A 134115-nucleotide genomic window follows, 5' to 3' on the forward strand; every position below is an offset into this window, starting at 1 on the left:
CAGTGAAAGATAAAGATGAATCCTCACAAAAAACTTTGCCTTCCCCAGTCGTAATTACCTTTCTCCCAGCAAGCTGGTACTCATTTTACTGACCTCAGAAAGATGGAAGGCTGAGTCGACCTGAACTGGCTACCTGAGAAACCAGCTTCTGCTGGGATTGAACTCGGGTTGTGGGGAGAGTTTTGGTTGCAATTCTGCCGCCAACCCCTCTGCGCCACACGAGGCTCCTTTGCAAAAAATATGCATGTACATTTCACTGAAGATGGATATGGAAAAATCTTCTTCAACAGAATCAGGGTTTGAAATACCAAATCTTTCTTTCCTGCTGACCTTTATATTAACATATGTTATTTCAAAACTTTTAAAGAGTTTATATAACTGATTAAAGGTGGTCTTTTAACTCTTGGATTGTCCTTTTAAAACATGTTGATTGCTGTTATTTATTTATTGGAATGCATGATATACAGGGCAGATGGGTTTAAATTTGACCTGTATCCAATGTGCATGTATTTTCTCATAAGACTTTTCAGCATATGTCTGTCAAAGATCCATGTATTTTAATTTAAAAGCTAAAAACCAGGTTGTTAGAAAGAAAATCCAAAAGTCTCTGACTTAATAAACTGTACAGGGGAATAACCTGGTTCCAAATGAAAAACAGTGCACTTGCTGGAATTCTTGTACTGCGAGCCCATCCTTTTCATCTCAATATTTCTTATGAGAATGTTGCTTGGAACAGAATTACTTTTAGTTTTAGGCAGCTGTCAGAAAGCCTGATAATCTAGAGACTTTACTTTTATTTTCATATGCACAATATATGTGCTTTGTATGATTTTTTATGATAAGGTACATATTTTAAAACAAAGTTTATACAGTTGTATATGTGTATTGTATATATACACACACAGCTGTTATTGTATGCAATTCTTGAGGTGAAAACTGCACTGAAAATTCAGTTTAAGTGTGAAATAAGTGTGTACTTCCTAGCCTGGGAAGTACAATTTAGATGAATTCTTCTGCAATGCAGATCAAACAAAATTTTTTCCACATTCCTATTTCACACCGCCTTTTAAATTAATGTTCATTACAATTATAATTGAACTGACCTAAGTTAATTTTTATTCTGCTATTTTAAGTTGTTTGGATATCATGTTATTTTAAATAACAACAACAACAACTGACCAACCATAATATAAAGTTATCTTTACAGCTCTGAAAAAGGAAATGAAATAAAATGTGGTTGTATATTTGTGGAAATGAAATGCACTTACTTCCTTTGACATGAAATTGGCCAGAATAATAATATAACAATGCAATGCAATACAATGCAATGCAATGCAAAGCAATGCAATGCAATAAAATACCTAATAATAACTAAAGTTGGAATTTATTTTTAAACAAGCTATCACAAGACTCATCTCTTCATATTGCCATCTTAAGTTAAAGTCCAATATTCAGTGAAATAAAATGTAGTTATGTCTGTGTGAGGCTGCACTTGGTCAAGAATTGTGCTTACATTTGAAGGTAATAGCTATCTTGCCAGACACCAAACATGCTAAATGGAAATTTTGGCAACTGTAGTTTAAGGCATATGGATGGCCCCAGGCTGAAGAAGGCTTCCATAAACAACATTATGAAAATAACTTCATGGGTAGGATCCGTCTCATCTATGGATACACAATTATGGATTTCCAGATGTTGCTGACTTACAACATCATTAATATCTATAATGCTTGGGGCTATTGTGAGTTGTAATCCAGCATCTTCCCTGATGGTTTGGTTTTCTGTGGACTGAGACTTCTTTAAAAAACAAATGAGTTCAGCTCAGTGGTAATAGTCTTACTATAATCCATTTTATTCCAGCCATATTCCTCCAAGAAACTCCATTCAACATGTATGATCTCCCCTAGTCCAACAGAGCCTCGCAACGATCCTTAGAGTAGATGTTCTTTTGGTCCAAGGTCAACGTTTGATTGGCACAATTCATAGGCTCTCATTTCAGAGAAAGTGAAGATAAGTTCTTTTTTTGTTCAACTCCTTATCCAATCATCACACACTGAATGTCTTTTCTGATTTTTTCTAAAGCCAGCCGCTGCTTTTTTAAAACTATTGATTATGAAGTACAGTATAATCGTCTAAGATGTCTGATAAAGTGGATGACCTTGGTACAGAGGCGATATGGGCTGTCCGTTTCAGCTAATTTCAAACACTTCCTGAGTTAAGAGCTCCTTGTGCTAATGGCCCATGCAAACATTTCTGTGAACTTTCTCCCTGTGGTTCTTACCTTCTAGTGCTATTGCTCCTAGATCTCTTTACCATGCATCACTCTGTATCCATCCTTTCCCTTCACACTCCCTTATCAGACAGTGGTGTTGCCAGCTGTCTTTTCCTTCTCTTAGGTACGCTACAGAGCAAAGCTGCCACTATCTGGCATAACTGTTTCTTCGGAGATCTTTAGGCCAAAGAAGGAGAAGAGCCATGTAGCCTATGATGGTTAAAAAGCCACAGAAAATGTCTGGTAGCACCTTTTCCAACTAATAAATTTTCATGAGCTGCAGCTCATGATAGCTGATGCCTTTTAATAACATTTGTTAGCTACTAAACTCCTTCTGATGTTTAGGCCAATGAAGAAAGAAATGGAGTCTGCAAGTCTCTCCTAACGTTCTCCCAACTCCAAAGATATATGTTTTGGTGCTAAATTTGGAGGCCCTCCAGGCTGTAAGGAATGGGACTTGTGCACAGTGATCTGACTCCTGTTCTATTATTGTCTGCAGTTTAGGGAATCGGGGAAAGAGACTTTTTGGTTCTGATCAATTCAGACAGAAAGAGCAGTACAATACATCTTTTGATATGCATTTCAAACACCTCAGTAATAAAAGAGAAAAATAGACTTTCACTGAAATGTTAATATTTTGCATTACTCTTTAACATCAGGATTTTTTTTTAAAAAAGCTGAAATGCTGGAAGTGTTATGGCAATGCCATAACCCCAATTAAGCTGAGACGTAAACCATTCCAGTAGAAGAGAATATCTGTAGCTCAGGGTTGAACTGTGGAGTCCTTGGTGCTCCCTGAGCCTGGTTGTTTGCTTGCAGACGTTTCATTACCCGACTAGGTAACATCATCAGTGCTAGTGAGTGTGGGGTTTGCTCCATGTTTATAAACAGTAGCTTGCCTTGCCTGTGTTGGTGGGGGTGTGGTTTTCTCCTTGGTCGTTTTTTGATCAGGGCATTGTCTTCTGCTTGATTGTTTGTCTCCTTGATTGTTTCTCCTCCTTCTCCTTCTCCTTCTCCTTCTCCTTCCCCTTCCCTTTCCCCTTCCCCTTTTCCTTTGCAGGCTTGCATTAAATTGATGTCAAGGAAAAGCACAGAAAAATGCTAATGTACTTCGGTAACCCTGAAATCATATAAGCAAAGATTGGTTTTTCTCTGAGTATAAAATCTGGGCTTTTTGCTTAGTTGCTATAGCAGGTTGCCATAGTAACAGCCATTATTAAAACCCATTAAACTATTTATTAGGAATAGGGCAGAGGTGGTGAAGGTTGGGAAAGAGGTGGAAAGCAGTTCTAAAAAGTAAAGATTATACAATTAAGAATAAAGTAGCAAGGTTTTGAGGACACTATCCCCAATATATCTCAAAGGCCCAAGTTACACATTTCTCAATAATGCCTTTTTTTTTTTCCTTGCCTTGAGGTGGCACTACGCATTTCTGCCCTGCCTGTATGTGTCAGGGACTGTGGTTGGTGACACTGTAGCATTGCCAGAATGAGCAGGATTAATTTTCCGTCTTGGGTGTGTGTATATTTAGCAGTTGGGGGATTTTAAGGGGCAAAATGGATGCCACACGAATGTAGGCAGTGTTTTGGTCCTTAACTCCTTCTCCCACTATGGTAAACAAATGATATTTGGCAAGAAGTCCCGTATTCTTCAAAAGCACATATGCTGATGTAGGTCTTGCTTATTGTCCTATTTAAGTATGAATTAGGCCATCAATTTTATTAGCAAACAGGAACTATGCTGGATATGGATATGGATGTATATATATGATGGTTCTACCTGGAAGAGTATTGTAACCCAGACAATAAGAATTACATATTGTGTCAGCACTTAATCTGGAAGTAAAGAGTTCAAAAGAAAGATGTGCTTTAGACCTCATGCCTTATGACATCACAACTCTGCCATGAAAAAATGCACATATTTGTTCAAACATGATGCCATATATTGGAACATAGCAAATATCAAGTCAGCTCAGTCTGGCTTCCTCAGCCTAGTGCCACCAGGTATGCTGAACTGCAGCATTTGTACTTCCTAAGTCAGCATGTCCATCTTGTCAGGGCAACTGTCTGAAAGACAGTAGTTTGGAAAGTCAGAGTTGGCTCATTGCTGAAACTTCTGAGTACCAGCAGCCTTTGGCGGTTTCAGACAAGAATCCCTCTTGTGCTCTGCCAGATGTTTGGAATGGAAGCTGAACCTTTGTTGCTGAACCTTTATTCCATCCTGATTTATTTATTTTTTTGCACAATACAATTTGTGTTCAGTGGCTGAGTTTGCAAAAAATGATAGACTAAGCTACGACCAAACTGATCAGTTTGAATTTCATCGTGTTGTGGGAAAATAGGTAGTCTTTGCTTAAGGACCATATTTGGGACCGACAACTCCATTGCTAAGTGTCATGGTCACTAAGCAAGACATCACATGACCATGACAGACTTACAAGCTCACTTTTGCCATGGTTGTTAAGCAAATCACCCACAGTCAGTAAGTGAGACATCACGTGACCCCAGCTTGCGATTTACTGCCAGCTTCTCTATTGACTCTGCTTTTCAGAAGCCAGCTGTGAAGTATGCAAATGGCAATCATGTGAATGTGGGATGCTGTGATGGTCATAAACAACTGCTGGCTGTGAACTGCCTGAATCTTGATCATGTGCCCACGGGGACACTGCAATGGTCATAAGTGTGAGGACTGGTCATAAAGTTACTTTTTCAGTGCCATTGTAACTTCAAACAGTTGCTAAGCAGGGCAGTCGTTAAGTGAGGACTACCTGTACAGCTATTGTCATAGCATCTTGTGGGAATGAGACATCATATTAAGCCATAATGTAGTTTATTTGTTTGGCCATATGATGTTATAGCACATAAATCCAGTTGGTTAGAACCCCACAACACACTAGCTAAAGTCTGTAGGAAGGCTCAGCATGGCTCCAGCACACATATCCTTGAAAAAGTATCTTTAAGAGAGTGTTGTTGTTTATTCGTTTAGTCGCTTCCGACTCTTCGTGACTTCATGGACCAGCCCACGCCAGAGCTTCCTGTCGGTCGTCAACATCCCCAGCTCCCCCAGGGACGAGTCCGTCACCTCTAGAATATCATCCATCCATCTTGCCCTTGGTCGGCCCCTCTTCCTTTTGCCTTCCACTCTCCCTAGCATCAGCATCTTCTCCAGGGTGTCCTGTCTTCTCATTATGTGGCCAAAGTATTTCAGTTTTGCCTTTAATATCATTCCCTCCAGTGAGCAGTCTGGCTTTATTTCCTGGAGGATGGACTGGTTGGATCTTCTTGCAGTCCAAGGCACTCTCAGAATTTTCCTCCAACACCACAGTTCAAAAGCATCGATCTTCCTTCGCTCAGCCTTCCTTATGGTCCAGCTCTCGCAGCCATATGTTACTACAGGGAACACCATTGCTTTAACTATGCGGGCCTTTGTTGTCAGTGTGATGTCTCTGCTCTTAACTATTTTATCGAGATTTGTCATTGCTTTTCTTCCAAGTATTAAGCGTCTTCTGATTTCCTGACTGCAGTCAGCATCTGCAGTAATCTTTGCACCTAGGAATACAAAGTCTTTCACTGCTTCTACATTTTCTCCCTCTATTTGCCAGTTATCAATCAAGCTGGTTGCCATAATCTTGGTTTTTTGAGGTTTAGCTGCAAACCAGCTTTTGCACTTTCTTCTTTCACCTTCATCATAAGGCTCCTCAGTTCCTCTTCACTTTCAGCCATCAAAGTGGTATCATCTGCATATCTGAGATTGTTAATGTTTCTTCCAGAGATTTTAACTCCAGCCTTGGATTCCTCAAGCCCAGCTTGTCGCATGATGTGTTCTGCATACAAGTTGAATAGGTAGGGTGAGAGTATACAGCCCTGCCGTACTCCTTTCCCAATCTTAAACCAGTCCGTTGTTCCATGGTCTGTTCTTACTGTTGCTACTTGGTCGTTATACAGATTCTTCAGGAGGCATACAAGATGACTTGGTATCCCCATACCACTAAGAACTTGCCACAATTTGTTATGGTCCACACAGTCAAAGGCTTTAGAATAGTCAATAAAACAGAAATAGATGTTTTTCTGAAACTCCCTGGCTTTTTCCATTATCCAGCGGATATTGGCAATTTGGTCTCTAGTTCCTCTGCCTTTTCTAAACCCAGCTTGTACATCTGGCAATTCTCGCTCCATGAACTGTTGAAGTCTACCTTGCAGGATCTTGAGCATTACCTTACTGGCATGTGAAATGAGTGCCACTGTTCGATAGTTTGAACATTCTTTAGTGTTTCCCTTTTTTGGTATGGGGATATAAGTTGATTTTTTCCAGTCTGATGGCCATTCTTGTGTTTTCCAAATTTGCTGGCATACAGCATGCATTACCTTGACAGCATCATCTTGCAAGATTTTGAACAGTTCAACTGGGATGCCGTCGTCTCCTGTTGCCTTGTTATTAGCAATGCTTCTTAAGGCCCACTCAACCTCACTCTTCAGGATGTCTGGCTCTAGCTCACCGACCACACCGTCAAAGCTATCCCCGATATTGTTATCCTTCCTATACAGGTCTTCTGTATATTCTTGCCACCTTTTCTTGATCTCTTCTTCTTCTGTTAGGTCCTTGCCATCTTTGTTTTTGATCATACCCATTTTTGCCTGGAATTTACCTCCAATGTTTCTAATTTTCTGGAAGAGGTCTCTTGTCCTTCCTATTCTATTGTCTTCTTCCACTTCCGCGCATTGCTTGTTTAAAAATAATTCCTTATCTCTTCTGGCTAACCTCTGGAATTTTGCATTTAATTGGGCATATCTCTCCCTATCACTGTTGCCTTTTGCTTTCCTTCTTTCTTGGGCTACTTCTAGTGTCTCAGCAGACAGCCATTTTGCCTTCTTGGTTTTCTCTTTCTTTGGGATGTATTTTGTTGCCGCCTCCTGAACAATGCTGCCAACTTCTGTCCAGAGTTCTTCCGGGACCCTATCTACTAAGTCCAGTCCCTTAAATCTATTCTTCACCTCCACTGCATACTCCTTAGGAATATTAGTGAGCTCATATCTAGCTGATCTGTGGGTCTTCCCTAATCTCTTGAGTCTGATCCTAAATTGTGCAAGAAGAAGTTCGTGATCTGAACTACAGTCAGCTCCAGGCCTTGTTTTTACCGACTGTACAGATGTCCGCCACCTTTGGCTGCAAAGGATGTAATCAATCTGATTTCGGTGTTGTCCATCTGGTGAAGTCCATGTATAAAGCCGTCTCTTAGGTTGTTGGAAGAGAGTGTTTGTTATGCAGAGTGAATTGTCCTGGCAAAATTCTATCAGCCTGTGTCCTGCTTCGTTTTGTTCTCCCAGGCCATACTTACCTGTAATTCGAGGTGTCATTTGACTGCCCACCTTAGCATTCCAGTCTCCCGTGATGAAAATAACATCTCTTTTAGGCGTGTTGTCCAGTAGGTGCTGCAGATCCTCATAGAACTGCTCTACTTCAGCTTCTTCAGCATTTGTGGTTGGGGCGTATATTTGGATCACTGTGATGTTAGATGGCTTGCCCTGAATTCGAATTGAGATCATTCTGTCGTTTTTTGGGTTGTATCCAAGCACTGCTTTAGCCACTTGACTATTAATTATGAAGGCTACTCCATTTCTTCTGTGGTCCTCTTGTCCACAGTAGTAGATCTGGTGGTCATTTGATGTGAAGTGGCCCATTCCAGTCCATTTCAGTTCACTGACGCCCAGAATGTCTATCTTTAATCTTGACATCTCACCAATAACCACATCCAATTTGCCCTGGCTCATAGATCTTACATTCCAGGTTCCGATGGTGTGTTGATCCTTAGAACATCGGATTCGCCGTTCACCACCAGCACCATCAGCCGCTAGCCGTCCTTTCGGCTTTGAGCTAGCTGCGTCATCACGTCTGGGGCTAGTTGAGCTCATCCTCTGTTCCTCCCCAGTAGCATTTTGACCATCTTCCGACCTGGGGGTCTCATCTTCCGATGGTATACCGACATATCTCTGGTTGTACTGATCCATTTAGTTTTCACGGCAAGAATACTGAGGTGGGTTGCCATTACCTTCCCCAGGGATCGCATTTAGTCTGACCTCTCTGTCATGACCTTCCCGTCTCATTGGCCCTGTCTACACAACATATTAACTGGATTAAAGAAGGTTGCCCTAGACTGAGGCATCTGTGATTGCTGCCAGTGTAAGGAGGTGTTTACATGGGAAAACAGGTGACTGGGCCAGCCTTGTTATCGAACATGGTCATTCCCTTTTAACATATTCACTTAGGAGGATCAGTTGCAGATGAAACAAAGAATTTTCTAAGACTATACTTATGAGAGCTACTAAGGGCTAATACTGAGCCAGGAGGAACAGCTGAAGCTTCCTATGCTCAAGACTTGACATACCTGAAACATTTTTTTAACAGTATTTGTAAGGGAAAAAAGACAAATACGAACATTTTAGTATAATTTCCAAATCATGGGAAGTAATCATTTCAGTCTATTTTACACTGGTCAACCCACCATGGGTGCTATTTCCAGTTCTGGACACAATACTGGCTGTATTCCTACAATATGCTAACTACAGTTTACTGAACTGTGGATTTCAGAATAAATCCAACTGCCTGGATTTGCACAACAACATGCTGAGCCACAAACAAACCAATCTCATATTCATTAATTCATTGAGGGATGGGGAAGCGATAGCACTTTCTAAACACCGGAAAGAATGTAGCAGTCAAGAAGGCCATAACTTCTACTTTATTGTCCCAGAATGTAGGACACAGAATGATAATCATGAGTTACAAAAAGGGAGATTCCAGCTGAACATTAGGAAAACAAGTTCTGTTAGGAAAAAGTTTGACAGAGAAGCCAATTATATAAGCAGGTGATGCTCTCACCTTTACTGGAAGTTTTAAGCAGATGATGGACAACAATTGATTTAGATTCCTGCATTGAGCAGAGGGTTGGACCTGAAAGCATAAATAGTCTGTTCAAACTCCATTATTGTACAATTCTGTGAAACTACCCTTAATCTATAAGAATAATTAATTCAGAATTATTCCCAATCCCTCTTCAATTAGATCCTAAGGGAGGATATTGAGTCCTTAGGAAAGAGCTTTAAAAACTGGGATTTTCTGCATCCTCCTGGGGAATAAAAGAATTGGGAATTCTGATGACCAAAGCTAGCAATTCTGTAAATGTCTGTAACATTTAAAAAATCATTAAAATCCCTCAGTTGCTGTCTGGAATGAATTTGTTCCTACTGTTGAAATGCAATTACAGTCATACTGAGAATAACTGCAGAGCAGTGAATATTTAAATATCAGTAGTAACAAGATTGTTTTTTTCCAACCGAAACTCCAATTTTCTTATTTTTATTAATGCTTTATTGAGAAATTTTCATTTAACAAGTCAATTTATAAGAATAGAATATCTCCTTTAAATCTTTACATAAAAATAATGGAAGTAACGCAGAACTTCCATCCGACTAGCTTTGAATATACTCATGAGTCTAGAAGAATAGCTTTTCAAAGCTGCTCAGAGAGATGGCAAGGTTTTAAGATAATGCAGAAAGCTGCACAAGCTTTTGAAGGGAGACTTGGAATAGAAACCAAGGAAAAGAAGTCCTATAATAAAGAGCCCAGCCATAGAAGCGCTTACATTTTACGTACTGGGAAGGAATAATGAAGAATGATGGAAATATGATTAGGGAGCAGTTAGTGTAAGACCTGGTCACACTCTTCATTACAGAAAACCACCTGGGATGAAGTTGAACTTCTGACTGAGAAAGCCCTTGACAGATTTACCAAGTGTTTGTGAATAGCTGACACCCTCTCATAAATCAGTATATTAAATGAGACTTCACTGTGTGTGAGGGAGAGTGTATATGTGAAAGAGAGAGCGAGATTAACATACTGGCTGGAAATGATGGCAGTTCATAATGCAGGCCCTCTTCCCACAACTTCTTTAACCCAGTTAGCCACTAACCCAGTCACTTAGTGGTTCTGGCAAAACTCAAATGCTCTAACTGGGTTAAAAGTTACCATTTTAGGAATGTGGGGTTCCCCCTGCCCTATTGTTTCCAGGAGTGCATAGAATCATATATGCCAGGAATGTATTGGTAGGTTTTGTGATTACAAGGCCCTTCCCTTTTGGAAAGACAGGCAGTCGGCATGACTAGATATAGGGAGCCATGGAGATGACCTTGGAGAAGCCATTAGAAAAACAGCAGGTGCAGAAGAAACATGCATCATGCCCATGTGGGTGGGAGATCATGAGGAAGATACTCAGACTGACTCCTCTTTGATACTGGAGGGAAAGGGAACGCACAGGCAGACTTGCAAGATTTTGTCCCTAGGTCCTATCTTAAAGGTCTAGTTCTAGTCTTCCTGTGAGTTGATTTTCTGATCTGATATACTCCATGGAGCTGACACTTGACTTCTGCAGCCAGTCAGTGTCTGGCTGGTAGATTTTCTGCTGCCAGAACTCGACTTGACAAAGCCACTTTTTCTCTTTGGCTCCTCTTTTTGAAGGATTAAGCATGAAGTTCACTGGTTTTAGGCGTTCCTGTAACACAACAGAATGAGTGAAATTAGGTTGATCTTCTGCCTGACTGGGTCTGTTTTGACCCACATTTAATCCCCAAGGGCTTATTGACTAGGCAACTGACCCTTTTGACCTTCCTACATGGCACAAATTTCCCATACCCCCATTGACCAAGTTAAGCATGTCAAGGGAGTAGAGTTATCCGGAGGGTACCAGGCAGGAGAAGTTTGGTCTAAATCATGTTTTCATAAATACAGCAGCTTTAAGAATGAAAATATAAGCTCTACACTAAGACTGACATGGTACCAAAGTACAAAGCCTTAACGTAATTTTAAACATTTAGCAAGAGTTTGCTGCATTGCATTAGATATGAAATGGGGAAAGCATGTGGGACTTCCCATATATTTCATCAACTTTCCAAACATACCAAGTGTCTTAAGAATAAAAAGGGGGTTGAAAGGTTTCCAAGACCTGTCATTTCCAGTTTGGGTCTATTGACTGGTTAATTAATAACAAATAACTAGTATGTTATCTAAAGAGGAGAAAAAAGCCTGTCATGTTTGTCCTTTTACTACCTGATTAAAGGCAATTCATTTCCCCCTTTTTGTGAAGCTTCAGTTTCACAAAACAAATTGTAAAGCATGCCTGTGTAAGGACTTACTGTCACTAAAAAAAAAAAATGATTAGCAGCATTTTTTTTTTTTGAAAAACAGAATGAGATAATAATATTACACATTTTGTTAGGCAGTTTTGTTCTTTCTTTTTACTGACATAAAATTCATAGGGCAAGGAGAAAGTTGCCACAATTTTAGCTTCATAAACTCCACTGTTACAATGAAAGGATCCTAACATCATTTTGGGTTAAACCTGAACCGTTCATTTAGATTCCTGCATGCAACTATTGGGAACATAATACGTTTATTAAACAGAATTATGCACATAATTCTACCAGGGTTGTACACAAGCCAGTAGCAGGATTCTGTTAAACCAAAAGAGAAGAAATGTCAACTATACTGAGTGCATAATTTATTGATTGTCTTGAGTACATCATACTTTAGTACTTCAGTGTTTTACATGGAGATGTATTTTAGAAATGTTGACTAAAGGAACATCTTCCATAGGAAGACTGTAAGTGGGAATATGTGCAATTTATCCATAAAATCATTAGTAGTTTGGTTCTGCATATATACTGTGTGTGTGTATATATATGTGTGGATAGATGATAGAGATAGAGATACGATAGATAGATAGATAGATAGATAGATAGATAGATAGATAGATAGATAGATAGATAGATAGATATGACTGCCACTGAGCTATGACATTTTCTCTTTATATATATGAAATAATAAAATATATGTATAAAACCCCAAAATGTCTGAGTGGCTATTCATAAGCAACAGTATACCAAAACAATCAATTAGTCATTGATTGCTATTAGTCAATTAGTCTTCCTTTCATTGTGTTGGAAGTTTTGGCAAATCCAGCATGCCTCATTAACATGTAAATTAAGTTGCCCAAAATGCAACTCTGAGGAAGCTGTTTGTTGCCACTCCCACTTCCTCTTTCTCTCTCTTTCCCCCTTCTCCACCCAGGGAGAGGCAGCATGGATGCTGCTCTCTTCCTCAGGGCCATGTGCTTGGGCCTTGATTCTCCCCCTTTCTTTCACACACCTCTTGGCAGCTGTAGGGCTGAGAGTTTAGGGCAAACTATGTAATTAGAAAGAAAAGAAGAACAAAGGAACTTCATCTTTTCCACCAAGATGGATGTTACAGAACAACAAAGAATAAAGTCAGTAAGCTTCTTTTTACTTCTTAACCTAATGTGTCTAAGCATGTGATTCTTTATGCTTGGGAGGGCTGAATGTGTAACAGCAATAACCTGTGTTTCTCTGGCATGCTCACTGAAGCTATCCAAGATACTTTTCTTTTTCTGTGCCAGCTTCTAAGCTGTGTTATAAGCTCTGCTCCATTTCAGTGGTTCTAGCAGGCCACTGAATTGGCTTCACATTGCACATTTTTCTTCTGAACAATCCATGTCAGGAGCCAGCACAAAGAGTTTGTTTGTTTGTTTGTTTGTTTGTTTGAAAACAAAATTTGCTCTTGCTGCCATAAGCATAGAATCATGGGAGGTCTTCTAGCAGAGCCCCCTGCCCAGGGCAGGAAACCTCAGACTATCCTAGCCAAATGGCTGTCCAAACTTTGCTTGAAAATCTCCAATAATGGAGCACCCATGACTCCAGGAGGCAGGCTGTTCTACTGTTTCACTGCTTGAATCACTGTTATTCAGTTGAAGCAAGAATGATGTCCTATGCATCACGACCTCGTTGAATAAATGAAGTCATGATGCCTGTGACATCACTTGTAATTTATAATCCTCAGCATAAGAATGGTGTACAAATATAAGTGCTTGTGGAAAAGTTGTACAGAGAAACTTATTTCATTGATGGTTACCTATAGTAACAATGAACATTCTAACTAATGGGGCACAGTTGGCATTTTCCTGTTCTAGTGAAGTTATAACATTAAAAATATTTTATACTGAGTGCGCCTATGCTTAAATGGTTAGAGGTTAAATGGTAGGCCACGTGATTCTATGGATCCACTGTAGCAACCATAAGGTACTCTGCAGACACCTATTATTATCACTTTTTTTTTCCAAAAATGGGTGGCCAGAGTGCTTCAGAATGAAGCACTGACCTCCAGCCGCCTGAAGACTGATTTCAGTTGGGCTTATTTCTATTATGGGATTGCATGCTTAGTTACAGTTTAATTGAATGTAAACAAAACCTTTGAGTTGTGCCATCACTTGCTCAGTTGGATTGAGATCAACACTGCTCCTGGCCCGTACTGAGTCTTTTTCATGCAGCTGCCTTGGGGGAATTATTATATTCAGGCTGCGTCCAAATAGAAAAGGTAAGTTTTAATGCATTCATGATCTGTATAGTTATGATGAATGAAAATATCTTTGGTATTTATTATATAAAAGAGCGCCTCGCTTAAATGCCAGGAATGCAGCTTGTAATAGAAATATTACACTTCGGCAGGTGTGGCACACTGATTTCAAAACTGAGAAAGAAACGAGAGAGGTTATAGCTGCCATGTAATTACTACTGTAATGGACGCTAACTCGTTTTCCCTGTGACACAGACACACGTACATGCTTGGAAGTATGGCCACTGGAAATCATTTAGCTGGTCTGATGCTATACATCTGAATTTTCTGTCCACTGAAGGTACTGGAAAACAACACGTAACAATGATGCTTCCTTCTTTTTAATGGAACTGGATGATATTTGAGGAATAATTGTTTCCTAAGAAGGAACGAAGCCTGACTGGTTTTAGGGGATTTTTTTCCTATTGGTATCAAACCAAAAGTATTTATGCAAGCTGTCTAGAAGTCCTGCTCCCTCAGGAGAAGCAATCCATCCATAAAGTGACACAGTCCAGTCTATAATCTGATGAACAGGGAATGAAGCAATAGCCTGAATAGCCTGCTAACAATGGTCTACCAGTCCGTCCTGTTCTTTCGAGTCTTGTGAAATTTTAATCTTGATTCTCAGCCTACTCTTAGACCATGTAAAGTGGGTTATTTGTGTCTGCCACTCATGTAATATCTTGTGTTCAGTAATTATTGGAATAATTTGAAATAAGAAATTAAGCCTTTGCAAAATGTTCATTTTCACCTCTACAGATCTTCCTAGCCCAGACAAGTTTAACTTTCTCCATCTTAGGATATCTGTCATTATATTATTCCAAGTCTGCAAATCATTATTCTTAAATAAATCCTTGTCGTGTTTTGTTAAATAAATTCCCAGATACCTAATCTATGTTTGATGTTCGAGATAAATAAATATAGACTAAGGGGATTTGTCACAAACAACTTTTGAGATATAATCTTTTCAACAAGGAGATTCATATTCCCTAATGTTTTGAGGGGAAAGAATTGAACAATAATAATATATTCTGCAGAAATTGCCCTAAATCTGAAACATTTAAAGAAAATTCACATCCTGGAAAGGCTGTCTTGAAATGTTGAGATGATAGAAACATTTTGCTTTCTCACACTTATTTTCTTTTTGCATTTTGTATGAAAATGGTATAAATTGCAGAAAAATCCCCAGGCAGGAATCCTGTCATACGAATTTATGTCAAGGGAAAAATAGTTTCTGCTTTGTGTTATTTTTGTTGTTATTGTTGTCTTCTCAATTGGTACCAGTCACAAAAAGTGCATTAAAGAGTGGTTGATGATGGAAGTGAAATGCACATTAGCAGAAGCAGATCGCCTTGATCGCTGAGCTTTCTCTGAAGCAACTATCTAGTCCTTCACCTTGTTCTCAGATCCCACAAGCTTCACCAATATTCTTCCTGCTCTTAACAAAGCGAAGGGAAGCTGTAAAATTCCTGCAACACATCACTTCTGCATCACACAGTCAAAAGTTATTTGATTAGTGCATTCCAGTAAAATTAACCAGTGTGATAACAACTGAGAGCTGTCAGCCATGAACCCTCCCTTTTTTTTTTCTTCCTTCCTCCACCCCTTCTGGACCTCTTTGATATAAAGAGTAGAGAGAGGGAGAGGTTTTTGTAGGCATCCTATCTCTCCTGAAATCCAAACTGCTAAAAAGAAAAAAAAAATCAGTAAAGTGTCAGTAGGGAGTCCGTATACTTGCTTCAGAGGACCCTTGCTTTGACTTAAATGTTTCTGGAAACTTTCTGAATCAACCTGGCTCATCCCTAGTAAGCACCCAATTCTTTATATGTGGGTGTTTTCAGTTTCAAAACTGCAACTAAGTTCCAAATGAATTTATTTACATAATATTATGGACGTGGGGAGAAGAATATGTTAAATTATGGAGTTCTTGGTGCTCTCTGAGCTTGGTTGTTTGCTTGCAGACGTTTCGCTGCCCAACTAGGCAACTTCTTCAGTGTGAGAAGGGAGTGGGGTTTGCTCTCTGTTTACACCCCACTCCCTCCTAGGACTGAAGATGTTGCCTAGTCGGGCAACGAAACGTCTGCAAGCAAACCAACTCAGAGAGTACCAAGGACTCCACAGTTCAACCCTGAGCTGTAAACATATATTCTCTTATATTAATATGTTAAATGAAAAAAGCCAGAAACTTTGATTACCGTTTTAAAATGTGGATGGCATTCCTTAGTAATTTGGGGAAGGACAGTGGTGTTCCTTATGCTTTCTTAGCTGAACTTTATCTTTTAAACTTTGGCTCTGCTCCTATAACTTTAAAAATATCCTCATAGTTAAAAACTGCAAAGATGAACCACTTCCTAACATCACCGTCAGCAATGGAAAGGAAGGGTTTACTAGCTTGATTTCTGGTTTCTTTCCTTTTTTGAATTTTATTTAGAAGACTATGAATTAAAACAGTATACTGTAATTAAAAAAATATTTAAAAGGTATAAGAAAACAAAAAATAAGATACAGGTGGTTATCATGATTGAACTTGAACTTGAACGTACTTGGTTAACACAATACAAATCATTAACAGAACTATAAACAGTAAACAACACATTAAATTAATACTGAAAAGTATAGATCAAGTAGAAATATAATTCTGTGGAAAAGAACATCCAAATCTCACTTGTGGCACAAAACTACCTAAAACATTATAACCCAAGAATGGTTTCTAATTAGAATTCAATGCTGTATCAGATTTATTTTTTATATAGGAAATTACTCTTGACATTGTGTTTCTGGTTTCAAGCCAGTAAAGCAATAAGGTTAATAGATAATTTTAGCTAATTCAGAAATACAGATACACACTTTGAAATATACACTGATTAAAAACCCATTAGTTTTTACATTTACTACATTTACATTAGTTTTTACATCAGCTACAGCACTGTGATATAAAAACTAAATATGATGGACAGGGAATAAAAGTGAACAATGAGATAAATAATAACATCATTTGATTAATTACTGAAGTTTTACTTTGTCATTGTTGCTAAGATCTCTCTCTATAGATGGTAAATCCCAGTAAGAAGCATCACAGGGAACATTCTTGAGAAGTCTAGTTATACTGGGGTAAGTAGGCAAGCACATCCCTGACTATTAATCTTAGCTACAAGGACCAGGCTAGCCCCACCGGAAGCAAAGGGAGCAGAAGTTCCACCCCACTATAAAAAGGGAAATGGGAGAAAATTTTGCCCTGCTGGCTGTTGCTCTTGTATGTGCTGTCAGTGCCATGGGGACATGGGTGTGTGTGTGAAGGATAGGGCAGAGGGGAAAATCCAAGGTGTGTCCAGTGACACCATTAGCCTTGAGACAGATGACTTTCTAAGTAGGAGTCAATGTGTGAGGTTCTCCAGAGCTTCTTGGACAACAACAATAATGCCCAAGGGTTGCACGCAAGTTTTGCTTACCAGTGATACAGACAGTGGGGCCAGAAAACAAAGACACAAGATGCTGAGAGCTTATTTCTATGAGGAGACACAAAGCCAAACCAGGGAAAACCCAGTAGCTCTCTTTGAAAGAATTATCTGGGAGTTCCCACCCTGCTATAGCTGGAACTAGAGGCATGTATTAACAAAGTGTTCTAAGTGTGAACTTAAGCCTGGGGCATCTCTGAGGCAACTGTGGGGTAGTGGTCAAAAAATCAAGATGGTGGCCACAACGGCAGCTGCCATCTTGACTTTTTTAATCCCCCTCACCCCCCCCCCCCCCAGATGCTCTTGCTTAAGCTGCTCTGGACCTTTCAATTTTGAAGCAAAACTGGCCCATCCTACTATAAGGAGGTAAATGCTGACTACTCAGCAAATTCATTAGGTATGCAGATGAGTATCAATTTGTTTATATAACAAATTGCTTTAAAACCCCAAAATGAGCTGACTAGACTGTCATGTCCTAGCGGTTACAGATTTTTGATGGTACTTGAGCTTATAAAATGAAAAAGGCCTGTATATCAAAGCTGTGGATCAGAACTATTGGCCTGTCAATCAGTTCTGTCCTGTGGCATGTGACCCATTGTCCCTCCTGCCTCCTGCATTTGCTGTCCCACCTATTCCAGCCCATCAAAGGATTTCCTATGCTCACCCTCTCAATGAGTGGGAAGATGTGGAACAGGAAGAGCCTTGAGCATTTATTGAGCAGCTACTTGCTCAGCGCTTCATATGAGATCTGTGCAAACAGAAACATCATTTTTGAAAAATTGTGCATCTTCAACTGTTGCAATGCCATTCTCCAGTGAAAAGAGAAATGCAAACCTGCACATAGTAATGGAAAATGCACATGCTTGCAAGAAAATGGGTCTATTAGGCAAAAGTACATAAAATATATGGGTATGCCAACTTAAAAAAAAAAAGATCCCAACATTGACATGGCAAAAGGACAAATCAAATTTAAAATGAGAACCTGGAATACTTAAGTCCCCCTCTGATAGTTCCTTTTGAGAAATTAGAGTGCTTTGATAGCTCCTTTGCTGCTAAGGGATAACAAAGACACTTTAATGCACTCTGAGTTTTCCTGATGCTTGTGTTCAATGAGTCAGCAGCCCTACTATGACTCTATTCAACATTTATCACAGCTGGACCCAGCTTTAGATTGCTCCTTGCAATGCATGATGCAGTACATTAGTTCTTCAGCTGCCATGGTATTAAAACAATATCAAACTGTTCTAACTGCATTTTGTTTGTCTGCTCTGTAGGCTTCATTGACTTCAACTGCTTCAGGCTGGTAGTCATGGACAAAACATATAATTGGCTCTTTCTCATCTTGCTGCATGCTGCAATTGAAAATAGCAAGGGGTGCTACTGCGACCATTATCCATGGACTCCCTGGTCTGGCTGTTCAAGGACATGTAATCATGGAACTCAAAATAGGCATAGGTAAGTGGTGAATGCCATGGTGATCTCAGAACTGATAAATTTTTATAATTCAGTCATCTTAAAAGGATATAATGCACCTGCTTGCAAGAAAATGGGTCTATTCGGCCAAAGTGCATATAATACATGGGTATGCCAACTTAAAAAAAAAAAGATCCCAACATTGACTTGGCAAAAGGACAAACTGAATTTAAAATGAGAACCTGGAATACTTAAGTCCCCCTCTGATTGTTCCCCAACTTGAATGTCTTCAAAAGTTGGATTAAAGCTACTGTTATCTCATTTGGGAATGATGGATGTTGTAGTGCAACACATCCAAAGGGTACCAATCGAAGCAAATATTTGTAGCTCAGGGTTGAACTGTGGAGTCCTTGGTGCTCTCTGAGCCTTGTTGTTTTCTTGCAGACATTTCATTGCCAGACTAGGCAACATCTTCAGTGCAAAGAGGGAGCGGGCCTTGCTCTCTGTTTATATACTGTGGTTTGTCCAGCTTGTGTTGGTAGAGGTGTTGTTCTTTCCTTGGGATTTTTTTGATTGGGCTGTTGTTTGCTGCTTGGTTGATTGCCTGAGTTAATAGTTCTTTGATTAGGGTGTATTGTGCTGTTTGATGGTTCATCTGGATGAGCCATCGAACCAGATGAACCATCAAACAGCACAATACACCCTAATCAAGGATCTATTAACTCAGACAATCAACCAAGCAGCAAAGAACAGCCCAGTCAAGGAACTCCCAAGGAGAAAACAACACCTCCACCAACACAAGCTGGACAAACCACAGTATATAAACTGAGAGCAAGGCCCACTCCCTCTTTGCACTGAAGATGTTGCCTAGTCTGGCAATGAAATGTCTGCAAGAAAACAAGGCTCAGAGAGCACCAAGGATTCCACATGCAAAAGGTACCAGGTTGGGGAAGGCTGTATTATTTAAGACTAACATAATGCTCTTACGCAACGGCCACTACTTAATCCTATGATGCAATTATTCCTGCATGAAAGTTGTACAGTACTGACCATTTTTTTCCTTTCTAATCCATTAGGTTCTCTGCCTCACAAGGATTTGAAAGACTGTGCCATTAATGGAAGGGGGCTAAGCTTATCAACCCTTTCCTAATCACTAGTTTTCATTGTTAAAAAAAAAAGCTGTACATGTTCTGTTATAGGCATTTTTGCATAAATTTAATCTGTTTATTGTTTTCTAGACCCTCACTTCATCAGTCTCTGCACAGCATGGAAAATCTCATTTGTTTCAGCAAAAACATTGTTCTCAGCCCACTCTCATGCCAGTCCCTTATATGAAATCACTCTCCTTTATGAATGGCTAGGATTTCCAGAATCCCAGCTCCATTTTGGGAATACTCAAGATTGAATGCCTCCCAGTGCCTTGATGTTCTGGATCATCTAACCACACCCTAAACTGCAGCCATGCTTTGTCCTTTTCAGCAAATTGATTAAATGGAACTTATTTTCCTTGGCTTAACAGATCCTTCTGGTCACAGTAATGTTTTTTGGAATTCTAGGCAAATCAAGATGGATGAGTATTACCAAAAAAACTTTTGTGCACAACTTTGCACCACCCAGGAATCCAGAACCTGTAACCAGCAGATGTGTCCAATCAACTGCCGGCTTGGAGATTTTGGTCCCTGGTCAGAATGTGATCCATGTGTTAAAAAGCAAGTAAGTAAAAATGTAAATTGGGAAGGATATAGGTAGCTGTAGAGAGTAAGGAAGTTGATCTTGAAGGAGATATGCAGGACCCATTACCTCGGCAAAAGGGACTGAAGCATTTTTAAGTCCAGAACAGTGAGATAATTCTTTGAGGGAATTCCTGGAAGCTTGGTATTCAGACAAGGCAGCTATCAATAGGCACATAGAGATAAACAACATTTACAACAATTACACACCATTCAAAAGAGACAATAAAAAAGCTAAAAAGGAAACAGAAAGACCAGAACACCCCCTCGCCAGCAATCAACACCCAGATAAAATGGGATTAACACCAGGATTAACACCAGACAAACAATCAAGCAGTAAACAATACCCTAATCAAGGAACTATCAACTCTTAATTTACAGCCAACAATCTCTTCATCCCATATCCCATCTCTTATCTATAGACCAATCCATAAAGCATTATCTTTTCAATCCTAGTGTCAGCAGAAAGTCCATTAAGGGTTACCAGAAATAGCAACATATCTTATTTTGACCTTGATCAGATAAACCATCTTCATATTCCTGCAGTTACAGAACCCAGATGTGGGCTGTGCACAAGGAACTATTTTATTCTCAACCCCCAAATGTCAACACCACTGGTTGTCCCCATAACCCAGTCCAGCACAGCAACTGGCCTACTTTCCCAATGAAATACTTAGATTTTGCAGATATGTTTGGGGAGGAAGAGGCAAATATACCTTTAGGATGGCTGTCTCTTAAATAGGCAATATCCAATGTCTCTTTGAGAGATAGCCATCTCAGAGGAATATTTGGATATAAATGGGGAAAAGGGGTTTATTCACTTTTCCAAATCTCCATCATCTATACCCACCTTTTTTGACCCCAAGACAGAAGAAGGGGGTTGATTAGGGCACATCATGACTATTAGCTCCTTAACCAGATGAAAGTTAGGGACCACGGCCCTCATGACCTCTTATCCAAATACGAATCAAGTCTGATCCTGCTAAGATTTTTTCTTTCTCTTTCTTTCTTTCTTTCTTTCTTTCTTTCTTTCTTTCTTTCTTTCTTTCTTTCTTTCTTTCTTTCTTTCTTTCTTTCTTTCTTTCTTATCAGCCAAGGTGGGTTAGGTGCTGCAACTGCTTCATTTTCTTCTTTAAAAGTACCTGGAGAAAACCCTGTCTGCCCACTTTTTGCCCTTGAATAGATATCCTTCTGTTTTTCAGTTTCGTACCAGGTCCTTTAACCAACTAGCTCAGTTCAAAGGACAACCATGTGATGAACCCTTGGTGGAGTCCCGACCTTGCTTTCCCATGAAACTCTGCAACATGGAGGAAGTAAACTGTGGCAACAAATTCCAGTGTGAAAATGGTAACTATTGATAGTATCTTCCTTTTTCTTCCATGATTCTGATGCATTGTAAATACAAATAATTGAAGCTTTTAAGAAAATAATGCTCAACAAAATCTTGCAGGTGGAAAAAAACTAGAGAGGGGATGTGAAATTCTTTGATATTTGCATGATCTGCAAGTTGATTTTCACTTCTTTTGTTTCATAGCTATGGCTCAAAAAAGCACTGCGCTTGGCATCTACTCAGGCTAGTGATTCCCGGAGGAACAAGAATATTCACAGGAAATTCAAGTTGCTGCCTAATTGTTGCAGCAGCTCCCAAATTCCTTTTAGGTGCAGCATAGGTGACTTTCAAATCCCCTTTGCAACCCCCACTCTCCTGTAAAAAGGTTCCATTGAAATTAGGTGTAGATCAGGGAAAATTAGATGATGATTATGATGATGATGATTTAATAATTTATTAAGTTAATATGCTGCTCAATTCCCAGCAACTCTAGATTATACAAGCTCAGCAGTAAGCAAAACAAAAAAATGGGGAGGGGGGGTAAATGATAGGATGAATTTAATAATCTAGAAAAGCACCCTCTGTCCTCTCAAATCCTGGAAATACTGGCCCCATCCAGCAAAGGATTGTTACCTTGTCGTGGTGCTGGAGCTTGAGCACCTCAATGATGCCATGAGCTAAACCGTGAAGGGCCACCAAAGACGGGAAGGTCATGACAGAGAGGTCAGACTAAATGCGATCCCTGGGGAAGGTAATGGCAACCCACCCCAGTATTCTTGCCGTGAAAACTAAATGGATCAGTACAACCAGAGATATGTCGGTATACCATCAGAAGATGAGACCCCCAGGTTGGAAGATGGTCAAAATGCTACTGGGGAGGAACAGAGGATGAGTTCAACTAGCCCCAGACGTGATGACGCAGCTAGCTCAAAGCTGAAAGGACGGCTAGCGGCCGACGGTGCTGGCGGTGAACGGTGAAACCGATGTTCTAAGGATCAACACACCATTGGAACCTAGAACGTAAGATCTATGAGCCAGGGCAAATTGGATGTGGTTATTGGTGAGATGTCAAGATTAAAGATAGACATTCTGGGCGTCAGCGAACTGAAATGGACTGGAATGGGCCACTTCACATCAAATGACCACCAGATCTACTGTGGACAAGAGGACCACAGAAGAAATGGAGTAGCCTTCATAATTAATAGTCAAGTGGCTAAAGCAGTGCTTGGATACAATCCAAAAAACGATAGAATGATCTCAATTTGAATTCAGGCCAAGCCATCTAACATCACAGTGATCCAAATATACGCCCCAACCACAGATGCTGAAGAAGCTGAAGTAGAGCAGTTCTATGAGGATCTGCAGCACCTACTGGACAACACGCCTAAAAGAGATGTTATTTTCATCACGGGAGACTGGAATGCTAAGGTGGGCAGTCAAATGACACCTGGAATTACAGGTAAACATAGGCTGATAGAATTTTGCCAAGACAACTCAATGTGTATAACAAACACTCTCTTCCAGCAACCTAAGAGACGGCTTTATACATGGACTTCCCCAGATGGACAACACCGAAACCAGATTGACTACATCCTTTGCAGCCAAAGGTGGCGGACATCTATACAGTCGGTAAAAACAAGACCTGGAGCTGACTGTAGTTCCGATCACGAACTTCTTCTTGCACAATTTAGGATTAGACTAAAGAGATTAGGGAAGACCCACAGATCAGCTAGATATGAGCTCACTAATATTCCTAAGGAATATGCAGTGGAGGTGAAAATCGATTTAAGGGACTGGACTTAGTAGATAGGGTCCCGGAAGAACTCTGGACAGAAGTTGGCAGCATTGTTCAGGAGGCGGCAACAAAATACATCCCAAAGAAAGAGAAAACCAAGAAGGCAAAATGGCTGTCTGCTGAGACACTAGAAGTAGCCCAAGAAAGAAGGAAAGCAAAAGGCAACAGTGTTAGGGGGAGATATGCCCAATTAAATGCAAAATTCCAAAGGTTAGCCAGAAGAGACAAGGAATTATTTTTAAACAAGCAATGCACGGAAGTGGAAGAAGACAATAGAATAGGAAGGACAAGAGACCTCTTCCAGAAAATTAGAAACATCGGAGGTAAATTCCAGGCCAAAATGGGTATGATCAAAAACAAAGATGGCAAGGACCTAACGGAAGAAGAAGAGATCAAGAAAAGGTGGCAAGAATATACGGAAGACCTGTATAGGAAGGATAACAATATCAGGGATAGCTTTGATGGTGTGGTCAGTGAGCTAGAGCCAGACATCCTGAAGAGTGCGGTTGAATGGTCCTTAAGAAGCATTGCTAATAACAAGGCAGCAGGAGACGACGGCATCCCAGCTGAACTGTTCAAAATCTTGCAAGATGATGCTGTCAAGGTAATGCATGCTATATGCCAGCAAATTTGGAAAACACAAGAATGGCCATCAGACTGGAAAAAATCAACTTATATCCCCATACCAAAAAAGGGAAACACTAAAGAATGTTCAAACTATCGAACAGTGGCACTCATTTCACATGCCAGTAAGGTAATGCTCAAGATCCTGCAAGGCAGACTTCAGCAATTCATGGAGCGAGAATTGCCAGATGTACAAGCTGGGTTTAGAAAAGGCAGAGGAACTCGGGACCAAATTGCCAATATCCGATGGATAATGGAAAAAGCCAGGGAGTTTCAGAAAAACATCTATTTCTGTTTTATTGACTATTCTAAAGCCTTTGACTGTGTGGACCATAACAAATTGTGGCAAGTTCTTAGTGGTATGGGGATACCAAGTCATTTTGTCTGCCTCCTGAAGAATCTGTATAACGACCAAGTAGCAACAGTAAGAACAGACCACGGAACAACAGACTGGTTTAAGATTGGGAATGGAGTACGGCAGGGCTGTATACTCTCACCCTACCTATTCAACTTGTATGCAGAACACATCAAATGACATGCTGGGCTTGAGGAATCCAAGGCTGGAGTTAAAATCTCTGGAAGAAACATTAACAATCTCAGATATGCAGATGATACCACTTTGATGGCTGAAAGTGAAGAGGAACTGAGGAGCCTTATGATGAAGGTGAAAGAAGAAACTGCAAAAGCTGGCTTGCAGCTAAACCTCAAAAAAACCAAGGTTATGGCAACCAGCTTGATTGATAACTGGCAAATAGAGGGAAAAAATGTAGAAGCAGTGAAAGGCTTTGTATTTCTAGGTGCGAAGCTTACTGCAGATGCTGACTGCAGTCAGGAAATCAGAAGACGCTTAATCCTTGGGAGAAGAGCAATGACAAATCTCGATCAAATAGTTAAGAGCAGAGACATCACACTGACAACAAAGGTCCGCATAGTTAAAGCAATGGTGTTCCCCGTAGTAACATATGGCTGCGAGAGCTGGACCATAAGGAAGGCTGAGAGAAGGAAGCTCTCATCACAGCTTTTGAACTGTGGTGTTGGAGGAAAATTCTGAGAGTGCCTTGGACTGCCAGAAGATCAAACCAGTCCATCCTCCAGGAAATAAAGCCAGACTGCTCACTTGAGGGAATGATATTCAAGGCAAAACTGAAATACTTTGGCCACATAATGAGAAGACAGGGCAGCCTGGAGAAGATGCTGATGCTGATGCTGATGCTGATGCTGGGGAGAGTGGAGGGCAAAAGGAAGAGGGGCCGACCAAGGGCAAGGTGGATGGATGATATTCTAGAGGTGACGGACTCGTCCCTGGGGGAGCTGGGGGTGTTGACAACCGACAGGAAGCTCTGGCGTGGGCTGGTCCATGAAGTCACGAAGAGTCGGAAGTGACTAAACGAACAACAACAACAACAACAAATTAGTTTCTTACTGTAGAAGAAGCTGTTCCCAGTATTAAGACAGCGGACAATGCTTACTGATCTTCAGAACTGCTGGTCTTGAAATGAACTCCTGTAGAGGGTTGGGCCTGGCTTTGGTCAATGTATTACTTGTGGTATCAATCGCCATCCCCAGCTAGTGGAAAAAGCAGCACTTCCCTCCTCTCACTTCCTTGGGAATAATTCCTTGGACTGTCATGCCAGTAAGGTTGCCCTGTCCTGCCGCTGTAGTGATCCAGGGTTCCAGCTCTGTCTGGATCAGTTGTCCTTAAAGATGTCCTGATGAAATGATCATTCCCTCCAGCAAGGCCATTAACATCTGGGCTATTGTACTTCTTCAGTACTTTGCAGGAATTATAAACTACTAGAAGCTGAGCTAGAAGCACTAGATTGAAAGACTCAGAAAATTAGGACCATCAACTGTGCACTACACCACTTAGTAACGTTGATAGGTTGTATTTGTCCCATAGTGAAGGTGGATGTGGAATGCTGCAAGTGCAGCTGAAGATGAAAAAAGGGCTCTGTCTGAATATGGTAAGGGTACAGTAGCTAAGAAGATAGATTAAATTGCCTAGTAATGGAAAGTGTGTTTAAAAGCTGTGAAATCAAGGATGTATATAAAAATGAGCAGCTGATGATGTGAAAGCAAAACTGGCAAAAAAGCCACTACTGTACATAGCTAGTAATAACATCCAAGGAAAGGTTTATAATGAAAAAAACATGGAAATTGTTTTAAAAAGTGGCAATAGTTTTTTTTTTAAAGGCATATTAAAGAAGAAAATGAAATACATTTTAGCAGCTCAAGAACAGTTGCGATGTACAAATGTAATGAACGCTGAAACTGAGAAAACCCAGCATGGTAGTAAATGCTGGTTATCTCCAGGAGGAGACTGTTCAACACTTGGAATGTGGATGTAAGAAGATTATTCAGAGTATTTGGAAAGATACAATAAAGTGGCCATCTTGATTCACTGGATTGTTAGTAAGAATTATAACTTACAAGCAGCAGTTGCTGGAGATAGAAGGGGCAATGGGAAAGAATGAGAAGAAATAGAGAAATATAAAGATCTTCAAATAGAGCTGGGGCGAATGGTGAAAATGAAAGTCGTTGTGTGCCAGTTGGTACACTTGGGGCCATATCAAAAGATCTGGAAAAGCATTCAAGGCACTATTTATTTATTTATTTATTTATCTATCTATCTATCAATCAAATTTATCACCGCCCATCTCCCAAAAGGGACTCTGGGCGGTTTACAATAAAACATAAATAAAACTATAAAACTATAAAACACTATAATGCATAATACAATCAATATAATAAAAACCACGATGGCTGAAAGTTCTTTATGATTTGCAGGCAGAGCTGGGTCCTGCTAAGAAACTAACCATCCCCAAGAAAGGCTACTCTCCCTCCCTACAATACTGTAGAAATGGATAGACTCTCAACTCATCAATTACAAAAAGTCTCATTATTTGGAATGGTACATACCTTGTGATGATATCTTAAAACTACCACATCAGTTCAGAAGTATCTGAAAGACTATGTGTAAATAGCGGTGATGATGATGATAATGATGCCGCTACTGCTGCCATTGGATGATTGACTGTATCAGAAACCATCTTTGCTACTTAAAAGTTTTGCTTAGTTCATTAACTACATACATTCACTTTGGTGGCATGGAAGACATTGTACACATACCTTACACATGCTGCTAAGCCAAAGTCCTTGGGCACAAGGCCCAGCTTCCTCAGGCTGAGGTGTGGGAGTGGCAGGATCCCCTCCAGTTGTGGAGAAGCTTTCAACAGAGAAGGGATGTCTAATGGCCATGGCTGAGGACAATTGTCTCGTTCTTTGATGCTCCTTTCGAGTTCTTGGCCTCCTCCCTTGAAGTACAATGGGAAATCATGTGTTTCTATGGTTCCTTCCCCCCTCAAGGGAGTATGGAGATTACATCCTGTCTATTTTCAGTACCAGTTGCAGAGCTACCCCAGTATTGCTGGCTCTCAAGCTCTGAACAATAATAACAAAAAGGCTACATATTCGTAATATTTTTTTCCTGCATAATAATGTAACCCTTTGTGAAAGCATACATTCCTTATGGAGTTTGTCTGCTTTTCTTTAAAAAATGTGGCTTCTAACTCTTGTTTTTCTTGTTGGCAACAGGTCGTTGCATTAGCCGGAACCTGAAGTGCAACGGAGAAAATGACTGTGAGGACAATTCAGATGAAAGGAATTGTCCGCGTGTGCGGCCCGTGTGCACTAGAAGTCATGAGAGCATCCCTGGCGTGCACTTAATGGGCCATGGGTAAGCCATGCTTAAGCTGCTCAAGGGAAGCAGAATTCTGCAGAGTGCAAAGAGGAATAAGAAACAGTAATTCAAAGGAATTAAAGGCATAAGATATGAAAAAGAAAAGGAAATGTATCTAAAACTAGTTTATATAAAGACCATTCATTATACTGTTCTGTGCTTTTCTGACCTTGCAAACCATCTTGGCTTCCACCAAATCCATACAGTGCTTCAAACATTGCCATTTGTTCTTTGGTTATTTATTAAGATGCTCAATTTCATTTAGAGCCATTTAGCTGAAAGGGAAAGAAGAGAGAAAGAGAGATTGCAAGCAGACATTTAGAAAAGAACTTGGACAGATGAGAATGGTGGAAAAAACAGAGGATCTAGTTTAGCTGTATCCAACTTGATGCCCCCCCAATATTTCAAACTACAGCTCCCATCAGCCCTGGGCAATAGGACAGGTATGGTTAGGTATGATGGGAGTTGTAATCCAAATATCTGGAGGTCTCCAGGAATCATAAAATTATTCATGATTTTAATGAATAAGCTTTCAGTCTGTTTGCTCTGTTACCACATAAGCATGTGGCTTTATTAATTCTTCAGCAAAACACCAGTTTAAGCAGAAAACCAACACACACACACACACACAATGAATAGCTAAGAAACTGATCCATGGTGCTTTCTGTGACTGGATGCAAAATTCCTGTTGTTTCCCTTAGATATCATATTCTGGCAGGAATGAATCGAGGTGAAGTTCTTCGTAATTCTTTCAACGGAGGCAAGTGCACACTTGTCAAGACCATTGATGCAAGGAAAACATATCGTGTTCCTGCAAACTTAGAGTCTGTTTCCTTTCAGGTAACTGTCAAAAGATATTAAGGGTGTTGGCTGTGGTCACTGTCAGCATGGGCTTTTCTCACCAACAATCAAGATAGAGGTAGAGATAGAGATGATAGAGATGATAGAGATAGATAGATAGATAGATAGATAGATAGATAGATAGATAGATAGATGATAGATTAGATAGAGACAGAGAGAGAGAGAGAGAGAGAGAGAGAGAGATGATATAGCATTATGGAGTATAAATGCTTTACAGTGAGTTCTAGGAGTATCTGCAGGGAATGTCCAACCAGTCAAGGTAGTGGCCATGATGGCACAATAGGATCTCTGCTTTTTTTTTTTTTTTTTTGTGCATGGAGCACATAAATTTAGCAAAGTTAAAGGGCATTTTCAGATAACTTTCAGAATTTCTGATTCAAAGTCTGATTTTTACATGTTCTTGCTCTTGCTGCTCTGTGTATATACTGTATATGCCTTTGTGCATCAGAACAGCTATGGACAACTTGCTGTAGTCCTGGCTCCCCGTCTTATTTTGTGCAGCTCGGCCTAGTTTCAAAAGCTCTTGGTGAGGAACATTCAGCAAGAGAGATCTGCCTTTGCTCTGGCAGCCTGCAGGAAACAGAATGGAAAAATGGGAATGGGTTGTCCCAAAGGAGGGAGAGAAGACAGAACAAGGGAAATGAAGGTCACAATCACACCAGGCTCAGCCTCACCCTGAGCAGTGTGCTGGCAAGCAAGTAATTCCTTTGGAAATCTGAGCTCTAAGAGTGTCAGCTCTTCAAGGTAGGCCAGCTCAAGAAACTGACACTGCAGGGATTCCAGGAATGCTAATTTATTGTTGTAGGGTATCCTAACAGAATCATACAAGTCTGTCCAAAACTGTCACTGCCCTTTTCAAGGACAAGGTCAAGATGGAGCTGTTCTGGGTCTCTTCATGCTTCCTACTTTCCCAGGGCTGAACAACCATTCCATGACTCCCACCTCTTTCTCAAGACCAAAGCTACATTCCTTCACAGAGGATTTTTTTTTTTTTAAGTTGTGGGAATTAGGAATTCCAGCTGTGGGGACCGGCATCAATCAGCTCCTGCTATTGCCCTGTAAGAAGTAATGCCCTGCCCTTTGTAAAACCAGGCTTCTGTAATCATCTCTCTCCGTAGGTAGTGAATGAAGAGGATGAGGTGGCTTCGGAGTTTTACAATGACTTGACCCCACTTGAAACCAGCATTTCTAGAGACAGCTCTTCCTCTAGCTCTGGCAAAAGGCGATCTGGGATCCCACTCCTGTTCTCCAGGAAGACAAAAGTGCAGGTCACATCTTCTTCCTCCTTCAAGGAAGCAATCCAAGCTTCACATAAAAAGGTATTTCTGTTTTCATTCTGGCTTTCAGGCTCCATCTACAGAAGCTGATAAGCGAGAGATCCGGAAAAGCCGCTTGTTTATTAGCCAGCTCACATAGAAAAACATTCCTGTGCAGAAGTGCCGTCTGCATTGTGTGCGAGTGGCAAATGTTATTATGTGCCTGAAATGTCAATGTTGATTATTTTAAACTGCAAGAGGAGGCTGTTCAGTTCACTTAGTGAGGTGGAAAAAAAAAGCCATTATTTTTCCTATCTAGGTTATTCATTTCTGTTTTTAAAATGTAATTAAAATGTTTCAAAATGAGCATTCCTGTTTTCTGGTTGGTGACATTTGGCTTTTCAAATACAGCGAAGTCTTTGGAATTCTAGCCAAATAAGATAGATCTCCTTTTGTTTAGTGCTTACCAAGGCACAGTAGAGACTGTTCATATTACAGTACATACATTTCAGTGGAAAAATACGGCAGTCATAAAATTCAAAGGTGCATACTTTCTGAAAACACCACTGTCCTGAGATCAGGATGTCAGTGGGTAGATCTGTGGCTAGTGGTGACTGCCCCATTTATTCGCTGGAAAAGTTCTGTAAAAAAGATTATCCAGGAAGAACTGCAAGTCAGGGGTAGTGTCTTTGCAAAGCAAGATAGTTTCTGCTTAAACCTCCGGTTAAAACATGGGAGTATAACCAGCATATCTGGAAGCATTATTCCCAAAGTTCCTTGGGTAGTCCTCAGGCCCGTCCTAATTTGCTGCCCATTTCTGGCACGTGAATTAAAATTAAACTCAACGGTTTGAAGATTTTAAAAGTGGGAAAAGTTGGATGGAAGGAAAATTGTGGTTTTTAGTCTGGGTGTGCCTATTCGCTGTTTGGACCACACCCACTTTTCCCCTGACCTCATCCGCATATTACTATAGGCACATTCTGCAAGTCCAACCTATAATCCACAATTGCAGGTGCATTCTAGTGCTAGAGACTTAACCTGGGACCTGCAGTTGTGAATTATTTCAATAGAGGGTATCTATGGAAGGAAGAATTTCAAGGCAGCAAATGCTCTTTAGAAATGGCAATGTGTTGCTCTCTTCTGCTTCAAGACGTGGTCTTTGCTTTCATTGAGAGATTTTTGGTTTACCTCACTTCTCAGCTCCTCAAATTTTCATTGTAGCAGGATGATTAACTAAAGGAGACCTAATGTAGAACTGCTAGCACACCAGCATTAGGAGCTTTATAGGAAGTGAGATTTATTTCTATCATGAGCTATTTAATCCCTTTCATTTTTGAGAAGAGTGGGAAGGCATGTAGGCTTAGATGTGGACCTAAAAGGCAGGATGAGGCATTTGCATTACAGACTAGTTGCCAGCCTTGCGAGATAGTCCAGACAAGAAGCACACCCAGAAGTACTAACTTTATTGTAAGGCTACATTAGCAGAATCTTGCAAGTCTGAAAGTTCATCTCTGCCCCCCTCACTTTTATAGTCCCAGAAACTAGGGAGGGTCCCTTCTGAGAATCTGCCATGCCCATATTCCTTCTGTGGGCTCAGCTGCCTCTTATCTGACCATTGTTTAGTCTGCAGCTCTTCCAAGGTCATTCCCACATATCATTACACTAGCAGTGATTGGCTGACAGTTTTCAGTGCTCAGCTATTGAGCACTGATTGGTTGGTAGTTCACTGTGAGCTCTGTGGACTGGAAAACATATACACCAGCAAGACTCATGGCATCCTGAGGACCAGACAGATGTGAAAATAATCAAAAGCGCCTGACTCGAGTCTTGGATAAATTGGATTCAGAAGAACGGAGAAACTGAGATGCTAGATATCTGAAAGAGCTCATAAACTAGGATATAACTTTATTCATCTCTTTTATGCTATTACAGAAATGGATAGCTCTGGCCTGTGCTATAGACCTGGAAAAGCTAATGATTTATTAGCCAGCTAGTCCAGAATAACACAGCACTTCCAACCACAGGCATCCAGTAGAAGCTGTGCCTGAGAGTAACTTCTCATATTAATAGAAAGACTGGAGTTACCAGATCAGTGAACAGACAGATTCAGGAGAGGGCGATCCAACCCCCTGCATAGAAAGGGTTGGATGAAACAAACAAGGGTTTTGCTGCCTATATATGCAGGTGTCTCATTTGAAAGTCAATACTTGCTGGAATTCTTATAACTTTCACTTTCCTTCTAACAGGGGCTGTTAATCAGAGCTCTTAGCATGGTTCAGCATTTCTGCTTTTGTCTTAATATTTGTATATATGCAAATGCAAAATGAATCCTCAGTAGTTAAAAGTATATGCATATTACATTACAGATTTTCTATTTTTTAAAAAAGGCATGTTTAATGTTCGATAAAAAGTCTGCATTCCTTTTTCCAAGGGAAGCAGATATGAGCATGATTTTTTAGTAGTTTTTAGTTTTAAGAACTGCTTTTATTACTGCAGAGATATACTTTTTCTTAACAACAACAATAGCACTCCATATTTCATCCAGAAGTGTGGCCAAGAATTGCAAATTGAATGTCCATTTGCAAATATTACTTAAAACTTAGGGGCAAAAATATTACAATCTTAATTGTAACACTATATTTAATTTAAATTTAATAATCAATATTAAATGAAACAGAGGTTTTTAAAAGGGGGCAAGTAGTTTTTCTCTAGTCTGGAATGGCATTTTATTTGTTTATTTTATTTGGTACCAAAGGGCTTCAGGTGGTGTGGTGGTGACATCACAGGTGGAGGCACAGCTAAAATGTTCACATATTTTTTTGCTTTCAGGGGAGTTTCAGGTAATTACTTAAAACAGGCCCATGATGCCATCCTGAGGACTTAATTTGTCAAATAAAAGAAAAATATTGTATTCCTCCAAATCCTAATTTTACTTCCGAAATTCAGCAGCACAGATGTAGTGTACGTGCGCCTGTGTGTGCATCTAGGGGCCACAGAAATGGATCCAGGACTACATGCTACCTAGATACCAATCTCTGACTTAAAGTTTCTCATTAACAGGTTCATTTTTTAAGACATAGGTTTAGCTATTTGTTTTGTTGGCTTTAAAAGGTGATAAGATCGATTCTAATTTTGGTCAGATTTAACCATGCTGATTACCAATCACTGCATATCATAGTACTAGGCAACAACATTTTAGTATCAGCTGGAGTCATATCCACGTTTTCTCCTCTTCCTTTTTAGAACTCCAACTTTATTAGGATCCATAAGGTAATAGCGGTATCAAACTTCACAATGAAGGAGTCAGACTTGCAGCTGTCTGGGGTGTTCTTACAGGCACTTAACAGCTTGCCCCTGGAGTACAACTATCCTCTCTACAGCCAGATATTTGAGGACTTTGGGACACATTACTACGCATCTGGGTCACTGGGAGGCATGTATGACCTCCTCTATCAGTACAGTGCTGAAGAGCTGAGAAATTCAGGTATATGGTCCTTAGCAAAGGAAGATGGGGCCCATTACTCTGCCAACAGCTGTATTGGGAAGGAACAATGTGCCTCACCATTTCAATGTGCAATCACTGTCATTCATCTTTTTCTTTCCATGAGTCTTTTTAGTGAGATGATAAAAGAGAAGGGAACCAAGGGAACATTTCCACCAAAGTCTGAAAAAAGAATTGGGCAGTATGGGAGATTCAGAAAAATGGAAAGTGCAAAGGAAGGAATGTCAAATGATAAAATCTGTGTTGCAGGAAGCTTTCCCAGGGAAAAAGACCATTAGGAAAGGCAGATTTACATGACTGCCCTGCAGAGTGATCCTCCTGTGGTAGAGAGATACTCCAATCTTGGAGGGCATGATGATAAACTCAGCTGATGAGTGGAAATAAACAGAGAGAAATGTTTGCATTCCTTGGTTGTTTTATTGTCTTTTACTATATTAAAATAATTGCTGCATCTAGATGAGCAGCAAATGGCAAAAGAAGCTTATTATTAATGTACTACTAAGAATAAAATGATACATCTCACTTTTTCATCATTAAAAATACGCCCCGTGTAAGGATAAAACTCATTAAAATGAACAAACACAGACCATTTGCAGCAGAAAGAACTAATTAAACCCAAAATAATAATTCTATTAAAAGTTGCTTAGAACAGGTTAAAGACTTATATAAGAAATGGAAAACTGGAACAATAATATCCAACCAGACCAGAAAAGGAAAGCAGCCTCAATTTAAAGAAAAGTCTGCATGAACAGATATGATTAAGGAGCGTATGTCCTTCGGATCCACAGCTCTTCCTGTTACAAACTCATTGGCCATTTTTATTTCTCAGCCTCTCTCCCTTATCTGTAAAATCGGTATAATTTAGGTGAAACTATTGTTTCAGAGGAGGGGGGAAAAAAGCACAAATACTCATTTTGTAAATGCTAAAGTATTCTGGAAATAATTTTCATCTTTCTTAAGGTTTAACACAGGAAGAATCAAAAGAGTGCATCCGGACAGAAACAACCAGGCGTGTCTTCTTCAAAAAAAAGAGGAAAGTGGAAACAAGGTGCACCACCAACCGAATGGTTGCTCACCATGAAGGTGACTATCTAGGAAATAAGTCCCGTGCAGCCATTTCACAGTCCCCAATGAATTCCCAATGGCAAATTATAAGAATGTTAATGTCACTAGGATTTACCCAAACACTCATGTGCCTCCTTCAATTTCCTGTCATCTTTCAGGGGGAGATACACTGTATGTAAATAGAGCACAGAGGTCAAAGACTTTATATGGGTTGTGCTTTGAGAAAATCTGCACTAAAGACTACTCCAGATGTTGCTTGACATAAGTTGGATCTATAGATAGTCATGAGGAAGATGCATCTTTTGCATGTAATGCACAGAATATTTTCAAAAGGGCAAATAGCTGGAAGGGGTGTCTGCAGGGTATGGTACAAAAAAGTCGGTGGCAGTCACAATGGTGTGATCAAAGATCTGCCTGTTTTATATGTGCATTGTGTATCTTGACTTTTTTTACCTATATTCAGATACAGTCTGTTTCTGAGATCTCCAGCAGAGGAAGCTCAGAAATAAAAGGCAAGTCCTGTAAAACAAAAAAGCTTTGCTCCATAATCTGCAAACATCAGGTAAATATCACTGAATTCCTATGGAGAGGCTTATGAGTGAAGATTTCCTAAAGACAGAAATCAGTTCCCCAGCTTCTGGTACTCATAATCTGCCTCTGCCTTCAGAAATTCTACCAGATGCTTCCAAAATGACTTTTATAGCTTGAGGGCTAGAAACTTCTTGTGAGAAGGGAAGGGAAGGGAAGGGTGTTTGTTTGTGTGCTACCTGTTAAACTCTGCAAAGGATAGTGTTGAATATAAACAGTCTTGCAGCAAGCCTTATTATTAGTCCTTAATACAGCCAAAGCTATTGTTTTACAGTCTTCGTATGACTGTTGAAGAAGCTTGATACAGCATAATAAACCTTGCCTTTTCTGGTGCACCAGTGCAAACAAATTTAGCAAAAGACTCTGTTAGGCAATTCTTCCTGGTTTCCAGCAGGGTCTTCTACAAAATATTTTCTATTTCAACTTCCAATGGATGCTATGAACCTACCTCCTTATGTTGTTGCCCCAATCACAGGCGCTAAATCTGTCTCCCAGGTTCATTTCTGCAGTCCTCTGAAAAGTCCGTATCATTCACCAAAGGCGGAAGATCTCAGTACGCCGCAGCTCTTGCTTGGGAAAGAAAAGGAGCCTTTCCTGAGCATGCCGTGTTTACCAATTGGCTGGAATCAATGAAGGACAATCCAGCTGTGGTTGACTTTGAGGTAGGAAAGGAGAAATCAAGCCATCTGTCCGGGTGGGCTTTTTCATTTGTTTCTGAACAGAAGCCTTGAATCTTCTAAGTAGACATCATGAAAAATGTTTGCCAGCCACTTGCAAATATCAGGAATGCAAAGTCCAGCTAAAGATTACCAGTCAGAATGCAATAAAAATGTTGCCCAGTAGAGTTTTGCTATTCAAGATCTCCCACTGCATTTCCCCATCCAGCTTTTTTTTTCCTGTCCTACCAGTACAGCCAAGGAGCATTATATCTCCCTTGAGCTTGCTCAGTGTTAAATGGGCTGTTTTTGAAACCTCACAATTTTTTCTCCTACACATTTCTGCATTTCTGGCAGCTGTAGTTTTCCCCACTTTCCTTGACACCACTATCTGAGACCATTGGTGATAGTGGTTTGCTTCTACTTCTGAAAATAAAAAATATAGGAAAATGACTACAGATTTTTAGAAATGCAGTTCCCTGGTCACCGGCCAGCTGTCTAATAGACATTACAGAAAATGGGGGATGGATGGAAAGGAAATAGGAGAATGAGGAATTTCAGGAAATTATTTTCCATAAAGCTTCACAGTACAGAAACAATGAGACATTTAAAGCTTCTAGGGCAGCCTTCCCCATTGCCAATAAATGAAGAATTAAAACTCCCTGAATGCAATGGCTGAAACAAAGAGAAACACAGGGGATGGTGGACAGGAACAAATTTGTTGCATTACAGCCTTTGGTTGCCATGTTTTTTCTGATATGACATGGATCAGCAGCCATGGCATCTGTTGTCCCCCTGCCCATCAAGTTCATTCCCCATTAAATAAAGATACAAATAACATGTTTTAAAAAAATAAGACAACTCTGATCTCATGAGGTTTAATACTCAGCCAATGTTGCAAGTGATTGTAAGGTGGGGAATGCCCAGAACTTAAAAAGGTTGCCAATTTCTGTGATATGATCTCAATGAAATGGAAAGCTGGAGATGCAAATTTATTGATAGACTGATCTCATAATCAGGATTGTGCTATTATGTTAGCATTAGACATTGAACCAGGAAGTTATTTCTGAAAATCTTTTTTAATTTGAATATCTAATAGAGCCACATTGCCTTACAATAAATGCAATATTTGTTTGGAAGTAATGTATCCTGTATATCCTATAAGCCTCATGTGGCGCAGAGTGGTAGGCGGCAGTATTGCAACCGAAACTCTCCCCATGACCCAAGTTCGATCCCAGCGAAAGCTGGATTCTCGGGTAGCCAGCTTAGGTCGACTCAGCCTTCCATCCTTCCAAGGTTGGTAAAATGAGCACCCAGCTTGCTGGGGAAGGTGACGGCTAGGGAAGGCAATGGCAAACCACCCCGCTATCATCTGCCAGAAAATGTTGCGAAAGCGGCATCCCCCCAAAGGGTCAGACATGACTCGGTGCTTGCACAGGGGGCCTTTCACCTTCACCAATGTATCCTGTAACCTATGTGCATGCTGAACATAATACTATTAGAGGTTATGCCAAACACTTCATCTTATGCATTTCTGATTATCTGTAGGATGGGAGAATTTTTTTTCCCATAAAAATGGAATTTGTGGATGAAATGAGTGGTTTAACTCGATTTTTTCTTTAATTTCAAGTCGCGGCAGACCTGTTTTCAGGAGGGCTCTGGCATTCCTATTTCCTACACAAAGGCCAAATAGTGCAAAGCTCATTTGTGGCTTATCCTAGCTGACACCAACCTGACACCTCCTACAGATGTGTTGGACTACAACTTCAGAATTTCCACCCAGCATAGTCAACAGCAGGCACCAGGAAGCATTAAGGAATTATCAGGGGCATGACAAGAACAAATGTGACTCCTTCCATTTGCCAAATGGCCAACAGAATCTTTGGTCATGCCAGTTGGAATGCCAGTTACCTGTCTTCACCATCAAATGAATTATGTTTCAAGGCCCAGGCTAGAAGAAGCTCTACTGATAGTCTAAAGAGTATTGAACTCTGAGATTCATTTTGTTATTAAATGTAGAGGAAGTAAAACAAAAACAATTTCTCATGGCTGGAATGGGGAATCCAGAGTAAGCAAAGAGCATCAACTGTGTGTGATTGATTAAAGTGAAAGGGAAGAAATGCAGAACAAGATGAAAGAACCTCTGAGGTTTGCTAACATAGAGCTTTGTAATAAAGCACATAGAAAATACAGTTTTGTTTTGTTTTATGGTTCCCTGACTAATACTATAAGCAATACTCAGCGGCTGGATGAATGAAACATTCAACCAGTTAAGGCCATAGGGAAGTCTTCTTCCATCTGGTGCTTTCCAAAACTTTTACAGCACAGCTCCTATTATCAATAACTATTTGTCTTGCTATCTGGGATAGAATTGTAGTCTAAAATATCTGAAGGGCACCAGCTTGAGAAATTCTTGGTGAGAAAAGCCAACGTCCTGACAAGGGAATTTAATGTTGTTGGTTTTTCACGAGCTAAGTTCTTGTAAAGATAAGGAAGAGGAGTAGTAACACCTGCAACAAATGGTAATGATGACAAAATGGCACACGGGCGATGATGTCATTGCACAAATGCCTCTTTTAGGTATTTGCATGATGATATCTGACACAAGTATAGGTCACAGAACTGGAGTATGATGTCATCATTCAAGAGTTCCTTCCCTTCCCACAAACCCCCTGGAATTGTTCAGACATTGCCTGTTATCAGATGCTTGCAGAGTAAAATTGTGATAGAGTGGAGTATTCATGGCTCTGTTTATCTCCACCTCTTCTCTTTATTAGCTGACTTCCATTCTGGAGCTGGTAAAGAACTTCCCCTGTGCAGCAACTAAACGTCGTAATCTCAGAAGAGCTCTTGCTGAGTACGCAGCACAGTTTGACCCATGCCAGTGTGCTCCATGCCCCAACAACGGCAAGCCAGTGCTGTCTGGAACCGAATGCTTGTGTGTGTGCCAGGCTGGGACCTATGGCAATAACTGTGAAATACGAGCACCAGATTACCATTCAGGTATGTGAGTTAACAGAATAAGAACGCATGTATTTCACTACATTGAGCCATTCCATTTCATAATCCTCTGGATTCCAGTATAAAAGGTCTCTGAGGTTGGTCCAGGCTGTTTCGACTTTTTGCAAATCTACTCCCTCTCTCCCTTTCCTTACAACTCTTCCTGATCATATATTAGCAAGGATGAAACTGAGCAGAGATAGTTAGGAATAAATAGGCTGGAACAGTTTTCTTTCAAGCAAGCTAAAGAGAACAAGCCCTCCTTTTCTTCAGCAGGGAACGAACCAGTATGCAAAGCATCAAGCTGCTTCGAGGGTGGGATTTTCCTCCTTGCATTAAGTAGTTAAATCCCCCTTCTCTTCAGCAAGAAATGATTTATCATATTTCCTTCCTTCCTTCCTTCCTTCCTTCCTTCCTTCCATCCATCCATCCATCCATCCATCCATCTATTTGGGTGAGGACAACTGTCTTGAAATGGAAGCTCCCCGTCCACAGAAAGAGTGGCAGTGCTTTGCATCTCTCTCAGAGATGTCTTCTGCTACTTGTAGGAGAGATGCTTTGCTTTATTCTTTAGAAGCTGGGAGCCACGTTGCTCTTGAAGCCCCTTCAAAGGGGCACTTGCTTTGCTTGAAACGTCATCACAGTCTTGCTCATTTTGGCCTCTGGCTGTGGCTAACATTGAGACAAGCAGAAATATGGAATTTAACAGACCATAAATAAGAAGACATTCAACATCCTGGGAGATGCAAGGGAAGTTAAGCCAATCTAACTCTGTGTCTGGTATTGTCAGGACCTGCAGAGCAGCAGGTAGAAGTGGGCTATGGGTGAGCGATCTAAGAATGAAGAGTTTGTGGCTTCTGCTTCCATCAGGCCATCCCCAGGAGGGGACTTTGTGTTTGCCTTGGGCCAACAGAGTTTTCAGGCTGGCATGTCTACCCATGGACTAACAAACTCCTTGTTAGCCAAAGGGTAGATTGTACCAATGGAGTTTTCAAGGGGTCTGGTCTACCCACTGGCTAATCCATGTTACCCAGCCCCTAGATAAGGCTGCGAGGATTTTCAGAGGGCCAGGCCCATCTGAAATACAGTTCCATGTTAGCTAGCAAGTATATTGGTCTGACAAGTCATTTTCTAGGGCCAGATTTAAGTATGGGGTGAATGGGGCTGTTCTGTCTCCAGGTCATTTTGTCCGGGCAAAGGGCTACTTCATCTAAAGCACACTGTCTCTTCCTCCTGCTCCTCTATCTCCATCTGCACTGTTAGTCTAGGGCTATGTCTAATGGGAGATCTCCAAACTTAATCTTGCTTTGCCCCCTCCCTTCCCCAAATCGTCCCTAGGTATTGTGAGACTCTTAATCCAGATGTTTTTGGGATCTTTTTCATCTGTTCCAGTTGCAGTGGATGGTTACTGGAATTGCTGGGGTTCATGGAGTCCCTGTGACAGTTCCCATAAGAGGCGGAGGAGCCGCACATGTAACAACCCCTCCCCTCTAAATGGAGGGAAGCCATGTGAAGGCGAACGAGAGCAAGAGGAAGGATGCTACTTCTCCATATTTGTTGACAAGTAAGTATATAATAGTTGGAGTGTTTTAGAAAAAGGCCCTAGCTCAGAAGAACAGCTCTTTCTTTGTGTGTACAACATCTTGGACTCGGTCCCTTGCATCTTCAGATAAATCTGAGAAAAGATCTGCACTCACTCACTGCCAGTCAATCCTTTTTCTTCCCAGTGACAGCAATTAAAGAGAAAAAGAATGGCTATCAAAAGAGATTAGATATTAATTCCCATTCCTCATTAGAAGCTCAAACTAAAAAGCCTTGCAGCACCTCCAGAAGTCTTTCATGAACTTCCAAGCTGGGAATAGTCAACCTGTTACCCTTCATAAACTTTTGATCACACCTCCCAGAATTTTTCATTATGGCCATGCTGGTTAGGATTTATGGGAGACGTAGTTCATATGGAAAGCACACGTTGCTTCCTCCTACTTTGAGCGCTTTTGAGGCAGATACCAAAACTTCTGAATCTTGGTACATATCAAGTGTACGGCGGATTGGGAATTTTGACCCCTCTTTGTTCCTTTTATTGGTTTATTTGTTCTTTCCTTTTCCACCTTCTGAGACAGAACAGCCTGGACAATTATGTAATTATCTGTTCACTGCTAGGTTCACGTGATTTGCAGGATTTCTTGGCAGCCATCTTAGATCCAGAAATGAGATTAACAACATGTCTCCCAGCAGAGTTCATTGTTACTTCGGCTATACTGTCATGCAGTTCAAAATAAAGTTATACTCTTCAGGAGATCCTGTGGCTGATTTTGAAGCACCACACATAAGTACACAAAGTGCTAATTTAAGAACAGTGTTTCACAGGATTATAAAATAGTTGCTCTTTTTTCTGGCCGAGGTGCCACCATCAGTTCTGGGACAAGTATGGGGAGGCTAGATTGTGGAAGCATAAAAGGCTTAGTGGGCTGCTCTATAAGCCTTTTGTCCACTCATTTCTCTAAGTGCAGTGACGGGCACTTGTCAATTAGCACTATGGTTTGCACTGAATCAGCAGTTAATGATGAAGTGATGCTTACGTAGTTGGGCCCAAGTCTTCCCTCCACCCTCTGTTCAGTTTGGCCTTTAATTCCACTTCCCAAAATGTTGTAGTACAAAGATAAACCATATCCTTGGTTTTAATTGCCATAGAACTGCTCGGCCATAGCATTCCAGGCAGAATGAGGGCATTCCTCCTACATGAGAGACAAAGCTGTGCATGCCATACAGACAAGCTGGTGCTCCCTAAACCATTCCACTGCCCTCAGCTGTGGTGCAATACTGTGTCCAACTGCCAGTACTGAAGCAAAACTGGATGTAGAATGGAGGCTGTGGTAAGGCAAGGCCTGGTGTATCTACCTATGCTACTGATCTCAAGAGCTTTCATATCACCAGTTACCCAGTCTCTTTAACCAGAAATCTTGGAATTAAACTTGGGTCTTTGATGCAAACCATGAGCTCTACCTACCACTGAACCATGGTTTCCCCCTCTCTTCCAGAGTCTGAAAAAGATGACTATCTAGTGATTTCCCATTCCTTGATTCTTTTATTTTAGGGGAGCTGTATGTGTAAATGACGATGAAGCATCAAGGGAGGGGGACATTGCAGTTGAAAAGCCTGAATCAGGATGCTTCAAACCAGATCCACCAGAACATGGATTTATCAGGGTAAGTGTTTTAGAACTTCTCACCCAGCAGCATCTGTGGCTGCTAGGTGTGTTAAAATCAGCAAGATGGTGGATTGAGCATTGTGATGCAAAGCCCATCCCTTCTGAGCATGCATGCAATGTCAATACCCCGACAAAAGGGGCAGGTTATGCAACATGATGCTCTGTCCACCATTTTGCTGATTTTTGATCCACCCTTGTAGACCACCTGGAGTTACACTGGCTAGACAGGAGACCATACATATTTGATGAATGAATGAATGAATGAATGAATGAATGAATGAATGAATGAACGAATGTTTCCTGACTACAGCATAAAGATTAAGCATATGCTCCCTAAATAGAACTACCATTGTTTCAAGCCAGTATACCTTTTAGTGCCAGGCATTTGGAATAAAATGGCCTTGCTGGGGCCTCTGGCAATTATAACACTCTAATTGTGTTGAGTTCACAGCCATTTTTGCTGTCTTAAGGAAAAATGCAAGATAATATTGAGAATCACTGTAAGTTAATAATTGGAGTAATGCCCTAAGATCAGGGAGACAGAGTTTCAAAACCAAATTCAGCCATGAAGCTCAGTGGGCTAGCCTTAGTCCAGCCATTCTTTCTTACAGCCTAACTGAATCTGAGAGTTGTTGTATAAATAAAACAATGCAAGAAAATCTATGGATTTTTATAATTCTGAGAGCACTTCTGCTGAAAAATAGAATAGAATAAAAATAGAATAAAAATTTGCTTAAATAGCTTTACAGGGCTGAACTCCTCAAGCAAACTTGCATGCAAAGCTTGGATGTTGCTACCTGAATCTAAGGTGTTGTTTTCATTCCATAACACATATTTTTGGTCAGCAGATGAAGTGTTTCCTCTGGTTAATTTCAGAATGAGAAGAACCACTATAACTTTGGGGAAAATGCTGAAGTTGTGTGCTTCAGTGGATACACTATTACAGGATATCCATTCTTTCGCTGCCAGCCGGATCAGACTTGGTCACAACATCCTGTTGAATGCCAGTGTAAGAACCACTGAGAGACTTAAGCTACTAACCTGAGAAAAGTAAATAAGAAGAGGATATATCAGCCCTATCCCACTGATGTGCATTTATCTATTGTGAGTGCAGGTCACAGGTCATAGCAGCTAACCCCAAGGAGCTTGGCCATAGTGACAGTGGATCCTACTGTATGGGTACAGAAGCATGTACATAGAGGTTCTCTGTGTATGGACAGTCTTGCTTAGTCCAAGATCCCTTTCCTGTGAAGGAATTCTGCATGTGAATATGGGCATGTATATAGAGCATTTGCATCATGGCTAAGTTTGCAACCAGTGTAAGTTAGTCAAGATGCCCACTTTATGTGTTACATCAATGGGTGAGGAGAGGCTGGTGTATATCCCGCATAATGCAATGTGCAAATTGAAAAAGGCTGAAGCTCAGCTGCATGCATAAAGTCCAGATTCTGGAGATCCTGGGCACTCGCTAGGTAGAACAAGGGGGTGGGGTGGGCAGATTGTCTTGAAATCTTGTCATGTCATTGGTACTCATTTTCAACAGTATTGAAGTAGAGGGACCAGTAATTTGACTCAGTGTGTCCCTTGGAAGAGGCTACAGCTCAGAGATCTGCTTTGTATGAAGGAAGTTCCAAGTTCAATCCCAGCATCTCCAGGTAGAGCTGAGAAGGATTGTAGTTTTATTTCATGAGAGCTGTCACCAGTCAACAATAAGAGCTAGGTAGACTAACACATTGACTTCAGCATACAGCTTATGTTCCTAATGATATGAATAGAACATCTATTCCTAAGAGGGCCAAATATTCAAATGAGCATTACGTAAAATGTGTTGTTGCAAACAACACACCCCTCCTTGAAATGTTTAAGACTTGTTGCATTTGCTTCAGTGGCCTTCCTTGGTCATCTCTGCATAGACCACTTTGCTTCCCCAGGAGTCCTAGCAGAAATGTTATCTCTATATGCACATGGATGTGCTGATGAGCTGGGAGCTGCACTGAGCAGCTGCATTGAGCCTTTGAGAGAACATGGCTGCCTCCACACTTCTGCTTTAAGTTAAGGCCCAGCTGCCTTCTTGCATTATCCTAATTCCTGACAGGGAAGGCAAGTGTATGCTCTTTCAACAGCTTAGTCCAAAGCTTAGTCCAATTCATAGCCCAGTCCTTGTGGTTAGTTCATGGTTCACTGCAAACCCAGAAAATTGGATTAATTGAGTAACCTGGGTTAAACTAACTATGAGTAAATATACTGTGCAAACATAACCAGTGAATTAGCTTTTCAGTTTTCAAACTGGATTTTTAAATTGTTAATCATTTACGCTTTTGGTATAAAGCCATTACAAAGTATCTGAATTCTGTATTTAACTTGCAACTCTTCTGTCATGTTAATCTCTCCTTCCTTCCTTCCTTCCTTCCTTCCTTCCATCCATCCATCCATCCATCCTCAGTATCTGCATGTCGCAGACCAGCAGCCTCAGATGTTGTCTCCATTTTTCCCTTTAAAAGTGAATATAAAATTGGGGAAACAATTCGTGTAAGTTGTGCACCAACCTTTAGGTTGACTGGCCATGCAGAGTACACTTGTGGAAGTGGCCCATCCTGGCGTCCTGCTGTAGTGAGACTGCTTACCTGTGAGAAAGGTAAGGGAATGGTCCATGTGGCCTAGAGAGTCACCTGCTCAATTTGGGGTTTGGAACGATAGGTTCAGATCCTCACTCAGGCATGCCCACTCAGCCTGATCTTCCTTTCGGGACTGTTGAATGAGCATAGCATGGAAGGGGGTGATGCCACATATGAGTGCCTTGAAGGATGAATGGGATTAAAATACAATAAATGAAGAAAAATGAAGAAACCAGATGCTATCAAATGAAACAAGATGAAGAAGCACCAAGACCTTGGGGGTGGGGGCTTTACTGTTAATAGCTATACAGCAGGTCCCCAGTTTAAGAACATCCTGGTTTGTAGACAACTCCTAGTTAAGAATGGACTGCCATAAAGACTATTATATTAAAAATTCAAGTTAAGTACAATGTTTCAGGTTAAATACACAATACTACTTTGTGTATTATGTTTAAGATGTTTTAGTATATCTGGAAGTGTTTCTTAAGTGTTTTATACGCATAGAAAGGTAAAATATACTACATACTAAGACAAACATTTGACTAATAATGCTAAACAACTGTTCCAACTTACATACAAATTCAACTTAAGGCAGACTTAGGAACAGAACTCATTCTTAAACTGTGGACCTGCTGAGAGATTTGAGTGACTTCATGGACATATCCATGTTGTTTTCTTGGCAACAATACAAAACATTGTCTTCTTCTAATCTTTTTTAAATTTCCAAATCTAGCCTATATCCCTGGGATGTTTGGATGGTCTTCCACAGAAATATGAATCAGGTCCAACCTTGGTTTTCAAGATAGCAAAAGTCAGCTCAGTGATGCCACCTGCTGTGACTCATTTTTACTGTTACATTAGATCAGTGTTTCTCAACCTTAGCAACTTTAAGATATCTGAACTTCAACTCCCAGAATTCCCCAGTCAGCATGCTGGCTGGGGAATACTGGGAGTTGAAGTCCAGACCTTTTAAAGTTGCTAAGATTGAGAAACATTGCATTAGATACATACATGCATGCACAGTCAGGGAAGTATCAAATCTGAATCCTCAGAGCTCCATGCAGAATCCCTTATCTCCAAAAACGATAGCTGTGCCCCTCAGAACATCTCCAAAAGTTGCTAACAGTTTGTAATAGCTTACATGACAAGAGGAGACAATGATCAAATATATAGGAGGTATCCAGAGTAATTGAAATGAAATGAAAAACTTTATTGTGGTCATCAACCAGCACAAGGAGATTGATATGCAAATATCCAAAACTGAATTGACAATATCAGGCTACTTAGGAGAAATACAGACAAAGAATGTGGGCTAAAAAAAATATTAGAAACAGAGAATGCTAGGATGCTTGCTCAGGCTATGCATGTGCAACAAAAGAGGGAAGAGATTAAATTAGCAATCCGGGTAGTATAAACTTTACAATAGTAGCATAAAATACAAAGAAATATTGATAAATAAAGCATTAAATTAGTGAAAGGGATTTGATGGGTTTAAACTTCTCTTACAGAGCCCTTTCAAACCTGAAAAGATATAGTATAATAGCTGATATAGGATGTACACAGCAAAACATAAATACCTTCAAAAAGTCAAAAACTAACCAGCACTTAATGCTGAGCTTGAGACTTTTCTGGCTATCCATACTCAGGCTGATTCAGATGCTCTTAATTATCCTTTGCCTGATTTTACATGCCGCCGCACAAAACCTGGCTACTTTGTGTGTTATTTCAGAGTTGATATTGGACAGTAGAAATTGCCTATACCAGTGTTTCTCAACCTTGGCAACTTTCAGATGTGCGGACTTCAACTCCCAGAATTCCCCAGCCAGCATGGGGAATTCTGGGAGTTGAAGTCCGCACATCTGAAAGTTGCCAAGGTTGAGAAACACTGACCTATACTGTTGATTGGTGAATCCTGTTTTGCTAGGCAGAAGTGGGGTAATTAGAGCATTTTGGGGTTCTGTATAAAAATGGCAATACCAAAGAACATGTTCAGTTCCAGAGTAATTGCACTTAGCAAATTTAATGTGAATTCAGCTGCCAGTTATTTTAAATCATGCTTCATTTTTGCTCTGGCCCCACCCGCTTTGGGGAATGTGGCCCATGAATGCCACTTAATGGCTAAATATGAGCTTTGGCTCCGAGCAGTTGTACATTGTAGTTTAATACCAATCCTGCACATATCTATACCTTCTACAGTACATCTAATAGCATTCCTATATATTTATGCCTCATTTTTTGGCATTCCTTATCCTCTTGCAGAAGATCACCTTTATTCTCAAAGCAACTGCAAACCAGGACAGAAGCAAGTGGCCTCCCAATGTGTGTGTATGAACTCCAGAGAGGACTGCAGGTAAACTATACAGAGAAAAGGGTTCCCCCATAACCTATGTTGACATTTGTATTACTCTTAAGGAAAATGAAGTGCCTATTCCAGCCTGTACCCAATTCCAAGATACTTCCCTCAAGTCTTTCTTCTTCCTGGATCTTAGTTAAGAGCAGGGCCGCAACTGGGGGGGGCGGGGAGTGGGGCATGTGCCTGGGGTGCCGTGCTGGGGGAGCGCCAAAATGGGCACAGAATCCGTTTGCCCCGCATGACACAGACCCTAGTTGCAGGCCTGGCTAAGAGGCAGCTCTTTCTCAACAGAGAATCTTAAAACTGTGTAAAGTTATCCACTTATATACTGGTGTAAGCTTTCACGGCTGGCATCTGTTGGGCAGTGTTGGGCTTCAGGCTTCAGTGACCGTGGTCTAGAGAACAGATTTCCTGATGTTTCACCTGCAACTGTGGCTGGCATCTTCAGAGGCAGACCCCAGGCAACTGAGCAGGGGCTGACTGGGCCCCTGTCTTTATGGCTGAAGCCATTAGTGGACAGCTAGGACCACTGAATGGAGCAGTGCTTAATACAGCAAAAAAGCGTGCACAGAGAAGAATATTGTCTAAACTAGCATTAATAAGCACATTAGAGAAATATACAGTAGGTTATTGATCTTACATACTTAGCCCACCCAAGCATACAGAATTACACACTTAGACAAAGTAAGTTCAAAAGTAAGCAAAAAAAAAAAAGTCTTACTCATTTATTTGGTCCAGTTACATCCATTCAGGAAAAATGATTCTTGTTCTTCTTTCTTTCCCTAAACTGAATTAACCCTTAGCCCTCATTGCTGCTAAAGGCTGCATGCTAAAGGCTGCATGCCGAAAGGGGGAATCTCCTGACTCTAGGCCCATGCCCGGCACCCAGATGGAAGGAGCGGCAAGACCCCAGTTGGCAGGGTCCAGGAAGCAGGCCTTCTTTGCAGTGGCACCTGCCCTCTGGAACATCCCACCACCAGAGAGGCTAGCCCATGCCTCCTGACCTTCCGGAAGTCCCTGAAGACCTGGCTCTGCTGCCATGCCTGGGGTGGGGAGGGGCGTAGTCATTCTTGGGGATGGCTGGCACCTTAGATTGCTCCCCTTATATTTACAAACTTTTGTAGCCATCTGGTTTTTTATCTTCTATTTTTATTTTTATATTGTATTGTATTCTATTTTATGTTCTATTATGATTACTGTTTTTAATTTTTAATTAACTGACTTATTGTAAACCGCTCAGAGTCCCTCTCTGGGGGGAGATGGGCGGTAGTATAAATTGGAGAAATAAATAAATAAATAAAATGCTTCCTTCTCAGATGGCAGAAGAGGGTAGACTGAGGAATGTGGGAGGGACAACAAACAGCCTCCTCCAGAAGCACATAGTCCTATGAACTCATCCACATGCTAATGAGGCATGCTGATTTGCTGGGACCTTCAACAATAGCCTGGTGTCCTGACTTCTGATTGGCCAATAATATATTGGCCAATATAAAGATAGGAGACCAGTCAGTCCCTTGCTCAGGATCAGACTGCTTTGCCTCTGAAGATGCCAGCCATAGTTGCCAGTGAAATGTCAGGAAACTTGTTCTCTAGACTACAGTCACTAAATAGACAACACTGCCCATTATCCAACTATCCATACTGGATTCACATGGGCAGGCTCAGAGGTTTTGTGTATTCTCTTTGATGGAAGTTCATAAATTTTTCCCATATTGTATGTTCTTAGGCTTTCTCTGTCTCCTCCAAGCTCTCTCATCTCATGAGAATGCCATAATCTCACCCCGCTGAGAACTTGCATATCCTTGTGCAGCATCTTGCAAAATGTTAACATGCCCTGATATTTGGTGATACGGCTAGGATCAGAATGTGTGTGTGTGTGTGTGTGTGTGTGTGTGTGTATGAGTGAGTGAGTGAGTGAGTGAAATAGAGAGAGACTGTAGTTCACTTGTGAATACCTTGTTGCTAACCTATTTTATAGCCTTTGTTGCTAACTACCTTTTTGAAATTTCTTTTCTAAACAGAATTTGGGAAATCCTGCCAATGTCCATCTGATAATGATAATGATAATCACTCCAGATTTTTTTTTAAAAAAATAATAACTTGGCTTACTAGCTTCAACTAACTTCCCAAACAGATGTTCTGAATGTTATAAACAAAAATGAAAAATACTTCCTTACTAATTGTTTGCTTCATCCCTCTCTTAACCAGTAAGCATGAGGTTGTTTTTGTTTTGTTTTGTTTTGTTTCTTGGTCATTTGGCAGACACTACTCTGAAGATGTCTGCGTACTGGATGCCACTTCTGAACAAGCACTTACAAAGCCCAGCTGCCCATATTTGGCTGAAAAATGCCTGGATCAGCATTCATTCCATTTCCTGCATTCTGGCCCCTGCTCAAGTAGGACCGATGTGAGTTGGGCTAAAGAAAGGCTCAGAATTGCTACAAACAGCATAAAGAGAGAACCCTGTGGCTATGACACATGTTATGACTGGGAGCAGTGTTCAGGTATGTGTGGTTGCAGTAACTTGCTATTGTTCCTGGGCAAAGTTTATGCTTAAGTCAGACTCGTGGCAATTGATATGGTTAGGCACCAGTTCAGGCCTTAAAATAATTTCAGGAAATAGCCTGATTTGACCTGGCATGATCTGGAGACTGCCAAATTCAATCTGGGGTCAAATCCTGATGGAAACCCAAAGCTTTGTCCTCCCATTGAAATCAAAATATCCCTTCTCCTTCTCTTCTAGTGCATACCAGTTAGAAACAAGGTTACAGCCACATTCTAACAAAATAGATCAGTGTTTCTCAACCTTGGCAACTTTAAGATGTGTGGACTTCAACTCCCAGAATTCCCCAGCCAGCATGCTCCAATTCTGGAGTTGAAGTCCACACATCTTAAAGTTGTTAAGGCTGAGAAACACTGAGATAGATGAACAAACAGCAATAAACACAATGCTATTTCATACCAGGATACTGAACAAAGGGCTCACAATTTAGAAGAAAAGGCAGGATTTTACCAAAAGGGGTGACAAGTTAGAGCAAAGGCTGGTTTGAAAGGGTAAGAGAGCTGGAAGGGATCCAAAGGACAAATGATTTCCCCTCTTTCATTCTGTTTTCATTCTGTCATGATATTTTCTCACTCCCAATATGTTCTGGATAAAGGGCACCTCCAATGCACTGTTGCTCCTGGATCAGTATTGGTTCCTCACACCATTGTTTGGATTTGGCAGCTGAGCCAACTGATTTCTGCCATAGCCACAAAGTAGGGCAAACTGGAAATATCCCAGTTTACCTTTTGAGACCCAAGTGCTTGGAGGCAAGTGGTTTTCCCATTGGCAGGAACGTTCTGCCTGGCCTCCCTCCTTGTCTCTCCCTCATCCCACCACACTGGGCAAGGATTAAGGGTGGGAAACTGATTGGAACAATGTGTTTTGTGGTCTGATCTTGGTCAGCTGGGAGTGTTCTCAGCACTGCAGTTTTGGAGATGGTGAAAATGCTGGTAGAAGATCTTCTCTATTCAGGTTCTCAGGATCTGGAAGGCAAAAATGGCTTTGGTGTGGAAGTGCCCAAAGAAACTTTGCTGAGCTCCCAGTCATGAGCTTCTATTTAAGACAACCATATATGTGCTGCAGAAATCCAGGCAACACTAAATGGAAGCAAGGAGAAACAGAATACTCTCTTTCCTGGCATCTAGTGGTTATTCAGATTTTTGCAGCCCCGGTATCAATCTGATTTCTCCACCAGCACTTACATAGGAGTGAGTGTCTCATGTGGCCATATATGGCTCTCAGGAATCTATTTTGCAATCTCCAGAGCATTATGACAACCATCCATGGCTACTTTGGAGAAGACTAGTATTGGGGCAACGGGGAGGAATAAACAAAATTGGTACCTTAAACATTGCTGAGCCTTCAGATAGCTATCTTCCCCCTTAAAATTCCCCAAATCCCCAAAATTCAGGCTCATCCCCCCCTTGGGCTTTAAGGGGAAATTGATGTTATATATCAGGGTTTAAGGAACCACACCTTAAACTTCAAAACACAAAAGGGCAATATGACATCATCAGTCATGCACTTGGAGGCCAAATTAGAGGTGCAGCCCAGTCACAAGAAAATTGCCCTACTTATGGTTTCCTACAAGGTAAATTACATGTTTCTTTAGGTATCAGCTCGCCATGAACTCTCTTACTCAATAGTACATTCTGATGGGATTCGCTTCTGAGAAAATGCACATAGAACTGCAAACATATTTCTAATAAGGCATGGATAGGATTGTATAACTTATTCTCCTCCCCCATGACATAGACATGACTTCTTTTTCTCTTTTCTTTGCAAGGCATCCTTATAAAAAGAAAGAAGTACAAACTTTAATCTTAGCAATTTGAATGTAATAATAGGCTTATAAGAAATGACGCACTATCATTTTATATTTTTATTAGGCCTAGTTCAATTACTGTCTTTTGAACCCCCCACCTCTAGAATAACACAAAACTTTAGGAAGAGGAATATAACCTCTATAAAAGTAGGACTATCACATATGGGTTGCAAAAATCTGAATGATCTCTAGGTAGCAACAAAAATTTAGAGTTTTCTTATCTCTTTGTTGCCATCCTGTGGTTGTGCACATTTTTGCAGTGCAGCTTTGATAGCTCCAAGAACAGTGTGTGTGATTCTGTAGATACACAATAGTTGCTCACCATAATGGAGGCCACAAGTGAGTAGCCAAGAAAGAAGCATTTTCTAAAATGGTGGCAGCCATTCTGAATCTACCAAACGTCTCAGAACGGGGCTGTCTGTGAAAAACAATATGTCAAACACTCCAGATTCCTTCCTTCCAAAAGAGCTTTGCCTCTCTCCTAAAATGGAAATGGAATGAAGCTGCCAATTGAGATGGAAAAAAAATTGAAACATGATCTCATCCATTCAGAACAAAGTTAATAAGAATTTGTGCAAGAAACCTGAATTGGTGCCTTTGGATATGTTGAAAAGTACACAGTCCATTCAGGGAAGGAGAAAGGCCAAAGACCCCAGACAGGGTTATGGCCTATGAACAATTTTCAGTTCTAACATTCCCAGGCACCAGACACAATGTTCTGCAGATCAGGCCATAAGGTTTTCCGGTTGGTCTACAGCCCTGCTGATTTGAGAAAGCGATCATGTTTTGATTCTCCCAGGCATCCTTGGAAATCACAGCCTCCCCCTTCTCTCAAGGCATATGCACAAAACATTCATCTGGTACAAACTGCTGCAACTGAAGTAATTAATGGGATTGGGGGTGGGGGGCGGTGTTAGGCTTTGTTTAAAAAAGAGGTTATAGTTCTTATCTGTGTACACGCTAAAAAGCAAAGTCCCTGTGGGATTATTTGGATGAATGTTATTGCGCAACAGTGAAAAATGACTGTGTCTTTTCAAGTACGGTTATGAAATGTTTGTTGGCCAGCATGTTATATAGAAATCTCCTGCCAGAAAAAGGGAGAGGTGATGGCTCTGTGTCAACAGAGGCCTGGAGTGGACTTTATTGGTAAGAGAACTGCCTCCCTTACAGACCACTATTCTGCAGGGGAGCAGAGCAAATGCTGCTTGGTAGCTCTAATGCAGCAGTGGGCATTTTCTTCTCTGCCTGCTTGGTTAATCAGGGGGCCTCCCTCATAGTGCACCCCCTGAAAAGGCAGTCAACTGCCCTCCCCGCAGTTAGCAAAAGGCAAGCATCACCACAGCAAAGGCACAATTGTTAGCAAAAGGAGATTGGCCACGGGAGAATTTTTACAACTGTCTACCACTAAGCATCCACTGCCTGGCTGTTTCCCATTATTGAGTGGGTCTACCTTGTCAAATCTAGAGAAGAGGAAAATTTTCCTTGTTTTCTACAACCCCATGATTGCCAGTCAAAGGCAGAAATCTAGGATGAAATGATTAAATCAAGCCTAAAACTTTCAATATGATCCCCAGCAGCAAGCTGTGCATAACACACTTTCTCCCAGTCTCAAGGTTTTGCTCTTCCAAAGTAACTCACTATCTGTCTTGAGTAACATGTGAGAATTGCTTGAAATGGATGCACCACAAATCTCACACACGGAGGAACTTCCCTTAATAAAACAGGTTCATTTGCATCCTACAATCATCCAATGTTGTCTTTTCACATATTCTGGAAGCCCAGTTGTGCTGCGATCCAGGCTGAAGGGGGGAAACCTTTTTATGGAGATTTCCTTTCCAGAGAACCCCACGTGAGTCATACACACTGGTGGTATTAGTACCATGAAGACTTTGGGAGGACCAGAGGTGTGGCCTTGCAGTTTGGTCACGTGATATATCCCTGGAGGAGCTTACAGCCCAGCTTCCTTTATTATTTTTACAACGTGTTGATAGTTTGGTACATCTCTGAATACCAGTTGGCTAGAACTAAAAGCCATTTTTCTCTTTTAGAGCTGCACGCTACATGTGTCTGCTTGCTGCCTAACCAGTGCTCGCGGGGCGGGGAGCCCATTTCCTGCGTCCAGATTAGGACAAGAAAGATAACAGCAAACCTCTGTATGCTGGGGGCGTTGAAGTGCTCCAATACGAACATTGTAATTTTACATGAAGGGAGCTGTTCAAACTAAAAGATGACATGGAGCATCCACAGCATGAATGGCTGGTTTTTGCTCTGGGCCTTCCCAAATTGCTTTAATTCCAGAATCTGAGCATCTCACTCCAGCCTTTCTCATTCCTGTAATCAACACATACCTGACGTTCATGCCAATTCCCTTTTCTTCCACTGAATACCTTTGAGCATGGATCAAATACATTGCACATAAAAAGTGGGCGGAGCTTCAATTGCACTGTGGCAGTCGCCTTCTTGACTTTTTTGACTTTACCCTGCGGATGCCCCGATCCCATGCCTTCCATTTGATGGAATTCAGTATTTGATTGCAAATGTCCGGAGTAAGTGTCCATTGGACAGTCCCATTCCAATAGTATTTGCTGTCTAAGCTGGACCCCAAATAGCAGCTGTCCCTTTGACATGGCTGCAGTTTCTCCTCCCCATTCTGAGAAGTCAGATGCATTTTTGTACTGCTTTATGGTGCTCTTTAAAACTCCTGCTTACCTCTTCAGCCAGCCAGCAATTCCAAAGCACTAAAATGGAGCACTAGACAATTCTCTGCTTCCTTCCTGGTTTTGCCAGGAAGCCAGAGAGGACAAAAACAAACAGCCCACTTAGACCAGCCAGAATGCCATAGTAGCATCAGGTCACCTTTATCTTGGGGGGGAGTTACATCCAGGGCTGCAACTAGGGTCTGTGTCACCTGGGGCAAGCATGGATTCCATGCCCATTTTGGTGCCCCTCCAGTGCAGCACCCAGGGCACATGTCCCGCTTCCCCCCCCCCCCCCAGTTGCAGCCCTGGTTACATCTCAAGAACCAGGAAGTAGAATGATGTAGGAGTTTCTGCCAAGGGGGACCCACTCCCACCCACATCAGCTACAGAAGAAGCACAGAAAATCTGCCTTCCTTAGGGATGCTGCAGAGCCAGTTAATTGACTCTGAATGCAAAGAATGCAGAAGTACAGCAGGGTCCTGCAGACATCAAAGAATCTGAAATTGGTTTAGCAATTCCCTGTGGAGGGGCCTTCACACACCAGTTCTTCCTTCCTCTATTTTCACCCCGCCTCCCTGCTCCTGCCACAGTGCCACTGCAGCAGCCTGGTTCAGCCTGGTCCATAGCACATCTCGGCTTGTCACGGGACAGCTGTAGTGCCCTGCTAATCAAAGTATAGGCTGGCATGATGCTTTTCACCTGGCTGGCATCATATCTTTGGCAGGGGTCAGTGACAGAGGATGTCATCTGCATTCCAAAAGATCACTAGTTTCAATCTGCCATTTACAATTTTTAAAAAAATCTGAAAACAGAGGTGGAAAGACCTTGGCAAGCCATCAACCACTTACATAAAATAGATTTTCCCCAACCATTTGCCCTCCAGAAGTATAGGAACTGCAACTCCAGGAATTCCTTGCCTGCTCCCGACATCAGTACAGTACCAGGTCAGATAATATTAGGGTAGGTGGTCCAATGCTGTGGCTGCTAATTCCACTTCCTTAGCAAGATACTTCTCAATTGAATATTACTAATTTATTTGCTATCTAGAATTATTGGTAGTGGTACTACTGGTATACCTGCAAACTGCACACTTGCTCTAGCTTGAATTGTCATAATGCCTAATTTGAGGGACAGTCTTTCAAGTTCATGTAAAGGTAAAGGTAAAGGTTTCCCTTGACATAAAGTCCAGTCGAGTCCGACTCTAGGGGGCGGTGCTCATCTCCGTTTCTAAGCCTTGGAGCCGGTGTTGTCATAGACACTTCCGGGTCATGTGGCCAGCATGACGACTCGGAACGCCGTTACCTTCCCGCCGAAGCGGTACCTATTGATCTACTCACATTTGCATGTTTTCGAACTGCTAGGTGAGCAGGAGCTGGGATTAACAACGGGAGCTCACCCCGCCGCGCGGTTTCGAACCGCCGACCTTCCGATCGGCAGCTCAGCGGTTTAACCCGCAGCGCCACCATGTCCAAATATTCCTGTAGGGAAACAATATTTTAATAAGACGCATATCTACTCTGAAGTCACTGAGCTCAGTGGGATTTATTCTCTGCTAAGCATATACAAAATTGCAACCAAATTCTGTTTTCAGAAAGGATTATAATTGAGAAGTTGTTAATTAACTCCCATATAATGCATAGGACAATATGTAGACTTTATTCTGAACAAAAAGATTATTTGTCGTATCTGTAAAATCTGCTCAGCATTAATCCACTGTAACCTTGGGATCACTTGGCTTAAATTTCCCAACTTTCTGTTCTGTTAAAATTTAACTAATACAAATAAATGGCTGCCCCAAACAGCCAATCACATTTTTTGTTTTTATAAATTCTCTCATTAAAAAAACACTAATATTTATTAAGAGTGGTATGTGAAAGTGTAAGTGATCTATGCCTGCAGTGCTATTTCCATTGCTGTATTATCACCCAGGTTTCCCATGAATGTTTTTCAATCCAATAAGGTAAGTCTCATTCTTTTGCAAAGACTGATTGATTATTATGTTGGGTTATTTTGGGCACTACTTCCAAAACAATTTTTTTAAAAAAATTGCTTTATGTCTCTAGGCGTGTAGAATCATCTTTATGTCTCTAGGCATGTAGCAACCTAACAGAGACCTTTGGTACATCTCTAGGGAGCTCCCAAGCAGGATGTAATCCTAACCCTTTGTTTTTTATCCCAGCATTTGAATTGCTGTCTCTGAACAAAGAGATTCTACTTAACTGTCATTCATTGTACAGTCATAAGTCAGTTTTTTCAGTGCTGTTGTAACTTTGAACAGTCTTTAAACGAATGGCTGTTATGTGGGGGCTACTTGTAATAGTAAGTTCTGGTAGTGAGTGCCAATAGAAATGACAAGAGCATGGTATTAGCATGCTTGGAAGAACCCTGCGATTTACAAATATATGTGTGTGGGTGATGTGTATGTATATATATTTTCTCCGGTAAAGACAAGTGAAATTTGTAGGTTGTGGATGAAATGGTTGGAATCTATAAAGAAGCACTTCTGTTTTAAAAATCAGGATGCAACATTTCATTACAGGTCTTATTAGTAATGGCTGTAATTCACTGGAACAATTATGCCTTTTAAAATCATGAATGGCTAAGAGCCACCATTTTGGCTCTGACTGGAGTTCCCATGACTGAAAATCCTGTTGCCCTATACTTTTAATTTCAGCTATGAATGTATTATTCTATAAAAAGTGTAAGTTCTAGGACAATTAGGTTCTCCAGCTAATGGTAGTAATGATTTTTTTTCTGAAGTTTTTATGCAACTGGGTACATGTAGGCGGTCCATGTTTCCAAATGATAGCACATATCTCACCTCCATTTACCATCTTGGCATATCATTTAAGACAAACATTGACAGACTGGAACATGTCCAGAGGAGAGCTGTCAGCATAATGGAAAAGCTGGAACCAAGTCCTACAAGGAATGGTTGAAAGGTTTGCGTATATAGTATTTAATCTGGGCATGAGCTCATGATGATTGGGGAAGGCAATGGCAAACCACCCCACTATCGTCTGCCAGGAAGTCATCACAAAAGCGGCATCCCCACAAAGGGTCAGACATGACTCAGTGCTTGCACAGGGGACCTTTCACCTTTCACCTTTTTTATGAGATCATGAAAAGATAACATGATAGTTATGCTCCAGTATTTGAAAGGTCATCATGCAGAAGACAGGACAGGTTTGTTTTCTGTTGTGCCAGGAAGCAAATTTAAAACTAGCAGGCATAGAAAATGTAGAGATGCACATTTCAGCAAAATGTTAGGCAAAACATTAAAACAACTGGAACTCTGAATAGACAGCCTCAGACAGTAACGGGATCTTCTTTATCAGAGATATTTAAGGATGGCCAGTCATCTGCTGAATGGTCATCTGCCAGGGATGTGGTCAATTGCTGCATGCAAGAAGAGACTGGAGACCCAAAGTTCCTTCCAAGCATGTTGAAACTACCATTTCATGATTCTATGATTGGTCATGGGATGTTGTGTTTTACTTCTGTATTCAAATATTAACCCATATTTCTCAGTATCTTTTACAACGTTGTTCTCTACATACCAAGGTTTACCCAGTTGCAAAAAAGACTTCAGAAAGCATTCATTTCTATCATTCTGTGAGTAACTGGAGGATCCAATTGTTCTAGAACTCCTAACTGGCTCAGTTTATTTTTGTGAGAACTGTCAATGCAATTTTACAGTGGAATTAGCATGGGAATATTGTGGAATCTCCTTCCCTACTTATTTGGCAGAGGAGGCTGGACTGGTTTCTGTTTGGGATGCTTCAAGGCTAGTTCTCACACCCAAGGCTGTGTCCCGATGGTAGCAGTATAAAAGGATGACTGGCAAGTATGTACAGTCTGCCACAGATACAGCCCTTTCTTTTAACCCATCAGTGGGAGGGTGTAAGGAGGCTGGGATAGAATTGAACACAGACATAAACAATCAAGTGGGCAACTGGGCTGACAACTTGCCTCCTAAACAGTAACTTAGCCTAAGTGGAAAAAATCAGGGAGGAAGCATTTCAAAGCACTCAAATAGACTCTGCCTTCACTAACTCAACATAAATGGGGGTAGAAAATTCTTATTACCATTTCCAAGAATCTGCATTTTCACGTGATGAGCATTAAAGATGCCTTACTGGGTAGCAAGAATCTATGTAGCTCCTGCTTATTCGATCCTGTCAAGTTGAGAGACGCTTGAGATAATCAAAGCTAGGACCTGTGACTACATTTTGCACTAATAAATTTAATTTTGATTCCAGGCATGAATTGTAACAATCAGGATGTCCACAGGGGAAAAAGTCAAGATGGTGACCACAATGGTGCAATCCATGCTCTGCACATACAAAATGGACAGAGCTTTGATCGCACCATTGTAGATGTCACCTTGACTTTACCACATCTCATGGACTCTCCCATGGGATCTACAGTTAAATGTTTCCCTGTGAAATCTATCCTTTCAGGTTTAAACAATGAACAGTCTTGACCATGAGGCATTCTGAACCTTTTGTTATTTCCATCTCTTTCTATAACCTCCTTTTCCAGCCATTCTACTCCCTTCTTTTCTCAGACAGGTGTCCATCATATCTTTAAGGTCTGCCAGTGAATCCTTCAAAATAGTGAAAGTGACATGATCTATCCAAAATCAGAAGGATTAGGTTATTCATTGGTGTAATTCTATTAGACATTCTATATATGATTTACCAGTCATGAAATAACAATAACAATATGATGATGATGATGATGATGATGATGAAATCCAAATGTTTTATGGTATACAATTGTATCTAAATCTATAATGTGAAACATGATTAGTCTGGGATCTATATAAGTTATTGTAAATGTAATATATTACTACATTAAATTATATATTTCTAAGTACCCATCCTTTTTAGCTTGATATTTTTTAGCCATGGAAAGAAACAACTTGATATGCATTATCCTTCTGAGCTTTGTAGTTGAAAAAGGGGTTGGATGTAACTGTGATAATATTCCATGGAGTTCTTGGTCCACTTGCAGTTTTGGGACACAAAGCCGAATCAGGTTGGTGCAAGAACAAGAAGATGTTTGTCCTTGTAAAAATAGGAGCTATAATTTCCACTTGATTAAGAAGCAGTTTAAACATACATTCTAAGGATATTATAGACAAGCAAATAAATGTTCTTGTTTTCCGATGATAACCAAGAGAAGAGGAAATGATGTGGAAGGAAGGGAAAAAGGCTTGTGTAAATCAGAGCTTTAGCCAGTGCCAGGTTTGAGATCTTCCAAGGTCACTTTTGTGCCTCTTTTCCTCATGAGTTTACCAAGGGTAGAAAACAGTAGCAATGGATGGCATGAAGCTCTTCAGGTGACAAGGTCCCCTCTCTGGTTTGGGATCCATCCCCACAAAAATGAGCTTTATACATATATGTTGCTATTTGCAATGCTTGCCAAATTCATAGCTAACCCTTGCGATGCTTGCTAAATGCATAACTAACAGGGTGACTAGCTGGGGTACATGTCTGTAGTATGAAACCGAACTAGCCCATATGAGTATAGGCGTATCCCCCCTTCCTCATCCTCTTGGTATAAGATTCAGGATTAATATACAATATCTTCATCTTGCAGGGAAAAAGTGCAAGATGACTATTATAATCTGATATCTTGTAAACAATTGTGCTTTTGGACTGACACTCGGCCTTGTAACCAGCAAGGATCTCTCAACCCCATCAACTGCCAACTTGGTGACTGGGAAGAGTGGTCAGAGTGTGACCCATGTGTTAAAGAACAGGTAATTTGAGCATGAGATGTATGAGAAACTATGCAGTTGCCCTTGTTTTCTGCATGCATGATGCAGAAAATGTTTCAGGCATTCTGAGATATGGATGCACAGGGACAATAGTTAAAAAAAAGAAAAGAAAAAGTATGCAGAACCCCAAATCCTAATCCTACTTCCTGCATCAAGTACCAGGTTCTACCTTTGTATGATCTGCTAACAAAAGCATACTCTCTCTGCAGCTGAAATTGTAGATGAGGCATCCAACTGTGAAACCCACAATGAGAAAATTTGTTTTATTGTTTCCTCCCCACACATGGGTTTCTCCTTTTAGTTCCGTGTCAGGTCTCTGCTACGCCCATCTCAGTTTGGAGGTGAGGCCTCTTGTGGGCAGATGGTAGATCGCCGGCCCTGTTTCCCAGAAAAATTATGCAACATAGAAGAAGTGAACTGTCAGAATAAGTTTCACTGTGATAATGGTAAGCCCTGTTTTATTATCTCTATGGACAACTACAATAAACATTCGATTTAACCAGGGGTGCCTGTGGGGAGGAGGTACAAAAAATCAAGGTGGTGGCCACAACCATGCAGTTGAAGCCATGCCCCTTTTACTTGTGGGAGGGATCGTGTGGTTATGGCCACCATTGTCCTAACAGTCAGGAACCACGCTGAGACAAGGAATAGGTCTCTAGTGTTTTATTACTGCTACATTAGACAGAAAATCCTAACAAACTGAAGAAGCGTGGGAAAAACCCAGACAGATAAACCCCAAAAGTCAAGGCGGGTCTGATCTGTGTCTCTTTGAATGGCTGCTTAACTCCTCAGTACTACGCATGCGTTTTCCCCCCTGGATAGGGGCCCCCTCCTGGTCACCATCAGTGCTCATGACAACCATCTTGGCTTTCCTGGATTTAATAGACTTTGGTTAGCTAAGATGCAGCTAACCAGTCAGATGCACTAGACAAATATGCAACTATATTTTACTTAAAATGCATAACATAATGCATGCAAAATCTGATTTCCATTTTACACAAGCCTAAAATGTGTACGATGCATAAAATAAGTATGCATAAAATCCAGTTCATTTTTAATGGAAATTCTGCTTTAATGGGCATCACTTTCCTTATATTGGTCCATTAAAACAAGGGTTTCCTGTTAATTATTCTTTAGATTCTGAACTTTAATACAATAAAAGTATGGTTCCAACTTCATGACCTGTCAATATAAAATTCTACTTAGGTGTTATCAAAAGTAATTAAAATATCTTTTCCCCAAGCAGTCCTGATGACTCATTTGCCATCTTGCCCTTTCTGTGCTCATTTGCCCGGCAGTGGTCTTTCCTAATAATGTTTTCATGCTCCTCTTTTCCTGTTTTCCAAAACCAGCAGTTTCTGTATTCAAGTTTTGGGGAGATCTTGAGTTATAGACTGCTATATCTGAGTTGCAATACTTGTGGCACCCACTAGATAGCACCAAATAGCCAATGCTTTCTCTCTCTTTGCTGCCATCTAGTGGTTGCCTGACCCAGCTAAGGAAACCCTATCTTCAGATTATGGTGGGGAACTCACCAAACACGAATCTGCAATGGCACAGATTCATGTTAGGTGCTGTGTCTGAAACCGACAAAGCCACTTTGATTTCTCCAAAACAGGACGTTGTATTGCCAAGAAACTAGAATGTAATGGAGAAAATGACTGTGGAGACAATTCAGATGAACAAAATTGCCGGAGAATAAAGCCGGTCTGCAGGACTAAATTCGAAAGCATACCCAGTGTGCAACTCATGGGTCTTGGGTAAAGTACTTGGATGGAGGGGTCTTCTCTCTCTCTTTTTTAATATAGTTTTATTAAATATTTTTAAAAAGAAAATACAAACTAATACAAACTAATGTAAGGTAAGAAAAGAAAGAAAGGAATCGAAGAGAGAGCTAAAGGTGCAAGAAAGGGGAAAAAAGGAAAAATAGAAGAGAATTAAAACAAAATAAAAACAATTACAAAAATTACAAAAATTAAAATACAAAGCAGCCAAGAAACATCAAACCCAAATCACTAATACAGCCAAGAAGCAGATACCTGCACACACTCGGGGCTCCAAGCCTGGGAACAGACCCAGGTCTTTAAGGCCTTACAAAAGGCCAGCAGGGTCAAGACCATCCTGATCTCTGCAGGGAGAATGTTCCATAAGGTGGGCACTACAGCAGAAGAGGCCTGTTTTCTAGGCCCCGCCAACCAGCGTTCTTTGGCTGATGGGACCCAGAACATGCCCATCCTGCTTGACTGGATCGAATGGGTAGAAACACTGGGTAGAGATGGTCCCTCAAGTAACTTTCATGGTCCCAAGCCATGAAAGGCTTTCGAGGTGACAACCAGCACCTTGAATTGCACCCAGAAGCACAGTGGCAACCAATGCAGCTCACAGAGTAGTGGTGTTACTGGACCCATTTACTATCCATGCAGCTGCATTCCGCACCAGTTGAAGTTTCTGAATGCTCTTCAAGGGCAGCCCCATGCAGAGCACATTGCAGTAATCCAGACAAAAGTTCACAAGTGCTTATCACTGATCTAATCATCTTTATTTAATTACAATGTTGATTCTAGGTATCATATCCTGGCTGGAGAAACCCGTGGAGAAATCCTTGATTATTCATTCAATAATGGGAGCTGCGTTCTGGTGAAAAGTGAAAACCAAAGGACTACGTTTCGTCTACCTGCTAACCTCGACAACATCACTTTTGAGGTGATTGAAATGGTTTTAGTAAGACTCAGCACTATATTAGCCCCTGAGCAAATTCAGTGTACGTCTACCAACTTTTATCCTAGATTTATCTTTCCATTTAGCCACCCATCTAAGAACTGGAACATTACTGAGAAGAGGGGTGTCTGATAACTTTTTCCAAGAACCTGGTGTCCTCAATGCTAGCATAAGCCAGAGGTCAGCAACATAGCACCTGCAAGCACCAGTGCATCCATAACACCCCTAGATAGCCTCATTTAATCCCTAAATTAAATGTTAAAGAATGGTTTAAATGGCTGAAATCTGGGGTAATGTCCAAGCCTTGTAGGATTTGGCAAACTTAGAGTACATGAACTCTTGCAAGACCTCACCTGAAAATACAGTCTAGAAAAACTTTAATATGTTCACATGAGAATTTGGATAAGATAATTGAATTTGATGAGACTGCAGGATATTTTTTAAAGGGGGAGGAGCAATTGGGATCATTGCATGAGATCACTTGATGCTGTCAGATGCTTGAAAATATTCCTGACCACTGGCAGACGTGATATGCTTCCATTCTAAGATATAAATCTATTGGCATCATCCTTATTGCATTAAATCATATAGGCTGATGATTTGATCATGACCTCTAGTGCTCCATACAGGTAGTCCTCGACTTACAACCACAATTGGGACCGGAAGTTCCATTGTTAAGCAAGTGGTTGTTAAGTGAGTCACACCTGATTTTATGATCTCTGTTGCCATGGTCGTTAAGCGAATCTGGTTTCCCCCATTGACTTTGCTTGTCAGAAACTGACTGGGAAAGTTGCAAATGGTGATCATGTGACCCCAGAATGTTGCAACTGTTATAAACGTGAGCCAGTTGCCGAGCACCTGAATTTTGATCATGTGACCACAGGGATGTGGCGACGGTTGTAAGTGCAAGGACCGGTTGCAAGCCACATTTTTCAGCACCTTCGTAACTTCACACGGTCGCTAAGCAAACGGTCCTAAGTCAAAGACTACCTGTATTGACTGACCACTCATTATATGGACAATAAAGTTTTAGTAAGGAAGTTAAGAACAGTTTGTCATTTGCAGTACCCCCTACCCTTTGTCCCCACCTCGGACACCCACGCCAGGCCTTCAAATGTGCTCATTGCTAAGGCAAATGGGATCCCGGTGGGGTTTCCTAATGCATGGACTTCTGGACTCTTGGCCCAATCTCTACGTCTTATCCTATCCCAGCTTTCATATATGAAGCTGTAGACATTTTTGTGCATATACATATATATATATACACATACACACACGCACACACACACACATATATATACACACATACATACAAACACACACTTTTATTTTCAAACAGTGTTTTTTTTAAAAAAAGCTAAAATTTTTATTTTCAGTGGTTTTTAATTCTCCTGCCTCTCCTCCCAAAACACATCCGTAATTATACAAGTCTCTGTCGATAGGTGAAAACTCAAGAAGATGATGTGAAAACAAGGTTCTACACCAGCTTAACAACCTTGGCCCGTTCTTATGAAAAAACCTCAGATTCTATGTACGTTGGGAGAGGTACTTCTGGAATCCCCTATTTTTGGGGGTCGATATCAACCACAACATCAACATCATCTTATGAGTTCAAGCAAGCCGTTAAAGCATCCCAAAAAATGGTAAGAATCTGTATCCTTGGAAGTAAGCTCCATCTGTAGTATAGTCTTTTACATATAGTATGTTGTTTGCTATAATCACCCGGAAGTAGTCATATGGGGGGAGGTCAAAATTGGTAAGATGGCAGACAGAGCACTGCAATATATGCATACAGAATACTGCAATGCTCCATCCACCATCTTGAAATACCCCCCTCTCCCTCGACAGGCACCATTGCCTGGAAGAGAATTAAAATGAACATTGTTGACTTAGTTCCATGTTGCAGTGTCAGGTAATTCAGTTGTTTTTCTGCTCAGAGCTAAGCTATATTCTTCTGTTTTGCTCTTAACCTGTTCTGCTTCTTGCCCTTTCTTTTTAAAAGATGTAGCCAGCACCAGTGAGAGTTTCCTCCAAAAGAGATGTTGGGAGGGACGGTTGGTAGGCACACTTCATTATTTTGCTAAAAAATAGAAGATCTCATTTAATGAAGGGGTACACAATTTGATCCTTCCTATTGTGAAATTACCTACAATAGCCAATTATTTTTATTTGCTTGATTGTATGCCATTAAGTCATTTTTGACTCCTTGTGACCATAGAGATAGCTTTCTCCCTGATGATCTACACCTAACCTGGTCTTTCAGGTCTTCCAATGGTGTATCCATCACCAATTATTCAGTGTTCTCAATTTGTTTAGTTACAACTCTCAGCATCAGCCTTGCTTATTTGGCTTGTTTGAAGTTGTGGTTCAGCAACACCTGGCAAGCTGTAGGTTTCTTGTTCACCTTTCTCTTCTATCTTGTATTTTATTATTCTGATGGTTTTAATCATTTGTTGTAAACTGCCCAGAGGCCTCCAATGGGAGGAGATGGGCGGGGATAAATTAGATAAATAAATAAATAAAATAAATATCTTGGGACCACAACTTGAATTCTGCTGGGGAATGGCTAACAGAAATCTGTAAATCCCATACCTTGCTCCCTGTCCTCAGCTTTTCTCATATTACCCACTACCACCAGTTCCACTGCTTACACCTGTCCTCAAAACAGGAATTAGGGGAGAAACAGAGGAGAGTGAAGTCTTCACTGTTGACTCTAGGTTTTTGGAAACTCCTTGCTCAGAGCACTACTATCCATTTGCTTCCTCTTGGGCCCAGTCTGCATCATTACTTAAAATGGAACAGGAAGTGAGAAGGGAAATGAACAGAAAGGGCTCAGTACTGAGCCTCTTCTCAGATGAGGCTCTTTACAGGTGTCCAGGCCATAGAAGAGCCAATTTCTTTAGCAGCTGCTAAAATGGAGTCTATTTATTTATATAAATTTATGTATTTCTTTATACAATTTTTGTGCCCACCTATTTCACACAGGTGACTCTGAGTTGCATACAAGGATTACAAACACAAAAAGGTTATTGAGAAAAAGAAAGCATGAGAGACAATAACATCCTGTATCTATTTTGTTGTATTTTCTAAGACATCCAATTATATTAGGATCCATAAGGTGATTGCAGTTTCAAACTTCACAGTGAAAGAGCAAGATCTGCAGCTCTCTGGGGTGTTCTTAAAGTCACTCAACAGCCTGCCTCTGGAGTACAACTATGCCCTATATAGCCGGATTTTTGATGATTTTGGGACACATTATTACACAACTGGTTTACTGGGAGCCAAATATGACCTTCTTTATCAGTTTAGTGAGGAAGAAGCAAAAAATTCAGGTATGTGGGTCTGCATATTAAGATGCTGAGGATATAAAATATTTATCTTTGTTCCCAGTGATTTGCTTAGAAATCAAGAGGTTAAGCAGGCAGGTTTAGGGAGGATGCATCTCTCAACTGTAATCAATCCAATGAGCAAAAACAAGCAAGCCAACAGGAAATAAAGAAATCTACCTGTTATCTACCTGTTATTACCAAATCCTGGGAATAAGCAATTAAATGCCCTCCACAGGAGTTTCTCCATGATGGTCTTGTCAAAGATGAGGTATTGGGACTTCCTCTTGAAGGAATGAATCCTAGAAGGAAAGAAGAGTGTCCTTTCTCAGAATAAAATCTGTAGTGGAGATGGATGAGAGTTGCATTTACTTTCTAAATGCTTCCTGGAATGCCCTGCAGTCACATGCTCACTCCAAGGAGTGCCAGAGAAAGGGAGGGCCCTCTCTGTAAATAGCCAGGCATTTGTTCTAATAGAGTTGCCATAATAAGAGGTATGATTTCCATGATTTCCATTGATCTTGCTTTCCTCTGCAGCCCCTGATGCCTTTTGAAAGCTCATCCTTCCAGAACAATGGGGGAGGTAGCCACTGGGACTGTAGGGAGGACAAGAAATCCTCAAAAATCACTTCTTTTATTTTCTAACAGGGTGAGCATTTTGAGCAGCAGTCTACTCCGAATGCTACCATGGTGAAAGGTGGAAGGTCCCCTGTGCAAGCACTGAGTCATGTCTGACCCTTTGGAGGGATGCCGCTTTCGCGACATTTTCTTGACAGACGATAGCGGGGTGGTTTGCCATTGCCTTCCCCAGTCGTCACCTTCCCCAGCAAGCTGGGTACTCATTTTACTGACCTTGGAAGGATGGAGGGCTGAGTCAGCCTGAGCCGGCTACCCGAGAATCCAGCTTCTGCTGGGATCGAACCCGGGTGGCAGGGAGAATTTCGGTTGCAATGCTGCTGCCTACCACTCTGCGCCACGCAAGGCTCTGAATGCTACCATATTTTACCCAAAAGGAATAGGACCCTCCAAAAGGAAGACCAGAAAGATTAGAAAGAAAAGATTTGCTTCCATTAATATATTCTCAGTGAACCTAACATAATCCTACTATTTTAAATTCTTCTTTTCAGTCAAATGCAATGCTATTGGGTTCAGCCCAATCAGTTCTGACTTGTTATTGCACTCTGTTTTAGTTCAGGGTATTTTGTTGTGCTGAACTTGGATTCTTCTTTTTGTTAATGAAATTCGGAGCACTAATGAAACTATAAAGGTTCCCAGGCTTTGCCCTTCACAACCCTTTTAAGGAAACTAAATCAAAATGTTCAAAGTAATGTTTCCAGGTGGCTATTGGAGGGTGGGGAAACGGGCAGGAACCATCTAGATACAAAATCCCCTAGAATTTTAGTGTACAAATGAAAGAAACCTTTTAAAAATCATTCAAACTAAAACAAAAAACACTTTCAGAGGTTTCCACAGGGGACTCAGAAAAGTCAAGCTGGTGGCCACCATGGTGTGATCAAAGCCTTACTCCTAATGCACATAAAAATGAGCCAGGGCTTCAATTATTTATTTATTTGTTTAAATTTGTATCATTACCCATCTCCCCCAACGGGGGACTCTGGGCAATTTAATTATACAATCATAGATGCCATCTTGACTTTTTTCACCCTCTCCCCTTCCACAGACAGCCCTGTGTACCTTGTGGCTTGAAGGTGAAAAACTTGTAGGCTGGCCAGCCAATGTCATTTTTAAAGATTGGGTGCTATAATGCTTGACAACCTGGATAATTGAGTGTTATTTGAGAAATTCTATTTTCTATTTCTACTTTTGAATTATACCTAGGTTTAACAACAGAACAAATGGAAAATTGTGTGCGAACAGAGACGCAGAAATATGTTTTCTTCTTTAAGTCAACAGAACATCATGAGTATTGCAGCAAAAATAAGATGACAGAACGCTATGAAGGTAAACAAATATTTTACAGGGTTCCTCCATACTTATCTAGACCCATTTCTCAGATCTAACTGAACTTTCTTCACATCCCAGTTTTATGGCTCTGGAAGGACTGTGAACAAAGTTTGCTATGCCATGGGCCAAGTGGAGTCTGAATCAGGTGCAAGAATGGTGATTTTGATGATTGGGTGGGCTACAGGCAAAATTTATGGTCCTGATGGATTGAAAGACAGGTACTGAGTCAAGCAACAGGAATCATGAGCCAGAAGGTGGAGGCAGGCATTAGGTTGAGCAGATAAGACAAGATAAGACAAACAAGGCAGTCTGTGTCGTTGTGTACCACCTTAGAAATTGCACAGTTGGGTGGATTTTTAAAGGGTCAAGAGCCTCATATTAATCTTCCCTAAAGTATTGTCCTCTAATAGTGTTGGAACTGCAACTTCCATTATCCTTTATTAGCACAGTCATATAGGCTGAGAACACTGGGAATTGCAGTCCCATCATGTTTGGAAGAAGCTGTTAGAGAAGACTGCTAACTGTGATTGACAAGGTCAGCTGATCACTCTCACTTGCCCAGTACAATAGCCCAGTACTCTTGCCCTATGTAACCTAGTCTACTGGATTTGATGAAGGCACTGGTAGAATAGAGCACTAAAAGCTTTTTGCTAAAACTTGAAGTTCAAGACCACTGCAACCAACCTGATAAATTGTGCGGAACAATGGTACACAGTCTTTTTTGGCCTGGAAGCATACTTTCTCTTTTTCTCCTACCTGGAAGCTACAGGATGAGTGACTAATGAAATTGTGATATCACCTGAGTGGACAAGGCTATAAATGTCAGAACTGGGATGGTTTAAGGGATGAAATTGCCTTTGACGGTAACCTCCTTCCCCAAATAGGAAAAAATAGCCCAACTTTCTAATTTTACAGGGATACTATGGGTTCCTATCTATCTATAGGAGTCGAAAACGACATGATGGCACATAATCAATCAGTCAATCAGTCAATCACTATGGGGTCCAGAAGTTCAAGTTCACTTATTTTGCCCCTTAAAACATACAACACATACACATATACCCATTAAAAGGTCCTATATTTAGGTTCTTCCCATTTCCCAGACTTTGGCGACTCATAATAAAGACCCATGCAGTTAAATATATAACTCTACTGTATAACCCATCCATTTTAGGTTCCATGTTGAAGTCATCGGAACAGTCTATTTCTCTGGTTAAGGGTGGACAGTCACGGTATGCTGCAGCTCTAGCCTGGCAGAGAAAAGGCTCCCTGCCAGGTCACGAGATCTTTACTGAGTGGTTGGAATCAGCCAAAAACAATCCAGTTGTGATTGACTTTGAGGTAAGAGATAAAAGACAAGAGGAAAACAGAACTTCCTTACTGTGAAGGTCAAAGCAACCATGTTTAGAAGAAAAGAACAGATGGTGTTGCATATTTTGAATGAATGCTACTTTATTTAAATTGGTCAGATCTTGTGATATCCCCTTTTATTTTAACTGTGGATATGGCTAATGACTAACAACAGGACTGCGTGCGTCTCCCAATATCATGATTTTGAGCCTGCAGAAGGCAACAATAATTCCCACATAGAAGGCCCAAACTAAAGTTTCCTTGGTTTAAGAAGTCTGCTGGGACAACTTCGGAGAAATAGAATATAATTCTTTCTTAGGTTTCCCCCATTGTGGATTTGGTGAAGAACTTCCCATGCTCCGCAACAAAGCGTTTTAATCTCCGGAGGGCTTTTTCTGAATATTTGAGCAAATATGATCCTTGTCGTTGTGCCCCATGTCCCAATAATGCTCAAGCAGTGTTATCTGAAACTGGATGCCTCTGTGTGTGTAAGTCTGGAACATACGGAAGTAACTGTGAACTGCGAGCACCTGACTACACATCAGGTATTTTTATGATAACAGCTCTACCTTATTTTACCATGCAGTTGCACATGGAGGTACACGGTTTGCACAAAAATTGAACATGGAATCATTGGGAATCAGAGTCAACTTCTGGGGGTCTTTTCTTTTACTCTAGTAACTTACCTGTCCTTTAGAGCTGTGCACAGCTCTGCCCTGTGGTGGTTGGCACCATAGTGCCCTCCCCATTGAATGAGAGCTTTTCACCACAAGGATCTTATATTTATCTATTTATAATGATTGTATACAATTGATTACAATTGTATTGTAATTTATGTTTTATGGTTTTAATTAGTTTGTTTTGTTGTAAACTGACCAGATTCCCCCTTTGGGGGAGATGGGCGGTGACAGAAATTTGAAAAATAAATAAATAAATAAATAAATAAATAAATAAAAAAAATGTTTTAAGGCAACCAAGCCCTTCCATGAATTTTAGAACACACACTTAATTCTGAATTTGACAGGCTGTTTTCAAAAACTGTCTCCATCTTTCCTTTCTCAAAATGGGGAAAAATCTGTAAAAAATATCATAGCAAATATATTCATTGCTTAGAAAACTAAAACTAAAATCCTTTTCGGGGTGCTGCATTAAATTTAAAAGTCAATATAAAATTTCATTTTTTAAAACAAAGCAGCAACTCAGACGCATTATAATAGTAGTTAAAAGCAGCTGGCATGCCTTTGAAGATTAAGAAATAGTCTTTGCATGATGCACAATGACACTACACTGGTTGCTGAGTTGGAATTCCATCACATAGGTATTGCAATCCAAGTTGCTGATGCAGACTGGGAATTATGGCAGTTGAGATTCAAGAAACTGGGGGCCTCAAGATGGGTAAAGCTGGAATATGGGTAGAGCCTTCTGCTAATATCAAAGCTGTATGGATAAGGCAACAAAAGTATCATCTTGTTTTGGACTCCAGATGCAGTAGATGGCTACTGGAGTTGCTGGTCAGCATGGAGTGCTTGTGATGCATCTTTTAAGAGAAAAAGAACTCGGCTGTGTAACAATCCTGAGCCCATGAATGGAGGAAAACCTTGTAAAGGTGAAGCTGAAGATGAGGATCGGTGTTTCATCTCAATGTTTAAAAGCCAGTAAGAGACATACTATTATTTTCAGCAAGCCAAAATTTTGTCAGAATGATGGAATGTGCATCATGATGCCACAATGCAGTGTCCCTCCCCAACATACTTGCATTTTTATGCACGTTTTAACCTTTTTCCTCTCTTGCCCTCCCTTTTGGATGCCCATGGCCAATGATCTCAGGACCCAATTGTGTACTATACAAGAAAGGTGGGGGGAGGAGAAATATATGGCCATCCAGATGTCTTTGTGAGAAGAGGAAGTCCAAGATCTCTCTGCATAGAAAGTGGATCTGTAAAAGAGCATACAGGATATGAAGTATGATAGTTTCCACTAACACCTGTCATGTTGATTGCTAAGAAAAGGCCAATGCACGTCCCTTGGAGAATATTCTTTGGTTCCCTTTCAAATCCTTCATGTGGATGCAGCCTAAGAAATCTCGCTCCAAGCATTTTGAAGTTAAGGAAGGCATTTTCTAAGGACCCTCTAAATCTGAAAGAAGTAGGCAGAGATAAACATCCCTCCTAGATTTTGGGGGTGCCAAATGCAAAATGAATATAATAGGTCTGGAGGATATTTGTCTTGGGTCCATCAGATTGTTGCAATCCACTGATTATCTATGACTTTTTGCTTTATGTGTTTCTTTTTAATGAGTTCCTAAATGGACAATGTCACAATTACAGGGGTGCTACTTGTGTAAACGATGATGACTACACTGAAGAAGGCCGGATAAAACATACATGTGACACAGGATGTTCAACTCCAAAAGCATCAGAAAATGGATTCATCAGGGTTAGCAGCATTTAATGGACTAGAGAAGACTTTGACACTTATCTAAGTGGACCTCAATCTTTTACCAAATAGCACCAATGCTAGAGTGCTGCTTCGGGCTCTTGAGATGAGGTTCTCCTGGAAATGAATTTGTGAGAGCCTATCACAATTCAATCCTTTAAATATGTTGGGAATGTAATTTCAGAATTCTCAGAGAGGAATTTGGGGAGTTGATTCCCAAAATTTCTGGAGGGTGCTATTGAAAAGATGGGTGTTCTTCTGTTTCAGAGATGAATCTCTAACATCCACAGACATTAAGGAATTGATTCACAGGTCTGAGAAATTAATTCCAATGAATAGGTTGATTTCCACACACCTTGATTTATGGTTTTAAAGGATCACTTGAAAAAGATTCACATGTTTAATATAAAGGGGAGCATCAAAGGTTGCCATCCAAAATTGAGTTTAAGATGAGATGTATTTCAAAATACCTCCCATTAAGGATGTAAAAGAATTTTGCCTTCAATTCCATTGGGAGCAAATATGATTGTTCATCTGTCATGTCAGCAAGGCAAAGTCTTGCATCTTCCTTTTAGATTTTTTCCATCTAAAAAAAAATCTAAAAAAAAATCTGTCTTATAAAAAAAGCTACTACAAATCTGGGCAGGAGTTTTAGTGATTCACACTTACCTACTGAATATCTGTCAGTCTATCTGAAGAGGCCCATTGCATCCCTGAGCTCTTGGCATACTCATAAAGTTATCTGTTTTGACTTGCACAACCAAATGTTCATCTGCATATTAATTTCTTTTTCCTTAATACCAGGAGTATTTTTTAAAACCTACTCCCATTATTCTAAATTGGTTTGTGTTTTTGAAGAATATTCTTAGCCCTACCCTCTTTTATAATGCTCATTTTATGACTTCTTTAATTGCTGGTACTTTTGTTGCTACCACAAGAATTCACATTATTGTAAGTATCACTACCTCTTTCAGAGTTTAAGACTTCAGCTCATCTCTTATAGTTCATGGAATGAATATTCCACTTATTGGACTGAACTTTTAATTTGTCTGTAGAATGAAAAACCGTGCTATGATGTTGGAGAAGAAGCAGAAGTGGTCTGCTTCAGTGGCTATCATCGCTCAGGATATCAGTTCGTTCGCTGCCTTCCAGACAAAACATGGGTACAACAGACCATTGAGTGCCAATGTAAGAAACAGAATACATTGGATAAAAAGGAAATAATTCAGATGCTTTATGGTTATATACATCTCTTCAAGGGAGAAATGAGAAAACCTACATTTGTGTTATGAAATGTGTCTCTGAAGGTGGGGGGTGATGTGGTGGATTTCAGTAACTCTGCTGGTTCTCGGGAAGGAGGGAGCACATTCCAAGGAGGAGGACAAGATAAGAGGAGACACAGTCCAGAAAGTGAATGTGGGAAAACGAAGAGGTTCAGAGTTGCTTTAGTCTGGCAAGACTGATGTCAGGCCTAGCCCAAGAATGACAAAGAAGCAGTCTAGCCAAACCCCAGTTCTTTATTTGCTCACACCATATAGACAGAATCTTGCCAGGCTAAAATTACTCTACCTAATCTAAGGGGGAATAACCTGGGAAAGCTCTAGGGTGGGGCTATTCTGAACCTCTTGGCTTTCCCACAATCGCCTCCTGGACTGTGTCTCCTCTTATCTTGTCCCCCTTCCTTGGAATGTGCTCCCTCCTTCCTGAGAACCAGCAGCATTACTGAAATCCACCACAGTTTGGATCCTTAAACTCAGTGAAATCAAGTGGAACTCTGAGTAAAGTGCCACTGTTTTCAACAGACTTACTCTAACCGTAACTAAATATTGATCCAGCCCTCAATTATCCAAGCCAAAAAGTCTGGTTCAGTGTTGTCTTCAACAGTATGCAGTGCAAACTGAAATGCTTTGGCCAGTCCAATATTAAGCATTTTAATATGTGAATATGCCTATTTTCTTTGAGCGGCAATTCAACACTTAGTATTCCCACAATGGAAGAAGAATGGAATCAAGTCATATTTCCCCCTAAAGAGGAGATGGCATGGGTCAGTCCAGTTTTACTCCTGATAATCCTATTGTTGCTTAGGAAACAGCTACATGTTACAGTTAGAGTGAATCAACTTAATCCAGTGGCTAGGACATCTTTATTTGATCAGGAGGACTTTGGTTCAAATTCCTATTCATAAATTAAATGACTTTCTCTCAGTCTAATCAATCATATAAAATTGTATGAAAAAAAAGTATGTTGTCCTGGGCTTCTTAGGGAAAAGTTAAGAATGTGTACTTTATTTTTTTTATCGTATGGCATAGCAGTTTGGTGTTCATGCTGCTTTTCTCTTGCTGGGAAATCCTTGTGAAGTCCAGCAGCCAGATGTGTAGACTATTTAGCCATGACAAGTCACGTTGCCCGGGGTGCACCACGAGGAGGGTAGTCTACATTGCACCGAGTTGGGCTGAGAGAAAGTGACTGGCCCAAGGTCACCCAGCCGGCTTTCATGCCTCAGGCGGGACTAGAACTCACAGACTCCTGGTTTCTAGCCCAGCACCTTAACCGCTAGACCAAACTGGCTCTCAGAATGTGTACTTAATAGTAATAAAATTATTAGTTATATTTAATCTCATCTTTCCTGTAAGGTGACAAAAAATGGAAAGAATTTATATGCTGGTGGCTGTGCTTGTTTCATCAAGGAAAGGGAAATAGTCATATGGATTTAAATAGGCCTCTGTTTATTCCCAGCATCCAGAAGTCAAAATCAAGTTTCTTCAGTGTTTTTGCTTGTAGGGACGGATTGTTCTAAAGGAACGCAGAACTTCTTCCTGGCTGACAGCATTGGCAGTCTTTAAACAACAGCAGGGAATATGCAAGGCCAGGGCAGAACTAAATTTGATATCATTTTATTTAAATGTAATTAAAATTAAATGTAGCTAATATTAGTCTCCAGTCACAGTAGCCATCTTCTTCTGTTACATTAAAAACTGCAGTTTGATAACAACTTGTCAAGGCCACCGTTTTTTATGAAATGCATAAGCTCTGAGGCCTCAGGTTGTATAATTTCATTCTCAATAAAGCCTTGTTGCTTTCGGTATAATAAAAGTAACATGCAACTGAGCTTCAGGTTACATGTTCAGGATGGGGGACTTGTCCCATATTTTTAGGAGAAAAAAAACAATATGTGGCTACAAAGGAGAGTTGCTCTGTGAAGTCTTTTTAATTTCTCTAATTTGTTTTGTTCTGTTTTGTTTTAAAGCATGTTTTAGTGCTTTTTAGATCTTTGACCCTAATATAATGAGATTATTAAATCCTAGTTTTATTCTGATGCTTGATTTGTTTGCTTATGTTGTGGTTTTATATTGCATAGAGTTATATATTTAAGTATATTGCCCAATAATGTTTTGTTAATTATAAAATGAAGAAAATCTCTTTCTTAAACTCCAGTGTTGGCTTGTGACAGACCATCAGTTTCAGTTGCTGTCCATATGACCCCGTTTAAAATTCAGTATGATGTTGGGGACAAGATCCATCTGAGCTGTCCTGAAGGTTACAGCCTTACAGGCCCAGGGACTTACAAATGTGGGGACAAATTCTCCTGGATCCCTCCTATTCTGAGCTCACTTGATTGCAAGAAACGTATGTAACCACAACACCAGTTTCTGCTCTCATGGTTTTATGCTTGCTGTAGATTGTTCACTTGTGTTATTTTTCTTTCTTGCTTGCTATCCTGTGTTGAAGATTCAGTGATGGGAATATTTGTACATCAAGGAAGACAGAATGTACCTTGAGAATTACTAATAAATCTATAATTTGGGGTAAATCTGCAAGGGGGTCTGACTCCCAATTGTTTAAAACCAGCTGCAACAATAAGGCTTAGTCCATCTGAATAAAGCAGCTCAAATGAAATAATATTGGAAGGAACACCAAGAGTGGAAGATTGAAAGGCATGTGAACTCAGTCTTGCTACTGAAAGCACATTCTTGGTTTGAAGCATGTGCTCAGAAGTACTTTTTTCCTTAATGCTGCTAGATGTATACCCAGTCCTTTATTTTGCAGCTGATTCCAGAGAATGGACCTTGACTTCTAATAAAAAAATTAAGTAGATCCTGGAAATCTAAAATGTTTCCACTCCTGTTCTAAATCAAGGATACACAAATTGGGAAATAATAACCTGAATGCAGACTGCCACCCAGCAGCCTACGCTGTTATCTGTAGGGAATTAAAGATTTCTATTGGGGATATAATATTTTTTGACATAAATCTGGGCAGGTAGCCTCCAGAGGGATTCTTGGTGAGATGAACACTAACCACAAGCAATGTCCAGTTAGTATTTTATTTTCTCAAAATGAACAAAACGACTTCGAGATTTCTTCTTAACTTTTAAAAGGTCTGGCATGCCTACAGCAGCACTACACTCTTTGTAGAGAAGCTTCTGTTTTCTGAGACTTTTTGGAATGACCATGAGTCATATTCAATCTAGGAAATAGTGGAAGATACTGTACCTCTCTGCAAAAGAGCACCCACTCTTACTGTAAGCACGGCAAGCTTTTAGAAAGTTAAACAAGATTTAAAGAGATCCCTTAGCTACCTCATAGTAAGTCCTATGCTGATTTACTCCGAGTGATCTAGGGCATATTATTTTAATTTTTTAAAAAATCCCTACCAAAATTGCCAAACCCGCAAAGTGCCCTCCAGCGTTGATAGGAGAATGAAGCAAAGTTCTGAGGACCTCTACACAGTCTGATGAATGGTTCTTACAAAATAAAAAGTTCTGTTTTCACAACCCGCTAGGCCAAGGTGGTCAGTAGTCTGAAGCAGATTTTTGAGGAGTGTACAACTCTAGTATTCCATGTTCAATTAGCGTGGTTCTTGTATCTTGAGTATGGTACTTTGTTCAAAGAAAACATAAAGCCTTATAAAACAGTTCTTTCTTGACCGAACATCACGATCCCAGCTGAAATACCTAAATCCTACTTCTTTTTCAGATTATACTAGGATGTTAAATCTGAATGAACCTGCTTGTCAGCCTGACTTGAAACCTGTATCTCTCTTTCTCTCTGTTCCTTCTTTAGATGAGCCGCTGCACATCAAAGGTAATTGCAGCCTTGGGAAAAAAGAGGTGGATTCTCAATGTGTCTGCATTTCCCCAGAGGAGGACTGCAGGTAAGTAGAGGTGGGATAAATATTGTACATCAGCCAGATTTCAGATTTTATGATCCACCTATAGTTTAGCAGCCTCCCTATTTTTGTTGGCAGCTGATCTTTCTTCAGCAGGGAAAGCATCCCTGTTCTTGTAGTTACAGGTGGGCAGCAAAATTAGAAGGCTTATTAGCTCTCTGGAGGGTCATACATGTACCTGGTGGTCCATACTCAATGGGCTACCATTTGTGCTGAACTTTATCAGTTACAGCTGGACTAAATAATTTGGCTGAGTGATTTCTGAAAGGTCTGCAAAGGTAAGGTGAAATTCAACACCTCCCTGAAGACCAACAATAAAATAGAGCCACTACATCATGATGTCACATTGTTCCAAGGGTTATTCTGTCCCAAGCTGCCATACTGAAGCAGTTGCAAAGCTTTCTGGTGGGTGGCGGGGGGGGGGGTTATTTTGCAAATTTTTCAATTCACCTGCATTCTGCAAATCTCTGAACTACTAAACGTTTTGCAGAATTTCAGAACAAGGTCTCACAGGCACAAAGCTTAAAATGATGTATTTTAACCCAGAAAGAATTACACACTACAAGTCAACAAAACAAAAGCTCCAGCTGAGTGCATTTTCAAAGCAGAGCTTACCAGTACCCTTTTTGAGGAAACTCAAAATACTGTTCTGCGGCCTGATTTTCTCCTGATAGCAATTATGCTCCCTGGCCTTTGTGTAGATAATTTTTAAGAATTGCTCATAAGTTAAGGCCTTGTTAATATCTGGCAGGTATTCAGGGGAGAAGAATTATAAAAACTACTTAAAGCAAGCACATTCTGAAGAAGTGAAATCAGCTGGTTCACAGGCGTATTATTGTTATTATAAATCAAGCAAACTGAAACATTAATTGGCTTGTAATACTCTCAGGTTCATGAGCATAGTCCAAACAATTTATGTTTTTTGCCTCCTTAAAACACAGTGGTTGCTGGTGAAGGGAGATGAATGGTCCTATAAAAGTTCACTGTTGTCCCAACCCACCAAGAGGCTACCTACTCTGATGTAGGGTTTACAGCCTTGTCTTTTGGGACAATAGAGTGGGCAAAATGCTAATTTCTTTTTAATGAGCCAACTAATGGATGTCAAAATCAACAACAGAGACATTGTGGAGGAGAGACCATTTGAAGCTTGGTACAGCTCTCGTTAGACAATGTGGCCATTTAAGCTCCTGAATATTGGAAATTACTGATACATCAAGCAATACAATATTTGAATATTGACTACTCAGGTAATGAATTATAGTGTAGAAATATGGAAGCAAGGAGAACCAATGGAATCTTATTGTCTCCAAATGTATAATTTGTATTTCTTGGCAGCACCAGCTCAGAAGATATCTGTGTACTGGATGTACAATCTGAACAAGCTGTTACAAATTCTAGCTGTCATTATCTGGCTGAAAAGTGCAGGAATGATGAACAAGTCCATTTTATCCATAACGGACCTTGCCATGATGACACCAGGTTGACCTGGGCCATTGAGAGGGCAAATCTTTCAGCAAACAGCAGAAGGAAAGAACCCTGCAGATATGATGTATGCTACGATTGGGAAAGATGTCCAGGTGGGTCTCTTGAACACTGCAATCTTTGACTTGTAAAGGTGATTTTTAATTTTTTTAAATTACTGCATGAAAGAGCTCTACATAACTCTAGTTACTGAGATATATAAGTAATGCATGTTACTATTTTTATCAGATGCTGCATGACTAAGGTAAAGGTAAAGGTTTCCCTTGACGTAAAGTCCAGTCATGTCCGACTCTAGGGGGCGGTGCTCATCTCCGTTTCTAAGCCGTTAGAGCCGGCGTTGTCCGTAGACCCATCCGTGGTCATGTGGCCGGCATGATGACACGGAACGCCGTTACCTTCCCGCCGAAGCGGTACCTATTGATCTACTCACATTTGCATGTTTTCGAACTGCTAGGTGAGCAGGAGCTGGGACTAGCAACGGGAGCTCACCCCGTTGCACGGATTCGAACCGCTGACCTTCTGATCGGCAAGCTCAGCAGCGCAGCGGTTTAACCTGCAGCGCCACTGCGTCCCGGCTGCATGACTAAGTTTCAGTTAATCAGAAGGCTATATCCATTGTTCACATGAGTCAACCTCCACTCCTACAGCGGGATGTCCCCTGTCACTTCTTCCTCCCTATCCCCTTTGCTACTCCTCCCCTCACCAAGTCTACTCTGGAAGGGGACATCCTATTGCATGACCGCCCAAGCTCTGGACCAGATAAAGGGCCACCTAGAAGCTTCATAGAAAGGGAGCATTTTACAAGCACCAGCCAACTGATGGAGAAGAAGACTAGAACCGATATGTTGGAAGTTACGTGCACATATGCATAGTATCGGATGTATCTGACAATACCACTTTTTTCTTTTATACTATAGGTTAATATACTATATGTTTTGGTGAATGACAATTCACCAAAACTACAATTTAAAATGTAAAAAATATTATAGAAGATTGGATCTCCTAGTGAATTGACAAAATGCACTAAACCCAGGTCCCCACCAATTGTCTTTGGTGGGGACCTGGGTTAAGTGCATCACAGTAGGGTCATATCCTTTTCTTTCAAGCAGTCCCAGAGCTGATGAATGAGAGCAAGCTTGCTCTTTCTAGTAATGATGAAATTGACAGACCTGTTTTTGAAAAAGGCACTCCTGGGTATTGCTGCAACAGATGCAGGGCTGGAATAAGGAGCACTTTAATTACTTATCTAGGACTGGGAGAACACATGACAGCCCATGGAGGAAGTTTGCTAAAGACCATGGAGTGCACATTTATGGGAGAAGCAACACACCTTAACTCCAAAAAGCTTTAGTTCTGAGTAGGAAAAATGGATAGAATTATGTTGCTGATCTCTGAGGCTTTTCAAAAGCATAGTATCTAACAAACCTCTTATGTGTGTCCTTTATTTATTTAGCTCTCTTTAGAAAGGACTCAAGAAAATGTTTTGAGGTTGTGAAATCTTCCTGAAAATGAATGTCCACATCTGTTTGTTATGCAACTTGTTTTTCACTGTGCTGTAGGATGATAGCAATTGTGAGCTTTCCTGTAAATTGCCTTGGCAGAGATTCATACAGGAAAAGCTTTCTGCCAGAAAAAAAAGATGGTTTGTCTGATTAAATTTAAAATTTTCAACCTCTTTGCTATTGTTATAGACCTCACTATTTAGAAGCAAAATCTATTTTATATCTGTTCGTATCTGAAATAAGAAGTTGATAGGACTCTCTTTTGCACAGACACAGACACATAAACCCCAATCTGTCTTTCCAATCTGATTGTGAAAATTCAGGTTTTGTTTTTAATTCAATATGGTAGATGATAGTTGAAGCAAAGGAAATGCTCTGTTTTCTGGAACCTACAATAGACGAATTTATTGTATGAATAAATTTCAAAGCAAATTAGAAGGGTTTAATTTCAGTACACTGATGACAGCACCTTTAATTGCAAAAGAAGAGATTAGCAAAATGTGGGTTGTCCTTATCAAACAAATAGTTTAATAATATCTTACTTCTGTGAAGTGGTGAGAAAGATTGATAGGAAGATGGTGGTTAATTAATAACAGTTAATTTATAACAGAGATAGGCAACTTGCTTCCTACCACTGGTTTTTGTACTTCCAAGCTACTCCTAAACAAAGATTGATGTGGTTGTTTCCCATTATTCTGAAGCAGGAAAACAAATAAATTGCAATTTTAAGCCTTAAAACATCTAGTAAGAAGGTGTAGATGAAGTTGATGTTGTTGATGATGAAATACAAATAAAATTCCCTAGTTCTATCACATCTTCTTCACTCCAAACAGAACCCCCCCCCATTTCCAATCCTAGCTAAGATGAATGACACAGCTTCACCTACTCATCATCCATCCATTGAAGACACCCTTCTCCCACTTTATTGCAACAGTTTTATTTATTTTATTTATTTATTAATCAAATTTAGCCACTGCCCATCTCCCCCAAAAGAGGGGGGGGGGAAATCCAAACCCCAAGGGACTTCTATTATAAGGATAGTTTTATAAAACTTGGGAAGTTATCTTTATGGATCGACAGCCAGTTATGGTTAGGAAGCTTTGTGTTCAGTCTTATGATTATAATTGCAAAATAGCTCTTGTATGGCATTTAGATATAAGTGCATACCAAATGAAAACACACACACACACAATACTAAAGTAAAAATAAATGATTAGTTGACCCTACATTTTTAACTATTTTATTTACAGAAGAAGGATTGCACTGTACCTGCCTGCTTCCAAATCAGTGTGCAAAGGGTGAGGAACAGGTCTATTGCATTGAATATGGGTCTGGAAATCGAAGGAGGACATCTACCCTCTGTGTATTCGGAGCACTGAAATGTGCCAACATGAAGGCAACACTGTTGCATCCTGGGAAATGTCTGTCATAAAATGGAATGGCAAACAGATGTCTGATGTACTCAGTCATATTTCAATCACAATTCACAATAAATTCATTGAATTAAAATTTTGGTATAAGAACTGAATATTGTATATATTGTAATAATAGTGTTAAGTTGAATCTACTACATAAAATTAACGGATCTGGAGCACCTTTGGAGTTCTGAAAACAAGTGGTTAACACATTCATAACATGGGAGGGTTACTTAGGGGCTGATAGACAGTGTATCACAGTTGGCATGGACACCACAAAATATCCAAAAGGCAAACTAGTCTCCTTAAAGATTTTGTATCCTAGAGATTTGCTACTTCTACGGGCTTGAGGGACACGTGGGCTTTACATGAGATGTTCAGTATTTCATTCCAAAAGCAGGTAAGAATAAGGGCCATATCCTCTTGCTAATGCTGCAGTTACACTAGCCCTATTACTTGAAATACCTTGTTCCAGATATGTTAGAAATAAGTAGGATTGGCACTATTGCAGGTGGGAGCGAAAAAGAGAGAAAAGCATATTTGAAAAATTGGCAGGCCTTTGTCAAAAGGATACTACTAATGTGCCTAAAATTGTGAAATCATGAGATATAATACAGTAGTATCCATTGTTGTCATTTGTTTTCCTTCTGATAATAGTAAGCGATCATGCTAGTCCTTGTATGCTGAATTCAGATTCCTTATAGGTATTGATAATTTGATTGATGTGTTAAGGTTAGTAGCAGTTTTTGGTGGGACTTCTAATATTTTCCTGCATAAAATTTGTCTGAATAGCCTTTACACAGTTACATTTCTCAAGCAGACTTTGCTCATGGTCATTCATGTCTTTATCATCTTGCATTTGGACTTCTGTAATTTGCTCTACATGGGGCTGCCCTTGAAGACCACTTGGAAGCTTCAGATGGTTCAGCGTGAGGCAGCACAGGTAGTTATGTGTGTATCAAGGTTCACCTACATACCACCACTACTGTGGAACCTGCACAGGCTGCCAGTTAGCTTCTGAATTCAATTCAAGGTAGTGGTTATTAGCACTACATTGTCCTGTATATTTCTGAGACCAAGTTCTCCACGTTGAATCTGCCCACCTGGTAAAATCAAGGAGGCAGGCTTGCTGAATGTCCTTCCACCACAGGAATATTATCTACAGGGACAATGCTGTTGAGGCTTCTTAGTAATAGCCTCCCCCTGTAGAACAGCCTACCATTGGACTTTCCACTCCTTCATACTTCTGAAGAGTAGTGAAACTTGGTTGTTCAGGAGAGCATGTGAGGACATGTGAATATTGTTCTGCTCCTGAATGGTGGCCTGTCAGGTTGGCTGTTGTGGTTAATATTATTTATTATTTGGCTTTAATCCAGTATTACGTTAGTTGCTGTACACCCATGGGAATTATGTGCACAGAAACCTTAACCATCCAATAAATAAAAATCCACAGTCTTCATGCTATCATTGGCCAAGATGACAGCAGTTGGTGAGAATCATAATCCAACACATCCAGTGTTAGCAGCAGATTGGGTAAGTCTACAAGAAGATAGTAACATATTAGTAACATATGGCTGCGAGAGCTGGACCATAAAGAAGGCTGAGAGAAGGAAGATCGATGCTTTTGAACTGTGGTGTTGGAGGAAAATTCTGAGAGTGCCTTGGACTGCAAGAAGATCAAACCAGTCCATCCTCCAGGAAATAAAGCCAGACTGCTCACTTGAGGGCATGATATTAAAGGCAAAACTGAAATACTGTGGCCACATCATGAGAAAACAGGACACCCTGGAGAAGATGCTGATGCTAGGGAGAGTGGAGGGCAAAAGGAAGAGGGGCCGACCAAGGGCAAGGTGGATGGATGATATTCTAGAGGTGACGGACTCGTCCCTGGGGGAGCTGGGGGTGTTGACGACCGACAGGAAGCTCTGGCGTGGGCTGGTCCATGAAGTCACAAAGAGTCGGAAGTGACTAAATGAATAAACAACGATACAAGAAGATATGGAGAAGACAACATAGGCCAAGGGAAAATTTATGCTAGAAGCCATGCTGTGTGAGGCTCTGTGGTGATAGTTTTCCTATTTGGAGTAGGTACATAACAAACAGTGTCATATTTACTATTCTTATCATGTATAGACAAGGTATATATCTCATAACTTCAAGAGAAGGGAGAAGGGAGAAATAAAAAGTCCAAGTGAGCACAGTTTCAAAATTCAGTTCCCATCATCTATATGCATTTGTTAAATCCATTTTTCTCTCTGCAGACATATACAGATTTGAATCACTGTCCCCTTGGTTCTGTACACTTATATCCCTTTTGAAAACAACTTTTTCACAACCACCAGTCCCTTGATCTCTTCCTCCCATCTGTATTGCTGAGCAACTCTGTCTCTAGCTAATTTCACAAACCAATTTCCAGTGAACCAGATCTTAATCTCTACTAGTCACTTTCGATCTGTTTTATAAGGCTACAAAAAAGCTTCCCTGCCTTAATTTCCTTTCCTTAAAAGAATAGTGTGGCAGCATTCCAGAAATAAAATTGATAGTACTGCTACCTTGGTTTATATTGTACCCTATTGTACATAGAAGCTATATTTGCTTTAAAAAACTGTCATAAAAACAGCTAGGAGAAAAATTATTTGGGAGAGAAATCGCATAAGGATTGGTGGAAGCGTGCATCATGTGTTTTTGAGAGTGAGCTAGTCAGTTCACTGATGGAATATAACACCCATATAGATCCAGTAAATTCAACATGTAGAAAATGAAAATGAAATCAAGGGTATGCATTATTCAAGTGAAGGTGATGATCTAAAGGTAGAGTGAGCTCTGCATTTTTTGTTACTAAACAGGAAGTGCAAAACAGTATTGGTATAAATCATTTTGAGCATGGAATAGCCAGCCCAAGTGTTTCATGTACAAAACAAACATTTTGGGTGATTTGGTTCATTTGGAAACCAAAACAAGGTTGTTTTGTTTTGGACACAAACCAAAATGTGGTGATTTCAGGTGCAAGTGTTCCAAGTATTCCATTCTATTTTAGATTATATTCAGCTGAACTCAACTCTCCTCCTGGCCCCATCCAATCCCCAAATAACAAAGTCCCTTTCCTTACCTGCCCAATTAATATCAAATGGTCATCTGATTTTAGTATATAAAATCCCACCTCTCATCATCTGGGCTTTCAAACAGAGGGGATGTGATTGGCGAGGGTGATCAGAATATCAGGAGCAGTCATGGGAAAGCTAAGATGGCTGAATGGATGAGTGTGCAATATAGAACAGAAGGAGTTGGAGCTTTGCAGATGTGACAGACAACTGCTGGGCCATGGGGAATGGAATCTCACCTGATCATCTGAATGAAGAAAGGGTTGGCGGAATTCAGTTCTAAATGCAGCATATTTCTGTATCTATAAACCCACTGACCACTAGTGGCAATTGATGTAGAGATGGTTAGCAGAGAGAATTGGTGCTTACCATCTCTACATAATGTGCTTCCTATTGGTTAGACCAGTGTTTCTCAACCTTGGCAGCTTTAAGATGTGTGGACTTCAAGAGAATCTTGCAAGTCTGAAAGTATTTCTCCCCTCCTTTACTTTTACTTCTCAGAAAACTGGGGAGGGTCCCTTCTGAAATGCTTCCCATGCCCCCTTTCCTTCTATGGGCTGAGGAATCCTTTACATGCTGGTTGTCTAGTCTGCGGCTCTTCCTCCTGTCTCCCACTGACTCAAATTTGTGATGGTATGCTCTACCCAGTTCTTTTTCAGAAAAAAGTCAAGGAAAGCATGGGATGAATGTGGGAGAAAGGGTGTGCAAACATAGGGAGAAGAAAGACCATACACAGCCCTATCCTGTATGTTCAGTAGTGTCAAAACTCTCATGTTCCAGGAGAACATGTTTCTATCATCTGAGAACACAGATGAAGGTTTTATACCAAAAAGAGAGCTTTTATACCAAAAAGAGAGCTCAGGTTATTCTCTGCATCAGAGATGGGTTGACACTTTCCTCCACAAGTTTGTCATTTTTGCCATCAAAGTTTAGTGGCATGATTTAAAGCTGTTTCTGCTTTGGGGGAGGGAGTGGGGTTAAGAGTAGAAAGGGAGCAATTTGTCTCTCAGAGAGAGGCCTTCTATTCTCATCTCTATCCTCACCTTTCCAAAGCAAAACAAATGGGTTGGGTAAAGTAGCCCTAACTCTTCTGGTACATCCTTGGGTCACTAGAAGGCTACCTGTGGCCCTCAAGTTCAGGAGGATAAGTTACAGCTCTGACTTCTCAAAGTTTCATCTCCCCTGAATTTAAGCCATGAGAGGTCTTTTTAGCCTGATTTTTGAAGGGTAGGAGTAAGAGAGAGACTATAGCGCATGGGTAGAAGGCTGCCTGCATCATTCTACTATCTGCCATTAGATCTCACACAACCCTCCATTGGCTTCCATCATTGGGTTCATTCAAGTCTAAGTGCTGCAGGAGGGAGGCTTCTCTGGAGGGCTGGTTTATTTATGTATTAATCCAATTTATGTATTAATCCAATTTATTTATTAATCCAATTTATATAGCTGCCCATCTCACCAGAGGCGATTCTGGGCAGCGTACAAATGGTTGCTTCATTTGGCCCATGGACTGCTGATTCCGTGCCCCTATTCTGTACACTAATTGCTGTTATTGTGTCACTACTGAGTTTTATGTTTGAAAAACTTGCTGAAATTTTTGAACCTGATAAAGATCAATCAAAGTAAGGGTTGTGAATAGGAATCACACTGCCACAATTTTTAAAACATCATTTATTGGTATGAAATATCAACAGGGTCTTTGAATACTTCAGGATTGTTAAAGAAGTCTACCACCATACCATCTGTCTGTTTACTTTAGTAAGACAAGGTGAAATAGATGTGGGTTATGGCAGGTCTCCAGAACTAACCATCTGCTAGGCAGAATGCAGATCACCAAACATAACTGTTAGCCTGCCAAATGCTTATCGTTACAGTTACTGCTAGCTTGCCAAAACGGGAGTTTCCTTGGTCCCTTAGTGCAGAAGTACTCAACTTGAATTCCCAGGACTGCATGTGGCCTCCAGAGACCTCCAAACATTGTTCAGAATTATCATTTTTAAAGTGACAAAAGTGGAAATTATTAAATATACTGTATAACCAAAAGTAATTACATTAATGAGATTTCATAGAATCACTGGATTATAGAATCAAAGGGTAGGAAGGGACTTTGGATGTCTTCTAGTCCAATCCCCTGCCCAAGGCAGGAGTCCTCATACCATCTTGGACAAATGGTTGTCCAATCTTTTCTTGAAGACCTCCAGTGATGGAGCACGCACAACTCTGGGAGGTAAGCTGTTGCAAACAAATTAAAACTAATTTAATTTTGAGGTCTTGTTCTCAGCTATTATTTTTTGGAGTGTGACCTCTAATCTGTCACTGATAAGCCAAAAGTGGTTCTTGGTCAGCAAAAGTTGAGCACTTTTTCCTAGTGGGCTGCCCTAAATTTGGGGAGACTCCTGCAATATGGATAAAATTCATATACAATTGGGTAGCCTGATATTTTTTTTTTGACTTTTATTTGAAAAGAGAATATACACCAATAAAGTCTTTGCAAACCCTTCTCTTCATGTATCATCTAACATATAGATATTTTGCAAATTTCAATAGAACCCTTGTCTCCATTTTTTTGCCCCTTCATTGTTCATCACATTGTACACTCAATTCTATTACTGATGTCATTAATTATTGGAAACTTTGTTGTGTAACACAAGGTCTTATGCTAATAACACTGACATTCTCTCCCTTGCATCTGAGGATGCCAGCCTCGCATTCAGTCATGGTCTGTTGATCAGGACTTCTGTTCACGCTGACACAAATGCTTGTTCCAGCTTCTCTGCATTGTCCAGCTTCTCTGCATGTGCATTTGTTGGTGGATGCTAAACAACAGTTGCAAAGTAGCGGGTTAATGCAATGAAATAAAAAAATCAGATCTGTAACAAATAAATCAACCAAACCAATTGATTAAGTGAGAGACCAATTTAACATGTTTAAGGCTCAGAACATGTATTGGGAGCTTTCACCAACTGTATTCTTCCAGGCAAGGGTAACCACAGGGTATGGTCAGAAAAAGTCAAGATGGTGGCCATGATGGTGTGATCAAAGCTCTGCCCATTTTTTATGTGCATCATGTGTATACATACGCAACACTCATAAAATACAGGCAGATGTTTGATCCCACTGCTGTAGCTACCATCTTGATGTTTCCGATGACACCCTGCAGATACCCTTGCTTCCAGGACAGAACAAGTAGCAGCAATAGGTGCAACAGGTCAGTAAACTATTTGTGTGTGCGTGTGCATGTGACTTCAACTCTGTGTTGACTCCTGGCAACTGCCTGGACTAGTTCCTGCAGTTTTCTTGACAAGATTTCAGAAGTGGTTTGCCATTGCCTGCTTCCTAGGGCTGAGCGAGAGGGGCTGGCCCAAGGTCAAACAGCTGGCTTCGTGCCTAAGGTGGGACTACAACACATGGTCTCCTGGTTTCTAGCCTGGTACCTACACCAAACTGGCTGTCATAAGCTATGGTGAAAGGCAAAAGGTCCCCTGTGCAAGCATTGCGTCATGTCTGGCCCTTTGGGGGGACGCCACTTTCACGATGTTTTCTTGGCAGACTATATCTTATATTTATAATTTATAATTATATTTATAATTTATAATTTTCATAATTTACAATTTATATAATATTTATATTTATAATTTATAATTTACAAATTTACAATTTATGTAATATTTATATTTATAATTGTATTATATTATATTATGTTATATATTATATATAATATAATATTATTATATTATAAGCTATAAGCTATAGCTTCCCTCTAATTCCTTCCTCTGCACTTTGCCTTGATAATAACCCTTAATTTTCCCTCTGCATGGTTTTGAAGGGCACAATAGGAAACATGAACATTCTCCTGAGAAAATCTGCAGGGACAAAAAGTCCCTCTAGGGTCATCCTGCATGAAATCTAGGAGGCCAGTAGTTCCCCCCTGACTCCAGGTGGGAAGCACTGCCTGCCACTGCTCCAAATTTACAGTCTTTTAGCCAGGAGGTAAGGAAAATCTCTTACCATTACAGTTCTCCCACAACTGACAGGATCCACAATTTCTCTCTGATATGCTACGGGCTCTGCAGTTTCTCTCACCCACTAAAGTGTAGTGCCTATCCCCACATTCGAGGGCATGTAGCTTGCAGATGGTTAGCCATATAGTTCTCTGAGTTTTTGGGTCAATAGCACAGACATCCAGGGAAGAGCTGGAAAGGAAAAAAAAAATAACTCCAGAAAAATCACCCACAATGCTCTTATGACTCTTAACAGCAGGAAAACCCTATCTGAGTCACCCAGGTTGCATGTAGTCCTTGAAAACTTTGAGCGCAGCTTCCAAACTCTGCTGTCAAATTGTAATTCTTAATATATCAGAAGAGGAAATAATTACACATGTGGGGTTTAATCATGTTAATTGTCTTTAAAGTAGGTGCACACATTGATTGACTAGCATGATGTCCTCAATCTCCATACATTTTCCAGCTTTATGGTGGAATTCAAGGGCAGGGCTTAATGCAGCCTCGGGCTGGAAGCTGTCTGTGGTCTAAGGGGAGGATTGCCTTCCAGAATATATCCTGGATCCAGATGATGACAGTGGGTGAAGCCCTACTTTTCCTAAAACCCCACCTCTCCCATAAGCTCTTCACATTCACTGTTTTGGTAGTAGAGGGAGGGTAAATAGAACTAATTCCCTCAAATCAAGCTGAATGTTTGGTGACTACACAGGTATGTCCATACCGTTTTCTTAGCAACTTCTGCTTTCTTCTAAAATGGTTTTTCAACTTCTTAGTCTTGTCTACAGTTCTATACAAGTATTAATAGAGGCCAAACCTGGTTAACTTTTTTGAGGTTGGCTGGGTGCTGACACCACTATGACTGGAACTTTATTTCCAAATTATTCTGTGCCTTGCTGTGTATGTGTGAAAAGATCTTATGTCCATGCTTAAAGTAGTTATTTGAAACCTCTCTGGAGACAAGGAAAGAAGCAGAACTATGATCATTTCTGGTTTTGGTTTTGGTTTTTTTCCACACAGAGAAAGAAACCACAGTGATTCCTACCTTCTTCTATATTTGAAGGAAGGGAATGAGGAAAGAAGATGCCTGCTTAATGTTCCTTGGGCCACATTTTACTAGTGAGCTGGAGTTTTCCCATGAGAGGTTTAATGTAAGAGACATATTCCCAAAATCTCAAACAAGCTCTTTATCAACCATACTAGGATCAAGGGGATAATATTAGAGATTATACCTCAGATCACTAGACAATGAGCCTTCTCTTACTAACCTTAGGAAAAAAAGTAGCATTTTTTGCAAATGAAGCCCAAAGATTATTTCTCCGAAGCTCTCTAATCCACTGTTTCTCAACCTGGGCAACTTTAAGATGTGTGGACTTAAACTGAGTGAATTCTGGGAGTTGAAGTCCACACAAGTTGCCCAGGTTGAAAAACACCACTCTAATCTGTCCAGGACTCACACATGTCGACATTTAACAGAAATGGGAAACCTACTCCACTCACCTACATTCATTTGGCAACTTACACACACACTGTGTCTCATGAACTCTCTCCCATGGTTGGCACTGGATCACTGTTGGATGGGTAGCTGTAGGGGCAACTGAAGTGCAAGAAGAAACATGGTGTCACTAGAAGAGAAAGGGAAGCCAAAGAAAACTCCCCCAGCACAGCCTCAGGAGTTTCACTGGGGGAGGATTCATGGACCAGTTTTGAATACGATACCTTAATGACAAAATTAGGGTTTATCTTTTAGAACTGGTGCCAGTTTTGTGACTAATGAGAGCCCAACTACATAACAACCAAAGTCCTGTGCTTAGAATCACTTCATCAAATGGTCTGTATATGCAATTGTTCAATTGCCATTGCAGTAATAGGAAGGTTCAAACTGTTCCTCCTTTATCATGATTACAACAAAAATTATGACCCGCCATGCACTGCAGTGAGGCCTGGGAAAAATGTCCATCAATTCCCATCCAATTTTAATATTTGCATGTTATGGCTCGCTGTTGTTTTATACATATTATTTTATATTCTGCTGGGAAGAACAAGACTTTAAATATTCTGTGCTTATTGACTTGGTCCTCACAAAGTAGCAAAAAGGATGGCAAGTGGCAACCTTTATCTAAATTTAACTACAGACCAATAATAGTGGGTGAAGGAAAGAACTTGGAGACCAAATTGTCTATAGCTTCCCCTCTCCCAAGTTTCACTTTTGAATTAAATCTTACATTTAGCCTAATCCTAAATGGATCAAAAACTATTCCAGTACTTAATATAACATTTCTTCTCTCACATTATGGAAGTGATCAACACATCAGGGAAAATGGGAGGTGGGTAATTTTCAGGCAATGTCAGCATCAGGACTGAGAACTGGATGTTATAATGCATTATTGCTGCCATATAGTTTTTAGGCCTCCTCGCAGCATTTTGAAACTCAGCTTCCTGTCATTGCAAGAAAATGGGGATTAAAACAAAAATTTTAGACAATAAATTGGCTCATTAAAAGCAACCATTTAATGGAATATAGCTATTGCACTCAAACAAAAATGGAGCGTGCACTTGACTTTAAAGAAAAATTATTTAAACTTCATTGATCTCAGTACACAGTTTTCAATGATATAAAGTGTAGATACTGAAACTGAATATATCTTAGGACAGGCAGTGCTTGGATCAGGGCTGGTCCAAGACATTTTGCTACCAGAGACAAAAAGAGGACATTCCCTTCATTTCATGTATAACAATTGGCTGGACCAGCAACTGGATTAAGAATGACTTTTGTGTTTTTACCACCTCTGAAGGTAGCAAACTAACTTAGGAGGTACAGATGATGATGATGGATGATGATGATAGCATCTGCCCGACAGATGAAATTTTATTTTACCTATTTGGACCTGAAACATACCTTGCTTTCTGCAGTGGATGTTAGCAAGGTCAGGAGACCATTTCAGACTAGGCTCACATAGAAGAAGAGACGCTCCTACTACCTGCATGTCATTTGGGCACGACAGGTGAATTTTCTCTCCAATCTGATAGGAAGGTTTCACTGGATTTCCACTCAGTCCTCCCTCAAACCTTGGTAAGACACAAGCCGTTCCTAAGAAAAAAGGAGGAGGCACAGACAAAAATATTTTCAATTGCTGTTTTCTATTTTCCTGTTGAAGACAGTAGCCCTTAACTTTTTCAGATGCAGCTTGAAACTGAATCAGAAAATAATATAAGCGATGTATGTATGCTGTATAAAATTACAGTATGTATATACTCTCTTGTATATGTACTGTACATCTGCCCCTTCCCTGTTTTTTCCTTTCTCTAAATTTTCCCCTATTTTTTTCTTCCCCTCTACCTGACTTTCATCCTTTCAATATTTCATATTGCATTTATATTCTATTTGGAGTCATCCCAGAATTATCTCTTTGGCCATTGTGGGAACAGGTACAGGACTAGACAGACTTTTGGTCTGATCCAGCAGTTCTCTGCTATTCTTATACATACTCTGACAGCTGATTTCTCCAATGGTCCATTTCAAGCCTCCAGCACAGGTAACAACTGGATTTCCCACAATTATGTATCCAGTGTTGCAAGCGTAATGGATGCTTTTCCCCACAGGATAAGATGAATCAGTATCCTAGGGAAAACCAACAACCTTGAGAATCACTGAACTGAACCCCCCTCCCCAACAAAGAAATCTTCACATGCATAAATAATTCTTACGGAGTATGTCAAACAATACAACATTTGTTTATGCATTTTTGAAGTATCAGTAGCAACTGGAATTAAGCACTTGAGTTTCTGCAGAACATTAATAAGACCATAGAAGACCCTCTATAGTCAAACAGTCTCTGGACCTTTGGCAGAAGTAGCTAAGAAGTCGAAAGCATCTTGCACGTCCTCCAAAAAGAGGCAGGAAAAGAGGAAGAGAGAGAAAATACTTCACTGGATGAAATGAAGTTTGTCAAGGGATTGTGGTCTTTCTATTCCAGCTTTCTTACCCAAGTGCCCTTCCAAAGATGTTGAACTGCCAGAACTCCTAGTCATGCTAACTGGAAAGTCAAAGTGTTGCCATGCCAATGCATCAAAGAACACCACATCTGGTGTTCTTCTGAATAAATAGATACAGGAGTGTAGTCTAAGTCATATCTCTGTATCTGCACACCCATATCTCTGTATCTGCACACAGAATACACAGAATGTTCTTTTATATTTCACCTACCTGAACATATCCATTTTCCAGTGGAGGTGGTGCTGGGCAGGATTCCCTGACAATTCCAGAGATATCAAAGCAGTGTGGCTCTATTGTTCTATAAAGCAAAACATTGAAGAACACCTTTTCCCCCAAGTCCAAGAGATTTGTCACCTTTCATTTCCAAATGCTTCACTTTTTTGAAGAGTCATTCTACAAGACTATTCAACATCAAACTTATTAAAACTATTATTATCTGGAGAGGAGAGAAAAAAATCTACCAAAATCAGAACTATAGGAAACTCACTTTTTGGGATTTCTTTTGGGGGAAGGGTGTTTCAAAGTGTTTCAAACTTCTTGAACCTCACATGAAAATAGAAATTCTTAAAGTCAGGTTCTATCCATCCATCCATCCATCCATCCATCTGTACCTCCACAGAAGGTTGTGGAGAATAACGGGGCTAAGATCCTGTGGGACTTCCATGCCAAGTGACAGCAACATCAGGAAGAAGGAGTATGAGAAGCTGGAGAAGTACCAGGGCCTGAAGGAGGAACTAGAAAGGATGTGGAAAGTGAAGGCCAAGTGGTAGGGGCACTCGGGGCTGTGACCCCCAAGCTGGGAGAGGGGCTCCAACAGATCCCAGGAACAACATCAGAGCTCTCTGTCCAGAAGAGTGCAATGTTAGGAACAGCTAAGATACTATGCAGAACCCTCAAACTCCCAGGCCTCTGGTAGAGGACCCGAGGTTGAGGAAGACACATACCACCCACAGGGGTGAGAAGGGATTTTTAAAAATAAAAATCAATATTAAAAATATTTTTATATCTTGATCTTAGACTGGGTATCCGATAGTATTCCTACCGAAAATACTGCAACTCTTCATCCTCACACTTAGGGTTTTGAAGGCTTTCACCAACACAAGATCTTCCACCACCACTTGGGAAAGGATTATTACAACTCCGACTCCTAGACTTCCGTCCTGCTGTACATGGGCTCCAAGAAGACCAACAGCTCCAGCCTCCATCAATGACTCCTGTAAGATGAAAGTTCACCCACTGTAAAACTGTAGCATGAAAGGGGTCTTAAAAATCATCCAATTTAACCATGTGTTCAGGGCAGGAACTGCAATATCTGATATAAGATACAGCATCCCTGATGCAAGTCCATTCATTCTCCATTGAAATATCTCCAGTGATTGTGCATCCTCAGTGTAGGGATTTTTACAATGAATCCTCCTTTTTTCTCTTTTCCTAAAATGCCTTGCTTCCCATCATTTTTTTTCTCTTTTGCCTGAACTTGACTTGACCTTTTCGTGACCAAGGCAGCAATGCCTGGAATCTACTAGCACCTTCAAGCATCTCCACTACTGAAGGAGGACGCATCCTAATCCTGTTTTTTTTTTTTTTTGCTTTGAAAAATGTACTCATGACTCACTCCTTTTGTTTTCTGCTAAGCTTCTTCCTTTTGCAATTGGGATTCAGTTAGCTCTGAGTACCTGAGAAATGTAAATAAATCACATTCAGACCCTGTGCTATTTTAAGAAAGAGGAGAAAAAGTCTGTTCTTCCTTGTGAGTTAATAAACTGCACTGTATCCAGTGCTTATATCTTTTATTTTTTCCTTTACCCCTTCAATTCACAAACCAGCCTCTTCCACTGTCGAACAATTCTTACCATAACTGGTGCATAGCCAAAATCAACCTCACGAAAATGACCGAACACTGGTCTTTCATCCGCCCTCCAGACAGGGGAGTCCCAAATAAGGAGCATGGGGGTGCTGCATGAGGCTGGGGGAGGCCAGGGGAAACTCTAGGAGGGCCAGCATAGGCTGCATGTGAGCACAGGAAGGCCAGGGGGGATGGCACAGCATGGTGCAAGCACAGGAAGGCCAGAGTTGGATGGTACAGCAGGGCACGAGTGCAGGAAGGCTGGGGGGGGGGATGGCACAGCAAGGAAGGGTTTGGGGGAGATGGGTGGTAACAAAATTTGAAAAGTAAATAAATAAATAAATAAATAAATGGCAATCAAGTGACCATGGGGCACTGCAATAGCCAGAACTTTGAGGAACAGTCATAAGTAACACTCGTTCAGTGCCATTGCAATTTTGAACGGTCACTGAACAAATGGTCAGTAAGTGAGGACTACCTGTACAGGCCTGTGAAGGTCATAAATGCAAGGATTGGTCAGAAAGTTACTTTTTTGTCACCGTCATAACGGCGAATAGTCACTGTACGAGGTAGTCACTAAACGAGGACTACCTGTATATAGATTCATTCTTGTAAATGCAATTTATCTAAAAACTCATAAGATGCAGTAACTACATTCCCACAATCACTACTCTGCCTGGCTTTATCTTGGCTACAGTCAGAGAACAACTCTTTTCCTGTGTTTAACATAATCATACTGTTTCTGTAGCAGCTCTGAAGAAATATTCCAAATTACAGCAAGGAAGAGTGGAGAAGACTGAGTGTTACACAACGTGCAGCCTACATTAAATACCCGACTTCTAAAAGTGAAGAATTACTTGCCTGGCTGGTCTTGCACAAGAGCTCCCAGCTCACAAGCTGGTCCAAAGGTATATGGTTTGCAGAAACATATGCACTGAGTTCCTTCCGCAGCTGGCTGACCACCATTCTGACATGGTTTGCACCTGCAGGGGTCATTTTCACTCAAATAGTCTTCAATTGCTTGTTTCAGGTACAGTTTTTTGACTGAGGCACACGGTACTTCCTTCACCAACTCATAGAGTGGTGCCAGCTAAATAAAAGGTACACAGGTAAGAACTCCACTGTTTTGATTGGGTACATCTAGTATACATTAACCTGAATTCTAAGCTAAGTCTACAAACAATGATGATCACCCTCTGTAACACTTGATATTCACACTAAAATCAACAGGACTTAATTTATGTGGCAGATTATCGTATGCGAAAAGTTGGGAAAGCAATGAAATACCTACAGTGGAAGTTTGGATTATAGAATTAACTGAACGTGCAGAAATGGCAAAGCTGACCAGTTTGGTGAAAGAAAAAAACAAGAAAGAACTTTTTGAAAGACTGGAAACCTGTTATGGACTTTTTGTTGAAAGAAGAAAAGATTGAATTGATGGTTTTGGGATCCGGGGATTAAGAAGGGATGAAAAGGATGGGGAAAAATTAACATGACAATTACTTAATAGAAAGAAGGGCACAAGGCATAATTGTGTGTTTTCTCTGTTTTTAAAAATTTAATAATAATAAATTTTTAGGTAAAGGTAAGGTAAAGGTTTCCCTTGACATAAAGTCCAGTCGTGTCCGACTCTAGGGGACGGTGCTCATCTCCGTTTCTAAGCCGTTAGAGCCGGCATTGTCCATAGGATACTTCCGGGTCATGTGGCCAGCATGACTACACGGAACGCTGTTACCTTCCCGCCAAAGCGGTACCTATTGATCTACTCACATTTGCATGTTTTCAAACTGCTAGGTGAGCAGGAGCTGGGACTAGCAACGGGAGCTCACCCTGCCGCGCGGTTTCAAACTGCCGACCTTCCGATCAACAGCTCAGCGGTTTAACCCGCAGCGCCACTGCGTCCCTCGATCAATAAATTTTTACATTTATTAAATTTATCAAATTTATATGCTGCCTGACTTATTTCCCCTCTTTTTCTTTCTTTCTTTCTTTCTTTCTATTGTATAATTTTACTATATTGAAAAATTCTTAGGTAGATAGATAGGTACACACACATTTAATTTATGTGGCTACCACATTGCAAATTGGTTTCCTACCCCAAAACTTTAACAGTAACAGTAAATTTAACAGTCCCTTCCAAGCTTCCACAGTACTTTAAAAGCACTTCTATTATGTATATGTACATGCATGCCCACTTTTTCAGTGCAGGGGTGGGCTGGGGGGTACATTTCTAGGGTAGCCTACAAAAAAATCTCACGCCGATAAAACCAAAAGTTAAAAAAGAATATAGCAAAATAAAAGCCACAGTTAAAGTAATTCCGATGCAAATCAAACCTTTTAAGAATTGAAATTACATTTGCCTTGCAAGATACCATCTGTTTAACATTTCTGAATAATGAAAAACAGAATAAATGCTTTGCATAATATAATATAAAATAAAGTAAAACTACATTCAGGCAAATGCTTCAGGGGGAAAAAAACAGCATCATTTTGACACCAAAAAAATATAATCTGTAGAAGCGGGGGAAGGAAGAGGAGGGAAGGGTTACACTTATTTAGAGACTTATAATTAATCAGTAATCCATGATACTGCTTGCTGTATGGTGCTCAAGCATAACAGAATTTGCCACTGTGGGGTTCATAGCTGGCATGCATTTGAGACAGGTCTCCTAGCCATGCTCAATACATATCTATGTATGTTTTTGCAGTTTATATCTAACATTGCATAATTTCTGCTGGTAATGCCTAGGAGCTAAGAAAACAAAACACTTAGACTAAATAAAATATTTTAACTAATTTGCTGACAAATGCAAATGGTCACAAGCCTTTTGCTTTCATTTGGTTGTTCTTCTTCAATTTAGCAAAGTTAACAGCAAGCTGCTCTTACTGTCAACAGTAATTTTAAGGAACCAAAACAAATGTAGGAAAGCAAAGCAAACATTTTATTTTTATTTTAAGTAGGAAGGAATGAAATCAACTTAGAGCAGCTGACTGTTCCAAAACAGGGGGGGGGGGATATTCAAGAGGTGGCAATAGCTAGGTGGAGAGATTATGTGGGTCAGGAATTCACAACCCAGAGGCTGTAGAGCATCTGCAATTCCCATAAAAAGCAATTACATACCCCCATCAGGTTATTTGTTTCTTAAAACAAATGCTGAAATCTTGTGTGAGATTGTATGAAATCTAAGGGCCGAGATCCTGAAATCAAACAGTATGTGATAATCTTCCAAGATTTCAATCATCTTTTATATAACTCTTTGGGGAAAGATGCCTGGCCCTTTATACAAGATGGCACACAATATCACCTCCCAGGGTACCTGTAGATATATGGAATACATGGCTAACATATCTAGGCTGCAAAAATCTAAATAACTGCTAGATAGAGAGCCAGTTTGGTGTAGTGGTTAGGGCACCAGGCTAGAAACCAGGAGACCGTGAGTTCTAGGCCCACCTTAGGCACAAAGCCAGCTGGGTGGCCTTGGGCCAGTCACTCCCTCTCAGCCCTAGGAAGGAGGCCATGGCAAACCACTCCTGAAATCTTGCCAAGAAAACTGCACGGACTTGTCCAGGAAGTCTCTGAGAATCAGACACGATTGAATGGATTAAAAAAAAAAGTAGCAAACAGATACAGAACCTCCTAACTCTCTGCTGCCATCTAGGGGTCATCAGGATTTATGCAGCCAATATGGTAGCCTGAATGGAGTGATACTGAATGGAAGTATAAAAAAAATTCCATGGTCTCCTATGTATTTGGCAGTCATGTGTGAACAAAAATATGTGTATGTGTGTACACACAAATCCAAGCAAAGCATGATAAATGTATATACACACACACACATACAAAGCCAAGCTAAGCATGATAAATGAGTGTAGCCAGTGTATGCACATAAGCTCCAGTTATGTGACTCAAAATTCTGCACAAAAACATTAAATCATACATGAAAATAAAAGCCTGCATGTGAGCAAGTGGCCTAAGATAGTAGGGGCTGTCCAGTACATTGTGTCAATATGGAGTGGTGAAAAGTAGTAACTACAAGCATGATCCCATTAATTCCCTTCATATACCGAAATCCTTGGCTTTTGAGTATGCAAAAGGGTGCACTTAATCTAAGCAATCCATCGAAGTCTTACCTTTTGTTTAATAACTTTAGGATAAAGAGACACTGATTGAGCCCAGCGGGAATATCGTTCAGTATTTGCAACTGGATTGTTCACGTCTAAATAACTTAAACCAGCCACAGTTCCAGGATCTCCTCCCTCTACATAAGGGTCAGCTTTAATCTGATTGTTGTGGACTCCTGGAAGGACAGGCAGAGTGTAGCGTTTTAAAAGTTAAAAAACTTATGTTATCCAACAATCAGAAGGATTATGAGCCTGGACAATAGACATGGTAAATCATGAATGCTCCTAAGATGTTTCTATCTAATAAAAATACAAAGCTTTAAAGAACTATGTCCTTATTATAACCACAGACTTCCACTTTTTGGAGAAACCAGGGCTCTCTTAGGGAATGATGGACTGGAAGAAGCAGCAGTGGGCTGCTGTGACCTTTTAGCTGGGTAAGGTAAAGGTAAAGGTTTCCCTTGACATTAAGTCCAGTCGTGTCCGACTCTAGGGGGCGGTGCTCATCTCCGTTTCAAAGCTGAAGAGCCGGCATTTGTCCGTAGACACTTCCGTGGTCATGTGGCCAGCATGACTACACGGAACGCCGTTACCTGCCCGCCGAAGCGGTACCTATTAATCTACTCGCATTTGCATGTTTTCGAACTGCTAGGTTGGCAGGAGCTGGGACTAGCAACGGGAGCTCACCCCGTCACGCGGATTCGAACCACCGACCTTCCAATTGGCAAGCTCAGCAGCTCAGCGGTTTAACCCGCAGCGCCACCGCATCCCCTTTACCCTTTTAGCTGGGTACTTTGTAGACAAAATTATTCATATTAGCTCAGAGCATGTCCACCTAGGAAGAAATCCACAGTGTTCAAGCAAGCCAAAATGTCTTTTTCAATAATATATGAGCTTAGTACTTCTAGAATCATCCCATTATTCAAAGTCCTTTAACAAAACACTCAGTCCATCAACATGGAATGCTGACAGTGGCATCATCACTATCTCCCTAGGAATATACCTGCAGTCCCTTACCTGAAGACTGCTTCAACAGTTCATTGAGGTCTTCACATTCTACTTTCTTTTTCTTTACAATCAGAAAATTCCATCCAGAAGTAGTGCATTTATGCATATCTGTTATACTGAGGCCTAATGAAATAAACAGCCATTAGATAGGTTTGATTGTGCCATGATGGATCAGTGCAATCATTTCTAAGATCGATAAGCAGCTCTTGCAGGTTTATATGTCCTGCTACGTAAACAGGGCAAATATCCTTATTTTAGGAATTAAAAGTTTCTATTTTTCTGCCTAAACCCGAGCCCCCGTGACAACTCACCCATTTTTAAAATTTATCTTAATAACAAATAGAATTAATATAACTCATCAGTTCAGAAAAGCGACACAATCCATGGCTGGAAAAGGAAATATAATAAACCAAACAGTGCCATGAGCTTTAATAAGGACAAAAATATGGTTTTAAGAAATGCCTTAATATTCATAATGTTTACATTTGCTAAATGAAACTAGGAAGAAATTTCATACTGGAGACCACCCCAGAAATGGCCCTCTCTGCATAGACCATATACTTTGCTGGAGATTCACATTACATTATTTATAGCTGAAACAGATGATTCTACACAGAGAAGATTTAACCAATTGGAACGTCCATTTTAAACAAAACATTGCTTTAATTACAGTTAAGTCACATGACTCAGGGCCAAGCTAGATAGGAAGTTATTAATGCCTGGAGCCTATGCTTGGAGGTATACTTTTAAAATGGTTCTCTTTTCTCTTTTTACGAATAGCAGAAGCAATAAATCTAGCACAGGGCCATGATTTAGGCAAAAGGTTAAAAGTGAGTTTGCAATTCTTTGGATTTGGTTCTCAGAAGTGTTTTAGAGCACAAGGGGGGCATGAATGTAGCAACCTGCTGGCAAATCTTTAAAGCAACCATATCTTTTCCCAGGGTCATATTACAGCTGCAGGAAGCACCTGTAGAAACCTAAGAAAAGACACACCTGTTTTAAAGACTTGCAAGCAGATGCTACGTTCACAGCCCCATATGCTCCAAAGCACTTTTTAGAACAAAAACTGGAATGTTGCACAGCTCTAATGTACTGTATCTAAAGCTGTTCAAATTATCATTGCAGCTATTATTATTATTTCTTTTAATAAGGTTCTTTCCTATAACTATAATCTTTCCTATAAGTAAGGCACTGCTTACTTTCAAGAAAATGCACTTTGCAGTAGTGGAGCAAAAGCAAACTCACTCAGTTGTAGCAATGCTACAATTTTAAATATAGAATTGTGGGCACTCGGGGTATAGCTTTTAGTTTTCATCATAATTGGTCATTTTTCTCTGCCTACTTTGCTCTAATATGTTAGGAAGGTATAAACCACTGTAAAGCATGAATATTGATGGTGATGCAGAGCTGTGCAGTAGAAGTTAAAGACAGAGAGCTTCAGAACTATACTAATATGTGTGACCATCTACAAAATCTCTTCCCATCCATCCCGCCCCCCAAAAAACCCGTGAGGTCCAGGATGTAAAATGATCATGTTTCTCACCTGATTGACTTATAAAAATGGCAAGTCAGCAGGAACTGGGCCTGATTATGAATTGCTTCCCCAAACCAGTAAGAATCCAAAAACAGAGGCAAAAGTAGAAGGCGCTTCATTCATAATTCCTTACTGCTGGGAAACAAGTACTCTGAAACATTACCTTTTGCATTAACACTGTTTGTAGACACATGAAAAATGGCTTTGTAAGATCCTCCCAAAGATCCAGAATGCAGGAAATGTGTTCCATATCGTTCAATTAGTCGGTGATATGTGTTATATTCGTAGAAGAAGGGAAGGTTAGAAAGGTCTTTCCAGAAGGGCTCCGCAAGGTTTAAAAATGTTGGCTGATTATTGAGGAACTGAGCAACTTCCACTGAATTCTCAATAACCATAAGATAGTTACTCTAGGAAGAAAAGACATAAATCAGGCAGCTGTTTTCACAATCATACGGAGGGGATGGATAAGTGAGCTGGTATCCATTGCACGTGCCATAGTTGGGTGACCATTTAAACCTGCATTCTTCAAAATTCACCTGTCGGAGCCCTCTGCCCAGCAAGTGGTATTTGCAAATATACAGACAGGATTTTGCACATAGAACTTCAGAGTTTACAGGCAAATGTCTGCAATTGTCTTGGGTTAGTCATAAAGTACTTACCTCAGCTTATCACTGGTACAAAACGGTGCAGACCCTTCTCTGTCCTGGCATCTGAATTCCCTTTCCCTCTACCTGATCTATCAGTGGTTAATACCCAGAGCTCTTGCTCCTGGTTAGATGCCAATTATTGCCATATTGTATTTTGTTGTTAAAGCTGTACTATTCTGTTATTCGGTGTGGAGAGCTGACTCTCTAGAACAGTTTTGTAAAGGATGCTATAAATCAGGGGCCCATTTGTGGCCTCTGACTGTACCCCCAGCCCCCAGCAAATGACATGCTGTAGGTACAGCCTTGAGAGCCCCTGCTGAGCTTTCACTAAACACATAGTTGGCATGTTTTTTTCAAGTAATAATTTAATGCTCTGTAAGCTCAAAACTGCAGCTTTTCAGGCAAGGGCACCTATGGGGAGGGGTTTAAAAAGTCAATATGGTGGGTGTGATTGCTCAATTGAAGCCCCACCCATTTTACCTGTGGGCAACATGAGTACTGCACATTAAAAGAAGGTGGGGCTTTGATTTCACGCTCACACCTGTTGTCTTGACTTTCCTGTGGACACCCCTGATTTTGGTGTGTGGGGTTATGTGCCCCTACACATTTTGCTGAGGCGCCTCCCTCAATATGGCTCACAAACATTACAGGTAGTCTTCGTTTAGCGACCACAATTGGGGCCGGTAACTTGGTTGTTAAGTAAAGAGGTTGCTAAGTGAAACCACAACTGTGCTTATGATCTTACTTCAGGTTTCCTTTGCTATACAGACCGGCGAAGGTCATAAATGCAAGGATGGGTCATAAAGTTACTTTTTTATCACCACTGTAATTGCAAATGGTTGCTAAATGAGGACTACCTATACTAGCAAATTAATGATTGTCTAGCCTGCTAAGACACTAGTAAGTGGGGGTTATCTGCCTCTGATTAAGCAATGAATGAAACAATCTATCCTTCTCTGCTAGTCAACTTCCTTGTCTACATGAAACTTCTAGTCATCTGTGGTGACCAAGCAAGAAATTAAATATAAGGGACTCTAGAATCAAGAGGCAAAGACCAGGTCGAAATTCTCTTAGTAACTGAGATTGTTCTTCCTGTTTTTTTAACACATATCTTGAACTTAATGTTGGAGCCATTAATGACCTGATATTAGAGATTTGCAAGACATTTAGAGATAAACATTGCTTGTCTTCATGATGACATGAACACTATTTAGGATTGAGTATATACTGAGGTGTCTGGCATATTGGATTGCTTCTGATGTTTCATGGACAAATGGACAAGTTACTTGTAGTTGTATAGCCTACCACATGCTTTCTTGACTCAAGTGCATCTTGATTATTTGATCCAATGAACACATAATTTCTATATGGTATTTAAGGTATTGTTTGTATTTTTGTATTTCTGTTCTCTTAGAAAGTACTTTGAGGTTCACATAATGAGAATAGCTGACTAAGTGATAATTATAATAATGATGGTGATAGACCATAAACTACTTCTGCAATTAAAAATCAGTTTTTCAAAGCTTTTTGCCATGTAGCAGTGGCAGTGGTTTTGTTCATGTGTGCCTCTGTTCCAGATGCCTGGGTATAAAACAAACTTGGGTGCCTGAAAACAGCTGGATAGATTTTGGGACCCTGCCCTAGAATTTGTATAATTGGCCAGTTAGCTGACCTTAGCTAACCTCAGAAAGTTAAGGAAAGTCAGTTCTTGTTAAGATTTGAATGGGAAACATACTGTATAGGAAAATCAACTCTGTACTGTTGCCTAGATAATTCCACAGACATAGTCCTGAAGTCACCAAGAGCTGAACTTGTCTTAAGGATGACTTGACTTTATTAGAGTCATTGGAAGTTTCTATTGATGGAATAGGAGAGGATGACTCTCCTTTCTGCAGCTCCCCACCATTACTACAGCATCCTCAGAATCTGCTGCAGATCATCCCATTTCCAGAACGTATTTTGGATATGTGTTAGAAGATGAAGAAAAGAGAAGAATACAGGTAGTCCTCACTTAACGATCACAATTGGGACCAGAATTTAAGTTGCTAAGTGATGCAGTTGTTAAGCAAATCTAGACCCAATTTTACGACCATTTCTGAGGCAGTCATTAAGCGAATCATTAAGAAAATCACATTATTAAACAAACCATGTGATCGTTCAGCAAATGACGTGGTTCCCTATTGATTTTGCTTATCGGAAGCCAGCTGGGGAGGTTGAAAAGTCCCCCATTGGGGGAGAGAGGAGGTAATATAAATCTAATAAATAATAAATAATAAATAAAAAATGGCAATTATATGACTGCAAGACCCTGCAACCATCATAAATGCCTGATGGTTGCCAAGCACCTGAATCGCAATCACATGGCTGTGGGGATGGTGTGACAGTCGTAAGTGCAAGGAATGATCATAAGTAGTTTTTTTCAGCACTGTCGTAACTCCAGACAGTCCCTAAACAAACGGTCATTAAGTGAAGACTACCTGTACCCCATTGCATTCACTAGCAGGATGGTCAATTTCACATTAGGTACCTGATTAGTAGGAAAGTTGATTATCTCTTTTCTAAAGCCTCTCTTGAATGCAGAGTGGGCCATACTCTCAGCAAAATGGCAATAGTTCTTGGGCTAAAGATACTAACTGAACTTGGATTTTGTCACAAGAGCCAACTGACATTACATTTCTGATTGTATGGGTAATTTTGAAGATACTGTAAATCTCTAAAAGTCCCCGCTCCAGAGATAGGTCTGCTTCACTTTTCTATCACTTGGAGAAGGAAGAAAGCAACGCAACATGTACCTCTGAACTGCGCTGTTGATTTTGATTTAATTTGTACTGGTAATTATTTCCAGTTTCACGATGCTCTGTTTCTTTCATATAAGACCAGGTACTGTTATAAAATTCAGTGCTGAATTCATTCTCAATTTTCACCTATACAAAGAAAAAAAAAGTTATTTGATGAATAATTAAAAACAATACAGTTACATTCTGGCTCTTGGAATGGATAGATTGCCTTCACAATGCAGCTTTTGTCAAGATGGAATACTGTTGTCATATGTACTACAGGTGCTGGGACTAGAGCTCCTAGAATTCCCAGCAAGCTTGCCAAATAACCAAGAACCACACCATCTGGAAATGTTGGGAGCATCTGGAAATTACTGGATTGGAGTAAGACTGGATCAACCACAGTCAATGAATACAACATTCCCCCTAGGTTCTTTATAACTGCTGCCACATTGGGAACTCATATGTTGTTTAAAGGTAGTAACACAGGTGGTAAGATGTTGGGTTAAAGGAAGTATTTAGCCAATGAAATTAAGAAACAGTCATGGAAGAAAAAACTCCTATTCTTAGTAGTGGTTGTTAATAGCTGATGGTATGAAGAGGTTGGATTAGCACTTTATCATCCTGTAGACAGCAACTCTATGCAGCGCTAACACAACATCTCTGATGTCATCTTTTGCTAGCCAAGTAAGGATGTGAAGTCACTTCTACTTGGCTGTTGCAAGGAATGGGTGAGAATGATAATCTTATTTAGAAGGAACTGATTGCTCCCAATTGTTCCAGCTGACCACTATATTTTAATGCCTACATCTGTAGACAGTAGCTATGTGTTTGATGAAAGTAACTGATAACAATCGAAGATAATATTTGTAGCTCAGGGTTGAACTGTGGAGTCCTTGGTGCTCTCTGAGCCTTGTTGAAGATGTTGCCTAGTCTGGCAATGAAATGTCTGCAAGAAGACAACAAGGCTCAGAGAGCACCAAGGACTCCACAGAAAGTAACTGAATATGCACAGAAGCCCACATAAGGGCTTTGTGCTAAAGATGTGGAGTTAGCAAAAGTCAGGTAGGGACATGCATGACCCACTTCCTTTTTCACAAGATCTATAATACCTGTGCAACATGTCTTTCTGTTGACTACTCTAAAGAACTTCTAAACTTGCTTGCATCTTTTGTAACTACACATACCTTTACAGAAAGCATGAGTGTATCAGATGAAAAATGCATATTTTGCAAACTGGGGATGTGCTGGAAACTGTAATTGCCCAAAAGCTGGATATTGCAGTTTGGATAGGAATTGTGACCATTGGTCAATCTTTATTTCTTCAAGGCACATGGCAATGAGATCTCTGAAACTGATACTGCATGAACTCCACATTTTGCTTGTTGTGGGGTAATATATCAGGATCCCCCCCCCAAAATGTCTCTCTCTCTCTCTCTCTCTCTCAGATTATCCCTCCTTATGGGATAAAACACAATATCTACCTTCAGAACTAGGTCACTGAATGGGAATTTTTCTTCATAAATAACAGGATATTCCAATAAAGTCTCCACATTTTAGCACACAACTTGGTAATTTCAGATGATACATCACCATCCAGCTTCTTAATCAGTTGAGGTGCAGCAAAACCTATCGATCTTGGGATGACTTCTAAAAGTCTTCTTTGGAGATCTCAATGGACAGTACCTCATCTTCCTTCTCAAGTATGACTAATGGTTTAATAATCCTAAGAAAGGTACTAAATGACAAGACAATACCATACATTTCCCCACCACTTTGTTCCTTCTAAAGAGAATTCGGAACTCCATTGTGTTTGCCGGTCATTACCGAGACACTGAAAGCCACACCGTTTTTAGACTGAATCCTGAATCAGAGATATTTTTCAATGGCCTTTGGAATATTTTCAGCATCTGCATAGTTTACTATGGGCATGTCCAGAAAGTGAATCCAAACTGAATCTTGAGAATCTGACAAGTATTGGGAGGAACTTGTTATCCTTATCAGAAGAATGAACTGTATGGAAAGTTTTTTTTTAATCACCAGAACTTGTGATCATTCCTTTTAGATACTTCTCATGCTCTCTTTTCTGATATAATGAGTAAGACAACTGGGTTTTATGCATTTGTATGCATATTCCTTAATTATTTCACTATCTGGAAACATTCTGCCCATCAGTTCTTTGAAGCCATCATTCATAACAAATCACATTTTCCCCCCAAATTGTACAAATTGTAAAATCTTTCGGAAAATTAATACTCTGTTTACTACTGGGTTAGAGACTGGAGCAAGAATAAGTCAGCACTTGGGAAGATTTGAAACAATTTTAACCCTCTGCATTTGTTTGAAAGTACCTCTGTGCCACTTTACATCATGCATTCCATTATGGCATATCAAAACAGTGTTTTGGATAAGAAAGCTGCTAATTAAATTTTAAATTGACGTTATAAATAGACAAACCAAACTGTAATGAATGCTTTTTCCCTCCATCATTTTAATAAAAGAATGGCTTCAAGTGACTATCAGATCCTCCTGTAAGCAAGCAAGTTTCATAAAACAATCAGCATTTATCCTGGGCTAACCTATACTATCCTGTGCCTTCTAGTCACTTAAGGCTGTGAAATTTCTCTTACACGCTGGGGACTCACATTCCTTCTCTCTCCTGCCTTTACTCTAAGGCAGTGTTTCTCAACCTTGGCAACTTTAAGATGTGTGGATTTCAATCCCAGAATTCCCCAGCCAGCCATGAATTCTGGGAGTTGAAGTCCACATATCTTAAAGTTGCCAAAGTTGAGAAACACTGCCCTAAGGGTTCCACAGTGACCATGCGACAAGGGGGCCCTGCAGCTTTGCCATGGATGGAGAAAAGGATCTGCATTCTTGGACATGCAACTGCACTTTGCTTCCCTGATGCAACCTCTAAAACATATGACTACTCTCCTTTGTCAGGATGAGGAGGGAAAGTCAGAAGAGTAATTTGGATTAGAGATGGAGTCACAGAAATAGACATGCACGTAGCTACCAACTATGCAAATGACACCAAGGATTAACCAGTATGGAGGTCTGAAAAATGAGGCAGCTTCAGCTAACTCAGGCTTGGGCCCCAGTTGGGAACTATTTAGTGCCATTTTGAAACTGTTGAATCCAATAAATATTTGTCCTCTCCTATGAGCGGGACGTGCTCCTCCAAATCTAATTTTCTTCAAAAGAGGCCTGAAATTATATTAGCTAGTTAAAGGGCTTACACTAATACCTAAATTTCCCACTAGCTGTATTTGGTGGGTGTGTCCAAGAGAGAGTTTCACCTGTGGGACATTTTAGTCATCCTTGGAGGCACTTTGTTGTGGGCCCTCGCCAAATAAAGTTAGGTGGGTGGCTACAAAGAAGAATATCTTCTCAGCTGTGATCCCTACTAGCAGACTGTGTTCTCTGAAGACATAACCTTTGAGCAGTAGGCTACAAGATTCCCCTTTTCCAAAGCATTTTTATAGTTAGCTTTGATGTCAAACTTTATAGTGGCTTCTATACTTGGTTATTTTTCACCTTGTTTCCTGTGTAATTCAATAATTTATTTGACTGTTTTTTAAAGTCTGGTCATGGATAGATTAGAAACATGCTAAATAGTAAAAAAAGGTAATCAGACCTCAAATGTATGAGCAAGGACATTTTCACTCAGACGATAATATTGTCTCCGGTCACCACTGAAGACTTTCCGACACTGGCCACCAAAACTCTTAGTGTCAATGACCTCACCTCTGCTTTCACCAGTAAGGGCATTAAAGCTGCAAGCAAATAAAGTTATAATATTACTATAAACACAGGATCTAGAAAGTCATCTGTGGAACTAAACATTGGTACATCTACAGAGTATAATCACAATTAAATTGTGGATGGAACAGGAAAGCCTACAATGAATTTCTGTAAGCCACAAAGCTGATAGTGTATAACAGCATAAAGAGGAACAGAATTGTTCTCTGTATCTTATAATATGAAAATATTTAAATCTCTGTGGCAACTGCCTTTGATAAGCTACATTTTAATCCCAAATTAATGCAACCATGGCCAATCTCCTCTCATCGTTTTATTCACTTGAAAGTGAAGCCATTCACAAGGCCACAGCAAGGCATAAAGCCTATAATTTATATGCTTTGAAATATTATTTCCACATTATTGCTTGGCATGATGTATGAACCCGGCAAAGGGGACAGTACAAAATAAGAGGCCCAAGCATTTCAGATGAGGTATTTATTTTCAACCACAAATAAAACCGTTCTGAGTGGACCCATGGTGACTTGCTTGAAGAAGCAGCACTGATTTCTTCCTTCTTCACCCATGCTTCAGGTATAGGACCTATAATAGCCTTCCCCAATCTAGCTGCCATCCAGATATATGAACCAGCTCCCAAAATTCCATTGTGGAGAATTCTGAGAGTCGAAATCATGCATCTGGAGGACACCCAAGTTGAGCAAGATTGGCCTATAAAAATCTACACTGCCCCATAATGCCAAAAGTATGGGCGGGTCTGGCTGCTCAATTTGCGCAATTTGCTGAGTGAATTGAACAATTATTGAGCTATTTCCCTGCTGCACTTACATATCTGGGCATTCCCCTGCCTGCCTAGATCTTCCTTTGTCTTCAAGTCAGCAACTGTGGCTCAACTCAGACAAAAGTGTTCTCCTGTCCTTCTATAAATAAAAGATTAGAGTAACCAGCTAAAATATTTTGCTAAAATAAAATGATCTGTTAAGGAATCCTTAACCCGATAGCCTGACATAACATGAAAACCTGATTTTAGTCCCTCAACTAAAGTGGCACAGCATGAGGAGATGTTATGATCTAATTGTTCAGAAATTCCAACTTGGGAAAACAATATCTATCCTAGGAAAGAAATATGGAATGGGATTCCTTTTTAGCCACAGTGGTAACAAAGCAGCTAATGTAGATTATTATATACCATCCTATACTGTACATATTGGACAGAGATGTGCAAATTTATAGTACACAAAAAGAACTGATGCTCTGAGTATGGAACCTGGCTTGAATTGTACCTCAGAGAGATTCTGCAGGCTTAGGCAAAATGATATGCTTTGATCTCAGTCATTAGCATGCTACCCCTTTGCAACACAGGAAAAAATATATTATTTATTTTATTTAACTTAGGTGCTGCTCGACTCCAATTGACTCTGGGTGGCTCACAACATAAAAACAAAACAAGAGAGCCAGTTTGGACTAGTGGTTAAGGCAACAGACTAGAAACCAGGAGACTATGAGTTCTAGTCCCGCCTGAGGCATGAAGGCCGGCTGGGTGACCTTGGGCCAGTCATTCTCTCTCAGCCCAACCCACCTCACAGGGTTGCTGTTGTGGGGAAAATAGGAGGAGGAAGGAGTGTTAGGTATGTTCACCACCCTGAGCTTTTTGTAAAAATAGTAAAGGCGGGATATAAAGTAAAAAAAAACAAAAAAAATTACCATCCAGAAAGCATGTAACAGTAACAAGATTGCAAATCTGGCCAACGACACATGTCAAACACCAAAAAGGGGCTTCAATCATCCTACCCCAATGCCTGGGAAAACAGCCAGGTTTTTGAAACCCTTCAGAATGCCATCTGGGTGGGAGCCACCCAGATCTTAGGTAGAACCTCATCCCAGCGGGAAGATGCTGAGACAGAAAAAGCACATGTCTGGGGTGTCAATAACTGGTACTGCTTAATCAAAGAAACCCAGAGCACATTAGCCTGTCAGATCAAACTGGCTGGGCTGATACTACAAGAGATGAGCTGTCATAGGTCATAATAAGCAAATGGAGCAATTGGAAGCAAATTGGCAACCAGTGCAGCTTGTGAAGCAGAGGTCTTACATGGGCATACAGAGGCATGCCCATTATTGCCTGCACTGCTGCAATCATATCTGCAGACCCTTCGCATCCTGGACATAAACTGTTTCAACTTCTACCATCAGGACGGCGCTACGGAGTACCATATGTCAAAACATCTAGACATTGAAACAGTTTTTTCCCTTGTGCCATTGCTCTGTTGAACCCCTAATTAATGTAGCATGATATAATGATTGATAATGTATGGCAAGACATGACTGCTAAGATGTGACCAGTAATGATCTGTTAAATGTGAACATATGTTAGACAATAGATGCCATATATTGTCCCTTAATTCTCCCTTGTGTGTGTTAGTTAATAGCCGTAGTATTATTTTCCTTCATTTTTTCTTTCTTGATTGTATAGTTTTACTAAATAACATTATTACTTACTATTGTTTATTTTTTGATGTTATGTAAATATATTGAGAGCTCTTGCACCGAAGTCAAATTCCTTGTATGTCTAATCATACTTGGCCAATAAAGTGTTCTGTTCTGTTCTGTTCTATCAGTTGAAGCTTTCAAGTGGTCTTCAAGGGCAGCCCCATGTACAGTATGTTGCAGTAATTGAGCCACAAGGTGACTAGGGTCTATCTGAAGAGCATCCTGATTTAGGAAAGGATACAAGTGGTGCATCAGAAGAAGCTCTAAAAAGGCCTTCCAGGCCACAGCTGCTACCTTACTGAGCAGGAGCTGTGAGTTCAGGAAGATCCCCAGATTGCACACCATTCTTTAATGCAACTCCACCCAAGTTTAAAGATGGTATATCTCCAGATCTAGGTGGCCCTCCTGACAACCACAGCCACTTTGTCTTGGTAGCGGTTTCTTATAGAAGTTGCATAGGAAGGGAGAAAGTGTTAAGCCTTGTGGCACTGCACAAAGGAGGGGCCTAGGGAGCGACCTCTCTCCCCCAACCAACATCAACTGAAACTGTTCCTGGAGGAAGGAGAACCACTGCAAAATGGTGCTTTCTGTTCCTAACCACCGGAAGGATGCCATGATTGACGATATCGAAAGTCACTGAAAGATCAAGGAGTACAAGAATAGATGCACTCCCTCCATCCCAGTTCAGCCACATGTCCTCTACAAGGCTGTCTCTGTACTAAATCCTGACCTGAAACCCAACTGAAATGTGTCTAGATAATCCTCTTCCTCCAGGGTTCTCATTAACTGAAGACCGACCACCTTCTCAACAACCTTCCCTAAAAAGAGACAGGATGACCATTTTCTAAAATTGTTGGGTCCAAGAATAGCCTCTTGAGGAGAGGGTAAACCACCGCCTCCTTCAAAGCTGGAGATAACCAACAGCTGCCTCAAAGAGGCCAATACCACAGCATGGACCCAACCACAAGTCATCTCCCTGGCCGCTTTCATGACCCAGAAGAGGGCCCGGTCCAATAAACAGGTAACTGAACTGAGAGCACAGACAGCCCTGTCCACCTCCTCAGGAGTCACCAGTTTGAACTCATCCCAGTTCACACACAAGACTGGGTCCCTGGTACCTTGGCCAGACCTGCCCAGTCAGAGTCCAAGTCAGAGCAGATCTGAGTGACTTTCTCTGCCAGTGTAGATGGTTGTGGGTCTCCTCCTTGTCCAGTAGGGACCAGGTCACCCTAAATTGGTCTGCTGAATGGCTATCAGTAGATGCAATAAGGGCAGAGGACTACTGACATTTTGCTGCCCTTATTTCCACAAGGTAATCCCTAATATGGGCTCTTATTCATGTTCAATTAGACTTGATCCGAGTCTTCCTTCAACAGTGCTCCAGGTGTCTCTTCTGGTGCTTCATCTCCTGGAGCTCCTTGCTAAAGCAAGGGGCACCCCAGGATCAGTGTAGAGGGAGAGGCCACAAAGGGCCTATGTGGTCCAAAGCCCCAGCCACCTGCCCATTCCAGATATTAGCCTATTTCCCAAATAAGTATTAGCTCTAAGAATTAAGGTGGTCATTATTACTTGTATTAATTAATATAGCAATTAATCATTAAACATGCTGCCCAGATTTCCACAGCAAGGGATTGATAAGTAAAAACTAGAACGTTTTCATTCAGAAGAACTACAAAGCAAATTACCCTGTTCCTGTAAGTTCTACATTAGGAGGTGTCCTTAGTGGGGGCTTCTCGTCACATATTTTCTTGACTTCTTCACATCTGTCTTCATCGGAACCATCTTCCAGGCAGTCTTGATCTCCATTGCACACCAAAGATTTGCTAATGCATTGTCCTATTGCCATAAAGATAGACCATATTGATAGGGAAGACACTCTTGGGCAAAACCAGAAATGCTGGACAAATTGACCTCTTTGACAACATCTGAACAACTTTTCCTAATCTCGTAGCCTTCAGTTCTGTTAGGACTACAATTACTAAAATTCACAGCCAGTACTGAGAAAGGAAACCAAAGAATAAATGATTACATTTCACTGTGGAGTAGCTGTAGATACCAGAGGAATAGCTGTAGATACTGGACTCATAAAACCACAGTGTTGTTTGACATCTTGTTCCAGTATTTTGGCACTGGGTCTTATCCAATGGTCCCTTCATCACAATCTCACAAACAAACCTGAAAAGTAATTTTGTCATATAATTCTCTCTACCACCTCCCAAGCCATTCCAATTTGCTTTTACTACAGAGCAATCAGCAGGTCACTTAGTTTCTTGAAGTTGTATACCTGAAGAACATCTGAAACGGTCACCACATCCTTCTTCTGTTGGGCAACCTCTTGTGGGAACACATGAACGAGTTTCAAATGAATTTCCTGAACATGGATTTCCTGCAAACTGTCCATAAACTGCTATAGTCCGCCTGCGAATCTAAACCAAAAAACCAGTATTTTAGGACTGAGAAGGAGTCTTTTTCCTGTGAGAAACATATTCTCTTGGGAGTAATTCATCGGGACACATGCTGATGGTTGGTGAGTTCTGAGACAAAAGCAGTTTCCTTATCCCTTATTTCTTTCTTCCTCATTCTAATTCTTTCTGAACATTTTCTTCCTCCTATTCCTCCCCATGGGTTGCCAGAAGGCAAGATACCCAAGTTGTTTCAACATAAATGTGCTAATTTTTAGCATTTCAAAGAATCTGTGGCATCCTTTGATTAACTAAGAAAGGCCACAGACTTACATTTGCTCACATATCTATTGCTGAGGGAAACTGCTGGAGATTTCAGGGGCTGTTCGGAATTTTGGAATTCCTTCCTTCCTTCCTTCCTTCCTTCCTTCCTTCCTTCCTTCCTTCCTTCCTTCCTTCCTTCCTTCCTTCCTTCCTTCCTTCCTTCCATGTTGTTTGTATACTGTTGCTGGTAAATCTAGGGGGAAAAAGCTTGCTTGCCCCTATTTTGTATGTGGTATATATATGTGTAAGATTACACACCTGTCCAAATTAGGGTCCTGTCTCATGTTGAGAATTCAAGTCAGAATAATAACAACTAAACCAGCCTTCTACAGCCTGGCATCCTGATGGGTTGGATTTGCAATTATGGCATTCCCAACCAGCATGGTGCTTGGTTGAACAAAATTGCCCTAGACAAGGAATCTGATTTTGTATGTTAGCTTTGTCTACAAGATAATGCCCAGAGCAACGAGCAGTGGAATACCTCGATTTCTGCACCTCCAGCTTGCTCCTGTAAGTACCTATCCAGAAAGCATTATTTTAAAATCCTGACATTGGGGAGAAGAGACAGAAGATGCAAAAGAAGAAAGAGGATAATGAAATAAGTAGAAAGAATACAACATACCAGAAAATTCAGGAAAAGTCTACAGTATATGCATTGTATCAATAATCAATTGAAAAGATAAATGGTTTACTCATAAGGTACAATGGATACAGTGTTGGACTTGGGACAACACGAAGAAGCCATCTGGACAACTCTCTAATTTATGACTTCTGGTTATTCCTATGAAAAGTACTATACTTATATTGTTGCAATTAATGAAGATGCACTTATTACCAGCACTTATTGTTTGTCAAAAGGGAATATTAAAAAAGAAATGTAAGTGCATGGAGGATAGAGCTGTAAGCAAATAAACTTTTTTACATTGCATACTATCATATGGCATTTCAACCTTAGCTTCCAATTTTTTGGCTTTCTGGATAGTACACAATATGATAGTTTTAACACTAGTCTTAAACTGGCAGGTTTGCTAAACAATCTTTTATACGCGTACCATTAAGGCCCTGTTTAGCGTCTCCAGTATGTAATCTTTAACAGTCCAGAAAGATTAATCAGCTCATGATTTTGGAGAAAGAACCAATCCATTAGGTATGCAGAAAATGTTTATAATATTGTACCTGAGTTTTAGTACAGCCATCACACTCTGACCAAGGACCATATGGATTCCATCTGCAATGGACTGGAGAAATGCTACTGGATGTTATATGGAAAAAGAAAAATATTATCAGTTATTGCAGCATTGAGAAGAGATCTACCACAACAACAGAGTGTAAGTTTTTCATTGAAAAGGTTCTGCTTCGATCCTGGTCTGCAAGAACCTCCTGTTTGAAAAACTAAAAAGTTGCTGCTGGTTGGTCTTAACACTAACTATTTCTAGCCTTAACTTGGGATTTAACTACAATTTTTTAGATATTTCCAATGTATCTATATAAGATCTGCAAGTCTGAAGAAGGCCAGTCAAATAAATATGGGGACAATGCTATAGAATTATTCCTGCTAATCTGGTATAAATATAAAACAATATTTCCATGACTTTTAGAGAGCATTGAAATTTCATATGAAGACATAACACTTGGCAGTGAGTGCATCGGTTTACACCCCCTGCCTCCACCTGTGAACAAGTCCTGTTAATAAGTGGTCCATAGTTTGGGTAGCCAAACTTAGCATGGTGTACAAGGGACAGACTCTGGGTTCATCCATTCAGAAGAAACCAGTGAATGAAGAAATACTCACCTTAAGTTTATTAAAGCATTTGTTATTTGAGTCAAATAATGAGCAATGGAAAGACAAATGCAAAAGATCTTGCTTAAGATTATGTCCTATCTTAGAGCGAAGAACCACACTGAGACGATAGCTTGAGTCTCTAGTGTTTATTGAATGCTCTAGTAGATAGAAAATCCTGCCAAACTGAAAGGCCGTGGGAAACCTTCACAGATAAACCCAAGAATCAAGGTGGGTCTGCTCTGAGTTTCTTTGAAGGAAAATTCAAAGCCTCTAAACCACGCATGCATTTTCCCCATGCATAGGGGCCCCCTCCTGCTCACCATCAGTACTCATGACAGATTAAATCAGAAATGAAGAAATTTGACAACAAACTAACTTCAAAATGTTGTAACAATAGCATTAAAAATGGAAATATAAATGGGCAAGACACATTGTACGTTTACCTGACAATAGACAGACACAAAACATGACATGGTGATGGCCATATAATTATACATGCTCACTTGGATTATTTCCTACAAGATGGAGAGATGCACTACAAAAAGGTCTCAGTCCCACAGTGAAAGACTGAATGAAATATTACTATCTGTTGAATCTATTCGGCAATTAACATGTTCGGCAGATGCAGAATCTTGACTCTCCTGATAAGAACATGGCAGATTTAAAGGTATAGTTAAAGTATCTTGTGAGAAATAATAATAATAATAATCTCAAAAATGCTGATAAGCAATAAGCCAAATCATCATCATCATCATCATCACCACCACCGTCATCATCGGAGGCTTATATGTAACGTCAATCTAGCAAGTTTCTAAATTGAAGGTCTGTTGAAAGAGAATGAAGATATCCAAGATGAATCATCCTATTTACAGGGTTATTTTCATAGGAACAATCTTCATTTTCTGAATATTCCCCATAATGCAGGATTGGATCAGTGTTTGGGACAACAAGCGGAAAAAGTCAGGGTGAATTTTTTTTTCACTATAGCCAAAATGTAATTTGGAGATAGCAAACGTGTATCATTTAGGCTTCCACTCTCATTTACCATACAGACTTAGTCTGGTAGTAGTTCAGTTCCGTAAAATAATTAGTTATTTTAACATCTTGCTGTAGCCTAAACAGTTTGAGTCTGAATTGGAAACACACACACACACACACACACACACACAGATATCATTTTTTTTTCTGATTTGCCCCCTCAAATTGTTTAGAAATATAAATGGTATAATGAGGCATTGAACTAAACAGCATGAAACATTTTTTCTTTATCTGGATATTTTTTTCTGTTCCAGATGAAAACATTCCTTGGCAAGAATATCTCACATTATGTCTGTCTGTCTGTCTGTCTGTCTGTCTGTCTGTCTGTTTGTCTATCTATCTGTCTGTCTGTCTGTCTGTCTGTCTATCTATCTATCTATCTATCTATCTATCTATCTATCTATCTATCTATCTATCTGAATATATGACTGTGTGTGTGTGTGTGTATACAGTATAATATATACATACACACATACATATACATCCATAGTCATATATATTTCTTTTTCTTTTTAAATTTAAAAAATATTTCCATTTACTCAGTTGATAGCTTTATTTATGGTCCCAGACTAAATAATCTATATTTATTTCCTCTTATTTGCTTGTTTACTTTATTTCATATTAAATTTGTATACAACTGAATATGCCAGGGATTCCCAACACTTTACCAAAAAAGGCAGTAAAACATCCAAAAAAGATCATATTTGAAAATGTAGATTATGTTAGTATTGCTGATGATTCACATTTTAGACCCAGGGGATTATTCTTAATATTACTCTAGGTAAATAAAATTGGATCATACACTTTCAAAATGGAGATGCCATAATATATCTATTTTAATATGTGTAGAAGTTTACTTATGGGTGTGCTTATTTTCTTTTTCTTTTTTAGTTTCTTTCCTTGTTTATAGTTTTTACACATACTATTTTGCATTTTGTGGAAATAAATTGTTTTCTTTTTTTCTAGTTATTTGGCTATTCAAATAAATTACTTCTGAAGACAATAGTAATTCAGTTCCAAAGAAATGGCCTGAAGCAGGCATCCCTTTCTGCAGCTGTTTAAAGCAAACATATTCCCCCCACCCAGGAATGTGCAGCAATTGCCAGGAAGGATGCAGCTGCTTTAAAGAGTTGCAGCCATAAGCTGTGCTTGTATTCCTGAATTCTGCAAAGAATCTCTTTGGAATTGAATCTGAAGCCCTGAACAACCCTAGGAGCCAAAGTCGTATATCAGACAGAGGTGTGGAAGAGGCTAGTAGTTGCTGCAACTAGGAGACAAATTCCAACATTGGGGTCAGAACATGCTACTTCATAAATAAGCGTCACTGAATTAAGTAGGCTTGAAGAACAGAGCAGATTGGTACAGGCGTTCCATGATCAGATATCCTGATTTACAGTATATTTTTCAAATTACATCCACAATGTTTGGGCAGAGGGTGGGTTTTGATTCAGGAAACTGGATGATTGTGAAAGGCTAATCATCTTGTTCCTAGAGCATTGCTACTCCCAATCAGAAAATGCCTCTAGGCAGCCTGCTCCTAATGATATCCATCCAAAGTCTTCTGAAGCTTTTCTGTTCCTTCTCTCCATCATCATCATTTTATCTGTACATTGCTTAATGGATTTTGTACAATAAGGAAAGAATAGTGGGGAAATATAGGCAGGTTATAAGCAGAATATAACAATGATTTCCCCTCCATAAATTTTGTGAATGAGAGTGGAATTGTATGGAAGCATTCAGATCTCCAACACAGCTTGCTCATGTTTACATATTTTGGTCCTTGAAGCTATCTTCTCCAACTTGGTGTCCTTCTGAAGTATTGTAACTACAACTCAGAATTCTCACCATCATGCCAGAAACTATTATGGCAGGGAATTCTGAGAGTTTCAGCCGCAATACAATAAAGAATATTTCTTTATTTCTGGATATGCTGCTCTAGTGCTAAAAATTGTAGCCAATTTTTCAGCACCAGAAACCACATGGGGAATGGCAGTCTTAATAATTTCACAGTGAAAAAAAAAAAGTGAAAGGTCCCCTGTGCAAGCACCGAGTCATGTCTGACCCTTTGGGGGGACACCGCTTATGCGATGTTTTCTTGGCAGACTATAGTGGGGTGGTTTGCCATTGCCTTCCCCAGTCATCACCTTTCCCAGTAAGCTGGGTACTCATTTTACCGACCTCGGAAGGATGGAAGTAATAATTTCACAACATTATGCAAATAAGTGAGAAAGGACTGTTAAAGCATTTTGTATGCTTCAGATCCCCCACAAGTATTCAACATCTTAACATGGGAATTGTAGATAGAGTAGCTACTCTGGAAAAACTCCTACACACTTTTAACATGCAAGTTGTTCCCCCTACCCCCTAGCTAGAACAGAATAAAATGGCAATCCAGAAAAAATCTCATAAATCTTCAACCCATCCTGTAAATTGAACAGTCTAGCTTCTCCTGTTCTTGAAAAGTGGGGAAATCTCTCTCTTCTAGCTGTGAATTAAGGCAGTAAGTGCTGCTGGCAGACATGGAGCCAACATTAAGTATTTAGCAATGCTCAGTTCCCACCAGGAATCAGTATAGTGTAGCCTTTTGAGTGCTGGGGGACCGTAGTTTCCAGGTCCAAATTCATTATGAAGTTTACTGGAAAACTTTGGACAAAGCACCATCTTTCAGCTGAACCCAGCTCACAGTTTTGTTCTGAAGATAAAATGAGAAAACTATGCACATTTCCTTTGGCTGGAGTGGGAGGAAGGTGGTGGAAGAAGAAAATCCCCTGGCAAAACAAAACGGAGCATTCTGGAAAAAGGTATGGCTAGCTTGAACCTGGGAATAGGAGCACACCTCTTAGAGTTGAGAATATGATGAAGCATCTTCTGCAGGTCCCATTTTTGCTGATTAAGCCACATTCAGATTGATTTTTAATACAAATTCCACTTACCTTGAAAAAACAGGAAAGCAGCTTGTAATTTCTAACAGAATCAAAATGGTTAGAACCTAAAAAGAGGGAAAACGAAGAAGAAATTACTAAAGGTATTTGAACTTTTTTTTTTACAAAAATCTGATTTTCCAACACGTTAATGAAGAAAAGCTTTGCTGAAGGATGCTCTGCTAACAATCCTAGTGGCTTAACAAAAAGATATATGTTCCAGTTATTGCTATCCATTCTCCCCCACCCCACCTCACCCCATGTTTCTGGTGTTCTGACCCCATATTATGCTTTTCTGCTTAAAGAACAAAGTCTGTTCTTTATAGATCTGTAGAAATTGACTCAATGACTCTCTTACCTTCATGGTTAGAGGAAGCCCTGCCAACACAGCAACTAGGAAAGGAAAAACCTTCCTTTGGGGCAAGACGGCAGTTCAGAACTAGGCGGATCACTTGTCAGTCCATCTGTCTGAAAACTGATTCCGTGACCAGTTGCTTTGACTTTTCTTGCACAAGATGGGCATTAAGCAACACTATGGAATGTTAACACTAACTCATAATCTCTGGGGACTCCAACAGCTGGTTCTCAAGCTGTTCTCAAGTTTCTGAAAGTATACAAATCTAGATTAAAAATTGGTCTAAATTTTCTGCTTTAATTCTCCAAATCTCTTTGATACTGTTTATGAGATGTGGTCAGAATTGTTATTTTTGATGTATGGTATTATGTGCTGAATCCTTAGCTCCAGTCTCAAGAAACTCTGAAGTTTTAGATTCTTGATAAAAAGGAAAGTCGCTTATTACTTTAATTTTTCAAAAAGCTGTATTGGTTCATGAGAAAAAGAAAAATCAGAATCCTTCCTTCAGAAGGAAGGCCATCAAGGGAAAGCCACTTTCCACTTTTCTGAAAGTAGAGCTATTTCTCAGACTTCAACTGTGGCTTTGTCCACAGGAAAATCTATTGCAGTCAGTAAAAGAATGGAGAGGGGAATCTTCTGGGGTTTTAATGCTAGCCAAGAGTTTTGCCTTTTTCTTGATATGTAAAGAATTCATTTGGTGGTGTTATTAGTATCAGTTAGGGAGGATTAATTAAAAGTAGGTGTGGTTCTACCCATCTTAAAAGAGTTGGTCATCCAGCCACTTCTAAAGAAACTTTTCTAGGATATATAATAATACATAAACAAGCCAATATATCTTAAAGTAAGGCTTGTGACCAATAGCTTTTCTGCAGAAAAGCTCTTGAGTAGATCATGATAGTATTATTATAGAAAGACCTGGACCAAATGATGCTTGGATCAGAAATGATCCACCATCAGGCTATTCTGATTATAACCTGCTTTTAGAAAGAGACAGGAAGAAGGCACTAAGCACCTGATCCACAGAAGCAGGGGTCTACCACACTAGACAGGACCCGAGGTCCAGACTGTGCAGAGAGGTCTCAGAGACAGTCCAACACACAGTGGCAGGGTGTAAGATGCAGGCAGGAACAGCATACACTGAATGGCATTGTGTACAGGAACATCTGCGCAGTGTATGGGCTAGACCCTCCCAAGTCCAGATGGGAGATTCCACAGAAGGTTGTGGAGAATGACAGGGCTAAGATCCTGTGGGACTTCCAGATCCAGACAGACAGGCAGGTACTGGCCAATCAACCGGACATCGTGGTAGTAGACATGGACCAGAAGTCAGCGGTGGTGATAGATGTAGCAGTGCCAAGTGACAGCAACATCAGGAAGGAGTATGAGAACCTGCACAAGTACCAGGGCCTGAAGGAGGAACTAGAGAGGATGTGGAAAGTGAAGGCCAAAGTGGTCCCAGTGGTGGTAGCAGCACTTGGGGCTGTGACTCCCAAGCTGGGAGATTAGCTCTAACAGATCCCAGGAGCAACATCAGAGCTGCCTGTCCAGAAGAGTCCAGTGCTAGGAACAGCTAAGATGCTATGCAGAACCCTCAAACTCCCAGGCCTCTGGTAGAGGACCTGAGGTTGAGGGAGACACATACCATCCATAGGGGTGAGAAGGGAATTTTTATATATACAGTGTACACACACACACACACACACTGTATGTATATAAAAAAATCCCTTCTCACCCCTATGGGTGGTATGTGTCTTCCTCAACCTTGGGTCCTTTACCAGGGAGTTTGAGAGTTCTGCACAGTATCTTAGCTGTTTTTCCATTAATATTTCTATTCCTCCCAAAGGATCTTCCAATATTATCACCAAATAATTAGCAAACACCTGTAATTTATATGTTTCCCTTTTAATCCTCATTCCATCAATTCTCTCATCTTGTCTTATGTCTCTGTTCAATACTTCCAAAGCTGAAAAAATGGTGACAAGGGGCATCCTTGTCTTGTCCCTTTCTGTATCTCACAAGATTTTGTTAATTCTCCATTTACAGTTACCTGTGACTTTTGTGAGATATAAATCCATTTTACCCAATTAATAAAATTCTCACCAAAGTCCATATCTTCCAAATTTTAAACAAGAAAGTCCAGGTCAAAATTTCAAAGGCCTTTTCTGCATCTAGAAAGATCATTACAGCTTGTTTTTCTTTATGTTGTTCTAAGTATTCCAAAATGTCCAATATGTTTCTGATATTATCTCTCAGCTGTCTTTTGCATAAATCTTCATGAATAAAGTCCTGTAAAACCATTCGCATCCTCTCAGCTAAAATAATTGGAAATAACTTTTAGTCATTATTCAGTAATTATATTGGGTGGTAATTTTTTGGTGAAGTCAAGTCTTGACCTTCTTTAGTTGTTAATGCTATATTAGCCTATGTTGCTTCATGATTATGTTGCTTCGTGTCCTGTCTGTGCCATGTCTAAAAGGAAGGGGGGCAAACCGCAAGGCTTGCTGCAGCCTGTGGCCAGTCCCTCCCACCCTTGGGAGGAGATCTCCATGGATTTTATTGTTGAACTGCCTCCTAGTCAGAGAAAGACTGTGATTTGGGTGGTGAAGGACTACTTTTCCAAACAAGCCCATTTCATTCCCTGTGCCTCCATTCCGTCTGCTCAGCAATTAGCCTGGCTATTCCTAGTCCATATCTACAGGATTCATGGGAGCCCCTCCCGCTTGGTCACAGACCGTGGAACACAGTTTACTTCTCAGTTTTGGCGGGCATTTTTGAAGCTGGTGGGCACTAAGCAAGCATTGTCCACTGCGTCGCATCCGGAGACTGACGGATCTACAGAGGCTCTCAATTCTACCCTTGAACAATTTTTGCAGGCATTTGTCAACTATCAGCAAGACAATTGGGTTGATCTCCTGCCTTTTGCTGAAGTGGCTTACAACAACGTCGTCCATCAGAGCACAGGGCACACCCCTTTCCGTACTGTGTTTGGCAGGGATTTTGTTCCCATTCCTGATTTACCTCAACCCACAACACCGCCCTGTTCTGCTTCTGATTGGGCTGCGCACCTGGGTGATTGCTGGCCAATTATTCAACAAGCGTTGGCAGATGCCCAGTCCGCCTACAAACTGCATGCTGATAAGAGACGAGCCCTTCAACCTGCTTTCAAAGTTGGTGATAAGGTCTACCTTTCCACCAAGTTCATTAAGTCTCCTCAGCCCTTGAAAAAATTGGCTCCTAAATTTGTTGGTCCTTTTCCCATTGTGGGAGTTGTGAACCCTGTCACGTTTAAATTGGATTTGCCTCACAATCTTAGACGTTTACATCCTGTTTTTCATTGCAGCTTGCTCAAGCCTGTCAACCACTCCGATCGGTGGCATCTGCAACCTACACCTCCTGTGCCAATTATGATTGACGGACAGCAACATTTTGAGGTGAAGGAGGTCCTTGATTCTCACAGGCTTCGTGGCACCTTGCAGTACCTCATTCGGTGGCTGCACGCGATGTTCAATCTCCTGTTTTAGTTAGACGCTTTCATCTCGCTTATCCTATGAAACCTGCTCCTTAGTTTTTTTTTTGGGGGGGGGCGGTATGTCATGTTCACCGTTCCAATGTTGCTGGTACATCATAACGTTTCGCATGTCATTTCACTGATACGTGTTTCATCTGGGAAGGGCGGAGGATTCCATCTCGGGGAGTGTTCAAGGCGACTTTCCCAGGATGGCAGTTCAAACGGTTACCAGCACCTGGGGGGGGGGGAGTTTGCAACTGCAGGGCGAGGGGAGGGATTACATTTGAAGCGAGGGTTTTTAGTTTGTATTTGGCGTGCCTTTATTCATTCTCAGCTTTCTCTGTATTTGCATACTATTCTTTTAATAAATCAGATATCATTAAGTACCTGCTTGTGAGTCTGAGTCTATTAGGATAGGCAACCATTACACTATCCAACTGTCCGGTATCTTTCCAGTCTGTAAAATAGAATTCATCATTTTTTGCAATGGTTGTAATAATTCATCTTCAAAATGTTTATAATAACAGGCTGGTAAATCATCTGGTCCAGGTGTTATCCCTATTTCTTCCTTTTTTATAGCTTCACAAACTTCTTTTACTGTTATTGGTCCATTCATTAATTGCTTCTGTTTTTCTGTGATCTTTGGTAAATTTTACTTCTTTAAGTATTTACCAACTTTTGTTCGGGAAACTTCTTTTCCTTTATATATTTTAGAATAATATTGATGAAATATTTTTGCATCTTTAAATTATCTGTATGGTGTATAGTGTTTCCATCTCGCAACTTTAATATCATTTTTTTCCTCTTTTTCTTTCCTCAATTTGTATGCCAACCATTTCCCAGGCTTATCTGCAAATTCAAAATTCTTTTGTTTTGTATAATTTATTTTTACCTCCATTTCTCTTACTGTTAAAATGAACAGCTGCCATTGTAGGAGTTCAATTGTTGTGAAGTAATTTTCTGTTTCTGCTGAGGTTCTCAGTGGTCATCAACTGTGCTAGCCTTGTGGTAGTTGGCTGACTCTGGACCTGAGGAAACATCTTATTTTAATTCTTCTCCAATGGCTGATCAATAACAGAAGATTGTGCATGGGAATGTCTCTTCAATCCCATGAGGTTTACATTGTGGACTCCTACAAAGTTCAGTCTTATCCTGAATGTTACCAGCATCTATATAAATCTGCCAGGTGATTTTTTTTTAGGTAGTTTAAAGTTTAGAATCAGCCATATGCTGATATCACTCAAATTTGTCTCTCATGTTAATCATACTGATATGAAAAGATAGAATTCTTGTCTGATCACAAAAATGGACTGGATGAGGACTGATAAACCAACTCAATTCACAAAAGATGCTACTGCTTTAAGAAGTGGCTTGTAAATCTAGAATAGTGCAGCTTCCTGTCTTCTGCTCAGGGCTGCATTCTCTGAAAGAACACATTTGTTGATGTTTCTTAAACATCATTAGAGGTATAAATTATTAGATGCAAAAAAGCCCCCTGTGACTAAATCTTTTACCAGTTTAATTGGTTCACCCACTGATTCCTTATTTGGATCTTGAGAACCCAGCGTTCACACATGATTGACTTTAAAACTAAGTTACTGCAGCGTTCACACATGATTGACTTTAAAACTAAGTTACTGCAGCGTTCACACATGATTGACTTTAAAACTAAGTTACTGCAATGCATTCTAACTTGGGCTTTTTCCAAAGACAGTCTTGAAATTAACATTTGTATAGCATGCAGCTACAGCATGTGGGATCGGTTGTTGTTTATCCGTTCAGTCGCTTCCGACTCTTCGTGACTTCATGGACCAGCCCATGCCAAAGCTTCCTGTCGGTCGTCAACACCCTCAGCTCCCCCAAGGACAAGTCCATCACCTGTAGAATATCATCCATCCAGCTTGTCCTTGGTCGGCCCCTCTTCCTTTTGCCTTCCACCCTCCCTAGCATCAGTTAGGATTTATTTTACAAACTAACTATAGGCTACTTTGAACCTATTAAAAAACATGAGAAAAGGGAAAATCCAAATAGCAGAAACTGGCCCTGAAGAAAAAATAGTGAACCATAAACGTTACTTTTTTTTATCAGTGGCATTCCATAAGAATTGTTCTCTTCTATTTTCCAAGAAAAGAATTATTACTATTAATTAATTATTAAAAGTACTCCATTCATGCTGGCTGGGGTATTCTTGAAGTCCACACATCTTCAAGCTGCCAAGTTTGAGAAACACTGCCATAGAGGTACTGCAGTTGCTGAGGCTGAGAAACACTGGAATAAGGTGTGAAAATGTCACCCACTCACATCATACAAAATTAAGAGGAGGAAGATATTATATAACCTGAACACAAGAGAAGTTGATTTATCATTTGAAAGAATAACCCAGACTCTGCATTCCCATTGTCCTTGTAAAAAAGGGGTCTTCATCAGATTTCCTTTACAGTGATGACATTCTTAAAATAATTGCATGGTCTCCAAGGTCATAGAAGTGATTCAGTGGCCTCTAGAAAGAGTGGGCAATATTCGAGAGGGTTTTAGCAGTGGGTGGAATTTGTAATGCAAAATATTTTCATCTTTGTTGAGGAAGGAAGGAAGGAAGGAGGCTCTGAAAATCACTATTTTATTACCAAATTTTAATGAGCAAGGATTTGGGGAGCTGCTAAAACAGGAGACTGTATATGGATAACTGGCTCCATGTTGCCCCTCCCTGATCTAGTGGTTCTTCCATACCTGAGGCCCCTGCTGCACCTGCAGGAGCAGAAACTTATTATTAGGAGCAACCTCAAACAGGGTCTGGACAAAATTGCCTCTGGAACTGCTACAGAGGTACTCAAAGTGGTCCTTCCACTTGATCAACATGGTCCTTCCACTTAAAGGGTTTTTTCCTCCTGTTGTACCAATTGCAAGGGAACCTTACAAAATTCTACTCTGCTGGGAAAATATGTAGCTCACAATTTGCCCTATGGACAAAATGATGTATCAGTCTCATCATTCCAACATGACCTCACTGAGGATTGCTCTGTCCAGTTACTTGACAGAAAACCTCACAGGATGGGATTTGCTTCCAAACACACACAGCTAGGATTGCACTGTAAGTATAGCAAGCAATGATATGAAAAAAAATAGAAAGCTAAGATAGTCCTTTGGTATTAAAACATATTCCTTACTACATGGCTGTATGATTATTTTGTATCTATTTCTTACAATTTATTTATAATTCATGTTTTTAAAGCAGCCAACTTCTTGACAAGCTAAATATCTGCTTTTCTATTATTTATGGTTCAAACACTAAGTATTTTAGGCAAAAGAGACACATGCCAAGGTCGGTTTCGAATATCCCTTGGGGTTGAGATTCACATAATTCTTGAGAGTTCATAAGAGTTTTATATATTGATTCATTCAAATATTTAAGATAGTATTGCTGGCTTGTGCTGTCTAGCTTTAATTTGTTCCTGTCTTTGAATTGTTCAGCCTAATAAATACACATGACATGCATTGATTCCAACCAGGTTAACTAAGGAATTAGCTGAGTTAAATTTTTTGGCATCCTTCAGTTTTTGTGGGTGGAAGAACTTTGGCATAGTATTTTACTTTTCCCACAATTGCAGCATTATATTTGTGCTTTGTGCTCTCTCAATAGGCACAAACAAAGATGGCCACAGTCAATATGGAGGCCACAGTGGTGTAATTTGTAATTACAACAGCATGCATTGGAGTGACACATTTAATTTATATCCTACCTCTCTCAACAGCATCACTTGGATGGTCCATGTTGAGATGTACAGTTAGGTGTCATCAGCATACTAATGATACTCCAAACCGACAAATAACAGCCCACATGAAACTCATGCAGCAGCTTCATGGAGATGTTAAACAAGAGGGGTGAGAGCATTGAGCCCTGCAGCAGCCCACAGATGAGGGGCCACAGGTTTGATATTTTCCCCCATTAACAATGATTGAAACTGGCCACAGAGGAAGGAGGATTACTTCAGTGCTCTTCATTCCCCATCCCCACAGCTGGTAAATAATGATACTGTAATCAACCGTATTTAAAGCCATTGAGAGAACAAGACTGCACCACCCCATCCTAGTTCCACCAAAGATAATCAACAAGCACAACCAATCCTGTCTCTGTACTGTATCCTGGCCTGAAAGCTGAATGAAATGGATCGAGATAATCAGTTTCCTCCAGAATCCTCCAGAGCTGATGCCCAATTATCTTCTCAACAAACTTCCCCAAAAAGGGAAGGCTGGAGACTGTTGGAAATTGTTGTTGAGTCCAGCAGTGGCTCCTTGAGAAGAGGGCACACCACGACCTCCTTCAAAGCCAAAGAAACCACCCCATTTCTCAAAGAAGCCTTCCTAGACAGTTTTCCATGGCCACAAACCAGACGTGACACAGAGAACGTAGATGAGATGGAGTATGATGCATACTTTAAAACAAGGCATAGCTCCTTGATTTTTGTACAGAGGGGAAATAGTCTCCATGCTGTCATTTCTAAACCAACAAGTCTGCCAGAGACAATTATATGGAAAATGCATTTCTATCAGGGCCAAAAGGTAATTTGTGCAATGACATATTCAGATCTCTGCTTGGTCAGTAGACATCTGTGAAATGTAGAATTGAGCAAAACAAAACTGAATGACAATGGGAAGATGAGGCAACAGGATGCCTTGACCTCCTCATCCTTCATTTATTTGCCCAGTGAAATAACTCATTTCAAACGTGCTTCACTAATATACAATACCATTAAGAAAATGCTGCAGAAATAGTTGTATATTTATACTTAGATGTCTTCTAGCTGCTTCCATCAGACATCTAGCACTGCGATAAAACAGAAGGCACTGTTTAAAAGATGGCAATAACTCTTCCTTCTAAATGGTGAATCCCTGTTAATAATCTGTTATGTTTCCTTGCTAATTTTCACCTATTTTGATACAACAAAATGTTTGTTTTTTTCCTTAGATTTCAAGCCCTCCTGGGCTCTAAAAACCTCACACCCATTAAATTTTAAGTTATGTATTTTACAGTGTCTCCTATTCATGATCTGAAGATTGCAGCTGATGAACTAACCAATCCCTTGACACCCTTTGACAGTTAACATATCCTAATCTCTCTCTCTCTATTTCATTATCTTTTTGTTCCCAAATGCCAACCCTTTTCCCTCTATTACTTCTGCAGATGGCAAGGATCAAATAATATCTGGAAAGAGATAGAATGCTGACTCGTTACATTTTAAGCGTGTGAAATTGGCTTTCAGCAAGAGCGTCTGGGCTTGTTTCTTTTAGCAAATGTCATCAGCCCTTTTCTAATTAGCTGTAATTAGTTTCAAAGCTCTTAAGGTATTTATCACATTTGGGGGACTAATAGAACACGCCTGGGGGAGTGTGCCTTGTAAAAATGTGTCCAATGACACTATTTTGCTATTTCTGAAGCCCAGAATTCTTAGATGCCTAATGGAATCAGACTTTTATCAAGACAATAAACTTTTTGTGGCACCCAAGGAGAACAAAGCATTTATTGGCACCTTTGTGCAGGAGGCTAAATGCTGTATTTTTTTTTAAGGTAGTGTTTTTCCATATGCATAAAAGAAAAGCATCTTAAAATGGATTTGAACCAGGAAAGAAGATGAGGGTGGTGGAAAAACAAAAGGTTTCTCAGACTGAGAGCATCAAAAGCCAATGCAAACTATTTAGGAAATATTCACACAAATCTTCAGTAGAGTGAACTTGTTCCAGAATTGGTGTATGTTAAACATGTATATTTTACAATCTTATTACAAATGTATTTTGATAATTACAATAAAATGCAGATATAATAAACTTCTTCCTCTTACTAAAGTTTGTGGGCGGAATGTCTGTATAGAAAGACTGTTCTGTGTGACAAAAGGAAAGCCCACTGCTTTCTCTACTAAGAGAAGAAATTGAGATACAGTCTGGGAGTAGACCGGGGGCCTCCCATTTCCCTACCTTACCTCTCAAACAGAGGAAAAACTGCATCAGCCCTAGTCACAAAAGCCCTAGTCACTAGGCAGAAAAATTTGGCTATGCATACAAAACCAGATCATGTAAAGATGTAGCAGATGCATTTGCCCAATATTCTAACTTGTTCAGTCTTACAGGGGGTTGGTTAACAAGTTGTGCAAAGCTAATTGGTTTAGTTAGTTTATAGCTGAATATCCTAGGTGAATTCAGGAAATGGATTAATTCAGTAAGCTGGTCATGGATGTTATGTGAATGGGTACTGTATCCTAGTTGTCATGAACATGCTGTGCTTTGGGAGCGATGGTCTACGTCATGAATGTCTGCAGAATGGGAAACCTGGGACAAATGACATCACTTGGTGCCCTCTAGAAAGGCAGTCAAGACTGGGCTGTTTCCCTGACTGGTTGATGGTGTTACTGCCATTTTATTAATTTATTGATTCATGGTTGTATGGTGTATGTGTTGTGGTTTTGCCTTTCTTTTTATTAGGTTTTGTTGCTTTTTCTTTTTGTAAGCTGCCCATAGTCACCTTGGTTGATTTGGGCAGCCATACAAATGTTTTAAATAAATAAAATAAATAAAATCACATGCATCATGATGCCATCACACAGATGATTTAGAAATAACATAATTTGTGTCAGTTGCATCATGATGCAAACATAAAGCACAAATTTCACATCATTTACACAATGATGTCATGACACATGGGACATCATCATAGTTTCTGTTGAATATGCTGGTGTGTCATGACCCTGTTGCAAGGCACACAAGAGCCTCACAACGTGGATCATGATCATCAGGAAAGAGAGGAAGGATCACAATCAAATCAATGCTCAGATAATCACCCAAGCATCCACACCCATGAACTGATCTACAGCTTAATAGAAGGATATCACTAGGTAATCCAGATAAGCATCGATGACACAGAAGAACTCAAGCCTTGTGCCCCGGAGGACGCACCTGCAACCAGAGGACAAAGACGGCAGCCGGGAAAACGCCCAGACACCCATCACAAATCACATCAACACCTAAATCGCCCGTCCGGTCAGAGGAATGGGGACAATGGAGGGTGGAGGAGCACGGGGTCCAGCAAGAGGGTATAAACAGGGCACCATGCCACCATGCCTCCATTCCTGTTTTTCTTTCTGTCAGCACCATTTCAATAAACCGGAAATCCTTAATCCCTATTAAGTGAGTCCGTGTCTTATTCGGAGCGAGGCTGACCCTGACATGTTGTCTGTGGGTACTGGCTGCTGAATCCCGATGTAAAGGATGTAAACACACGGAAAATCAGTTTCTAAGTATGCACAAACAAGTTTACAGTTGTGATTGATGATTATGTGCCATCAACTTGATGTCAACTCTTAGCAACCACATTCATCAATTTTCTCCAGGAGGATATGTTCCTAAACCTCACTGAGGTTTTCTAAAGGTGTACCCATTGCTGCTGTAATTGAGTCTATCCACTTTGCTGTTGGTCATCTTGGCCTGCTCTGATACCAAAGTTCAAAAGCACCAATATTCTCTCTATCCTGATTCTTAAAAAAAAAGGTTTAGAGAACCATTATATTCATGTTAAGAAATAACAGGAAATGTATTTTGCTAGAATCTTCTAATGCAACCTTTCCCATTCTGGTAGCTTCCAGTTCTATTGGCTACCATTTCCATCTTCCTATTGTACAAGTGCCTTGAGCATTTTAGTAAAAGATTAACTACTGTAATACATTTTAACATTGTTTAAATGACCAACAAATAAGTAAAGCAGATGATCTTAAGATACATATTTAAACTCCACAGAAACATACATATTTATTTCTTGGACACCTTGGAAACATTTACTTCTTGGACATCCTGAAAAGCTAAGCAACATCATCCCTGATTAGTATTTGGATGGGAGACCAGTAGGAAGATCCCAGGGCTGTGAACTAGAGTTGGAAGTTGGAAAAAAAAATCCCAGAAAGCAGCAGTGGCAAACTATTTTCATACTGTTGCCATTAAATTACTAGGTATCAAGCTCAACTCAAAGGAGACTTTACGTAAATCTGTTTATGCAAGAAATATTACAAAGATATATTCCATTTCATTATCTTTTTTCCCACTTTAATTTCTCTTACTGACTTTATTTAAATCCCAATAATTAAAATCACTGATTTGCACCAAATCCTGGTGTAGATACAAGCTCCAGTGTATTTACAAGACTGTAGATATACTGACCTCTGGTGGTCACTGTAGGAAAACCGTGTTAGTTTACACAGAACAGCTTTGATAAGGTGCCTGTAATATATCTCCCCTTCAGCAAAGGATCGTTACCTTGCCATGGTGCTGGAGCTTGAGCACCTCAGTGATGCCATGAGCTAAACCGTGAAGGGCCACCCAAGACGGGAAGGTCATGACAGAGAGGTCAGACTAAATGCAATCCCTGGGGAAGGTAATGGCGACCCACCCCAGTATTCTTGCCGTGAAAACTAAATGGATCAGTACAACCAGAGATATGTCGGTATACCATCGGAAGATGAGACCCCCAGGTCGGAAGATGGTCAAAATGCTACTGGGGAGGAACAGAGGATGAGTTCAACTAGCCCCAGACGTGATGACGCAGCTAGCTCAAAGCTGAAAGGACGGCTAGCGGCCGGCAGTGCTGGTGGTGAACGGCGAATCCGATGTTCTAAGGATCAACACACCATTGGAACCTGGAATGTAAGATCTATGAGCCAGGGCAAATTGGATGTGGTTATTGGTGAGATGTCAAGATTAAAGATAGACATTTTGGGCGTCAGTGAACTGAAATGGACTGGAATGGGCCACTTCACATCAAATGACCACCAGAACTACTACTGTGGACAAGAGGACCACAGAAGAAATGGAGTAGCCTTCATAATTAATAGTCAAGTGGCTAAAGCAGTGCTTGGATACAATCCAAAAAATGACAGAATGATCTCAATTCGAATTCAGGGCAAGCCAGCTAACATCACAATGATCCAAATATACGCCCCAACCACAGATGCTGAAGAAGCTGAAGTAGAGCAGTTCTATGAGGATCTGCAGCACCTACTGGACGCCTAAAAGAGATGTTATTTTCATCACAGGAGACTGGAATGCTAAGGTGGGCAGTCAAATGACACCTGGAATTACAGGTAAGTATGGCCTGGGAGAACAAAACGAAGCAGGACATAGGCTGATAGAATTTTGCCAAGACAACTCAATGTGCATAACAAACACTCTCTTCCAACAACCTAAGAGACGGCTTTATACATGGACTTCACCAGATGGACAACACCGAAATCAGATTGACTACATCCTTTGCAGCCAAAGGTGGCGGGCATCTGTACAGTCAGTAAAAACAAGACCTGGAGCTGACTGTAGTTCAGATCACGAACTTCTTCTTGCACAATTTAGGATCAGACTAAAGAGATTAGGGAAGACCCACAGATCAGCTAGATATGAGCTCACTAATATTCCTAAGGAATATGCAGTGGAGGTGAAGAATAGATTTAAGAGACTGGACTTAGTAGATAGGGTCCCGGAAGAACTATGGACAGAAGTTCGCCACATTGTTCAGGAGGCGGCAACAAAATACATCCCAAAGAAAGAGAAAACCAAGAAGGCAAAATGGCTGTCTGCTGAGACACCAGAAGTAGCCCAAGAAAGAAGGAAAGCAAAAGGCAACAGTGATAGGGGGAGATATGCCCAATTAAATGCAAAATTCCAGAGGTTAGCCAGAAGAGATAAGGAATTATTTTTAAACAAGCAATGCGCGGAAGTGGAAGAAGACAATAGAATAGGAAGGACAAGAGACCTCTTCCAGAAAATTAGAAACATGGGAGGTAAATTCCAGGCAAAAATGGGTATGATCAAAAACAAAGATGGCAAGGACCTAACAGAAGAAGAAGAGATCAAGAAAAGGTGGCAAGAATATACAGAAGACCTGTATAGGAAGGATAACAATATCGGGGATAGCTTTGACGGTGTGGTCAGTGAGCTAGAGCCAGACATCCTGAAGAGTGAGGTTGAGTGGGCCTTAAGAAGCATTGCTAATAACAAGGCAGCAGGAGACGACGGCATCCCAGCTGAACTGTTCAAAATCTTGCAAGATGATGCTGTCAAGGTAATGCATGCTATATGCCAGCAAATTTGGAAAACACAAGAATGGCCATCAGATTGGAAAAAATCAACTTATATCCCCATACCAAAAAAGGGAAACACTAAAGAATGTTCAAACTATCGAACAGTGGCACTCATTTCACATGCCAGTAAGGTAATGCTCAAGATCCTGCAAGGTAGACTTCAGCAGTTCATGGAGCGAGAATTGCCAGATGTACAAGCTGGGTTTAGAAAAGGCAGAGGAACTAGAGACCAAATTGCCAATATCCGCTGGATAATGGAAAAAGCCAGGGAGTTTCAGAAAAACATGTATTTCTGTTTTATTGACTATTCTAAAGCCTTTGACTGTGTGGACCATAACAAATTGTGGCAAGTTCTTAGTGGTATGGGGATACCAAGTCATCTTGTATGCCTCCTGAAGAATCTGTATAACGACCAAGTAGCAACAGTAAGAACAGACCACGGAACAACGGACTGGTTTAAGATTGGGAAAGGAGTACGGCAGGGCTGTATACTCTCACCCTACCTATTCAACTTGTATGCAGAACACATCATGTGTAATGGTTGGGGGGAGCGTTTAGCATCTGCATGCTTTTTGTAGGTGGTTTGGGCATGGGAAAGGGCTCGTTGAATGTTGTGCCATGAGTCTTGTAGGGTTTCAGCCCAGTCAGTGAGAGAGGCTGGCAGTGATTGTGGGTGCGGGAGTTCGGGTATTGGGACGAACCCCCAGCCAAAGACAGTTTTAAAAGGAACCTGTCCAGTGCTTTGATGTACGGCGTTGTTGTAGGCAACTTCAGCAAACGGAAGCAGGTCCACCCAGTTGTCTTGTTGATAATTGACGAATGCCCATAAATATTGTTCCAGTGTTGAATTAACAGCTTCAGTAGATCCATCCATCTCTGGATGCCACGCAGTGGAGAGGGCTTGTTCGGTGCCAATTGGTTTTAAAAATGCCCGCCAAAACTGTGACGTAAATTGTGAGCCCCTGTCACTCACCAAACGGGCGGGGATTCCGTGAAGACGGTACACGTGTACGAGAAATAGGCGTGCCAGCTGTTGTGCAGTGGGGATGGAAGCGCATGGGATAAAATGCGCTTGTTTGGAGAAAAAGTGCTTTACTACCCAAATGACTGTTTTTCATTGACTGGGTGGGAGGTCGACAATAAAATCCATGGATATGTCCTGCCATGGGTAGGCAGGGGTTGCCACAGGTTGCAGAAAGCCTTGAGGCTTGCCAGTTTTGCGCTTGGTTGTTGCGCACACAGGGCAAGCGGCCACAT

At 40.5% G+C, this 134115-nt stretch overlaps 3 protein-coding genes across 6 annotated transcripts; 2 read left to right on the forward strand and 1 right to left on the reverse strand.

Annotated features, from left to right (window-relative positions):
• Nucleotides 1-13624: 13624 nt before the first annotated feature.
• On the forward strand, nucleotides 13625-55799 carry C6 (complement C6). Of its 2 annotated transcripts, XM_063295707.1 has the most exons (19): nucleotides 13625-13711; nucleotides 16766-16840; nucleotides 18459-18639; nucleotides 20154-20310; nucleotides 21530-21674; nucleotides 27671-27812; nucleotides 28517-28655; nucleotides 29795-29995; nucleotides 33176-33416; nucleotides 34395-34517; nucleotides 35583-35749; nucleotides 38521-38746; nucleotides 40136-40307; nucleotides 41838-41949; nucleotides 42828-42960; nucleotides 44395-44586; nucleotides 46826-46916; nucleotides 49182-49423; nucleotides 53338-55799. In XM_063295707.1, exons 3-19 carry the CDS (start codon nucleotides 18494-18496, stop codon nucleotides 53511-53513), a joined length of 2805 nt encoding a protein of 934 aa, XP_063151777.1. In that variant the 5' UTR covers nucleotides 13625-13711; nucleotides 16766-16840; nucleotides 18459-18493; the 3' UTR covers nucleotides 53514-55799. The 2 variants fall into 2 exon arrangements, with proteins under 2 accessions (XP_063151777.1, XP_063151778.1); XM_063295708.1 differs by lacking the exon at nucleotides 16766-16840 and having other exon boundaries at nucleotides 13629-13711.
• Nucleotides 55800-55830: 31 nt separating this feature from the next.
• LOC134491753 (complement component C6-like) lies at nucleotides 55831-81252 on the forward strand. 3 transcript variants are annotated; one of them, XM_063295709.1, is made up of 18 exons: nucleotides 55859-55948; nucleotides 58884-59031; nucleotides 59596-59758; nucleotides 60078-60222; nucleotides 61395-61536; nucleotides 62341-62479; nucleotides 63937-64137; nucleotides 65586-65826; nucleotides 67660-67782; nucleotides 68960-69126; nucleotides 69455-69680; nucleotides 70619-70790; nucleotides 71463-71571; nucleotides 72627-72759; nucleotides 75007-75198; nucleotides 76635-76725; nucleotides 78076-78317; nucleotides 80975-81252. In XM_063295709.1, exons 2-18 carry the CDS (start codon nucleotides 58901-58903, stop codon nucleotides 81154-81156), a joined length of 2799 nt encoding a protein of 932 aa, XP_063151779.1. In that variant the 5' UTR covers nucleotides 55859-55948; nucleotides 58884-58900; the 3' UTR covers nucleotides 81157-81252. The 3 variants fall into 3 exon arrangements, with proteins under 3 accessions (XP_063151780.1, XP_063151779.1, XP_063151781.1); XM_063295710.1 differs by lacking the exon at nucleotides 58884-59031 and having other exon boundaries at nucleotides 55831-55948; XM_063295711.1 differs by lacking the exons at nucleotides 78076-78317; nucleotides 80975-81252 and having other exon boundaries at nucleotides 55898-59031; nucleotides 75007-75221; nucleotides 76649-76724.
• A 4642-nt stretch (nucleotides 81253-85894) lies between these two features.
• C7 (complement C7) lies at nucleotides 85895-119391 on the reverse strand. Its single transcript, XM_063295714.1, has 18 exons — nucleotides 119248-119391; nucleotides 118902-118957; nucleotides 114324-114399; nucleotides 112706-112847; nucleotides 112107-112257; nucleotides 107810-107948; nucleotides 104185-104316; nucleotides 100909-101152; nucleotides 99221-99334; nucleotides 98213-98379; nucleotides 94943-95171; nucleotides 93278-93449; nucleotides 92446-92533; nucleotides 91728-91860; nucleotides 91138-91329; nucleotides 89739-89835; nucleotides 88249-88433; nucleotides 85895-87056 (listed from the first exon to the last, which is right to left on the reverse strand). The coding sequence occupies exons 1-18, from the start codon at nucleotides 119251-119253 to the stop codon at nucleotides 86863-86865; spliced, it is 2517 nt and encodes an 838-aa protein (XP_063151784.1). The 5' UTR covers nucleotides 119254-119391; the 3' UTR covers nucleotides 85895-86862.
• Between the last annotated feature and the right edge of the window lie 14724 nt (nucleotides 119392-134115).

This window comes from Candoia aspera, chromosome 2, assembly GCF_035149785.1.
Source record: "Candoia aspera isolate rCanAsp1 chromosome 2, rCanAsp1.hap2, whole genome shotgun sequence".
Classification (NCBI taxonomy): Eukaryota; Metazoa; Chordata; class Lepidosauria; order Squamata; family Boidae; genus Candoia; species Candoia aspera.

Coding starts and splice junctions, on each gene's coding strand:
- C6 (XM_063295707.1), top strand. CDS start 18,494: ATGGACAAAACATATAATTGGCTCTTTCTCATCTTGCTGCATGCTGCA. Junction 28,656..29,794: donor TAGAGTCTGTTTCCTTTCAG/GTAACTGTCAAA, acceptor CTCTCTCCGTAG/GTAGTGAATGAAGAGGATGA. Junction 34,518..35,582: donor AATGGTTGCTCACCATGAAG/GTGACTATCTAG, acceptor TCTGTCTCCCAG/GTTCATTTCTGCAGTCCTCT.
- LOC134491753 (XM_063295709.1), top strand. CDS start 58,901: ATGGAAAGAAACAACTTGATATGCATTATCCTTCTGAGCTTTGTAGTT. Junction 67,783..68,959: donor GATGACAGAACGCTATGAAG/GTAAACAAATAT, acceptor CATCCATTTTAG/GTTCCATGTTGAAGTCATCG. Junction 72,760..75,006: donor ACAGACCATTGAGTGCCAAT/GTAAGAAACAGA, acceptor CTTAAACTCCAG/TGTTGGCTTGTGACAGACCA.
- C7 (XM_063295714.1), bottom strand. Junction 93,450..94,942: donor TCTTGTGCAAGACCAGCCAG/GCAAGTAATTCT, acceptor TTCATCTTACAG/GAGTCATTGATGGAGGCTGG. Junction 88,434..89,738: donor AAGTTGCCAAATGAATGTAG/GTGAGTGGAGTA, acceptor TTTCCTTTCCAG/CTCTTCCCTGGATGTCTGTG.